This window comes from Leucoraja erinacea, chromosome 5 (genome assembly GCF_028641065.1).
Source record: "Leucoraja erinacea ecotype New England chromosome 5, Leri_hhj_1, whole genome shotgun sequence".
In the NCBI taxonomy this organism is placed as follows: Eukaryota; Metazoa; Chordata; class Chondrichthyes; order Rajiformes; family Rajidae; genus Leucoraja; species Leucoraja erinaceus.
The window spans coordinates 85,761,591-85,905,769 of NC_073381.1; the positions used below are offsets into that span (position 1 = coordinate 85,761,591).

Consider the following 144,179-nt stretch of genomic DNA (forward strand, 5'->3'; position numbering starts at 1 on the left):
TATGGTACTGATGCACTACAATGTCGAGAACTATATTCTGCACTCTGTATCTTCTCCTTTGCTATACTTGAGTTTAGCTTGATTGTATTAATGTACAGAATCTGATCTCATTGAACATGCAATACAACTAATTTCACTGTACCTCTCCACACGTGACAAAAATAAACCTATTCCCCTTGTGATTTTATTAACCTTTATACAGTCACCCATCCAACTCCACTACAGGGAAAACACCTCATTACTTATCAATCTCGTGCCCAGCCTCAACAAGATCGAGGAACAAGGTTGGTAGGGATCCATGACCATAGATGCCACCTTCTTGAGGCAGCTCCTTTAGTAGATGTAGAAGCAAAGAACTACATAAGCTGGTTAATACTCAAAAAGACACAAAGTACTTGAGTAACTCAGCAGGTCAGGTAATGTCTCTAGAGGACATGTTTCCAGTTGGGACCCTTCTTAGAAATATAGAAAATAGGTGCGGGAGTAGGCCATTCGGCCCTTCGAGCCTGCACCGCCATTCAATATGATCATGGCTGATCATCCAACTCAGTATCCTGTTCCTGCCTTCTCTCCATACCCCCTGATCCCTTTAGCCACAACGGCCACATCTAACTCCCTCTTAAATATACCCAATGAACTGGCCTCAACTACATTCTGTGGCAGAGAATTCCAGAGATTCACCACTCTCTGTGTAAAAAATGATTTTCTCATCTCGGTCCTAAAGGATTTCCCCTTTATCCTTAAAACTTATCGGGAACAATCTTCCTGCATCTAGCCTGTCCAACCCCTGAAGAATGTTGTAAGTTTCTATAAGATCCCCCCTCAATTTTCTAAATTCTAGCGAGTACAAGCCGAGTCTATCCAGTCTTTCTTCATATGAAAGTCCTGACATCCCAGGAATCAGTCTGGTGAACCTTCTCTGTACTCCCTCTATGGCAAGAATGTCCTCCCTCAGATTAAGAATGTCCTTCCTCAGGTTAGGGTGTAGATGTAGGCAGGTGTAGATGCTGTCGATGGTGGGGGGGACTATGCCGTGATGGACCGGGCTGTCCACCACTCTGCAGCCTCTTTTGTTCCTGTACATTGGAAGTGCCGTACCAGGCCGTGATGCAACATGTCAGGATACTTTCTACAGTGCTTCTAGTGCAGCACAGTGGCACAGCGGGTAGAGTTGCTGCCTCACAACGCCAGAGACCCGGGTTCGATCCTGACTATGGCTGCTGCCTATATGGAGTTTGTATGTTCACCCTGTAACCGCATGGGTTTTCCCCGGGTGCTCCGGTTTCCTCCCACACTCCAAAGACATGCAGTATTGTAGGTTAATTGGCTTCTGTAAAATTGTAAATTGTCCCTAGTGTGTAGGATAGTTCGATGCACGAGGTGACAAAAGATGGGGGTTGGAGTGGAAATATGTCCCAGAACCCCGCCCTAACCGAACAAATTTAGTGATGCAGGTCAAAGATGACTTTTTGATATTTATTCGTTACAAGAACATTTTGTACTTTTACTTTACAACGGATTGGGATACATTGAAACAAATCTCCCTGCTAAAAAACTCCAATAACAATCACCTCCGTGGAGTTAATATCCTTAACGCAGGTCGTGGTAAACTGGAGATTTCACATCGAAAGCACAAACACGGATTTCATAGAAAACATTTCACTAATCCAGAGGCAGTGAGAGACGGGAATGTTTAGCGAAGTCCTCAAATCCAGGGGGAGTAGATGGGAATGAGGGGAGAATTTAAAAGGATTAGGATGGTGATTAGGTTGGTCGGCCTGTTTTCCTGCTCTTATGATTCGCTGATTGACATGGGTAGGGTTGAATTTTATTTGGAGTATTGTGTGCAGTTCTATTCGCCTCATTACAGGAAGGATTTGGAGGTTTTGGAGAGGGTGCAGAGGAGGTTTACCAGAACGCTGCCTGGATTAGAGGAGAGAGAGGTTGGACGAACTTGGCATCATTCTTTGGGAGCGTACATTGAGGGCCGAAGGGCCTGTTCCTGTGCTGTACTGTTCTATGACTCGAGAGGGATGTAGCTGGGAGTACAGAACAAATTGAGGATGCGGTTTATCCTAACCCAACACAGGAGTTGTTCACGCCATTAATCGGACACTCCATTAATGCCAAAGCAGACCCTCTCTCACATGCTCATCAATTCTCCCATGCCAACACACTGCTCCCAGAGTTAATTTTCCTCACCCAAATAACCCATCTTTGGGATGTGGGAAGGATGTCGTTAAGCTGGAAAGGGTGCAGAGACGATTTACGAGGATGTTGCTGGGACTCGAGGGTCTGAGCTATTGGGAGAGTTTGGGCAGGCTGGGACTCTATTCCCTGGAGCGCAGGAGGATGCAGGGTGATCTTATAAAGGTGTATGAAATCATGAGGGGAATAGATCGGGTAATTTAGCCAGAGTGGAGGAATCAAGAACCAGAGGACGTAGTTTAAGGTGAAAGAGGACAGATTTAACATTGTCACTCAGAGCGTGGTGGGTTAATGGAACAAGCTGCCAGAGGAGGAAGTTGAAGCAGGTACTCCCTTGGTCTAGTAACATTCCAAAGTCACTTGAAAGGACACATAAAAGAACAGGTACACGGATAGGAAAGGTTTAGGGGGATATGGGCCAAATGTGGACAGGTGGGACTACCGTAGATGGGACAGGGAACAGAGGGAGGGGAATAAAGGAAATAAGAGACACGAGAGATGAGCATACAGAGGAGGCGGAAGGAGCAGGGTAATTGAGGTGGGGGAGTCGAGAAAAGGGGGAGGTGTGTATTACTTGAAATTGGAACATTTCAATTGGAGAGTGGGAGCTCTGCTCTCCCTGAGCAATCAAGGACATCCGGGCATAGTTCCACGTCACATCTTGTGTTGCCCTAACCACTCCTAGCTTCGGTCAGAGGCATACAGCAGGGAAACAGGACCTTCAGCCCATCACGTGCGTGCTGACCAAGATGCCCCATCTATACTAATCCCACCTGCCCGCGTTTGGCTCATATCCCTCTAAACCTTTCCTATTCATGCACCTGTCGAAATGTCATTTTAAATGTTGTTCTAAATGACTCACACAGTACAGAAACCAGTACGTCCATGCCTTTCATCCAAGCACACATTAAATGGAGACACAAGCAACTGTAGAGGCTGGTAACCTGAGCAAAACACAACGTGTTGGAGGAACTCAGCAGGTCAAGCAGCATCTGTGGAGGGAATGGACAGGCGACGTTTCAGGTCGGGACCTTTCTTCCACCTGTTCCCTCCGGAGATGCTGCCTGACCTGTAGCCTTCCTACATCGCTTTGTATTTACCCATTCAATTGACCTTTGTTGGGTTCATCTCTCCTTCCATCCGATAGGAACAATCGCTCTTTTGGGACAAGAAACCTCCACTTAAAATGTCCGTAGAGGCAGGTAGACAACATCACATCTTCCACTCCATCTGCACCAGGGACTCCATTAATTCTGAACCATTTTATTATTCTGGGAAGAAGGCGTACATCCCAATGGATTTTGTTGCTCCCACGTATGTCTTAGTTTGGAACCAGTAAAAGCAATTTGGGAATTACAGGCAATGGGCTTTGGAATCTTTTTTCTGCTTCACTTTAATTATTTATCCTGTTGCAAAAGTCTTGGGGTGGAGGAGAATCACAGATTCCGTGAAGACAGAATTGCTTCCGGTGCTGGAATTTTCCAGAGTGGTCTAGCTCACCTGTATCTAGGTTCCTGGGATCCGATCTTCTCGAGGGAATGGTGAGCAGTGTTAGCCGGGAGACCAAGAGAGATCAGCTTAGGCAATAGGGAGGCCATACAGCCTAGGCCCACCTTACTTGAAGCCTTGTCCAGGTTGGGGAGGAATATGGAACTTCGGGGTCTTCGCACAGTGAGGGGCAGCAGGGAAAGGCGGTGACGTAGTTGACCCTACAATGACTCCAGCATGGTTAGATGCTCTGAACGGTCCCTTCCTTCTTGCGTTCTGTAGGCTGTCAATGGAAAATGAGAGGGAGATTTCAAGAGGATGAACTTCCCGCCACTTCCCCCATCGCGGACTCCTGGCGCACGTGGCGAAACTGGGGCAGGAGCAGGACCTTCGGCTCCTCAATCCTGCCTCACTCAATACCACAAATGATCTATTCTTCCATCAACCTCCTCTGCCTTCCCCATCGCGCTCAACATCTTGGTAAAGTTGGGGGAAGGGAAAGGGGGGAGGGGGCGATAAGTGTGGGGAAATTACTTCAGATTATCACGTGGGAGTTGCAAAGAAAGCAAGGAACAAAGCGGCCATTTCAGATCAATGAAGGAAGACTAGGTAGGTCGGCCATTTTATAACATATAACAAAACAGTGTGGGGGGGGGGGGGGGGGGGGGGGGGGGGGGGGGGGGGGAGCATAGGTAAGGTGGCCATTTTAGATCAGGAGCCTGGAACTGGGCGATATATTTAAAAAAGAACTGCAGATGCTGGTTAAATCAAAGGTAGACACAAAATGCTAGAGCATCTCAGCTGGTGAGGCAGCATCTGTGGAGAGAAGGAATTGGCGATGTTTTAGACTGTCTGAAGAAGGGTCTCAACCCAAAACGTCGCCAATTCCTCTTCATAGATGCTGCCTCATCCGCTGAGTTTCTCCGCATTTTGTGTCTGCCTGGAACTGGATGGTCTTTTTAGAACATTGTAGGGGCCAGAGATGGGACAAGCATTTTAAAACAGAGGGGAGGTGGAGGAAGGAGCAGAGTGGCCATTTTGGAATGGAGGGGAGATGGGGGGAAGGTATCAGCATGGCCATTATGAACAAGGGGAGAGAGGGGAAGGAACAGGGTGGACATTTTCAACTGGGGTAAGGAACAGGATGGACACTTTAGAACATTAGAGGAGCCTGAGGTAGGACCGCCATTTTAAAACAAATGCAGGGTAAAACAGAGGTTTGTATCAGTTAGGGGAACCAGGAACAACGTATCATTTTAGAACAGTGGAGGAACCCAAGGTAGATTGGCCATTTTACATCAGTCAGGGTAGTTTGGGGAAGGACGGCCTTTTTAGAACAGGGGGAATAGAAGAGATTAGAGCCTGAGGTAGGACAGCTATTTTAAGACAAGAGAAGGATAAAGCAGAGATAGGGTGGATATTTTAGATCAGTCAGAGTAGCCAGCAGAAGGACGTCCATTATGACATGGTGGGAGAGGGTACAGGGTGGCCATTTTAGAACAGAGTGGCCATTTCAGAACAGGAGGGATGGAGGATGGGACCAGGTGGCCATTTTAGTTTAGTCAGAGGGGGCCAGGGAAACGGCGGCCATTACAGCACAGTGGGGAATGACGGAGAGCTAATTTTGGCTCCACTCACTGGCTAGGATGACCATGTCCATACCCCAGAAGATGCTCATGATCCAGCCAACTATCACCACCGCCGTGAGCAACTGAATGAGGGCGGCCGCCACATTGAGCAGGAAGACCACGCAGACGTGTTGGTGATGTTGATCCGTCATCGCGCCACACAGCACTGCGAAGGCCGACACGAAGGTCCCTGCGGCACAATGACACGGAGAGGTGAGGGCAACCAGCCGAACCCCCTCCCCTCCCCCGCCACCAGCACTGTTCAACGTACAGAAACAGGCCCAACCCATCCATGCTGACCAGGAGTCTGCCTCTGTAAATTGTCCCTAGTGTGTATAGGGTGATTTCACTAAAGGTCACTGGAGCGTAGATCCGCACCCACGTGACCAAAATTCTCAAGTGGAGGACACTCGAGGGTTCGGTACATGTTAGTGGATGGGAAAAAACGCATTTTCCCACCCGTTAAAAACATAGAAAACGGCGAGGTTGTGAGCTGCAATTTACTGTGCCAGTTGGGGTGACCGTGTGAACGGGTGATTGATGGTCGACTATCTTTCAATTAACCAAAATGCCCCATGTAAGGTAATCCCACCTGCCTGTATTAGGCCTTTATCCCTAGATCCTTTTTTATCCATGTTTCTGTCCAAGTGTCTTTTAAATGTTGTTATAATACGTGCCTCAACTTCCTCCTCCGGCAGCTCGTTCATGCACTGTCTATGTGGAAATGTTGGCCCTGCGGTTCCTATTAAACAGGTGAGCGAGTGAAGGGTTGATTCCCAACCTGGGGCCATGGCAAATTTCAGGGGGGCCACAGAAACATTTGGGGATTTAGGGGGCCACAGGTTCAATGAAGAGGGCCACTTTTTCTCCGCTAATAAAGTTAGGGGGGGGGCCACAGAAAAATTAAAGAGCCCAGGGGGGGCCATGAACTAAAAAAGGTTGGGGACCACTGGGTTAGAAGATGGGTGGAGTAAGTGACAAAGGCTGGAGGTGAAAAGGAGACATTCAGATATAGAGAGGGGTGAGATACAAGGAATTGTAGATACTGGTTTACCCAAAGTGCTGGAGTAACTCAGCGGCCGGGTCAGGCAGCGTCTCTAGAGTAGGTGGGTCGGTGACGTTTCGGGTCAGGACCCTTCTTCGGTCTGATGGAATGGGGGGGGGGAGGTTGAAGAGAGGTGGAGGTGGGGGATTACAGAGAGAGTTTGCATCTTGTTGCATCCTAGGTTTGTTGCAATTGTGAGAAGCCGCTGTACTTTGTTCTTTAAGCCACAATAAAGATTGCGAAGCTCACCACTAGTTTGTTTAATCACAGATTAAATCGGCAATGATGGGGTTTGTGGGGCTGGGGCAGTACTGGCTTGTGGTGGACATGTTTATGTGCTGAGATGAAGAGACGACTAGAGCCTTTGACATTGGCCGAGATTGCCTCTGACAGGGAGCTCTCTCCCCCTCCCTCTTGTGGGACATTCCCTCACATTCCTTGTCTCTCCAAGCGGCTGAGACTGACCATACTTGGGCAAAAGGCAAAAGGGGAGGAGAGAGAAAGAGAGAGAGTGGGAGAAGGAGGGAGATTGAGAGAGAGAGAGTGGGGGGGGGGGGGGGGAGATTAAGAGAGAGTGGGGGGGAGAGGTGGGGGGAGATTGAGAGGGATGGCGGAGAGTAAGAGGGGGGAAGAAAGAGAGGGGAGGGAGAGTAAAAAAGTGAGGAAAGAGGAGGGAGAGAGAGATGAGGGAAAGAGAGAGAGAGGAGGGGGAGTCAGAGAGAGGGGGCAAGAGCAGGGGGACAAGGGAGGTGGAGGGCGAGTAAGAGAGAGAAAGGAGAGAATGAGTGAAGGGGAGAGAAAGAAGGGTAGAGCAAGAGAGAGAGAGAGAGAGAGAGGCATAAGAGCGGGGGAGAGTGAGTGTGGGGGAGTGAAAACAGAAAGAGTTGGATGAGAGAAAATAAGAGATAGTGGGAGAGAGGAGTGAGGGGGGGGGGAGAGAGGAGGGAGAATAAGTGATAGGGAAAGAGAGAAGATAGGTATCAAGCCAACTTGGTCCCTTCACACCGCAGTCAGTGAACAAGAAGGTGTGTTTACTTTCTGGGGCGTCTGAGAATTAATTATTCAACTTGTCTACGAGCATTTTCTTGAACGTCTACAGATGTGCTTTAGAAAGTGTTCTGGCGGGATACATCTCAGCCTGATGTGGCAACTGCTCAGCTCTTGACCACCTGAACCCACAGAGCGGTGAATACAACCCAGTCTATCATGCCTGCCACTTCCTTCCATCCACTTCATCTTTGCAGTGTGTTGCATCAGGAAAGCTGGATGTATCGTCAAGGACACCTGCCGCCCACCTTGGCCATCTCTTGCACTATAATGGATGTTTCCTATAAATGTTTTGCACTCATGCCATGTCTTTTTATTTACAGTACAACTGATAATTGCTGTTTCAGTGTGTTATCAGAGTCTATGTGCTTGTGGTGGAGATGCAGGGAATGGAGGGATATGGATCATGTGTAGGCAGAAGAGATTAGTTTAACGGCATCATGTTGGGCATGGACATTGTGGGCCGAAGGGCCAGTTCTTGTGCTGGACTGTACTATGTGTGTTGTGTTGCTGCTAATGCAATGTGCACTAGAATTTTTGCTGGATGCCAACTCCTCAACCTCTGACCAACGTCCACCCAAAACTCAATACCCACCCAAGACCAAACGCTCAACACCCACCCAATACCAGACATCCACCCAACAGCCAATGCCACCTGTGCCCACCCCCACCCAATGTCCACCCGACATCAGTGGGTGCATTTAAAAGTGCTTACCCATTCCCGGCAGGAAGGTGTTTAAGACGAGGCAGAAGACGGCAAGAGGGAAGGGCATGGTGGGGATGGCGGATCGCAGCACGCCCCTCTTCTCCCGCACCTCCACTATCACCCCCTTGCTGCTGGTCCTGGCCGTCCACCTTGACTCTCCCCGGCAGCATCCCGCCTGCGCTCCGCCCGTGTGCTTCTCATGGACATGCCTTGGACCTTTCCGCACTGATACTGTACTGCCCGGCATCGCCACCATTGACCTCTGCATCGTCCCGGTCACATCCTGGTCTGTACCTGGATCTGTCACTTCTACCCTGATCCTGGACTCATCCTGGTCTGATCTGGGATCCTTTGCTGTGCTGATATCAGACTGATCCTGGTTTAACCCCGGACCTCTCACTTCTATCCCAATCTCAGAATGACCCTGGTCTAATCCCGGATTCATCGCCGTTGCCCCGATTCCGGACTGACCCTGACCCTGACCCTGACCCTGACCCTGACCCTGATCCTGGCCTGTTTCACCCGGATTCATTGCTCCTGTCTTGATTCCAGTTTAATCTCGGATTTGTTGCTCCTGTCCAGTTCCTGGATTGATTCCAAATAGATCCCAATTTAATCTCAGACCTGTCACTCCGGCCCTGATGCTCGTTTAAACCGGGTTTGTTCCCGGATCCCTTGCTCCTGACCCGACCCCAATCTGGTCTCAGATCCCTTATTCCTGACCCGATCCCGGCTTAATCCCGGATCTCTTACTCTGTCTCTTTGCTGGTGTGATCCCAACTTAATCCCGGTCCCGTCGCTCCCCTAACCTGCTCCCAGTCAGCACCCAGATTGATCCCGGACCCGGGAGTGCGGGGCTGCAGCGGGTCGGGTCCCGGAGCCACCTCTCCCGGTGCAGCTGCTCCCGAGCCTGGATCAACCCCGGAACTGGGGCTCAGTCCCGGCGCCGCTGCTCCCGCCCGGACGCGGTCCCAGCCAAAGATTATAGAGCAGATCTTTGGTCCCAGCCCCGGCTGCAAGGGCGGCGGCGCTGCCTTAAATGGGCAACGGCGTGCAAATCCCCACTCCCAGGCAGGGAGTGTGCAGATGCACCCATTGCAGCCCCAGCCAGACAGGGAGCAAACACACCTGGAGTGTGCAGGTGCAACTTCATACAGACAGGGGCTGCGTAAATACAGCCAATGCACCGTTATAAAAGTGGACAGCGCGCAGATTCACCTTCAAATAGGCGGCGAGCGTGTAAAAATGGAATGGAACAGGGAATGTGCAATTGGAAAACCAGACTCAGGGACTGCAAATATAACCTGAGACAGACATGGGTGTGCGTAAATACAGCCAACGTTATAGAGGTGGCAGCGTGCAAATACACCCCCAGACAAGCAGTGAGTGTGTAAATGTACAATTAAACACTGGGAATGGCAAGCATGCAAAGTGGCAAACATTCTGTAAATACACCGTTGAATAACCAGGGAGTTTGCAAACGCACTCCCAAAGCGACAGGCAGTGCGCAAACATGCACTTTAATAGTAAGATTAAACGAGAACTTACCAGTTTGAAGTTTGATCTTTATTTTATGAGGAGTTACGATGAGCGATTACGTGAAGAAGTCCGTCAGCCCGCATGCGCGTCAATCTTCAAAGCAACGGTGTGAAATCACAGATAACAGTTGTTGAACTGAACATAGTAAGATTAGAGAAGACTAGACCTACCAGATGATCTTTATAATATGAGGGTTGGGAGCGGAGGGCATGTAATCGCTCATCGTAACTCCTCATAAAATAAAGATCAAACCTCAAACTGGTAAGTTCTCGTTTAATCTTACTATTTTACTTCGGAGTCACGTGAGTGACTACGTGAAGATTTTAAAGCTCTGATTTCATGCCGTGGATATGAGTCCATGCGTCACACACTGCATCAGTTGACCAGGATGAATGAGCATAATTAATGCATTCAGACATGACTTGGATTTAAATATGCTGATTCTTTAATAATCAAAGAAAATAATAGTGACCCCTCTCATCCAGGGGGAAACTATAAAACAGAATCTAAAATGGAATTGGCAAAAGCCCCCAGTCTGGCAATAGGTTTATTATAAAACCTTTGGAACGTAAGTTCATTAGACCATCCTGCAGCCGCTAGGATGTGGTCGAGAGGGACGTCCATTTCCCTTGCTGCTTATGTAGATGCAGCCCTGGTGGAGTGAGATTTAAAAATGTCAGTATTAACACCTGCACATGCCAGAACCTGTTTTAACCATCTTGAAATGGTCTGCCCTGTAACCTTATTATGAGGTTTTGTATAGCTGATGAATACAGATAATTCGGAGCCTCTGAGGCTCTTGGTGACCGTGATGTATTGTAGTATGTGTGTAACTACACACAACTGAAGGTCCATGGGGTATGCCATAAAAACTAATTTGAGCCCCAACAACCCTGGTCTGCTCTGCTTAATTAAATCATAAACAAAAAAGGTTATATTAACAACAGATGAAAACATGCTGTCCAGTCGCAGTTTAGGTAACGTCTGGACCCGTTGCACTGAAACCAGCGCCATGAGCATGACCACCTTGAGAGTGAGTTTGGGCAAAGACAGAGATGAAGCTGGAGCCCACTGGCGAAGCAGCGTGAGCACCATGCTCACATCCCATATCTGTGAATACCGGGGCCTTGGGGGAGTAGAGTTGAAAATGCCCTTCATGAATCTAGTTATCAAGGGGTGAGACCCAACAGTGTGGTGTCCCGATCCCAGCAATAAGTGAGATGATAATGTGCTCCTGGCACTATTTATGGCACTATAACTCAGTTTCTGATCGAAAAATAGTGTTGAAAGGAATTCCAACACATCCGTAATGCGTGCCATGTCATATGATATGTTTGAGAGTGAGCAGTACAGCTCCCATTTCCTGATATGAGAGATGTACTGTTCCTGGGTACTCTCCCTCCATGCCACAGTGATGACATCCACCGTACAATCTGATAGTCTGAGCCCCAGGTACGATCTCCTCAGAATCTGCAAACCAATAAATTGATTTGGTTATGTAGTGGGTCACAGGGTGAACCAGCAGATTTCTGCTTTTGGGGACAGCCATAAAAGGCTGTGTTATCATTCCCAGGATGAGTGGGAACCAAGGCTATGTAGGCCAGTCTGGTACTACTAAAATGTCAGAGCCGAAGTCTTGCTTGATCTTGGCCAAGCACCAACTGATGAGGCAAAATGGTGGAAATGCATACAAAAACATTCCACCCCAGTGTAGCGAGAATGCATCTACCGCCACTGCCCCCGAGTCTGGTTCCCATGAAACGTATTTAGGTAACTGGTGATTTACTCTGGATGCAAACAAATCGATTTCCGGTACGCCATACCGGCGACTATGTCGTTAAACACTTCAAGATTCAACATCCATTCTGTGTTGTCATTGAATTTCTGTGACCTGGTGTCCACCACCATGTTGTACCTACCTGGTAAGTAGATAGCTGAAACCCAGATGTTTCTCGTAATACACCAGTGCCAAATAAGGTTAACCAATTTATCACAGGATACAGACTTGATTCCATCCATGTGATTAACGTATGCCACCGCTGTAGTGCTGTCAATCTGAAGTTGAACATGCACATGATGCATATTGCCACAATAAGCCTTCATCCCATACAGTGCTTCCAACAACTCTAAGTAGTTAATACCATGTGACTGAAGAATTAATGACTCCTGCATATTCCATCTGCCACCACAGCTAGAGATGGTATTAGTAGCTCCCCATCCTAGAGCACTAGCATCAGTTTGTAGAATAACTGATGATGTATTGACCAAAATTGCACTGGAGCAATGCCGAATATTCTTCACCCACCATTGTAACTCTGCAATGGCTTCAGCTGGCAACCGCATGGGTCTACCGGAGTGACCTGCATGGAATTTGAGTGCCTGCTCCTTTGCATGTTGTAAATTTTGATAGTGCAAAGGCCCGAACTGTGCAGCTGGAAAAGCAGCAACTAGTTTGCCAATTATACCAGCTACATGTCTAATAGAAGGTTGGTCCTTAACAATGAGATTGTTACAGGCTTCTATTTAGATTCTTAGACCACTGAGCTCTGTTTGGGAGTAAGGGGGAGCTGTACAAAAGGGACTGGGGGGGGGGGGGATCAGCATTCTGGCAGGCAGGTATGCCACAGCAACATGAGTGGTTTGAAACTAAATAAGGGTGAGGGGTGGATGTCAAATGGGATAGTCAAGGACGGAGTTAAAGGGAAAGAGGATAGTTAATGACCCCAGAATTAACGGATAAGAAAGGTCACAAAGGGATAGGAGCGCATGGCCAAGTGTAATAGAGATCGATGTGAAAGGTGAGATGCGTAAGGAATTGAAAGTATTGTGCATGAATGCGCAAAGTATAAGAAGTAAAGTAGATGAGCTAGAGGCTCAATTAGAGGTTGGTAAATATGACATTGTTGGGGATTACTGAGACGTGGCTGCAGGAGGATCGGGCCGGGGAACTTAATATTCAAGGTTATACATCCTATAGAAAGGACAGGTAAAGGAGGGGGGTAGCTCTGCTGGTGAGGGATGGAATTCAGTCCCTTGCGAAGGAAGACATAGGGACTGATGAGGTAGAGTCACTGTGAATTGAGTTGAGGAATTGTAAAGGCAAGAAGACATTAGTTGGTGTTATCTACAGACCCCCAAATAGCAGCCCGGATGTAGGGTGTAAGTTGCAGCAGGAGTTAAAACTGGCATGTAACAAAGGTAATGCCACTGTGGTGATCGGGGATTTCAATATGCAGGTAGATTGGGAAAATCAGGTTGGTTCAGGACCCCAAGAAAAAGAGTTTGTACATTGCCTCTGAGATGGATTCTTAGAGCAGCTTGTAATGGAGCCGACCAGAGAAAAGGCAATTCTGGATTTAGTGTTGTCCAATGAACCAGATTTGATAAGTGAACTCGAGGTAAACGAACCGCTTGGAGATAGTGATCATAATATGATTAGTTTTACTCTGCAATTTGAGAAGGTTAAATTGGAAGTGGCAGTGACGCAGTTGAACAAAGGGGACTACGAAGGCATGAGAGAAGAGCTGGCTAGAAAGGGGGAAGAAACTAGAAAGGGGGAAGCTTAGAACGAGCTATTTACACTTACATAATGCTAGGAGTAGTGGTAGAAAGAGATATATCGGTGTCATTTAAGAGGCTTTCAAATACTTACATGAAATAGTTACATTGTGGTGGACAATATTCAGCCTGGACGTCTGTCACCAGTGGAGTTCCGCATGGATATGTGCTGGAAGATCTGCTATTTGTGCTATATATAAATTACTTAGATGTAAATGTAGATGGGTTGGTTAGTAAGTTTGCAGAAAACAGCAAGATTATTGGGTCACAGTCTGTTAGGAAGGCATTCAAGGTATACAGCGGGACGTAGGTCAACTACAGACATGGGTGGAGAAATGGCAGATGGAGTTTAATTTGACGGAAAAATGGAAGATGTTGCACTTTAGGAGGCCAAATGGAAAGGGAAAATATACAACTAATGGCATGACCTTTCAGAGCATTGATATACTATATTGAGGGATCTTGTGGTCCAAGTCCATACCTCGCTGAAAGCAGCAATGCATGTACCTGTAGATACGGTGGTAAAGAAGGCATGTGGTTTTCTTGCCTTCAAAGGTCGGGGCACTGAATAAATGAGTCAAGATGTCATGAAAAGACACAGTGTTGGAGTAACTCATTAGGCAAGGCAGCTAGAAGCTGCCAGAGTGAGGTCCAGTGCAGATTGGAGGAACAGCACCTCATATTTCGCTTGGGCATCTTACAACCCAGCGGAATGAATATTGACTTCTCTAATTTCAACTAACCCTTGCATTCCCCCTCTCTCCACCCCTCCCCCATCCTAGTTCTCCGACTAGTCTGACTGTCTTCCTGATTACATTTTCTTTATCTGCTTCGTTGTCACCTTCCCCAATGATCCTGTATTTACTTTGAACTTCATCCCCATTGTTCTCTCATTTTTATATCTTACCTTTCTATATCTCTTTGTCTCCCTCTCCCCGATGCTCAGTCTGCAAAAGGGTCGCGACCCGAAATGTCACCCATTCCTTCCATCCAGAGATGCTACCTGTCCCGCCGAGTTACTCCAGCATTTTGTGTCTATCTTAGGAACTGACATGATGGGCTGAGTGGCTTATAGAAACGAAGCGGGTATAATACAATAATTTGTCATGATTTGTTGGGTGTATTTTGATGAGGTTTCCATCTGTTTATTTTGTAAGCGGTGTGCAGTCGTGGGGAACAGTGGAATGTGTAGCTCTCACTCCCTCTAGTGATGCAGCTGAGCATTGCTGTAGGAACTCAGCAGCTCAGGCAGCATCTGTGGAGACAGAGGAAGAGCTGCCTTAAGAGTGCAGCTAATATAATTGGAGACAATGGAGGAGGCCCAGGACAGAACGGTCAGTATGGGAAAAGGAGTTAAAATGTTTGGCAACCAGGAGATCCTGTGGGCTAAGGCGGAATGCGCATGTGTTCAGCGAAACGATCGCCCAGTCTACGCTTGGTTTTGTCGATATATAGGAGAGCAATAGATGAGGTTAGAGGAGGTGCAAGTGAACCTCTGTGTCAGCTGAAAGGATTTTGGGGGTCCTTGGATGTAGTTCATGGTGTTGGTTCCAGATCTAATACTCTCTCCCTCGTCTGGTTCAGTAAACCACTGAGTCGAACACTGAAGTCCAAACCTTTCTTTATTTGTATACAACACCACGGAACCACGGAGCCAGCCTCAGATCCATTTACTCCAGCCCTCAGCAGTCCCGCGTAAACGGAACAGAAGGAAAGACAACCGACCCGCCCCAACAAAACGATTGCCCTTGTATACCCCTATACAGTGGCGGGAAAAACCAACTGTGCTAAAGTACAGGGGAGGCAACCACACAAACAATTCACGGCACCTATGCAGTACACAGAAATGAAGTAAAACATATTCAGTGAGGTAACCCCTCCAGACCAATCACCAACACGGAACAAGCGTCAGCGTATTGAAACATAACAAAATCCTCTTTAGGAACCCAGACTTGGTGGCGACAGGTGGGTCACATGGGCAGAAGCTTCCTGGAGCTTCTTCAGAGGTCCAGACTTGGTGGCGACAGGTGGGTCACACGGATCTCCAGCACCTTGCAATGTATTGTCACTATCAGTGAAGCCCAGTCTTTCCCAGACACCTGCCATTTCCCAAAGTACCCAAATCCCTGCATGTCCACAATGGGTGAACTGGCGTTGCCTCTTCTGCGGTTGCAGAGGAAAGTACCTGGGGAGGGGATGGTTTGGGTGGGAAGGGAAGGGAGGAATGAACCAGGGAGTTGTGGAGGGAGCAGTCGCTATGGAAGCATAAAGGGGTGGAGTTGGGAAGATGTGACAAGTGGTGGGATCCCATTGAAAGTGGCGAAAATGTCAGAGAATGATGGGGTGAAAGGTGAGGACTGGGGGGGGTGGGGGAGGTGTCTATATCTGCATGTACCTTATGTCTACACCTTAAGGTGTGTGTGCTGCAACTATGGACTGTATGACTGCCCAGTCTTGGGGTCCCAGCTGTGCAAGTGTTCTCGGGGCTAGATGGAATGGGATTGAGTAGTTTGATGGGGACTGGGGTTTGAAGACCTGACCACAATTGGTGGTCTTTAAGATAGACACAAAATGTTGGAGTTACTCAGCTGGAGACTCTTCTTCAGATCCAAATCCTTTTCTCCAGAGATGCTGCCTGTCCCGCTGAGTTACTCCGGCTTTTTGTGTCTATCTTCGGTTTAAACCAATATCTGCATTTTCTTCTTACACACTTGGGGTCTATAGTTGTCACAAGGTACAGTAAAAAGCTTTTGGTTGCATGCTAATCAGGCAGCGGAAAGACAATACATGATTACAATCGAGTTGTTTACAATGTACAGATACATGATAAGGGAATAGAAACATAGACATAGAAACATAGAAATTAGGTGCAGGAGTAGGCCATTCGGCCCTTCGAGCCTGCACCGCCATTCAATATGATCATGGCTGATCATCCAACTCAGTATCCTGTACATGCCTTCTCTCCATACCCCCTGATCCCCTTAGCCACAAGGGCCACATGTAACTCCCTCTTAAATATAGCCAATGAACTGGCCTCAACTACCCTCTGTGGCAGAGAGTTCCAGAGATTCACCACTCTCTGCGTGAAAAAAAGTTCTTCTCATCTCGGTTTTAAAGGATTTCCCCCTTATCCTTAAGCTGTGACCCCTTGTCCTGGACTTCCCTAACATCGGGAACAATCTTCCTGCATCTAGCCTGTCCAACCCCTTAAGAATTTTGTAAGTTTCTATAAGATCCCCTCTCAATCTCCTAAATTCTAGAGAGTATAAACCAAGTCTATCCAGTCTTTCTTCATAAGACAGTCCTGACATCCCAGGAATCAGTCTGGTGAACCGTCTCTGCACTCCCTCTATGGCAATAATGTCCTTCCTCAGATTTGGAGACCCAAAACTGTACGCAATACTCCAGGTGTGGTCTCACCAAGACCCTGTACAACTGCAGTAGAACCTCCCTGCTCCTATACTCAAATCCTTTTGCAATGAAAGCTAACATACCATTCGCTTTCTTTACTGCCTGCTGCACCTGCATGCCTACCTTCAATGACTGGTGTACCATGACACCCAGGTCTCGCTGCATCTCCCCCTTTCCAATCGGCACCATTTAGATAATAGTCTGCTATAATAACCTTAAGTACAAGGTGGAGCCAGCAAAGTCCGATGAAGGATAGTGTGAGGGTTTCCAATGAGGTATATAGTAAAGATCCTATTGCAAGCATAGGATCTTTGGTATATAGGGAGGTTGCACGTAAGGTCACTGGGTCATAGGGCTTGACGCACGGAGCCGCTCAATCCATCTGGAGGACATCCGTAACTTCCGGTATATGTTATTAATGCAACACGTACTTTCCTACCTGTTAAAAACCGCCAAAATGTTGAATTTTTGCGCTGAAAAAAATTGTGGAAGTCGGGGTAAGTGTTAGAGACATGTACCCAACTTCAGAATTCCAAATGTGAAGCGAAATGAAGGTAAAGAGAACCGTGAGCTGAAGGGACAACAGCAGCTAAAGTGCTTGGTAAACATTGGCTGTGCAGATATCGGAATTGAAAATATTGGGAATTATCGCGTTTGCTCACTGCATTTCATCAACAGTAAGGCATTATTTGTGGTTTTTCTTGATTCCTTTGGTTTCTAAAAAGTCTCAGAAGTGATAAATCTGGCTGCAAATTTTTCTTCAGATGCGTTTTCATTTTGCATGTAAAAACCATGGGCGATTTAAAAAACTTTACAGCCAGATTTACCACTTCTGAAACTTTATAGATGCCAAAGGAATCAAGAAAAACACAAACAATGCCTTAGTTGATGAAATGCAGTGAGCAAACGGCCAATGTTCGCCAAGCACTCTGTCTGTTGTTGTCCCTTCAGCTCTCACTTCTATCTACCGTCATTTCTCCTCACTTTTGGAATTCTGAAGTAGGCTAAATGTCTCACACGCTTATCCCGATTTCCATAATTATTTACAGCGCAAACATTGACCATTTCGGCGGGGTTTTAACGGGCTCGCTACGCTGGAAACAATGGTCAGTGTCTACCTGCAGTTCATCGCGTGTACTCCAGTTGGCGTAGCGTAGCAACAGCACGGGTCATGGGTCATGGGTCGTGACCCGACTGCCGTGAAAGCTCCCTATAGTATTCAGGACCAAAGATCCTATAGCAGGATCATCCTCGGTTCTAGGATCTTTGTTCAGTACTGCTTTGTGCTCGGATGGTTCAGTTGCCTGATAACAGCTGGGCTACAATTGGCGGGGAGGATCAGAAAACCGGTTGCGATTGGTTATCGCCGCCTGGCAACAGACCTGTGATTGGCCGGCTGTGAGCAGGGTATCTAATTTGCGATTGGTTATCGCCGCCTGGCAACAGACCTGTGATTGGCCGGTTGTGAGCAGGGTCTCTATTTTGCGATTGGTTATCGCCGCCTGGCAACATGCCTGTGATTGGCCGGCTTTGCGCAGGGTCTCTGTTTGCGATTGGTTATCGCCGCCTGGCAACATGCCTGTGATTGGCCGGCTTTGCGCAGGGTCTCTGTTTGCGATTGGTTATCGCCGCCTGGCAACAGACCTGTGATTGGCCGGCTTTGCGCAGGGTCTCTATTTGCGATTGGTTACCGCCGCCTGGCAACAGGCCTGCGATTGGCGGCAGCGACGGGACGGCGGCGTGGTGGGCGGCTCCCGGCATGCCCCTCGTCCTTTGGCCGGGGTGGCGGCGGTGATGGCGGTGAGTGTAATGGCGGCGGCTCTGGACCCGCTCAATCCGGCGCCATCCGCCCACCCCGCTGTCCCGCGGCGCTCATGGCGGGGCCGGGGATGCGGGCGATGCGTGTGGATCGGGTGGGAGGGGGACCCGAGGCCCTGGAGCGGTGGGGCCGGGGATGCAGCCTCCATATAACTTACACCGAGGATGTACCGGCCTCCAGGCCCCTGGTCTGCGGGGTAACGCGGCTCCTCACCCTCCCTCCCTCCTCTCCCTCCCTCCCTCACTCCCTCACTGGAGCTGAGGCCGCAGCGCAGCACTGACCCAGCAGGACAGTGACAGTGACAGGACAGGGGCGCCTGAGTTGCTAGCAGAGGCTGGGCAGGGGTGGAGAAGCAGGAGGTTGCAGATGATCAAACACCTGGAGCAATGCAACATGAAAATGCTAAATATAAAAGATACAAGAGCAGTTAATTCATTAAATAATAGACCTGACATGTGTATAGTTGTGCACTGAAGATTGACACAAATAGCTGGAGTAACTGAGCAGGTCAGGCAGCATCTCTGGAGAAAGAAGACGGGTGACGTTTCAGGATGGAGACCTTTCTCCACCTCCAGTTTAAATTCCATTTGGAATATTTTGGAGGACCAGGAAACCAAGAAGAAGAAACATCACCTATTCCTTTTTCCATAGACGCTGCCTGACCCGCTGAGTTATGGAGTCAGAGTGGTACAATGTGGAAACAGGCCCTTCGGCCTAACTTGCCCACACTGGCCAACATGGCCCACCTGCCTGCTATATCCCTCCAAACCGGTCCTATCCATGTACCTGTCTAATTGTTTCTTAAACGTTGGCGTAGTCCCAGCCTCAACTACCTTCTTAAGCAGCTTGTTCCATACTCCCACCACCCTTTGTGTGAAAAGGTTACTCCTCAGATTCCTATTAAACCTTTTCCACTTCACCTTAAACCTATGTCCTCGAGTCCTTCATTCACCTACTCTGGGCAAGAGATTGTGTCTACCCGATCTATTCCTCTCATGATTTTATACAGCTCTATGAGATCACCCCTCATCCTCCTGCACCCCAAGGAATAGAGTCCCAGCCTACTCAACCTCTCCCTATAGCTCAGACCCTCTAGTCCTGGCAATAGCCTTGTAAATCTCTACCCTTCCCAGCTTGACAACATCTTTCCTATAGCATGGTGCCCAGAACTGAACACAATGCTCTAAATGCGGCCTCGCCAACGTCCTTTACAACTGCAACATGACATCCCAACTTCTATACTCCAACACTTTGTGCTTATCTTCCTTGTGAACCAGCATCTGCAGTTCCTTCCTGCACATATTTATAGTTGTGCAGAGTTCCTAGTCAGAGATCCTAAATCTTAACTTCAGTTTCTTTTTGTTAGCTGGTGGTTTTGGTTATTCGGAAAGAGAATTAAAATCGGGAAGAGAATCGAGAGAAACAAGTCAGGCAGCATATGTGGAGGGAAATAGACAGATTACCTTTTGCAGTTGGGATAAATCGGGCGGAAATGTTGCCTGTCCATGTTCTTCATCACTTTGTTTTTGACAGGTACATGCATAGTCAGGGTCTAGGATACTGGCCAAACTTGGGCAAATCAAATTAACTCAAATAGGCACTCTGGTAGGCATGAATGATTTGGGCCGAAATGTCTGCTTGCGTGTCGTAAAGCTGAATAATGTGACCAGAGGATTTAGTTCAATCCTTACATCTAGCTCATAATGGGGTGGATGTATCCATGGATTTGATCACTAGCCTTTGTTGTAAGCTAGAGGTGCATGCAGCTCAAAGACAAGGTAGTCACTTGTGACAAGGTAGCATGTGGTAGTTTGTTCTGTCAAATTTACTTGCCATTTGTCAATCTGAGCTGCAACACAGGGACAGGCTCTTCGTTCCAGAAGGTCCATGCTGAGCATGATGACTAGATAAACTAAAATCACCGACCTGCACAAGATCTAAAACCCTCCATTTCTTGCATATTCATGTGCCCATGTAAAAGCCTCTTAAATGCCACGATCTTCCTCCACCACCACATATCTTCCTCCACCACCACCACTCCTGGCCAATTCTGCAGATCGCAGACAAATAGTTTCAAGGAATGTAATATAGGTTAGGAAGTGAATATTCTGTTAATTGTATACTCCCTTATTACCCTTTGTACCCTCAGAAAAGGAAGTGAAATTTTCAGGTGTTTTTAAAAAAAAGATCACTATTATTTAATGTTGGGCTTTTTTTTTTTATGAAGTGACCATCTTGGGTATCTTTAAGGTTCCAGAGTGCAATGATTTTGGGCCCAGTTTTCAAGCACTAGATGGCAAGAAATGCTTAATTTTGTAATAATGTTATTGGCTAAATGCAGAGATTTTCTGCCACCTCAGGATTTGAGGTAATGCAGAGCAATCTGATGCTGTACTCAGGAAGTATTTTGTTTCCACGTGTGGACCTTGGTGATCCCACCACAATTTGAGCAAGGATGGTTCTGCCCGTTCAACACACATTAACATGTTGCTAATTTCATTTTTGTTGTTGCTGTCACTTTCAGATATATTTCTGAAACTATTTCTTTGTAATTGAATGTTTTTTACCTAGATCATTGATTTGTAAGTTTCTACGTGTCTTTTTTTACACGTGTCTTTTTTTACACATCTATATTATAAACCAGAATGTATCTCCAATCCTCTATTTCACTATATAGTTTTGTATACAACTGGTACTTTTGGAATGCCTGAAGTCTTGGCAAGAACGTTCTATTCAAGAGTTTCCATCTTTGTTGTAAGGAAGCATGGGTTTGTTGCATCTATTTGGGTAATATAGTTACAGGGTTTTTATTTTTATTAAGTAGTTGGTTTTATCCTGGATTAAAGGAACGATGCAATATACTAAAATCTTAAATGTGTGTTGTTTTAGGGCGAGAAGAAGGAAAACCCTATGCGTGAGCTCCGCATTAGGAAACTATGTCTGAACATCTGTGTAGGTGAAAGTGGTGACAGACTCACCAGAGCTGCTAAAGTGCTGGAGCAACTCACTGGCCAGACCCCAGTGTTTTCAAAAGGTTTGTATGCTTGGCTGATCGAGTTGTCCATCTGTATTAGGTGTGTTAAACGGGAGGTTGCAACACCCGCGTCTCTGCCCCTGAGTTCAGATTGAAGTTACACAATGGTAATACCCGGAGGTAGACACAAAATGCTGGAGTAACTCAGCGGGACAGGCAGCATCCCTGGAGAGAAGGAATGGGTGACGTTTTGGGTCGAGGCCCTTCTTCAGACTGATGTCGGGAGTGGGTTGTACAGAGATAAAATGTAGTCGGAGACAGTAAGACTGGGAAGGGGGAGGGGATGGAGAGAGAGGGAAAGCAAGGGCTACTTGAAGTTAGATAAGTCAATGTTCATACCGCTGGGGTGTAAGCTACCCAAGTGAAATATGAAGTGCTGTTCCTACAATTTGCGCGGGGCCTTACTCTGATAATGGAGAAGGCCCGGGAGACTCTTCAGATTCTGTTGGATGACCATTCAAAGAGAATGGTTGTACAGCAATGGCTAGAAAGCTGAGAAATTGGGTCAACATTTAACTTCATCTTTGGCCAATGAATAACTTTCAGACAATATAACTATTTGAATTTTGGAATTCCCTGTGTTAATAAATATATCAAGCTTAAAATGAAGCAATTCTCACCTGATATTCGGTTATAGATTTGTACGAGGGTGAGGTGGTATTTTGTTCATCTCATCGGGATTTCAGGTTATTTCAACCATTTCTTGTTTTACCCAAGTCTAGTGTTCTTTGATCATTGACATTGAATTCAGTAAGACATGTTTTGGACAGGGTAAACTCTGAGCACTTTGATAAGTAAACAGATAACCAACGTGCTTGTTTCTCCAACAGCTCGCTATACGGTGCGGTCCTTTGGCATTCGGAGAAATGAGAAGATTGCTGTTCATTGCACAATTCGAGGGGCCAAAGCTGAAGAAATCTTAGAGAAGGGTCTGAAGGTGAGCCATTTATGGTGATATATTTAAAAGCCAGTTTGACTTAAAAGTGACCGTATAGTACAATCGCTGGAAACGGTAAATCCTAAATTTAATAGGTTGTATTATTTTTAATGCAGTCTTCTTCTTGCATATATGGTGTGCACAGCCTAAAGTTGTAGATCAAGGGTAGACATCCAGGCCAGGACAGCATCTGTTACAGGGAAAAGTTACTGGGTGGATGGCTTTGATGCCCCCAGGGAAAAGCCTCAATGAGCAGTCATTCAGGATGTGTGGGATGGTCTGGTCTGGGTGTCTGCAGTCGCAAGCAGGGCTGTCTGTCATCCCCCACTTATGCAGGTGATGGGCTGTTCTTGCATGGAGGGTGTGGATTCTGTTCAGAGTTATCCATTGCTTGTGACGGAGGTCAAAACTCGGTGGTTTCACTGTGGGGTCTGTGATGACCTCTCTGTTGTTGGTGTTGGCATCTTTCCAGTCTCTGCGCCACTCAGTTGTGGAGTCAGTCTTCCAGGGATTTAACTGAAGACCAGAAGGGTTTGCGGGCATTCAGGCGCATCTTGGACAGATTGTTCAAGTCATGATGGAAGGGAAGGTCAGGGTTAGCCTCGATGGTGCACCAATCTTTCAACATCCTCTCCCTTTGTATGCTGGGAGGGGCGTTATGGGCGAGGACAGGGAGACACTGCAAAGGTGTTGATTTCAGCGTCCCTGTGATGACCCACATTGCAGAGTTAAAGACAGTGTCAACTCGCTTGGTGTGGCAGCTATTAGCCCAAGCTGTTGAGCAAAACAATCTTCTGATTTGCCAACATGCTGATGCTATGAGACTAGACATCAGATTTTGTTGGTCTGTTAACAAGCTGCAGGCGCGATTCCTCAGCAAACTGGAATGTACACGTTTTGTTTAATAACCTTTTTTTGTGAGAGCTTGATGAAGTGCTGAGGAAACAGATTAGTCATGATCTTGCTGATTGATAGTGAATGGGTGCAAAGGGCTAAATGGCAAGCACCTACTATTTGAATGTTGAAGTTGCATCCTGTGCTGGAGTAACTCAGTGGGTCAGGAAGCATCTCTGGAGAAAAGGGATTGGTGATGTTTCTAATGTCACTCATCCTTTTTCTCCAGAGATGCTGCCTGATCCGCAGTTACTCTGCAACTTTGTGCTTATCTTCAGCACCTGTAGTTCCTTCCTTCACATTCTGCCTGTTATTTATTTTGTTATGTTTTACCCCTGATATGTCTGCTGTTAGTCTGATATGAACTTCCCCAAAAAAAGGTCATATTGCTCATTCTTGTGTCTAAATGCTGATCTGAAGTTCCTAGAGCATTTATTTATCATTTGCACCTGAATGGGCCAACAATATGCAAAACAACAATAGAAATTTCCCGACCCAAAACATCACCCATCCTTGATCTTCAGAGAAGCTGAGTTGCTTCAGCATTTTGTGTCTGCCATCAATGCTCTGACCTTTTGGAATGTTACCATCAGGGAGATATTCTGGGCATGTTGTGATTTATTACCATATTCCTGTGTTTTTGTTTAGGTTCGGGAGTATGAATTGAGGAAGAGCAACTTCTGTAACACTGGGAACTTTGGCTTTGGAATCCAGGAGCACATCGATCTGGGCATTAAATATGATCCCAGCATTGGAATTTATGGTTTGGATTTCTACGTGGTAAGTGAATGTGATTTGTAATCTTTTTGCTGTCTCAGTACATGTGAGAATAATCAATCATTACCAATACCACCATTTTACTGTAAGATGACAAAGGGATTTGGACTTTGCAGAACGAGCCAGTGTTTAGTTGCCCTCGAGTAGAAGGTGGTGAGTTGCCTTTGTCAGCTGCCGCAGTTGAGGCATGGGTGCATCCACAATGCTGTTAAGGCCAGAATCTCAGGGTTTTAACGATGAAGGAAAGGCGATTAATTCCGGATTTGGGTGGTGTGTGGCTTGGAGGACACATTCCAAGTGGTCGTGTTCCCATACTTTTGCTGCCCATGTCCTTCTAGCTGATACAGGTCATGGATTTGCAAACTGCTGTCCAAGAAGTCTTGGTGAGCTGCTGCAGTGTGTCTTGCAGGTGGTACAAACTGCCGCTGCTTTGTGTCAGTGGTGGAGTGTGTGGTTGTGGATGGGGTGCCTGTTAAGCCGGTTTCTATGTATTGTGTTGGGCCGAGCTTCCCAAGTGTTGTTGAAGCTGCATTTATCCACGCTGTTAGAGATATGCCATCACACTCCTGACTTGAGCCTTGCAGAGGTGGACTAGATATGGGAAAGTTAAGATGTAAATTACTAGCTGCATTATTCCCAGCCTCTGACTTGCTCTCATAGTCATGTTACGTTTATGGCAACTCCAGCTTAGTTTCTGGTCAATGGTAACCCCCAGAAAATTGATAATAGAGGATCTAACCTTTATTGCCGTTCATTGTACTGGGTTACAGTTGTATTTCCTCTGGTTGTATTGTCTGGCACCTGATGTCAAAATTACTTGCCACTTATTAGCCCTTGCCCTGGGTATTGTCTGTGTCTTGCTGCATTTGGTGGTGGACAGGATCATTATCTGTGGAAAGGCAGATTGTGTTGAACAATGCGGACTCAACAGTGGATATTTCTGCTTCTGACTTAAGATTAAAGGAAGTAGCTGCGGATGGTTAGGTCCAGGGCACTACCCCGAGTAATATAGGGTGATAGAGTGATACAGCGTGGAAACGGGCCCTTTGGCTCAACTTGCCCACACCGGCCAACATGTCCCACCTATACTAGTCCCATCTCCCTGCGTTTGGCCCATATCCCTCTAAACCTGTCCTATCCTATGTCATGTACCTGTCTAAATGTTTCTAAAACATTGGGATAGTCCCTATCTCTACTACTCAACTACCTCCTCCGGCAGCTCGTTCCATACACCTATCATCCTTTGTGTGAAACAGTTGCCCCTCAGGTTTCTATTAAATCTTTCCTCCTCACCTTAAACCTATGTCCTCTGGTTCTCGATTTGCCTACTCTGGGCAAGAGGCTCTGTGCGTCTAACTGATCTATTCCTCTTGTGAGTGCACCTCTATAAGATTGCCCCTCATCCTTATGTGCTCCATGGAATAGAGTCCTAGCCTGCTTAACTTCTCCTTATAGCTCAGGACCTCAAGTACTGACAACATCTTTGTAAATCTTCTCTGCGCCATTTTCAGCTTGACATCTTTCCTATAACATGGTGCCCAGAACTGAGCACAATACTCAAAAATCTAACTTCTGGAGAGGTGCGTTGGCTGAGATGGTTGACCTTCAACCACCATAAACATATTCCTTTGTGCCAGGTTGAGTCTAACCAGCAGATGGTTTCTCACCAATTCCATTCCCTTAGGTACATCTCCTTGCTGCCGAACTTGATGTCAAGGGGAGTTACTCTCACTTCACTTGTGGAGTTCAGGCCAGGAGATGAGTGGATTGGATAGGACCTAACGTGAGCTCCAGTGAGCACTATTAATCTTCCCTTCTATCACTCCACAGTTGATGGAGATAGATTCATGGAGCAGTAATTGGCTGAGTTGGATCTATCCTGCTTGTGGACACAACCTACTTAGGCTAATTTTCACATTGATGGGTGGATTTACCATATGCATTTTGAGCTATCTATATATCTGATAGCATGTTTTCCCTTTCTGTCATATTTTTATAATTTAATTTAGAGATACTGTTTGGAGAAATTGTCTGCATACCATGGTTTGGACATTGGCTCCTGTCTTTCTCAAGTTAAAACAATTACAGCAGTGCAACAGTTTTATAGTATTGCCAATTGCATGTTACAGCAATTAACGAACAACTGTTGCACAGATGATTGCTTTCCTTAGGATCTGACTGCATTATAATAGTACCATAGTTCAACTGGCTACAATTGCCATGAAATAAAAGCCTGGGTTTGATTTAATACCCAGTGTTCATTCATCAAGTTATTTCTGAACAATTTTAAACACAGAAAATCAACATAACTACCTATTTCAGTACAAGGGAATATTTGTAATGAATGGTCTAGTGATGGAGGCCAGAATTGTTGCACAAATCCGTTAATAGTATTCATTTGCAGTTTTTTTTCTCCCAAAAATAAGAGTAAGAGACAAAAACTGTCCATATTATTCTTCCAGTATTATTCACATTCACGATGGGATTGTATGTTGTCCTTTTCCATGTGTGGTTGAACATGGAAGAAAAAATTGAGCCATAAAAGGACAAAGAAAATTAGGTGAAGACACAAGAGATTGCAAATGTTGGTGCCTGGAGTATCAAAACAAGGAACACCTCAGCGCAGGCAGCACCTGCAAGTGTAGGGAATGTCCACCCTTAAGCAGGACTCTGAAATGAGATGTTAGTGTAATCAAAGATGGGAGCAGGTTGAGTTGGCACGTGCATGTTCTCATAATACATGTAGGATAATCGATGAGATGTATCGATTGGCGAAGGGCATAATTACTGATGGGTTGCAAAGAGGAATGCAACTCGCCACGTACTGATGGATCTTGCCTGTGCTGTTTTTTCTCACTTGTAGGTCATGGGGCGACCTGGTTTCAGCATTTCTGATAAGAAGGTCAAAAGAGGACGCATTGGCTCAAAGCATAAAATTTCCAAGGAAGAATCGATGAGGTGGTTTCAACAGAAAGTAAGCAACACTGAATTGAATGTATCATTCCACGTTAGTTTTAAGTAAACACAATAATTCTTGAGGATATGATAAATTTGGAGCTCATCAAATATACATAAAGACTTATTACAAAAGTCAAGTCAAGTCAAGTTTATTTGTCACATACACATACGAAATGTGCAGTGAAATGAAAGTGGCAATGCTCGCGGACTTTTGTGCAAAAGACAAACAACATCAGTGTCAACATCTGTGATGGCATGGGACCCATGGTTGTTTCCAAAAAGACGTGTGGATTGGTAGTTGAATAGACCATTGTAAATTGTTCTTGCTGTATAGGCTCTCTTGGAATCTGAGCCATACAGCATGGAAACAGGCCCTTCTACCTAACGTCTGTGCCAACCAAGTTGTCATTTCTGGGCTAGTACCATTTGTCTGTGCTAGTCCCATATCCTTCTAAACCCTATAGGTGGGTAAGGAATAGGTGACGTTTCGGGTCGAGGCCCTTCTTCAGACTGATGTGGGGGGGGGAAGAAGAAAGGAAGAGGCGCTTGACCCACTCTCACTTCACTGATTGTGAGGGATTTGCCAGACTAGTCCCAATTTTCCTCTTTGCTTCAGAGGCTTGGGAGGAGAGTGGGTACAAACTGGCATTCACTATTTGATGATATTAGCTAAATGCAAGCTGTATTCCAGCGCTGTCTAAAAAATATTTGATGGTTATTACAATTAATTGATCTGGGGGGGGGGTGGTGACCAATTTCATCTGGAGCTTTCAAAATAGAGTCGGAAAACGTCTATCTTTGAAAATTCCATCTCTAAGTAATTAAACTTCTAAATTATGCATAGCCCCTTAGTCAAGTCAAGTCAAGTCACTTTTATTTCTATAGCACATTTAAAAAAACAACTCTCGTTGACCAAAGTGCTTTACATTGGTGGAGGTACTAACGTTATACAACATTGGTTCATAGATTAAGTACATACATAAATACATACATATAGCCCTCCCTCAGAGGACGTCAAGAAACTTAGAACTTAACTTTGGTATTTTGGAGGTTAGATGAGGGTCCATTTGTTGAGAATCAAAACATTAGCAGTCCGAAGGAAATATAAGTCCGCGGCAATGTTCAGACGGCATGTTTGGAAAGGAAAATGGTTAATGTCTCAGGTCTGGGTTCTGATCAAAGAACTCAATCCCAAAACCCATTCCACAGAAATGCTGCCGTGTATTCCAGCCAGTATTGAGGATGCATACAGATGCATGCCTGACTGCAAATTGGAGGAACAGCATCTCATATTTTGCTTACAGCCCAGTGATATGAATATTGATTTCTCTCACTTCAGGTACCCTGGCATTCCCTCTCTATCTATACCCCCCACCCCCACCCAAGTCGCACTAGCTTCTCATTTTCACCCTAGCAACAGCTAACAATGGCCTATTTCCTTTATCATTGTTACTTTTTTGCATATCTTTTATTCATTGTTCTTTATCTCTCCACATCACTGCCTATATCTCTCGTTTCCCTTATCCCTAACCAGTCTGAAGAAGGGTCTTGACCCGAAACGTCACCCATTTCTTCTTTCCAGAGATGCTGCCTGTCCCGCTGAGTTACTCCAGCTTATTGTGTCTTATCTTTGGTTTAAACCAGCATCTGCAGTTCCTTTTTACACATTATGTTTTACTAATACTTGTTTCTTTTGTCTTCCAGTATGACGGCATCCTTCTTCCTGGAAAGTAATTTGAAGACCATGTGATACATGCAATAAAGACAAACTAACCGTACTATTGATGTCTTTGCCTTTTTTAAGTTGATACATCACTGGTTAAAACTGCAACATGTTGGGTCAGGAAGCACAATCTTGAGTCAAGTCAAGTGAAGAGTTTATTGTTATGTGTCCCAGATAGGACAATGTTAACGAACGTTATGTTATGCTGGAGTTCTGGTTACTTTAATCGATGAAACAGCATGAAAACTGGCCCTTCGGCCCACCGAGTACGTGCTGACCATCACTCGCCCTACTTTTCACTACCTAAACACTATAGTCAATTAACAGAGAACAATTAGCCTACAAACCTGAACGTCTGGGATGTGGGAGTTCATAAGTGATAGGAGCAGTATTAGGCCATTCGGCCCATCAAATGCACCCTGCCATTTAATCATGGCTGATCTCTCCCTCCTAACCCCATTCTTCTGCCTTCTCCCCATAATCTCTGACATCCGTACTAATCAAGAATCTATCTATCTCTGCCTTCAAAATATCGATTGACGACCTCCACAGCCTTCTGTGGCAATGAATTCCACAGATTCACCACCCTCTGACTAAAGAAATTCCACCGCATCTTCCTAAAGGAACGTCCTTTAATTCTGAGGCTATGACCGCCAGTCCCAGACTCTCCCACTAGTGGAAACATCCTCTCCACATCCACTATATTCAGGCCTTTCACTATTCAGTAAGTTTCAATGGAGTCCCCCCCCCTGAGCACCAAGTGGTTGCAGGAAGAATGTGCAAACTCCACATAGACAGCACCCGAGGCCAAGATTGAATTTGGGTGTCTGGTGTTGTGAGGCAGCAGCTCTACCTGCTGTGCTGCCTTGCAGGGCCATGATGGCAGCCGGCATTAACCAGGAGGAACCCACTTCAATGTGATAATGGCCAGTGCAAATTGATCAAGTAACGACTAATGCACTGACATTGTTCTTGTGACACAGCAGCCAGGACTGCTTCCTCGCTGCTGCAGTGACCCGGGATCAATCCTGAACTCAGCTGCTGTCTATGTGGAGTTTGCACATTCTCCATGTGATCGCATGGGTGTCCCCAGGTGGTCCAGTTTCCTCCATAGCCTGGACATGCTGGGGGTTCATTAATTACTCTGTGCGGTTGGAGGCAGGGGAACTGCAGGGCAATGGTGAGCATGGGATGGAGGGGTTGCTCAGGCCTGCATAAACTATCAAAACACCAAGGCAAATTCTGACTAATGCTCAATGAAGAGCAGAGGCCAGAGATGAGCAGGTCATGCAATATCAAGTTTGAACTCTTATTCCACCACTGAGTCCAGCTGTGAAACACTGGGTGCTGAGCCTGAGCGACAGGATAAACTTTGCATCTGGCCCCTCAGGCTTAACCTTATCCATAGTCCTGATCTTGATTAGGTTTTAGTTTAGAGATACAGTTGGCCCACTGAATCCGTGCCGACCAGCACACTAGCACTGTCCTACACACTGGACAATTTACAGAAGCCAATTAACCTACAAACATGTACGTATTTGGAGTGGGAGGAAACCGGTGAAATCCCACCCGGTCACAGGGAGAACGTACAAACTCCATATAGACAGCACCTGTAGTCGAGATCAAACCCGGGTCTAATACTGAGGCAGCAACTACTGTGCCGCTGATTAAAAAGGTAAATGTAGGTAAAGTGATTTTTTTTAATGTTATATCTTGTCATCGTTAATTCCTAATTTAATATATTCTGAAATCTGTTTTAATGTAATTGCATTTTAACTTTAAAAAAAAGCCTGATTATCAGAGGTATTTAAACAGTTGAGATTATGAGATTACTTTAGATAACAGAGCTGTGAATGGTTGTCGGGGTGATCCCTGGTATATGCTGAGTGTGACTGGGTCCACCTCATGGCATTCAGGACTCGAGGTTGATCAATCCCACAGAGCTGCAAAATTCATGTGGAGTCAGATGTAAAATAACCTTAGAAAGCAATGATATGAACTTGGACCAGTGACACCAGGAAGGGGAAGAGGATAGGCAAGGAAGAGCAGAAGAAAAGGAGGAACTGGGAAAATTAACTCAATGACGATGGATTTTCCATGAATTGAAATGAGGTGGTACAGGATGTTTCAAAGAGAGGAATGCAAACTTCGCAGTCTGTTAAATGAAAGTAGGGGGAATAACATGAATAAAAAATAATTTGTATGCCCTTGCACTTCATAATCGACTAAAAAGCATTTGATATTTTGTAGGAAGACTCCAGGGAGATTGACTGGGATGAATGGAGGGACCAGGAAATGAGGAAATTACCCTCTGGTGAAGGATTATGATATATTTGCACGGCTAAAATGTTGTAATTCAGAGGGATGGACAAGCTTGAAAATGAGATTAGCTGAACCATAGGAAGCAGATTTGTTGGTGGCTGAGACATCAATTCAACAGGGACATGTGTAATGCTGGAGTAACTCAAATGCTGGAGTAACAGTGGCTCTGGAAAACAAGGATAGAGATGCAGTCTGTCCCACTGAGTTGCTCCAGCTTTTTGTGTCTCGTCCAATGACCACACCATGCTTTGCGAATATGTTAGAGATGCCTGCCATTGATAGCACGTTCTTACCTAGCACGAGTAGAAGTCAGGAGAAAGCAGTTTCTCCAGGATGCTGCACTAGCCATGGGTCTGGACTGTGGATGGATAGCACCAATGAAGGTGCCAACGGTGGAAGGTCAGGTGTCCTCTTCACGTGAGGTATCTACAAAAAGATTAATTTATTTACCTTCAGCACGCAATCAGACTTTGCCAAACTAATTACTGTAAAACTCAGAGAATATGGCATCCAACTGTTTAGAGATCCTGATGGTTCAACATCAAGCTCGCTCATTCGTTCAGTTTAGTTTAGAGATACAGCTTGGACACGCGCCCATTGGCCCACTGAGTCCACACCGACCAGCGATCACCCGTACACACCAGTTCTATGTTATCCCACTTTCCATGCACACTAGGGGCGATTTACAAAGGCCAAAGACACGCACATCTTTGGGATGTGGGAGGAAACCGGAGCACCCGGAGGAAACCCACACAGTCACATGGAGAACATGCAAACACCACACAGACAGCACCCATAGTCAGGATTGAACGCGAGTCTGGTCCTGTGAGGCAGCAACATTACTCAAAATGTGAGCTGAGAGTGATCATGATGTATGGCTGGGATCTGGAGTGCTTGTGGGTTTTAACCATATAACAATTACAGCACGGAAACAGGCCATCTCGACCCTTCTAGTCCGTGCCGAACACATAATCTCCCCTAGTCCCATATACCTGCGCCCAGACCATAACCCTCCATTCCCTTCCCATCCATATAACTATCCAATTTATTTTTAAATGATAAAAACGAACCTGCCTCCACCACCTTCACTGGAAGCTCATTCCACACCGCTACCACTCTCTGAGTAAAGAAGTTCCCCCTCATGTTACCCCTAAACTTCAGTCCCTTAATTCTCAAGTCATGTCCCCTTGTTTTCTGCTCCCTTAAATCTCAGCGAGTTCACTGGACAATTTATTACACCATAACGCAAAAAGAAATAAAACCTTTTACACGTTGGTGTAGATTTATAATGATATTAATACATCATACATCTAGCTGTATTCATGTATAATATATTATACCATTAAGACCATTGTTCCATTTCTGGACATGACAATAAGAAACTCTTGACCCTGACATGGTTTTAATGGGTATTACATCCAGTGGTTTGCAGAATCTACTTGTCTAGCATCCGGCACAGCGCCATGGTGCTGGATTATCAGAGTTTACTGTGTTTGAATTAACAGCATTGGGAGCACAGTATCTGCAAGAAAATACATTAGGTGTGAAGCCCGGGAGTTTGCAAACATTGTCAATGTGGAAAACATAATCCTAACGTGATTTCACCCCTCCCCACACTAGCTTCTGCTGTGCCTTGGAAACTGGGCAAGGTTCGCCCGCTATTACCATCCCAGGAATGCGTAGGTTAACCTATGATGAGCGTTTGTCGGCACTGGGCCTGTACTCGCTGGAGTTTAGAAGAATGAGGGCAGACCTCATTGAAACGTACAGAATAGTGAAAGGTTTGGATAGAGTGGATGTGGAGAGGATGTTTCCACTCGTGGGAGAGTCTAGGACTAGAGGTATTAAAGGACATTCTTTTAGGAAGGGGACAAGACATTTTCTTCGTCAGAGGGTGGTGAATCTGTGGAATTTGCCACAGAAGGCTATGCAGGCCAAGTCAGTGGACATTTTTAAGTCAGAGATAGATGCCTGATTAGTACAGGTGTCAGAGGTTACGGAGAGAAGGCAGGAGAATGGCGTTAGGAGGGAGAGATAGATCAGCCATGATTGAATGGTGACGTAGACTTGTTGGGCTGATGGCGGAATGCAGAACCAGGGGCCACAGTTTAAGAATAAGGAGTAAGCCATTTAGAACGGAGATGAGGAAACACTTTTTCACACAGAGAGTTGTGAGTCTGTGGAATTCTCTGCCTCAGAGGGCGGTGGAGGCAGGTTCTCTGGATCCTTTCATGAGAGAGCTAGATAGGGCTCTTGAAGATAGCAGAGTCAGGGGATATGGGGAGAAGGCAGGAACGGGGTACTGATTGTGGATGATCAGCCATGATCACATTGAATGGCGGTGCTGGCTTGAAGGGCCAAATGGCCTACTCCTGCACCTATTGTCCATTGAATGGCCTAATTCTACCCCTATCCCTTATAACCATCTCCACACATGTGGGAAGGCAGCTCTTACAACCCTGCATTTGATAATGGCGCCAAACTGCCGATGTTTGGACATAAAGGCTGGTAAGAAGAACCTGAGGTCTTGTTTGTGTAGGAAGGAACTGCAGATGCTGGTTTAAACCGAAGATAGACAAAATACTGGGGTAACTCAGCGGGTCAGTCAGCATCCCTGGAGAGAAGGAAGGTGACGTTTTGGGTCGGGTCTGAAGGGTCTCGACCTGAAACGTCACCCATTCCTTCTCTCCAGAGATGCTGTCTGACCCGCTGAGTTACTCCAGCTTTTTGTATCTGTCCTCTGTGTAAACCAGCATCTGCAGTTACTTCCAACACAATTCAGCATTGACGCCCAGTGACACACTGCAGCTTCTGAAGCACACTGGAGCTCATCCATCCCCAGAGCACAGACTTGCGGAAAATCATTCCTTTTGCATGGCAAATTACAGGGATACAGAGCTGCTTGCTGCAGTGTGGAGATGTTGGCCGCTGATTTGTATGCAGTTCCTGGAGTGTAACGGCAATCCTTGCGATGCTGCTCGAGGGGATGAGGTTTGGCCAAGGCACTTCGGTGAGCTGTCTTGCTCTATTATTTAAAATGTCTTTTTTGTACCCTTTTATAAATTTAAAATGTGGTGACACATGGTGCCGACTGACGGACAAGAGTGGACACGTGGAGTGAGGATGCCGCTGCAGAATTTCACTGTGACTTCTCACATGTGACAACAAGGTATGCATTCATTCATTCATTCATTTATTCATTCATTCAGGTGATCAGGATGGTGAAGAAGGCAGTTGGCACACTTGCCATCATCGGTCAAGGTAGGGATTGGGAGGTCATGTTACAGTAAGACCACATTTGAGTACTCTACAATTCTGGAAGGTAGACAAAAATGCTGGAGAAACTCAGCGGGTGAGGCAGCATCTATGGAGCAAAGGAATAGCTGATGTTTCAGGTTGAGACCCTTCTTCAGTCTGAAGCTTTTTTAAACACTTCTACAATTCTGGATGTCACTAACTGGAAAGGGTGGCACAAATATTTCTGATGATGTTACTTGTTTGCAAGGTTTGACCTAATAAGGACGGCGGGGGAGAGGCTGGATCTTTTTACTCTGGAGTATAGGAGGCTGAGGGTTTCTAAACCTTATAGAGGTTTATAAAATCATGAGGGGTATAAATGAGGTGAAGAGCCAGAGTCCTTTCATCAAGGTAGGAAAGTCTAAAACTAAAGGGTATAGGTTTAAGGTGAGACAGAAGCTGGTGCAGAGTGGTTTGTTTTCAGATTACATGGTTAAACAATTTAAAAGGGTCTTGAGGGGCAACATTTTCTCACAGGGTGGTGGATATGTGGAACGAGCTGCCAGAGGAGGCGATAGAGGCAGGTACAATTATGACTAAAAAATATTTGGGTAGCAAAGGGATGTAGGGATATGGGTCAGAGAAAGGCAAGTGGGACAAGCTCGATTGGACAACTCACGAAAACAGCAGAGAATCTGTTTTAATGGAAAATAATGAATAATTGCATTAAATTTAAATTACCTAATTAATTAAATACCATTATATTTAAGAGTCCAGTCCTGAATACTTCTTTAAACGTTTGGGTTTATTCTGACATTATGCCAAAATTGAAAGAAAGGATTATCAGAATTCCAATGGGAATTGTACACAAAAATGCCGGAGTAACTTGGCAGGTGGCAGGCCAGGCAGCTTCTGTGGAGGGAATGGACAGGCATTGTTTCAGGTCGGGGACCCTTCAGGCATTTTTGAAAATCTGTTTGCTATTTTCCAGCAGTTTGTACTGACAAAGAGAAAGCTAGAAGGATTCCTATTGGTGCCTGCTTGCCAAAGACAGAAGGGTCAGGACTAGAGGATGCAAACATCCCTGAACTCATTTCTAAATCTGTCTGCACTCTCAGAAACTACTGAATTTTGATTTAAATTGAATAAAAGACGATAGAACAAGAAGTAAGTTTGAACTAAGCCAAATAGATGAAACTCTAACCATTGATTTTAGCTGTCTGCAGCAATGGGAGCACAACATGTGATGGAAGGAGCTGCAGATACTGGTTTACACTGAACATCGACACAAAAATGCTGGAATAACTCAACAGGCCAGGGAGCATCTCTGGAGAAAAGGACCAGGTGACGTTTTGGATCGGAATAATCCTTGCAATATCAAGGACAGGTTGCAGTCTTACCACACTTGAGTATTTGCTTTTGTTCTTGGGATATAAACACAGAGCAGATATACCAGACTATTGCCTGGGATGCAGTGTTTCAGTTATGAGGAGAGACTGGGTCTCTTTTCTCTGGAGTGGATGAGATTAGGAGAGGGCATGATTGAGATATATAAAATTATGAGGGTTATAGATGAACTATCCACTGCAAAATCTCAAAGTACATTGGTTCTCCTCCTTACAAATGGAATTCTGTGGGACCCTCTTCCACTGCTCCACTTCTGTGAGTTCCACAACGTAACGAGTCCTGAGCCCATCAAGACGCCTCTGGGCCCTTTTGCCTGGCAAGGAATCCTCACTACCTATCACTTACCAGGCTTTGTCCCACCCCCACCTCTCTTCCAGCTTCCCCCCTGCTCCTCAGCTACAATCAGTCTGGAAAAGGGTCCCAATCTAAAATGTCACTTATTCATGTTCTCCAGAGATGCTGACTGACCAGCTGAGTTTGCCCGTCCTTTTTGGTCAACACTTTTCCAGTTGTATGAGGTTTGTATCAGCGCTTTTGTTGGCAGCTCTTGCCCACACATATAAGATCAATCCAGTCCAGGTAACATTTGGCAACATTTTCCTACATACAGGTGTACAATTGTACCACATCTGCCTTATCTCAGATTATCGCAGGCATACTCAGGAAAATCCAGGCCAGCAAGCAAGTCTGGGTGGTAAGGGTGGAATATCCTTCAATCTCCACAGATGCTGCCTGATCTGCTAAGTCCCGCCAGCAGTTTGCATTTTACTGCATCTCTTTTCCTGCAATGCTCGGCTGAGACACCAGAGGGAGTGAGAGCTGCACATTCCACTCTTCCCCACGACTGCACACCTTTTACCAGAAAATAAACAGATGGAAACCTTATGAAATGCGCCCAGTGAATCATGAGAAATGTTATACCAGGCTCATTTCTTCCAGCCGCTCAGCCCATCATGTCAGCTCCTAGCACAGTAATCCCACTCCCCTTTCTGCCGCAGACCTGCAACTTGTTCTCTCAAGTTAGTCATACAGCATGGAAACAGTCCCTTCGGCCCAACTTGCCCACACCAACCGACATTCCCCATCTCCATTAGACCCACCTGCCTGCATTTGGATCATGTCTCTCCAACCCAATCCAGTACATGTACTTGCCGAAATGTTTCTTAAACGTTGCGATAGTACCTGCATGTCTACAGTTCAGTTTAGTTTATTGTCACGTGTACTGAGGTACAGTCAAAAGCTTTTGTTGCGTGCTAACCAGACAGCGGAGAGACTGTACATGATTACAATCGAGCCATTTACAGTGATAGAGGAATAACGTTTAGTGTAAGGTAAAGCCGGTAGGAAAATGGTTCTGACCATCCACCCTATCTATGCCTATCATCATTTTATATGAAAGATTACTGATATCTATCTATCTATCTATTCTATTAATATATAAAACTCTCGTGCCATCCGACCGGCTGCCGTCCGGCTGCCTTTTGATTCGTTGACGGCTGCTCCTTCCTATCAGCTTCCAACACACTTCGAAACAAAGTTGCAAGACAGGAACACTCTGAACTTTTCACTGCTGCAGCAGGCAGGGGAGGTGCAATTGGATTTTTTTTAAATCCACTGCTGAGGGAGGCAGGGGAGTGCTGGAATCTTACATTTGGGAACGGCTTCAGTTCCGTTGGAGGAGACGGGTGCATGGTGGAATATTGGGTTGGGGGATCACACCAATGGGGGAGCAGACCCAACGGGTCAGCACTTGGTCTAGTATATATTAAGGTTAACATTCAGTACCAGAAAGGGAAAGCTAGAAGATGGAATGGGGATGGAAGGGGAGGGGAAGAGCAGAAATAGGTGCAATTCCAAGAGGGAATGAGGGGTGGGAGGGGTAGAAAGAGTGGTAGGGGAAGAAGGATGGAGGGGGTTACCTAAAACTGGAGAAATCAATGCTCACACCACTGGGTTGTCAGCTACCCAAGCGGAATATGTGGTGTTTGTCCAGTTTGCATGTGGGCTCACTCTGGCAATGGAGGAGGTCCAGGACAGAAAGCTCAGTTTGGGAATGGGAAGGGGAGTTAAAATGGTTGGCAACCGGGAGTCCCAATAACTTGGCAGACCAAGTACAAGTGTTCGGCGAAAAGGTCGGTCTCACTGATGTCAATTCGCTGAGCAATGATCTGGCGTCAGTGATACTAAAAATGCAGTGAATAATATGGGATAAATTAAGATGGAAAAGAAAGCCACATTATCTGAGAAATCAGAAGCGGAGATTTAAGTAAGGTCTGTGGGAGAAAGGGGAGTGGGGTTACTGTGCTAGGAGCTGGCATGATGGGCTGAGCGGCTGGGAGAAAAGAGCCGGGTATAACATTTAGGTAAGAAAATACAAAATTCTCAATTACAATTAAAAGACAAAGTACTCGTGCTATAACACCAGCATAAACAAGCGCTCAGCAAAGAAAACCAAGCCCAAAGCCAAAGTATTATCTAAAATGATTATACAAACTTATGCGAAGGACAATAACTAACCCATATGCAATAACCAGCTACCTGCATGTTAACAAGCACATTAAAAAAAACTGATTGTGTGGATGCAAGTACATCATTGATGTTATCAAGTGGGCACTCCCTTCACTGGTGTTTCATTGAGTTAGGCCCACGACACCTCGGGAAGGTCCAACAGTTGGTTCTGATGTCCCAGAACAACCTCCCTCAATACCTGCTCATATCCTAACCCATCATTAACCTCGCAGTGCCACAATTATCTACCTTGCATAAAACCGTGATACACTTACACAGAATACACTTACAAAGAAATACACACACTGCGTTATGCATTTCCTTTCTGCCCCCAACTGACATTATTTCTTCCCCACCAAATCCATCTACTGCCTTGCTCTCCGGCCTCTGATATCTGCTTTACGGCCTGAATAGAGCATCATATTGGGTCGCCACCACAAGAACAGACCTGGAGCTTCTTGCCCTCTGCAACTGAGCCCCTGTCCTTCATTGCCACGCTAATCCTACACATAATCTTTTCCATTCCGTGGTCTATAACCGGGTAATCCACCTATAGGTGGTGATAGTAGTTGGATCAAAAGAATAACATTTGAGAAACTTTTTAAAAGTTGAAGAAAATTGGAAAATGCTGTCAAAATGTAGAAACAAGGAATGGCAGACACTGGCTTGCGCAAAAGGACAAAAAGTGCTGGAGTAACTCAGCAGGTCAGGCAGCATCTGTGGAGAACAAGAACAGCACAGTAGTAGAGTTGCTGCCTCACGGCACCGGAGACTGGGGTTCAGCCCTGACTGCGGGTGTTGTCTGTGCGCCCGTGTGTTGTAGGGTAAGGAGTACTGAGGGCTCACAACTAGTAAACAGGGATGTGGATTGTGTTACTGTGTTGACAGGGAACCGCATCCAAACACATGAATGCTGCACTGACGACACTAAGTTTCAGGAACCTCATTAATGATGTAATAACAGAACTTATTATAACATCGTTGTAACAGAAAACTGGATCTACTGTCAACTAAGTTAGGCTTGTGGATAATCATTTTGTTCTGTAATCAAGACCTAGTATTTCGCCTAATTAAGTCTTTCTGTAGCCAGCATTCTGTAATCAAGACCTAGTTTTACTGTGAATCATGTTTCTGTGTAACCTTGTGTAGGAAGGAACTGCAGATGCTGGTTTACACCGAAGTCTGAAGAAGATTCTCGGCCCGAAATGTCACCTTTTCGTTTTCTCCAGAGATGCTGGCTGACCCGATGAGTTACTCCACCAATCTGTGTAATCATGTCAGCTGAGAATGTGAAAGCAGTATCAAAGTCGTGCTCAGGAGATCAGCTTTGACTGGTCTCCTGATGCGCACTAATTTGAATACATTGCCCGTTGCTTCGAACACCAACTCCGCGTGGCCTTTCCAGTTGCTCCTACAAGTGTTACACTTGTTCTTCCCAAGATACAGAACAGCCTCACTTCACTGTTATTCTTCAAAAACCTCAAGAAGTATTTTGCTTAATAAGTATCCAACTGCATGCACAACCTTAAATGAACTGTGAATGAGTTGGCCAAGTCACAAGTGGTGCAGAGTTGGAGATCATTTACCCGAGTGCTCGACAGCTCTCTAAACCATCTAATCACTCCCACTCTCTATCCCCATGTCTCCCCAATTGTTTTCCTTTCAAATAGCTATTAAATTCTCTCTGGAAAGTTATCACAGAATCTGCTTCCAAGCAGTGCATTCACAAAGACAATACCTTGCTGGTAAAGTAGTCCCAATGAACTAAAGTTCACCATACAACTTCACCATACATTGGTTAGAATGAGCCTGGGGTATTTATAAGCCAGGTGTAAGTATAAGCCATTGGATTTGAAATATCTTGTTTAGTTTAGTTTAGTTTAGTTTAAAGAAACAGCATGGAAACAGGCCCTTCGGCGGGAGGAAACTGGAGCACCGGGAGAAAACCCATGCCATCACAGGGAGAATGTACAAACTCCGTACAGACAGCACACGTAGTCAGGATCGAACCAGAGTCTCTGGCGGTGTGAGGCAGCAACTCTACCCTGTTGAGGCCAGTTCATTGGCTATATTTAAGAGGGAGTTAGATGTTGCCCTTATGGCTAAAAGGATCAGGGGGTATGGAGAGAAGGCACAGGATACTGAGTTGGATGATCAGCCATGATCATATTGAATGGCGGTGCAGGCTTGAAGGGCAGAATGGCCTCTACTCCTGCACCTATTTTCTATGTTTCTATGATCGACTCCAGCATCTTCCCCACCAGCAATGTCAGGCCAACTGGTCTATAATTCCCTGTTTTCTCTCTCCCGCCTTTCTTATAAAGTGGGATAACATTAGCTACCCTCCAATCCACAGGAACCGATCCTGAATCGATAGAACTTTAGAAAATGATCACCAATGCGTCCACAATTTCTAGAGCCACCTCCTTAAGCACCCTGGGATGCAAACCATCAGGCCCTGGGGATTTATCACCCTTCAGTCCCATCAGTCTACCCAACACCATTTCCTGCCTAATGTGGATTTCCTTCAGTTCCTCCGTCACCCCGGATCCTCTGGCCACTAGTAGATCAAGGAGATTGTTTGTGTCCTCCTTAGTGAAGACGGATCCAAAGTACCTGTTCAACATCTGTCATTTCCTTGTTCCCCATAATAAATTCACCCGTTTCAATCTTCAAGGGTCCAAATTTGGTCTTAACTAATAATTTTCCACTTCACATACCTAAAGAAGCTTTTACTATCCTCCTTTATATTCTTGGCTAACTTACCTTCGTACCTCATCTTTTCTCCCCGTATTGCCTTTTTAGTTATCTTCTGTTGCTCTTTAAACATTACCCAATCCTCTGGCTTCCCGCTCATCCTTGCTATGTTGTACTTCTCTTTTATTTTTATACTGTCCCTGATGTCCCTTGTCAGCCACGGTCGGCCCTTACTCCCCTTGGAATCTTTCATCCTCTTTGGAATGAACTGATCCTGCACCTTCTGTATTATTCCCAGAAATACTTGCCATTGTTGTTCCACTATCATCCCTGCTAGGGTATCTTTCCAGTCAACTTTGGCCAGCTCCTCCCTCATGGCTCCATAGTCCCCTTTGTCAAACTATAATACTGACACCTCCGATTTACCCTTCTCCCTCTCAAATTGTAGATTAAAATGTATCATATTCCCATTCACAGCCCACTCGGTGGGCTGAAGGGCCTATTTCCACGCTGTATCTCTGAAGTCTTTTACCTCGGTACATGTGACAATAAACTAAACTCAAGTCAACTCTTCTCCCCACCTCTATCGGACAGAAGAATTAGGAGCTTGGATGCATGCACCACCAGACTCAAGAACAGCTTCCTCCCCTCATCCTCTGTTATAAGGTTTCTGAACGGTCCTTCCATAAGCTAGGGTTCTGGCTGATTCACCTCAACCCCATGGTGGATATTGGATTTTGTCTCTGGAACTGATGTACAACAATTCTGAACTATATTCTGCACTGTATCTTCCTCTTTGCTCTACCTATTGTACTGAATTTGACTTGATCGTATTTATGCATAGCATACCTAATCAGTTTGGATAGCATGGAGAACCAAACTCTTCACTGTACCTCGGTACACGTGACAATAGTAAACCTACACTAAACGTAAAGTCTAAAAGAGTCCCCAGAGACATGTTAAACTTCCTTTTAGTCTGCTGAGGAAGAAGAGGAGTTGTGTGCTTTCTTGGCTAGACTCCCAATGTGGTTATCCAAGGTAAATTGTTGCTGGCATTGAGGCCAGGGAACTTGAACTTAATAGACAGCGCAGGGTGTAAAGGAAAAGATCTTTGACAATTAGAATATTGTGTTAGAGAAAAAAAAAACAGGCATATTTTACCCTGAAAGTTATGAAACTTAACTGGAAGTTATTTGCAATGTTGTCAGTTTGCATTTCTATGCAGATTAGATTCAAACTTATGCTCAGACAGGTAAGAATGAAGCCATTTGCAGAGAATTATGTTTACATAATCTGTTGTGCTTCTGCAAATAGGACGGGACCACGGTGAGTGCTGGAGGTCGAGGGGGTGGGGGGGGAACAGTGGTGGGCGGTGTCGGTTTGACGGGCTGGCGGAGGTCGTCGAGACTATACAAAGAGAGGGCCCAGCCTGGGGCTGGGGGTCACTGAGAACAAAGAGAGGGCCCAGCCTGGGGGCCACTGAGAACAAAGAGAGGACCCAGCCTGGGGGCCACTGAGAACAAAGAGAGGGCCCAGCCTGGGGCTGGGGGCCGCTGAGAACAAAGGGGCTATTGGGGACTATTTTGTAACTTTGTCGGAGCACTATCCGTGGTGACTCTTATCATACTTTGTGTACAGTACGCAACATAAAGAATTTCACTGACACATCACAGATGATAATGAAGCATCAATCAAGAATTGCATATATCTGGGACATATATAATAATAAAACTCTCTTGACTTGCAAATAAGAGTTTGCATGGGCTTAATAAATATCTGTGGGCACATCAATTAAAGAGCAAGTTAAACTAGTTTTGAGATCTGGTTTTGACTGCTGAGAATTTTGACTGCTGAGCATTGTTGATCACAGACATTTTTAGGGTTGCGGTTGGCTGACGATACAGATACTTTGCATCATGATTCATGTTTGGTGATTTATTTGCAAAGGTTCGTAGCTGAATGTTCAGTAACTTTGATCATCTATTAAGGAATAGAGTGCAATAGGTGAAGTAGAGGGAAGATTCTATGCCAGGCAGGCAATTACTTTTCATTTGGGAGTGGGCACTACTAAAATCTTACCGAAGTATATAAGATCATGAGCGGAATAGGCAGGGTGAATCAAGAACCAGATGACATGGGTTTAAGGGGGGGGGGGGGGGGGGGGGGGGGATGGGGAGATGATTTAATAAGAACCTGAGTGGCAACTTTATTCACAAAGAGGCTGGTGGGTGTATGGAACAAACTGCCGGAGGAGGTAGTTGAGGCAGGTACCATTGCAACGTTTAAAAAACATTTGGGTAGGTACATGGATAGGACAGGTTTAGACAATTCGGGCCAAAGGCAGGCCAAACTAGAGAGACTAATGTTGGTCGATGTGGGCAAGTTGGGGTGAATGACAGGAGCAGCTCCCAGAGGGCCGTGCTGGGCAGAGGTTCCAGAAGGGGCACGTTGCTGCCACAACCAGGCTCTCCCGCCGCACTACCGGGAACCCGCCAGGAGGGGGGGGCCGTGCCTGAGGCTTGTCCCCGAAAACTGGCCACTGGAGAGAAGGGTGGAGGGAGTTGGCAACGGTGGAAGATGCTGGACATAACAGGGCTGGTAAGAAGAACCTGTGGTCTTGTCTGTGTAGGAATGCTGGTTTAAACCAAAGATAGACACTAAACATGTCTGAAGAAGAGTCTCGACCCGAAACGGCATCCATTCCTTCTCTCCAGAGATGCTGCTTGTCCTGCTGAGTTACTCCAGCATTTTGAGTCTATTTGAAGGTTTCCAGGCAGGGAAACTGACAACGGATCACGGGATGGTCCGGATGGAGGCATCGGCTACAATGACCCTTTATGGCCAGTTGAAGATGGGACTTTGAAATAGAGCCAAAACCTGGTGACTTGCATATACAGTGCCCTCCATAATGTTTGGAAAAAGACCCTTCATTTATTTATTTGTCTCTGTACTCCACAAGTTGAGATTTGTAATAGAAAACAAACCACACGTGGTTAAAGTGCACGTTGTCAGATTTTATTAAAGGCATTTTTATACATTTTGGTTTTACCATGTAGAAATTACAGCTGTGCTTATACATAGCCCCCCACATTTCAAGGCACCATAATGTTTGGGACACGTGGCTTCACAGGTGTTTGTAATTGCTCAGGTGTGTTTAATTGCAGCCTTAATGCAGGTATATGAGAGCTCTCAGCACCTCGTCTTTCATCCAGTGTTTCCATCACCTTGGAAACTTTTATTGCTGTTTATCAACATGAGGACCAAAGTTGTGCCAATGAAAGTCAAAGAAGCCATTATGAGACTGAGAAACAAGAATAGAACTGTTAGAGACATCAGCCAAACCTAGAGCTTACTAAAATCAACTGTTTGGAACATCATTAAGATGAAAGAGAGCACTGGTGAGCTTACTAATCGCAAAGGGACTGACAGGCCAAGGAAAACCTCCACAGCTGATGACAGAAGAATTCTCCCTACATTAAAGAAAAAAACCCAAACACCTGTCCGACAGATCAGAAACACTCTTCAAGTCAGGTGTGGATTTATCAATGACCACTGTCTGCAGAAGACCATGAACAGAAATACAGAGGCTACACTGCAAGATGCAAACCACTGGTTAGCCACAATAATAGGATGGCCAGGTTACAGTTTGCCAAGAAGTACTTAAAAGAGCAACCACAGTTCTGGAAAAAGGTCTTGTGGACAGATGAGACGAAGATTAACTTATATCAGAGAGAGGGCAAGAGCAAAGTATGGAGGAGTGAAGGAACTGCCCACGATCCAAAGCATACCACCTCATCCGTGAAACACGGTGATGGGGGTGTTATGGCCTGGGCATGTATGGCTGCTGAAGGTACTGGCTCACTTATCTTCATTGATGATACAACTGCTGATGGCAGTAGCATAATGAATTCTGAAATGTATAGATACATCCTATCTGCTCAAGTTCAAACAAATGCCTCAAAACTCATTGGCCGGCAGTTCATTCTACAGCAAGACAATGATCCCAAACATTCTGCTAAAGCAACAAAGTAGTTTATCAAAGCTAAAAAATGGTCAATTCTTGAGTGGCCAAGTCAATCACCCAATCTGACCCCAATTGAGCATGCCTTTTATATGCTGAAGAGAAAACAGAAGGGGACTAGCCCCCAAAACAAGCATAAGCTAAAGATGGCTGCAATACAGGCCTGGCAGAGCATCACCAGAGAAGGCACCCAGCAACTGGTGATGTCCATGAATCGCAGACTTCAAGGATATGCAACAAAATATTAAGCATGACTACTTTCATTTACATGTCATTGCTGTGTCCCAACATTATGGTGCCCTGGAATGGAGGGGGGGGGGGGGGGGGGGGGGGGGACTATGTAATAAACACTGCTGTAATTTCTACATGGTGAAACCAAAATGTATAACAATGGCCTTTATTAAAGTCTGACAATGTGCACTTAACTTCATGTGATTTTTTTTCTATTACAAAATTTGAAATTGTGGAGCACAGAGGCAAATAAATAAATGATGGGTCTTTGTCCCAAACATTATGGAGGGCACTGTTGGCTCTGTGATTAACAGTTTTACTGATCTGTATGCGAACGTGTTTCTAGCTTCAGGTTCCTGAGAGTCAACATCTCCGATGACCTCTCTTGGACCCACAATACCTCTACTCTGATCAAGAAGGCTCATCAGCGTCTCTTCTTCCTGAGGAGACTGAAGAAGGTCCATCTGTCTCCTCAGATCCTGGTGAACTTCTACCGCTGCACCATCGAGAGCATCCTTACCAACTGCATCACAGTATGGTTATGGGAACTGCTCTGTCTCCGACCGGAAGGCATTGCACAGGGTGATGAAAATTGCCCAACGCATCACCGGTTCCACGCTGCCCTCCATTGAGTCTGTCCAAAGCAAGCGCTGTCTGCGGAGGACGCTCAGCATCGCCAAGGACTGCTCTCACCCCAACCATGGACTGTTTACCCTCCTACCATCCGGGAGGCGCTACAGGTCTCTCCGTTGCCGAACCAGCAGGTCGAGGAACAGCTTCTTTCCGGCGGCTGTCACTCTACTCAACAACGTACCTCGGTGACTGCCAATCACCACCCCCCCCCCCCCCCCCCCTTCCGGACACTTATTATTATTTTTTTAATTCAAATCGTTTCCTATGTCGCTCTTCAAGGGAGATGCTAAATGCATTTCGTTGTCTCTGTACAGTACACTGACAATGACAATTAAAATTGAATCTGAATCTGAATCTGAAATACAAATTTCACCGTACCTTGATGCAAGTGATTAAAAAAAAACCTCATAGAATCGTTGAACAATTTTTTCAAACAGACAGTGGTGGTTGTATGGAACGAGCTGCCAGAGGAGGAAGTCGAGGCAGGGACTACAACCACATTTAAAAGATATTTGGACAGGTAAGGAAATGAAGAGGAAAAGTTGTAGGATATGGGCCAAATGCAGTCAGGTGGAACTAGCGTAGATGGGACATCTGGACAAATGATACCACCATCATTTATTGCGACAAGTGATGGCTTCCACTCATTGTCGCCGGAACCTTGAGTCCTTTTCAGGATAGACGATGACAGCGAGGCCAACATTTGTAACAAGATGGGTACGAAAAGAAGAATGGACAAAGTAGGGCAAAGGGCCTGTTTCAGTGCAGCATGACTCTAACTGAAAACATGTACAGTGTGAATCCTGCACATGCGCAACATTGGAACAAATGGGAACTGGGATTTGTCAATAAGTAATACAAAAGCAAAAAATATATATTAGCGTCATTCATGAGACCATATTTGGTGTACAATCTTTGGTAAATTATAGAATGGGTGCTAAAACCAAGAGACCATGTGGTTTAGAATCATAGAAACCTACAGTAAAGATATAGCTCATATTGACCAAACATGACCATTCTACACTAACCCTATTTGCCTGCATTAGGCCCAAATCCCTCTACGTCTTTTATATCCAGATATCTGTCCAAATTTCTTTTAAATTTAGAGTATTGAGTATAGAAGTTAGCAGGTCATGTCGCAGTTGTATAAGATGTTGGGGAGGCCACATTTACAGTATTGTGTTCAGTTCTGGGCACCAAGATGGAAAGATGTTGTCAAGCTGGAAAAGGTCCAGAGAGAGGATGTTGCCACGACTCGAGGGTCTGAACTATAGGCAGAGATGGAGCAGGTGAGGACTCTATTCCTTGGAGTGCAGGAGGATGAGGTGTATATTATAGAAGGATCCGATACAGTGCATTCAGAAAGTATTCAGACCCCTTCACTTTTTCTACATTTTGTCACGTTACAGCCTTGTTCTAAAATGGATTAAATTTTTTTTTTTTTAATCATCAATCTGCACACAATACCCCATAATAAAAAAGTGAAAACGGGTGTTTAGAAATGTTTGCAAAGCAATTAAAAATAAATAATACTAATAAATAAAATATAGGTACCAATGACATAGGTAGAAAAAGAGAAGAGGTCCTGAAAGAAGAATTTAAAGAGTTAGGAGGAGAGTTAAAGAGAAGGACCGCAAAGGTAACAATCTCAGGATTACTGCCTGTGCCACGCGACAGTGAGAGTAGGAATGGAGCGAGGTGGAGGATAAATGCGTGGCTGAAGGACTGGTGCAGATGACAGGGATTCAAGTTTCTGGATCATTGGGACCTCTTTTGCGGAAGATGCGACCTGTACAAAAAGGATGGGTTGCACTTGGACCCGAAGGGGACCAATATCCTGGCGGGGAGATTTGCAAAGGCTACTGCGGAGACTTTAAACTAGAATGGTTGGGGCGCGAGGGACTCAAGTAGAGAAAGCTAGTGGACAGTGTGTGAGGCAAGAGCCAGAGAAGGGAAGCACTCAGACCAAACATGTAGGGGGGGGGGGGAAGAAGAAAACAATAATAAACGGAGAATAAGAGCTGGTGGGGTGCTTACATGTGTGAGCAGAGAGACAGAGGTGTGTAACTCTACCCTGTTGAGGCCAGTTCATTGGCTATATTTAAGAGGGAGTTAGATGTGGCCCTTGTGGCTAGAGGGATCAGGGGGTATGGAGAGAAGGCAGGTACAGGATACTGAGTTGGATGATCAGCCATGATCATATTGAATGGCGGTGCAGGCTCGAAGGGCCGAATAGCCTACTCCTGCACCTATTTTCTATGTTTCTACAAGTTGCCGCACGTGAGGCTGCTAAAGATTAGAGCCCACTGTATCAAAGAGCAAATACTAGCATGGATATCAGGTCGGCTCGATGGCAGAAGACAAAGTAGCAATAAAGGGGGCTTTTCTGGTTGGCTGCCAGTGAGTAGCGAAGTTCCGCAGGGCTCTGCTGGGTCCGCTACTCTTCACATTGTATATTAATGATTTAGACGAGGGGATTGAAAGCTTTGTGGCCAAGTTTGCAGATGATACAAAGATAGGTAGAGGGGTAGGTAGTGTAGAGAAAGCAGGGACTCTACAGAAGGACTTGGACAGGTTGGGTGGAATGGGCAGGAAAGAGGCAGATGAAATATAGGGTGGAGTCATGCAGTTTGGTAATAAGAATAAAGGTGTAGACACATTTGGTGCAAGATTCCCCAAATGATAATTTGCAAGTTCACTAGGTAGTAAGCAAGCCAAATGCAATGCTGGCATTTATTTCAAAGCACAGAATGCAAAAACAGGGATGTAATGCTGAAGCTCTATAAGGCGCTGGTCAGGCCGCATTTGGATTATTGTGAGCAATTTCAGGCCCCATATCCGAGGAAGGATGTGCTGATGCATGGCAGATGCAGTACAATGTGGATAAACATGAGGTTATCCACTTTGGTGGCAGGAACATGAAGGCAGATTATTATAATTGAATGGTGTCAGATTAGGAAAAGGGGAGGTGCAACTGGACCTTGGTGTGCTTGTACATCAGTCACTAAAAGTAAGCGTGCAGGTACAGCAGGCAATGAAGAAAACTTGCCTGCTGTACCTGTAGTAAAGTTGTCCTTTATTGTGAGAGGATTTGAGTTTAGGAGCAAGGAGGTCCTACTGCAGTTGTATAGGGCCCTGGAGTATTGTATGCAATTTGTCTCCTAATTTGAGGAAGGACATTACTGCTATTGAGGGAGTGCAGCGTAGGTTTACCAGGTTAATTCCCGGGATGGCGGGACTGACATATGATGAAAGAATGGGTCGACTGGGCTTGCATTCACTGGAATTTAGAAAGATGAGAGGGGATCTTATAGAAACATGTAAAATTCTTAAAGGATTGGACAGGCTAATTGCAGGAAAAATGTTCCCGATGTTGGTGGAGTCCAGAACCAGGCATAACAGTGTAACAATAAGGGATAGGCAATTTAGGACTGAAATTAGGAAAAACTTCTTCACCTAGAGAGTTGTGAATCTGTGGAATTCTCTGCTACAGGAGGCAGTGGAGGCCAATTTACTGGATGTTTTCCAGAGAGTAAGATTTAGCTCTTGGGGCTAAAGGAATTAAGGGATATGGGGGAGATAGCAGGAACGGGGTGGGGGGGACTTTAGATGATCAGCCATGATCATATTGAACGGCAGTGCTGGCTCGAAGGGCCAAATGGCTTACTCCTGCACCTATTTTTGTATGTTTCTATGACAAAGGAGAGGGTCCAGAAGAGGTTTATGAGAATGATCCCAGGAGTGATTGGATTAACATATGATGAGCGTTTGACGGCACTGGTCCTGTACTCGCTGGTGTTTGGAAGGATGAGGGGAGACATAAAGATCTAGAGATATAATAGACAATAGTTGCAGGAGTAGGCCATTCGGCCCTTTGAGCCAGCACCACCATTCACTGCCATCATGGCTGATCATCCACAATCAGTACTCCTTTCCTGTCTTCTCTCCATATCTCTTGACTCCGCTATCTTTAAGAGCTCTATCTAACTCTCTCTCGAAAGCATCCAGAGAATTGGCCTCCACTGCCTTCTGAGGCAAAGAATTCCACAGATTCACAACACTCCGGGTGAAAACGTTTTTCCTCATCTCTGTTCTAAATAGCCTACCCCTTATTCTTAAACTGTGGCCCCTGGTTCTGGACTCCCCCCAACATTGGGAACACTTTTCCTGCCTCTAGCATGTTCAATCCCTTAATAATCTTGTATATTTCAATAGAGGATAGTATTAGTGTGTGGGGATCACAGGTCAGTGTGGACTCGGTGGGATGTAGGGCCTGGATCTCTAAACTAAACCAAACAAGTACAACAGCAAGGAATGGAGAACTGGCCTGGTATTAAACACATGTTCAAGCCTGAATGTTGATCAGTGGGAATATGTCCAGTCTTAATATACTGTGAGCAGTTAACAGAACCTGCTCAGCAGCTGCAGTGAACTCAATGGCTGATACTTTTGGCTGTGAAACTACAGGTAATAGATCATTTCAGTCTGTTTCTTAGCATATTATTTGATAGATGCTTTGATATCTCTTGGTTTTTATAGTTTAGAGATACCACCATGGAAACAGGCCCTTCGACCCACTGAGTCCACGCTGACCATGGAACACCCATTCACACTAGTTCTATGTTATCCCACCCTCACATCCTATACACTAGGGACAATTTACAGAAGCCTACAACCCCGCATATCTTTGGGATGTGGGAGTAAACTGGAGCACCCGGAGAAAACCCACGTGGTCATAGAGAGAACGTACAAACTCCGCACAGACAGTAACTAGACAGGATTAAACCTGGGTCACTGGCAGCAGCTCTACCACTGTGCTCACTTGGAATATGTATCGAAAGGGAAGGAATAGAGAGCACTCCTGTTTCTTAGCATATTACACCTTATTTGATAGATGACTTTGATATCTCTATGGTGGAATTTTTTACACATTAGAGATACACCTAAAATGACACAAAAATGTGGAGTAACTCAGGCCCTTCGACCCACTGGAGACCCACGCTGACCAGGTCGAGACTCAAGTCTGAAGAAGGGTCTCGACCTGAAACATCACTCATTTTTTGTCTCTAGATATGCTGCCTGACCCGCTGAGTAACTCCAGCTTTTTGTGTCCATCATCGATTTAAACCAGCATCTGCAGTTACTTCCTACATATTTTCTTCCTGTTCCATGTCACAAATTTGGAGGTATTTGTTTACAGCGAGGATTACTGACAGTCCCCGCATATCTTTGGGATTTGCCGGGAGGAAACTGGATGCACCCTCAAGTAAACCCACGTGGTCACAGGGAGAAGGTACAAGACTTCCGCATCGGACAGTAACTGAGCACAGGGTTAATCATGGTTCTGGATGGCAGACAGCTCTACCACTGTGCTGCCTTGGCATGTAGGTATCTGAAGGGAAGGAATAGAGAGCACTCTAGAGAAGATCTAACAGATTATAGCATGTTAAAGATAGCACAAAGTGCTGGTGCTCCCCAAGATCAACAGCACCCATGTATGGGTGGAATAACTCATCAGGAAAGATTTGCACATTGTGAATGAAAAGTTGTGAAAATAGACATTAAAAATGATGGAGGGGGTAACTCAGGGGGGTCAGTGCAGCATATCTGGAGACAAGGATATGGGTCTGGTTTCATAGGTCAAGACGTTAATAAAGTCTGCATAGATAAGGGTCTCGACCTGAAACATCACTCATTTTTTGTCTCTAGATATGCTGCCTGACCCGCTGAGTAACTCCAGCTTTTTGTGTCCATCCTCGATTTAAACCAGCATCTGCAATTCCTGCCTACATATTTTCTTCCTGTTCCATGTCACAAATTTGGAGGTATTTGTTTACAGCGAGGATTACTGACAGTCTGCACGCCAGAGGGCTTGTTAAGTATTTGCCGTCTTTACAGATTAGCCAATGCCAGCTCAAGTAAACAAGGCGGTGAAGTGGATGAAGTGCAAGACTGTCTTTATCGGACGGGGCACTGAGCACGAGAGTTGGGACATCATGTTCTGGATGTATCAGACATTGGTGGGACTGCACCCGGAATATTGTACGCAGTTTGTAGGCACCCCCTGATAGGAAGGATGTGATTAAGCTAGAGAAGATTTAGAACAGATTTACAAGCATGTTAAAGATAGACACAAAGTGCTGGTGTAACTCAGCAGATCAGACAGCACCTCTGGAGACACAAAAAGCTGGAGTAACTCTGCAGGAAAGATTTGCGAATTGTGAATCTCTGAAAAGTTGTGAATGGTGTAGTCCCATCTTTAATAGACTCTAGCAGTTTGGACCGATGTTAGGGAACTGGTCTGGAAACTCAGTTCTCTTACTGGATTAAAGTGGGGGCCATGAGCTACCCTCCAAGTCAGGAACTACTCCAGAATCTAAAGGTTTTGAAAAATTTTCATAGCATCCACTATTACTGGAGTACTAATAAAATACTCTGGGGGCAGCATAGATAAGGTGGGTCGGTCTTTGGCCATTTTACCCAACACCACTTCCCCCTCTTTCACTCAGTTCCCCATCTCATTTGACCCCCGGTCCCCTGCTATTTCCGGCAGATTATTTATGTCTTCCTTAGTGAAGACGGAACCAAAGGAATTATTCAATTGGTCCCCCATATCCTTGTTCTCCATGATCAACTCACCTGTTTCTGACTGCAAGGGACCTACATTTGTTTTAACTAATCTCTTTCTCTTCACATATCACATGTCATATGCCTTCTCTTTTGCTTTCATGTTGTCCTTGACCTCCCTTGTCAGCCATGGTCGTCTTATTCTCCACCTGGAATCTTTCTTCCTCTCTGGAATGAAATTATCCTTCACCTTCCGAATTATCTGAAGAAATTCCTGCTCTACCGTCATTTCTACTAAAGCCCTTTTCCTGTCAATCTTTACCAGCTCTTTCCTCATGCCTCAGTAGTCCCCTTTGCTCAGCTGTAACACCGACACATCCAATTTCACCTTCTCCCTTTCAGACTGTAGGTTAAAGTGCAGGTTTGTTGGCTGTGGGATAGGTGTTATGAGTTATACAGACAGTGGATCTCAACAGGACGGCAGTGACACTAGTATCACGACTAGGGTGGGGGGGATGGACGGAGGGAGTGGGGACGCATGGATTACTTAGTTCGAAAAATCAAGTTTCATACCACTAGGTTGAAGGCTACCCAAGCGGAAGTACTGTTCCTCCAATTTACATTTGGCCTCAATCTGACAGTGGAGGAGGCCCAGGACAGAAAGGTCCGTGTGGGATTGGGAAGGGAAGTTAAAGTTTGGCAACCAAGAGGTTTGATGAATGTCTGAACCACCTACCATTAAAGCTGCATTTCTGTCAGGAGGAAAACCATCTTAATATCACTCCTATACCATGTCCACAGAAGCAAAGCTCATGCAAAATTAATTTGAATTTATAAACCATAAACTTCCTAAGATGAACAAAAATCTAGAGCCCAACTCATTTTTAGCTTTTATTCACCATGTAATGTTAATCAGATGTATATACATCAACTTGCAACAAGTTAAGAGAAATGCTAAACCATTTCAAATCTCCCATTTTGTTTTGTGTACCTTACTTAATCCATATCTTAACAAGTACATGTGGCCTCACTCTGTCCCAACCAAGTGTTATTCATTTCATCATAATGGTCTCATCATAAACAAAATTATATGCCTTATGCACATTTTGGTGCAAATGGAATAAACTGGAATAAACAACAGCAAATAAATGCTCCACCATCTAAGCAATACATTTAATGCCAACGTAAATAAGTCATGTAGCCATCATCAAGGATATTTAACGTGGACCAAGTCTGTTCTTAAAGGCCCTTAATGATTTTGCCATCATTGGTGCAACTTCTGGAATAAAAAGTAATTTTTTTTAAGACTTTGCTCAGAGAATGATTAACGCGACATAAAAGGCTAGTTGATTAGAAGCAACTTCTGATATTTATACTCCAAGAATAATGCACGATCCAACCAACTGTTGTAGGAAGGAACTGTAGATACTGGTTTATACCGAAGATAGATACAAAGTACTGGAGTAACCCAGCGGGTCAGACAGCATCTCTGGATAAAAGGAATAGGCGATGTGTTGGGTTGGAATTCTTCTTCATCCTGAAAGTAGGTGGGGGGGGGGGGGAATAAACTAGAGAGGAGAAAAGGCCAAAATGAATCCTCAGATGACTTAAGGGAGGGTGGAGTCCATAATGGCCCATTGATGGCTGGAGAAGGTGTGATAACAAGGGGGATATAAGGGTGTGACCAGTGGATGACTAGGATGGGGAAGGGGAGAGAGAGCTGGGTTGGGGGATGGAATGGAATGGAATGCAGGAGTTACTTGATATTAGATAAATCAATATTTATACAACGGAGTTGAAAGCTGCCCGTGAAATGTGAGGTGCTCTTCCTCCAATTTGCATGTGGCCTCACACTGACCCAACCAAGTGTCATTCAGTTCATCATAATGGTCCCAAAATTACTTTTGTGCTTTTCAAAAGTTTACTTACTTTTAACCTGTCTTTTTGCATCAGGGCCGGAGTGAGCACTTGGAGCAACACTGCCACCATCACATGAGCCACTTCCTCTGGTGGAACCAGCACAGTCTGTACTCTTCACAGACTTTACCCTGCAAGAGCAAACCATTCATTACAGACAACAAAATGGCTGAAAGTGTGCCATTCAATTGCTAAGATGCTTCCTTCTGTAAAGGTTTTTCTGATTTTAGTGCAGATTACAGATGAAAGCTGAAGGTTTGTTGTGGATCACATCCTCACACTCTGGCTATTTTCTCTTTTGCGCTGCCTCGTGTACTTATGCGAGGTTCGATTTGCCACAATAGTATATTGTGCTAAACAAAGTTTGTCGCTGTATCTCGGTACACGTGATAATAACAAATCAATACCAATCGCGTTGAAGATAAAAGGCTCTCAAACATCCCTCCAATCGGGTTGCAGCCACGGTTATGCCGGACAGCGGGCCTGGTTTGTTGCCATGGTACTGAGAACCCGCACAGAGAGGGAGGGTTGCCACTGAGCCCAGCCCCTGATCGCCCGTGGACTGGCGAAGAGGGAGTCGGACAGAGGGCCGGTACGCAGAGCAGCTGCATGAGGCAGTGCAGGGCCTCAATGGTGGAGAGGGCCACTGGAGGCCCTGCTGCAGCCTAAGGCTCGGCCCAGCGGCCCAGTGAGACACGGCTGTATCCCAACCGCCCTCTTCCCCCCCCCATCCCCTTGGGGAACAAGGGCTGAAGAGGGCCATGCAAGAAGGGACATCGGATTATGGTATGACTGGAATGGAGGCAACGGCTGTAACAGGCCTTTTGTGGCCAACTGCAGCTGGGACTGTAAAATGGCACCAAAATGGTGCTTCTTGCATATGGACAGTGGGCTGTTCTGCATCGACTGTGGTGATTGTGCTTATGTATGGGGATAGTTTTGCTGAGCTGCATACAAAGAAAAAAAAATGTATTTCACTGTCCCTTGCTACACGTGACAATAAAGAAACAATTGAAAAATTGAATCTGCTAATATTCTGCATTGTGAATTGCCTCTGGGGGATAAATTGAGAATGAGTTTAATAAAGCTTGTTCAAAACATAAACGGAAAGAAGTCTAGAAGGCTTGTGCAATCTGGACCAGCATAATGTATCATGAGAAAAAAATGTCTAAAATACAGTGCATTCCGGTTTTGTTCCTTTTTCCATAACTGTTTTTGAGGAACTTTGTTAGCAGGTCAACAGGTCCCAATGCTGGAACTGTTCCATGATTGTAAACTTCATCCTCCCCCTTCCAACCTCAATTCCTCTTTAAAAAGCAGGAAACATCCATGAACAGCATAATAAAGGGCGACTTTGGTATTGATGTATAAAATTATAAACGTTTTGTCATAATTAACAATATTCGTAAAAGCTAATAAAATGACAAGCTGGAAATGGGGCTAAGTCACCAGTTAATTGGGAACTGATCACACGTTTACTTCCTCTCACTAGAAGCAGGGTGACCTTTAGTTCATACATAACAAGACTTTTCCGCATTTCTTCTGTGTAATAAGCATTGAGATTTAACCACAGCAAGAAGCAGAGTTCATTATTCATTGCAACCATAAACCACAACTGTTCCAGTTCAGTCACCCCAAGGACATGACCCAACTGCACGGAATATATCCCAGGTGTACTGTGTCCATCATAGAGTGGGACAAATCCAATCTGACTAATTCCCACCAAGTCAACCTACAAGTGGAAGGTGCTGTCAAAATGTTACCATGTGGCACTTCATTACCACTGGCCACTTGAAATTTCAGCAGGATCACTTGTCTCCAGACTTTATATGGGTCAAAGAAGTACTTTCAGAAACCAAACAAGAGCAACCGGACTTTGGTACATCCTGAAAATTGGCATAAAAGAGACTTTCTTTCACTTTATCATTCATTCAGACATATCTGGTTATTCCCAGCCCCCTTCCTTTAGCACCCAGAGTCCGAAGAAATGTCTCAACGAGAAACGTCGCCCATTTCTTCTCTTCAGAGACGCTGCCTGACCCGCTTAGTTACTCCAGTGTTTTGTGTGTCTATCTACGGTATCCAACTCATCTCCCTTCCAAGTGTTTTACCATGCCCGTTAGAAAATTTGGCTTTGTGGCCACTCTTTCAGGCAGTACACTGCAGCTAAGTTTAAATGCAGGGCAGTATCTGTATTATCATTTCATCAACATAGCCCCAAAATGATTCTTCTGCCAATTATTCCAAAACCTGTTTTCTCTCCTTATTGATCCGGTCTTAAGAAATATTTTCATTAACCATGGATTTGAATGCCTTTATTCAGTTTCCTGCCTTATGGATGCCAATCCTAGAATAGCCCTTTCTGCATAACTCAATGCCTGTGCAGTGAATTGCATCCTTTCGAAAGCCTTGCAATCCTCAGTAAAGGGTTGTGTTCAAAATTGGCCTTAGAGTTCCAGCTAGAGTCAACCTTTGTCTTCTAAGCATTTAGCAGAACGTAGAATCCCAAGATTCTTGTGCAGGAAGGAACTGCAGATGTTGGTTTGCACTGAATTTAGACACAAAATGCTTAGCGGGTCAGGCAGCATCTCTGGAGAAAAGGAATATGCGGCCATTCTGTCCTGTGGCCTCCTCCACTCTCAGTGTGAGGCTAAATGCAAATTGGAGGAACAGCACATAATATTTTGCTTGGGCAGCTTACAACCCAATGGCATGAATATTGATTTCTCTAACTTTAAGTAACCCTTGCATTCCCTCTCTCTCCATCCCTCCCCACCCTAGTCTTCTTGCTAATTTCACCATTTGTATCCCTTCATTATCACCTCATCCCCAGTTAACAATGTACCATTGTGGGCTCTACGTTCCCGAGTCATCAATGTAGGCTTTGCTTCATTCTTAACCTTCTCATACCTTTAGCTTCCCTCACCCTCTCAGTCTGAAGAAGGGTCACGACCCAAAACGTCATCTATTCCTTTTCTCCAGAGATGCTGCCTGACCCGCTAAGTTACTATAGCATTTTGTGCCTGTCCAAGATTCTTGCATGTCTTCATAAATAGTCTCCTCAGTTTTCCTAATATCTTTAAAGAATGACGTGCCTACAGCCTTGTTCTCATCGTACTTGCGCCTCTGTAAAACTGCACCATTTTGTGCTTGGGGATTGCCTAATGACATGCCTAATCATTCACTTATTTGCTGGAGAAATACTTCATCTGCCTTCTCAATTGAGTTTCCCAGAGGAGTGACACAAAATGCTGGTGAAATTCAATGCTGGAGTAACAGGCAGCAACTCTGGAGAGAAAGTATGGATGAAGTTTCGGGTCAATGCCCTTCTTCGGATTGAGAGTAGGGGGAAAAGGGAAATGAGAGATATAGTCGGTGATGTAGAGAGATATAGAACAAGTGAATGAACGATATGCAAAAAAGTAATGATTATAAAGGAAAAAGGCCATTGTTCGCTGTGTGCTAGACTGGAACGAGAAGCTGGTGCAACTTGGGAGGGGGAGGGATGGAATGCAGGGGTTACTTGAAGTAAGAGAAATCAATATTCATACCGCTGGGTTGTAAGCTGCCCAAGCGAAATATGAGATGCTGTTCCTCCAATTTGCATTTATCCTCGCTCTGACAATGGAGGAGACCTGGTATAGAAAGGTCAGTGTGAGAATGGGAAGGGGAATTAAAGTGTTTGGCAACCGGGAGATCAGGTAGGTCCATGCGGACCGAGCGAAGGTGTTCAGCAAAACGACTGCCCAGTCTATGTTCGAGGTATACGAGTCCACATCTTGAACAATGGAAATAGTAGATGATGTTGGAGGAGGTGCAAGTGAATCTGATGCACCAGGAGTGGTCTGATGCAGATAGTGTTAAGTTGTACCATGTCCCTCCTAGATACCTGGCATCAGGGCAACATCATAAATAGGGTCAATCCCAGCAATTTGCATTTCATCTTTCTGTTATACATTGAGGAGGTAGAATTCTTACCTCTGCTTGGAAGAGCTTTGAAGTGCGGTCCACGCAGTCCCGTGCTTCCCTTGCTGTCGGAGAATATCTCGGGGAGGTTTTGCAGAAGTAGTTAGATAGGCCAGTTTCACTTGACGACCTAAAGACAGGATTATTAGCCAAATGTGCCGCATGATCTAAAGTCACAGTGGTTACATTATTTGCTCAGTTAATGGACATTCGGGAAAGTGGATTTTGGAATATTGGATATTATTAAGGCAGATTCTTGATTAGTACGGGTGTCAGAGATTATGGGGAGAAGGCAGGAGAATGGGCTTAGATCAGCCATGATGGAATGGCAGGGTAGACTTGATGGGCCGAATGGCCTAATTCTACTCCTAAAACTTATGACTTTTGATCTGTTCACGTTTCCAATGGAATGTTTTAATTCAGTACATTTATGAGATGTATCAATAATAATGGTTTTAAATAACCACAATACAATTCTCAAAATTCATTTTCAATCTTGTCTCATGAATGCTGTGCCAAGATATATTAAACTAAATATATCCAAATTAGATAAAGCCACAAGATTAAAAACAGGAGAAACCATAACAGGATAGCCACCTTTCATAAAAATAAACCTTATAAAATATAGAATGTTTCTCAAATAATGATCAGCATGGTAAAAGTGTAGTGGTTTTGAGTTGTAACTTATATGACTTGTATTCCCCTGGTTGCAGTAATGATTTTTAAAATACAATAAAAATGCTTTGAGAAATGCTTTAAGGTGAAACTGAAATTTGCTCTGTTTTATATAAAAAAACACAAATTTCCCATAGGGATGGAATTTATTTCATCAGCCCAAACAACCATATGCCGTAGTGGTAAGAGTGGCATTTTAAACGATGAATATAAAGGTTGATTGACTAACCGAGCGATACAGTGGCACAGCAGCTAGAGACCCGGGTTCGATCCTGACTGCGGTGGCTGTCTGCACGGAGTTTGCAAGTTCTTTCATATTTCACATACAAATCATTTATAATGAAATACACTTAACTGCAATTTACTTGCATTGAATTACTACATTGCGCAAAGAATGGAATTTTGTACAAACAACTTTCAAAATTCTAAACCTCAAGTTAGTGAAAGTTTAGTAAACAAACAAAAGCCTTAAATTGCAGAACAGGACCCTCTATCCATTTTTCAATTTAAGAGGGTCACAATTAGATTTTTGTTTTGAAGTATTGAGTATTACCATTAATCATGTATACAATATTTCAGATAAAATTCAAAGTTTATAAAATTATTTCCTGTTGAAGGGTAGTTTATGTAAATGAAATCCCATTGTGATGTCATGCGCTGCTAACTGCCAGTGGAACACTGGGAAGGGGCAGTTTATGTAAATGAGATCCCATTGTGATGTCATAGCTGCTAACTGCCAGTGCAGATGAAAGATTTTTTTCAAAGTGGGGTTTTGTAAAGTTAAAAATGTGAATAACTTGTAAAATATAAATATATCTGAACGAAACTTGACTCGCGACATCACAGGACAATGGCGAGTAAGGTGGTCCAAAAATTGCAGCCCCATCGGGTACCGTTTTGGCGTATTTCAGGTCATGAATCACAGACACACACGTACGCACACTCACAAACAAACAAGATGAGAGTTTTAGTAAATATAGATGCATCGTTGTCACCTGCCCGAGCTAACAATGATCAACTCTACATTTTCCTCGAGCTGCCTCGTTTTCACACCATACCCTGCCACACCTCTGCGTCTCCCTCTCCCCCGACTCAGTCTGAAGAAGGGTCTCGAAGAGACCCGAAACATCACTCATTCTTTCTCTCCAGAGATGCTGCCTGTCCCGCTGAGTTACTCCAGTATTTTGTGTCCATCTCCAGTGTAAACCATCATCTCATCTGCTTCCTACACATTCCTGTTCCTTCCTACACATTTCTTCTGCGGCCTTTTTCAACCACCCCAAATTATGCCTCAATATTTGTCTTGCATGTTCAATGAAATCTTTATCGTCTGCTATTCTTTAGTTTCAGCTAACAGGGAGACATGTTGTCACCACACTGCATTTAATTTAAATTCCTCTCAAAAGCACCTTAAGCTCGATGCAGATGAAACATCCAGTTATAATGTTCATCCAGTGGATCTGTAATTCCAGCTCCATATCCCATGCATCAATGCACTAATGATTCAAAATGAAAGCTCTAGAAAGAGATGATGGCCTGTCAGTAAAAACGTGTCAATATTATGCTCACAACTGACCTTTGGGTTTATTAGCATGTGCAGAGCTAATACTTTGAGTCAATATTTTCAGTTTCTGCTCTCGTTCGACATACAGCCTTAGATACAGCTCGCGCCATGATTCATACTCCTGGGGCTGCTCGCCTTTGAAGTCTTTTGTACAATGTTTCATCCAGAGGTGATCAGTCTGTTCAATGAAGCTCTATTTAAGATAAACATGAGAGAAATCACAAAAGATCTTATCAAAACTAAAAATGGACTTTAAGTCTTCAAGAATACACAGGTGTTACGCTATTGCCATTCATCCTATACAGATTACAGTACTGAATATAAAATATAGCACCTCTACAGCACAAGATATTCAAATGATGTGCAAATTGGCCATGAATTCTTCAGCTTCTCTCTACACAAAGATAAACTGAGCATTTATAGTGGAGATAATTCTTCCCTCTATTGTTCTGGGGAGTGGGAAAGGTTTCCTTTAGCAAAGGAAAAATTGTGTCCTGGATTTGTGTTTAAAGCAACAAGTAAAGTGGATGAGCTGAGGCTCATTTAGAGATTGGTAGATATGACATTGTAGGCATTACAGGGACATGGCTGCAGGAGGATCGGGACTGGTCGGGACTATTCAGTGTTATACGTCCTATAGAAGGGACAGGCAGGTGGGCAGAGGAGGTGGGGTAACTCTGTTGGTGAGCGATGAAATTCAGTCCCTTGCGAGGGGTGACATAGGGACTGACGATGTAGAGTCGCTGCGGATAGAATTGAGGAATTGTAAAGGTAAGAAGACACTAATGGGAGTTATCTACAGGCCCCCAAACAGTAGCCTGGATATAGGGTGCAAGTTGCAGCAGGAGTTAAAATTGGCATGTAACAAAGGTAATGCCACTGTGGTTATGGGAGATTTCAATATGCAGGAAGACTGGGAAAATCAGGTTTTCTGGACCCCAGAAAGGGAGTTTGTAGAATGCCTCCAAGATGGACTCTTAGAGTAGCTTGTACTGGAGCCCACCAGAGAGAAGGGATTAGTTTGAGGAAGGACATTCTTGCGGTTGAGGGAGTGCAGCATGTTTACAAGGTTAATTCCCGGGATAGCGGGACTGTCATATGCTGAAAGAGTGGAGTGACTGGGCTTTTACACTCTGGAATTTAGATGGATGAGACGGGATCTTATTGAAACATATAAGATTATTAGGGGTTTGGACACACTTGAGGAAGGAAACATGTTCCCGATGTTGGGGGAGTCCAGAACCAGGGCCCACAGTTTAAGAATAAAGGGGTAAGCCATTTAGAACAGAGCCGAGGAAAAACTTTTTCCACACAGAGAGCTGTAAGTCTGTGGAATTCTCTGCCTCAGAGGGCGGTGGAGGCCGGTTCTCTGGATACTTTCAAGAGAGCTAGATAGGGCTCTTAAAGATAGCAGAGTTAGGGGATATGGGGAGAAGGCAGGAACAGGGTACTGATTGGGGATAATCAGCCATGATCACATTGAATGGCGGTGCTGGCTCGAAGGGCCGAATGGCCTACTCCTGCACCTATTGTCCATAGTGTTGTCTAATGAAACAGATTTAATAAGGGAACTCAAGGTAAAGGAACCGCTAGGAGCTAGTGACAATAATATGATAACTTTCAATCTGCAATTTGAGAGGGAGAAGGTTAAATCAGAAGTGTCAGTGTTGCAGTTGAACAAAGGGGACTATGAAGGCATGAGAGAGGAGCTGGCCAAGGTCGAATGGAAAAGGATCCTAGCAGGAATGATGGTGGAACAGCAATGGCAGGAATTTCTGGGCATAATCCAGAAGATGCAGGATCATTTCATTCCAAAGAGGAAGAAATATTCTAAGGGGAGTAAAAGGCAACCGTGGCTGAAAAAGGAAGTTAGTGATGGAATAAAACTAAAAGAAAAGGTTTATAACACAGCAAAGAGTAGTGGGAAACCAGAGGATTGGGAAACTTTTAAAGGCCAACAGAAGGAAACAAAAAGGGCAATACGGGGTGAAAAGATGAAGTACGAGAGGAAGCTGGCCAGGAATATAAAGGACAGTAAAAGCTTCTTTAGATATGTTAAGAGAAAAAGATTAGTAAAGACAAATGTGGATCCCTTGAAGGCAGACACAGGTGAAATTATTATGGGGACCAAGGAAATGGCAGAAGAGTTAATAATAATAATAATGTTTATTTATATAGCACTTTTCAACAAAACCAATATTTGAACCAAAGTGCTTTACAGAGATTGATTAAATTAATTGAACAGATCAAATGTCAATAAATCCATACAAAACAAAAAAGAGAAAAAGAAAAAAAGACACAGAACAGTACACTATAGAAATCAACATGAAACGTCCCCCCACAGCAGAATTCACTGTGAGGGAAGGCACTAAAAATATCCAGTTCTCCCCCTCATAGTCCACCCGAGGTCGGGGTCTATATGTGGCCTCCTCAGCCAACCCGGTGTTTTCAGGCCCTCTTGCCGCGAAGCTGGGTCATCGGCGTCTGGTGAACATCCTTCAGCGGCTTGGACTGAAGCGGCCGCTTCCTCCCCGAAGACTGCAATGACCAAAGTTCACAGGCCGCGCCGGCCGGACCTCCGACTCTGGCGATCTCGGATCCCAGGCTCCGCGGTGCTGTAAATCCAGTGCCGCCCGCCCGCGGCTGGACGCTCTGTAGCCGCAGCTTAACGATGTCGCAGTCAGCGGTCACAGTGCCCCGGAGCTTACCGCAAGGTGACCCGGTAAGGCATCGCCCGCTCCGTGTTGGTGTCCCAGCATCTGCACCGCCGGCGAAGCTGTAGTCCCGGCAGGAAACGCCGCTCCAGCTCGATGGTAGGCCGCACAGAGAGGACGAAGATGCGGTTCGGAGAAAAACCGCATCTCCGACCAGGTAGGATTGGGGTTAAAATAGTTTCCCCCTTCCCCTCCCCCCACCCACCACATAAAAGAAGACCTCCAAGAAACTATTTGGAGGGACAGGACTAAAAATAAAAAATAAATAAAAGTTGAACAGGTACTTTGGTTCTGTCTTCACTAAGGAAGACACAATCTCCCAGATGTACTAGAGGACAGAGAATCTAGGGAGACAGAGGAACTGAAATAAATTTGCATTAGGCGAGAAATAGTATTGGCTAGACTGATGGGACTGAAGGCTGATAGATCCACAGGGCCTGATGGTCTGCATCCCAGGGTACTCAAGGAGGTGGCTCTAGAAATCGTGGATGCATTGGTGATAATTTTCCAATGTTCTATAGATTCAGGATCAATTCCTGTAGATTGGAGGGTAGCTAATGTTATTCCATTTTTCAAGAAAGGAGCGAGAGAGAGAGAGAGAACGGAGAATTATAGACCAGTTAGCCTGACATCGGTGGTGTGGAAGATGCTGGAGTCAATTATTAAAGAAGTAATAACAGCACATTTGGATAGCAGTATAAGGATTGGTCCAAGTGAGCATGGATTTATGACATTGAACTCCTGCTTGACTAATCTTCTGGAATTTTTTTGAGGATGTGACAAGTAAAATGGATGAAGGAGAGCCAGTGGAAGTAGTGTATCTGGACTTTCAGAAAGCCTTCAATAAGGTCCCACGCAGGAGGTTAGTGGGCAAAATTAGAGCACATGGTATTAGGGGTAGGGTATTGACATGGATAGAGAATTGGTTGGCAGACAGGAAACAAAGAGTAGGATTAAACAGGTCCCTGTCAGAATGGCAGGCAGTGGCCAGTGGAGTGCCGCAAGGCTCGGTACCGGGGCCTCAACTATTTACAATATATATTAATGATTTAGATGATGGGATTAAAAGTAACACTAGTAAATTTGCAGATGACACAAAGCTGGGTGGCAGTGTGAACGGCAAAGAGGATGCTGGGAGATTGCAGGGGGACTGCGACAGGTTGAGTGAGTGTGCCGATAAATGTGAGGTTATCCACTTTGGCAACAAGAACAAGGGGGCAGATTATTATCTCAATGGTGTCAGATTAGGAAAAAGGAAAGTGCCATGAGACCTTGATGTCCTTGTACACCAGTCACTGAAAGTAAACATGCAGGTACAGCAGACAATGAAGAAAGCTAATGGCATGTTGGCCTTCATAACGAGAGTATAGGAGTAACGAGGTCCTTCCGCAGTTGTACAGGGCCCTAGGTGAGACCACATCTGGAGTATTGTGTGTAGTTTTGGTCTCCTAATTTGAGGAAGGACATCCTTGCTATTGAAGCAGTGCAGCGTAGGTTCACGAGGTTAATCCCCAGGATGGCAGGACTGTCATACGAGGAAAGATTAGAGAATGGGCTTGTATTTACTGGAGTTTAGAAGGATGAGGGGATATCTTATAGAAACATATAAAATTATAAAAAGACAGGACAAGCTAGATGCAGGAAAAATGTTCCCAATGTTGGGGGGAGTCCAGAACCAGGGGCCACAGTCTAAGAATAAAGGGGGGCATTTAAAACCAAGATGAGAAAAAACTTTTTCACCCAGAGAGTTGTGAATTTGTGGAATTCCCTGCCACATAATGCAGTCGAGGCTAATTCACTGCATGAATTTAAAAGAACGTTAGATAGAGGTCGAGGGACTAGCGGAATCAAGGGATATGGGGAGAAGGCAGTCACGGGTTACTGATTGTGGATGATCAGCCATCATCACAATGAATGGCAGTGCAGGCTCGAAGCGCCAACTAGCATCCTCCTGCACCTATTTTCTATGTTTCTAAATGTAATGTAGACAGTTAATTCGTTATTGAATAGTGTAGCAGACTCAACAGGCCCAATGGCCTAATTCTACTCCTATGTATTATGGTGATAATTTCCATGTCTTGAGCTCTTGACTTGTGGGATTATGACCAGGTAGATGATAACTTGGAAGGGTAATGTCTGCTATTGTTTGTGTTCCTCTGTTCAAAAATCAAACCTTTTATTTTAAGTCAGAATTGTATTAATATTTTGGTTTGATCCTTGAAGATATTAGTCCACTAATCAGCAAGAAGAGCAATCGATGTTTAAATTTGTTTCAAACATGTTAAGAACCGGTTTCAGTGGATTATTTTTTAAAAAAAACAAATAAAAACGTAATTAACTTTGTATGATGGTTTTTAAACCAGCGGCATAATGAATGCCTCAAATTATGGTGCATAAGCATTTGAACAAAAATACATAAATATATTGAATTAAAATGTGCAGCTCTGTGTCAGCCTATTGCTATATGAGGAACCAAAGGCAATGACCCTACAAACCCACACATCTTTTGGATGAGAGAGGAAACCGGAGCCCCCGGATGAAAGCGATGAACTCACTGATAGAGGAAGTACAGATGGGCGAGGTTTCCTTCAGTAGAGGGAAATTTGCATCTTGGTCTGAGAGGGTGGGGAGAGAAGGAAGGCTGCACTATAACCTTCAAAGGAAACCACAGTGAATGGTGTTAGATTGTGAAGGTCTCCTCACTGATTGCAGAAAGTGGGGAACACCATCATCACAAATTTGGCATCAGCTTAAAATCCATGACTCAAATTAGAGTCAGTCAGTAAAAGAGGGCTCTGCTCTCTTATACAACTCCTTCCAAAAACCAGAGCAAAAAGCAGATTTAATCAGTTGAAGAAAAAGTCTAATGTACAACAAGTGGTGCATCCAAATGCATGATTTAGTGGGAAACCCATTTAGTGCCTCACTTGTCATCCAACTTGCCAAGACAAACCATTTTACAGATGTGCACTGTTGAGCAACAACACCTGTGTGCTGTTGCATGGGTTCCACTTCTGAGTAACAAGAATGAAAACAAGAAGTTCATGACTCAAGCTGTTCAGTGATTAACATTTCACCAAATTCTAATAGTGGTGACACACTAAAACAGTGAGCACAAAACTAACATTTGGATGCACCAATGAAGACCCTTGGACTATCTTTAATCGGACTTCACTTTGCACTAAACATTATTCCCTTTATCCTGTATCTGTACACTGTGAATGGCTTGATTGTAATCATGTATAGTCTTTCCGCTGACTGGACAGGACGCAACAAAACATTATTTGCTGTCCCTCGGTACACGTGACAATAAACTAAACTAAAACAATGGGCAAGGAATAGATAGACAACAGTAGATGCACTGGTACATAGAATCACAGAGTCATAGAGTGATACAGCACGGAAACAGGCCCTTCAGCCCAGCTTCAGACCAAGTTACTTATCTGAGCTTGTTCCATTGCACTTGGCATAAATCCTAATCCTTTTTTATCCACATACCTGCCCAAAGGTCTTTCTAACAATGTACTCATACCTGCCACAACCACTTCTTTGGCAGCTCATTCCTTATCTTGGAATAAAAAACCTGCGCCCAAGGTCCCTTTTAAATCTTTCCCCTCTCACTGTAAATCAATGTCCTAAATACCTGCAGAATGCTGACGATCGTACGTGCTTGGTCAATATATTCTTCAATCATAATTAAAGCAATGGGGCTACAGTAAAAAGACTATTGATTGTTTTTGCTATACAGACAATAAATTAACAAATATCTAATGTTACAATTTTATATCAGCTTTTATCCAATGGTAAGTTTAGTTTAGAGATGCAGCATGGAAATAGGCCCTACAATCCACGCAGACCATCGACCATCCGTTCACACTAGTTCTATGTTATCCCAATTTATCATTCATCCTTATACATTCCAGCCAATTAATTTTATTAAATAGGGCTAATTAAACTACAACCTGCATGTTTGATTGGAGTGTGGGAGGAAACTGGAGCATCTAGAAGCCCACGAGGTCACAGGGAGAACGTACAAACTCCACACAGACAGCACGTGAGGTCACGATTGAACCCGGGTCTCTGGCACCGTGTGGCAGCAACTCTATCAACTCTATAAGGTTCATTCCAAAAGCTTGCGAGAAGCGTGGAAGAAATCTAACAGAAACCTATGGAGTTAGCTCACGGGCAATTATACTTAATTATGAGTTGCTACCGCTGAGAACCTGTGGTTCCCAAGGGTGCTCAATGGCAGCTTCACCAACAACACTTAGAACAGGGGTGGCACAGTGGTAGAGTTGCTGCCTCACAGCACCAGAGACCCCGGTTCAATCCTGACTACGGGTGCTGTCTGTGCAGAGTTTGTACGTTCACCCCATGGCCTTTCCAGCCCCTTGCATACACATCTAGGGAATAGCCATACACTACTTTCACAGGTACTAAAATTTAGCAGGCTTTTAGGGACTAGTGATAAATAGCAAAAACATTTCCTCTAGCGTGAGAGAAGTAAAAAAACTTGGAATTAAAATGACAAAGGGGCAGGAAATCCACATTCTGGGAGCTATAAACTGATTTGCAAATATTTCCACTATAAAATAGTACATTTATCTAAAAGCATACACCGAGATAGTTTAAATGTTTTTCAACAAAGACTTGGGTCTCATAAGTTCATAAATCATAGGAGCAGAATTAGGCCATTCGGCCCATCAAGTCTACTCTGCCATTCAATCATGGCTGATCTATCTTTCCCTCTCAACCCCATTTCCTGCTTTTTCCCCATAACCCCGGACATCCGCACTAATCAAGAATCTGTCAAAATACCCATTCTTGGCCTGATCAACCCCGGCTGGGTCTCCTGGGCGAGGGTGTCTGATGTTGTGAGACCCGAAACACGCGATGACTCCAGGTCACATCACTGAGGATGGGTCCCAGCGCATCTAGAAGATGTATCTTTCATACTCATGTTATTCTGAGTCTATGCCCTCTGGTCCTAGACTCTCCCACAAGTGGAAACATCCTCTCCACATCCACTCTACCCAGGCCTTTCACTATCTGGTGAGTTTCAATGCGGTCCCCCCTCATCCTTCACTGCTCCAGCATGTGTGAAAAAACATTTCTCACCGGGTTGTGCTCCTCAATTCGCCACAGCTGCTCTGATGTACATTGATCAAACACGGGCTCAATGATCTCAAAAGGCACACCGCCAACTTCATGAATGGCTGGGCAAGAGAAAGAACAGAAAGTTAGGGCTTCAGTATTTTGTTCATGCTAACACACCACACAAATGAAAAATCCTCTCCCAACTATTATAAAAATAACATTGGGGGCAACCCGACAACAGTAATATAGTAGACGCAAAAAAAACAGGAATAATTCAGCGGGACTTGCAGCATTTCTGGAGAGAAGGAATGGGTGACATTTCAGGTCGAGACCCTTCTTCAGACTGGCTGAGCAGTAAAATGGGTCCTTGAAGATGATCCAGTGGGTAGAGCAGCTATCTCCAAAACGACAAAGATAATCAGCCGTTTCCATTCACATTCCATGCATGGTGGTGCAGCTGGTAGAGCACCTGCCTCACAGCGCCAGATTCGACCCTGACCTCGGGTGCTGTCTGTGTGGAGCTTGCACGCTATCCCTGTGACCGTCTGGGTTTTCTCCGGGACTTCTCCCACATCCCAAATTGAAGGTTAATTGGCCTCTGTAAATTGTTCCTCGTGTCTAGGGAGTGGATGAGACAGTGGGATAACATAGAACTAGTGTGAACAGGTTGGAATGGACTCTGACAGCCAAAGGACTCATTTCCATGCTGTATCTCTAAACTAGACAAAAAAAATTGATACATGTTGGCAAAAAAAGGGTTTAAAATGTTTAAGAAAAATTACATATAAAATCCTATTCTTGGTATGTTCCCATTTTCATTTCTCACACCCCATCCCTCCAAGTGTACAACTGTATCTTTCCAGTTACTTACAGTCAATGTTGTTCTGAAGGACTCGTAGGCACTGTTCATACAGAGACCTCATCTTCAACATGTTTGTTGTTTTACACCCCGAATATACTTGCATCTTACAGTTTAATCTCTGACCAGTAAATTCCACAGTCTTGTCAGAAACATCGGCTATTGCTGCTGATAAAAAAAAGAAAATCATTTTCAAGAAGAAAACTACCCGCTGTGAAAAAAACACTGGGAATTGTAAACTGTAGCAGCAGGAGTGAAACATTTACAAGGATGTTGCCAGGACTAGAGGGTCTGAGCTATGGGTAGAGGTTGAGCATGTTGCGGCTCTATTCCTTGGAGTGCAGGAGAATGAGGGGTGATCTTACAGTGGTGTATAAAATCATGAGAAGAATAGATCATGTAGATGCACAGAGTCCCTTGCCCAGATTGGGGGCATTGAGGACTTGGGTTTAAGGTGAAGGGGAAAAGATTTAATAGGAATCTGAGGGGTAACTTTTTCACACAAAGGGTGGTGGGTGTATGGAATGAGCTGCCAGAGGAGGTAATCGAGGCTGGGACTATCCCAACCTTTAAGAAACAGTTAGACAGGTACATGGATACGACAGGTTTGGAGGGATATGGACCATAATATCGAGGTAGATAGGGCTATTAAAGATAGTGGAATCAGGGGATATGGGGAGAAGGCAGGAACGGGGTACTGATTAGGGATGTTCAGCCATGATCACATTCAATGGTGGTGCTGGCACGAAGGGCCGAATGGCCTACTCCTGCACCTATTGTCTATTGTCAAACACAGGCTGGTGGTACTAGTTTAGCTGGGACATATTGGCAAGTTGAGCTGAAGGGCCTGTTTCCACGCTGTGTGGCTATCTCAATATTCTTTAAATTCTGACTTCTAACCAGAATTCTGCCTATATTAAGGGGTATTAGCAACAGGGAGAGGATAGACAGACTGGGATTGTTTTCTCTGGAACTCCAGAAGTTACAGGGACATTTGATGAAGTATGAGACGCATAGATTTGGTCAGAATCTTTATCCTAGGATTGAAAAATCAAATATGAGAGGACATAGCTTTAAGGCGGGTGGGGGAAACTTTATAGGAGATGACAGAGGGTGGTGAGTGGAACGTGCTGCCAGGGGTGGTGGTTGAGGCATAAGATAGTGGCTATTTTTTGGTGTTCCTTTAGGGCGACATGGTGGCACAACGGTAGAGTTGCTGCCTTACAGCGTCAGACACCCGGGTTCGATCTGGACTACGGGTGCCGTCTGTGTGTACTTTGTACCTTCTCCCTGTGACTGCGTGGGTTTCCTCCCACACATCAAAGATGTACAGATTTGTAGGTTAATTGGCTTTGGTAACATTGTAAACTGTCCCTAGTGTGTGTAGGATAGTGCTAGTGTCTTCACAAATGTTGCCTGACCCGCTGAGTTTCTCCAGCACTTTGTGTTTTTTGCTCAAGAATCCAACATTATGGCTATTATATCTCATTGAAGTGGTGCATTCATTCATTTATTCCATTTCCTTTGCATTTTTTTTTAAGTGCACACCTGATTAGTGTTATTGACTTAATTTTATCGAGTGCAGAAGGCCAAATGTCCAGATTTTTAACCATGCAAGGCAGTTGTGGATGTAGCCCAGGCTATGACACAAACCAACCTCCCTTCCATTAACTCCATCTACGCCTCACACTGCCTTGGCAAGGCCAGCAGAATAATCGAGGATCAGTCTCACTCCCTCTTCTCCCCTCTCCCCTCTCCCATCCAGCGAGAACGATGAAAATGCACACTTCCAGATTCAGGGACAGTTTCTTCCCAGCTGTTATCAGGCAATTGAACAGTCTTCTCACCAGCTGGAGCAGTCCTGAGCTACTATCTACCCCATTGAACATATAACTATCTTTAATCTGACTAACTCGCACTAAATGATGTACCCGTTATCCTGTATCTGTACACTGTAGCAGCTTGATTGTAATCAGGTATTGTCTTTTCATTGACTGGATAGCACAGGACAAAAGTATTTTCAGTGTACCTTGGTACATGTGACACTAATAAACTAAACTAAATGCTTTTCTTAATTACAATGAAATCAGTTTCCACCATACTGGATACTTATCTTCATGAGCCAAGACATAGAATATACAAGCAGAGGGGTAAAGGTACATCTTTTAGAACATTGCTTATGCCAGAGGCGGGATACAGTGTACAGTTCCAGTCACCATGTTGTAGGGAGGATGTGCATACAGATGGAGGGTGGAGAGAAACCCCACCAGGTTGTGCTGGTGATGAAGCATTTCAGCAAAGCTGAGAGCCTGGACAGGCTGGGTTTGTTTGCCCTGGAGCAGAGAAGGTTGGGGTGGGGGTGGTGTTGGTGGGGCGGCTGATTGAGGTATACAAAACTACGAGGACCTTATCGTAGGAAACATCGTACGAAACGTATCCTCTTAGCAGCGGTGGTTAAAAGTAGAGGGCCACGATTCAGGGGAAGGGGTAAGAGGTTCAAAAGATTATGTCCTTTTGCACAAAGGAAAGACTTTTGCACCCAGAGGCCACTTGGACTGTGGAAAGCACTGCTGGAGTGTGTGATGGAGGTAGTACTCTCAAACTATGTCAGTATCAAGATGATCATTTGAACTACCATGGAGGGCAGCACGGTGGCGCAGGGGTAGAGTCGCTGCCTCACAACGCTAGAGACCAGGGTTCGATCCTGACTACAGGTGCGATCTGTACAGAGTTTGTATGTTCTCCCTGTGACCACGTGGGTTTTCTCCGGGTGCTCCGGTTTCCACCCACAATCCAAAGATGTAAAGGTTTGTAGGCTAATTGGCTTGGTATAAATGCAAATGGTCCTTAGCGTGTGTAGGATAGTGTCAGCGTGTGGGGATCGCTAGTCGGTGCGGCCTCGGTGGGCACGGATTCCGTGCTGGTCAATAGAATTAGTATGGATGGGTACTTGATGGCCGGTATGGATGTAAAGGGCTGAATGGCATGTTTCTGTGATGTGTGATTCTATGACTATGACCAATGTCTGGTATCCACAGTGCAGGGAAGTGAAGTCTAGTGGCACCGAGTTGCTCTGGCACATTGATGAATACTAAGCTTTGGATAGGTGTCAAAGACATTTTCCGTCATTGTTTAAATGCTGAAGACGTTTAATTTGAGGGGAAAAGGCTAAAGAGAAGAAGAAATTGATCTACTTAAATGTGTGTGATTCACTTACATTTCTTGACTGGAGATGTAGATGGAAAATCAAAAGGCATTTCTGTAATATCTGGTAAAAACTTAGGCAAAGGGATATCCAGCAAAGCACTGATATCAACTTTTATCTGCAAAAATGAATAGAAACAATAACATTAACTATCCCTATCAAAATAAGTTATTCAAATAGAAAAGTGTGCAGATGGCCCATCTGAATGCAGAAACAAAAAACTGCAGGTGCTGGTTTATACCAAAGATAGACAAACACAAAGCACTGAAGTAACTCAGCGGGTCAGGCAGCATCACCAGAGAAAAAGGATAGAAACATAGAAAATAGGTGCAGGAGTAGGCCATTCGGCCCTTTGAGCCTGCACCGCCATTCAATATGATCATGGCTGATCATCCAACTCAGTATCCTGTACCTGCCTTCTCTCTATACCCCCTGATCCCTTTAGCCACAAGGGCCACATTTAACTCCCTCTTAAATATAGCCAATGAACTGGCCTCAACTACCTTCTGTGGCAGAGAGTTCCAGAGATTCACCATTCTCTGTGTGAAAAATGTTTTTCTCATCTCGGCTCTAAAGGATTTCCCCTCTATCCTTAAGCTGTGACCCCTTGTCCTGGACTTCCCCAACATCGAGAACAATCTTCCTGCATCTAGCCTGTCCAACCCCTTAAGAATTTTGTAAGTTTCTATAAGATCCCCCCCTCAATCTCCTAAATTCTAGCGAGTACAAGCCAAGTATATCTAGTCTATCAGTCTTTCTTCACATGAAAGTCCTGACATCCCAGGAATCAGTCTGGTGAACCTTCTCTGCACTCCCTCTATGGCAAGAATGTCCTTCCTCAGATTTGGAGACCAAAACTGTACGCAATACTCCAGGTGTGGTCTCACCAAGACCCTGTACAACTGCAGTAGAACCTCCCTGCTCCTATACTCGAATCCTTTTGCTATGAATGCTAACATACCATTCGCTTTCTTCACTGCCTGCTGCACCTGCATGCCTACTTTCAATGACTGGTGTACCATGACACCCAGGTCTCGTTGCATCTCCCCTTTTCCTAATCGGACACCATTTAGATAATAGTCTGCTTTCATGTTTTTGTTGAGATCCTTTTACAGCCTGAAGAAGGGTCCCGACCCGAAACATCGCCAATCCTTTTACTCCAGAAATTCCGCATGACCCACTTTGTGTCTATCATCGTCCATCAGACCCGACCTGAATTGTAGATTCTGGAGTATTAGGTACCTACCGCTATTTGTTGGCCAAGGCTGCCAATGCCAAAAGCATTTTTTGCTTTTTTAAAGATGTAATTGAACACTTAACTCAGTCGTACAACTACAGTTAGACTGAATTGCATACAGAAAGCAATACAAGAAATTCATGTTTATAAATTCTAGGAGCTGAATTAGGCCATTCAGCCCATCAAGTCAATTTAGCCATTCAATCATGGTTTATCCATCTTTCCCTCTCAATCCCATTCTCCTGCCTTCTCCCGATAATCCCCAACACACTTCCTAATCAAGAATCTATCAATCTCCGCCTAAAAAATATCCATTGACTTGGCCTCTACATCCATCTTTGGCAATGAATTCCACAGATTCACCACCCTCTGAATAATGACATTCCTCCTCATCTCCTTTCAAAAGGTAGTCCTTTTATTCTAAGGCTATGGCTTCTGGTCCTAGACTCTCCCACTAATGGAAACATCCTCTCCACTTCCACTCTATCCAGGCCTTTCACTATTCGGTAAGTTTCAATGAGGTCCCCATCCTTCTAGACTCCAGCCCAGTTTACTGGCCCAGTGCCGTCAAACGTTCATCATAATGTTAACCCAATCGCTCCTGGAATCATTCTTGTAAACCTCTGGACCAGCACACCTTCAATGCCAGCACAACCTTCCTCAGATATGGGGCCCAAGAAGCTATCGAGCAAAGCACAAGCAACAGAGCAGAAAGCAAGTGTGCACTTTGCAATCCAGAATCCAATTTACACAATGTTGCAGTGCATTAATAACCAATTAATCATTGTTCTGTACACCTATTTATTCCACTACTCCACTAGCTGTTTTACTGCATACATTTTTCTGCACAGCACCGACTTTCCTCTATAGTGCAGTATTCTTAAGTTCTAGTGTCAATCTCGCTTTTTCTGTACCCAGTTCTTTACTCTTTCAGTGATTTATATAAAATCTTAGCATAGATTCCCAAGCCACCATTGCACAATATCAGTGATCTTAAATATCTGTCCCTCCATCATCTTACTCTTTGCCTCAAAAACATTTTTGTAATTCTCCTCGCGGAATTCCCTTCCTAGCCGGGTTATGAATGACAATATACTGCCTTAGCAAATGGCTTCTGGGTTTTTTCAAGTATGCAACATAAGGATCTCGACCCGAAACATCATCTATTCCTTTTCTCTAGAGATGCTGCCTCGCCCGCTGAGTTATTCCAGCATTTCATGTCTAATTTTGGTTTAAACCAGCATCCGTCCTAAACATCTGTTGCATCTTGCCTTATCAAATGGCTTCTGTGTATTCAAACACACAGCATCTATTGCAGTCTCTTTAACCGTACTTTGATTACTTAAAAGTTCCAGTAGCAGTCAAACCCTCTGCAAATCTATGCTGCCTGTCTATTATAGCAAATATCATTAGGTGTTGAGAGATTTCCAGTAAAGATAGCCAGCTTGCTTGTATTTTAAAGATTACTGTCTAACTACAATGGTATCTGCCACTTCTACTTTTGGCAAATGTTATATAGGATTACTATTCATCCAACCTGAAACAAAAGGCCTTGGTTTCGTTTAGTTCAGAGATACAGCATGGAAACAGGGAGAGAGATGGACCGAGAGAGAGAGCTAGGACATGAAAGGGTTAGAGTTAGAGCATACTTGAAGTTAGAGAATACCGCTGGGCTGTAAGCTGCCAGAGTGAAACATGAGATGCTGTTCCTCCAATTTGCACTTGGCCTCACACTGACAATGGAGGCCCAGGTCAGAAAGGGCTTTTTGTGTCTATCCCTGGTGTAAACCAGCAGAGGTAGAGCTGCTGCCTCACAGGAACCGAGACCTAGTTTGATCCTGACCTCGGGTGCTGTCTATGTGGAGTTTGCTAGTTCTTCCCGGAACCACATTGGTTTCCTCCAGGTGCTCTGGCTTCCAACCCACATCCCAAAGACATGCGGGTTTGTAGGTTAATCGACCTCTTTAAAAAAAAAATAAAAAAATCCCTTGAGTATGTGGTTTGTGGATATGAAAGTGGGATAACATAGAACGAGTGTGAATGGGTGATTGATGGGCAGCGTGGGCTCAGTGGGCCGAAGGGCCTGTTTCCATACAGTATCTCTGACCTAAACAGTGAAGGTTGAAGGCATGCATTACATCACTGGAATGCCCATATTTTCAAAGAATTCCCAGTTGAAATTCCCAATTTCACTCAATAGATTGTAACCAGGTCACAATGTGTCCCCATCTTCCTAACTTTCAAAGTGTCACACGGCTGATTCTTGTCATCAACCACTACCTCCCAACACTTATCCATCATGACCTGTTAAAAGTATTCTTGTTATCAATAGTTTCCAAGCTCACCACTCCAATCAAGTCACCTTGACAACCCCACATACAACTGTGAAGTTCAAAATTCAGAGGCGACATATGCAAGATTGTAGAAACAAAGAACTGCACAATCCGATTAATACACAAAATGACACAAAGTGCTGGAGTAACTCAGCGGGTCAGGCAACATCTCTGGAGAACATGGAGAGGTGACCTTTCGGGTCAGGACCCTTCTTCAGAAGCTCAGGATCTGCATAAGGGACCCGACCCGAAACATTGCCTATCCACGTTCTCCAGAGATGCTGCCTGTCCTGCTGAGTTACTCCAGCACTTTGCGCCATTTTATATGCAAGATTGTTAAATTAACTTAAAAATTAAGATGTTTAGCATTCCAAATATGAAAAGTTGACAAGTGCGTTTATTCTTTCATCTCCTATGGCCTTGTCCTTGTTAATGTCATCTTTAAGTTCTACTGTTATGTTCACTATTACAGTCACCAACCTTGAGGTTGCTTCCTGTAGTATCAAAATGGAGAGGCCAAGCGCCGTGTGTGTTTGAAGTAACAGGCCTTTAAACACCAACTCCGTATGGCCTTTCCATTTTTTTTCTAAACTTCCTTAATGCTGAAAGTTCTTACAATTACTGTTTCCTTTCAATTGATATACCTTTTTATTTGCTTGTTCAGTCCAAATGTCGTCTTCACATTGATGTCTTTTAGTTGCATTTCCCTTGCTTTTGCGTTCCTTCCTATGAGGTGATGGACATACATTAATCTCCTTCAAAGTAGGAGAGATCCATTTGTCCTTTTCCAAAATGGACATTTTTTTCTTCTGGTGGGGTCTGCGTGCTTTCCTATTTGGTTCCTCATAGTTCATATATGAATCAAATGACATTACCGGTTTTTCAAACTCATCATTTCCATTGTCTGATAATTCTTCCATTTTACTCCCTTTAATACTCTCTTTCGGTTCACGTGAGATGGCCTGTGGTTTGTTTGATCCGAGACTTCCTTCCTCCTTTTCAGAACATTTCTCTTGCTTGCTAGCCAAATTGCCACGTTTCGTTGTATCCGTAGATTTGTTTTTCTTCTTTTCACCATTCTTACGAGTACTCTTTCCTGAGTTAGATCCTCCCTTGGAGTCATTGTGGGACGTTGGAGAGATTCCCAGCGAAGATCCCCTCTTATCCTGGTCTTTCATGATTCCATCATTACCAACTGTTTTTTTATCTTTTGTTCGGGAGGTACTTTTGTCCTTGTGGGATTTTGCACATTTAACAAATCGCTGCTCTGGCGAAGAATTGCGTTTTGCACAATGACTACATTCTTTCTTTTCTTGTCGTGATGATTTGGACTCGTTGGTCTTTAACTGAACTGGATTGTCAACGGAAGGTTGCTGATCAGTCGTAACCCCATCGTGTTTTTCTGGGCTTTCTTCCTCATTTAAAAGCCTCGCACATTTATTCCCTGGCGGGACCTCTGCACGACTGGACAGCCTTGTTGACTTACTTGCCTTTTCCCTTCCAGCTGCCTTCTCATTGTGCTCACAATGTTTTTCTCCTTTCTTTTTACTCTGTTCCCCGCTGTTCCACAAATTTTGGTTTTCACCATTCCAATGAAAGGCGCAATTGAAAAGAGAAAATATATTTTTTTTTTAATTGAAAAAGAAAAGCTCAATAAATAATTGATGACTATGCAAAATATTTTGAACATATACACATTTAAAGACAATTTTGAAATTGAAAAGTCTTGAGGTGTATCGCTCATCACATTATTTAAATCAATGGTTACTCCTCATGTCGAGAGTTATTTCACTAACAGTTTGGTCACAGTGCACTTATGCCACTTCTGGCGTTTCCTTCGTCACACAGCCTCGGCAAGGCCACGAGCATAATCAAGGACCAGTCTCCCTCTGGTCACTACATCTTCTCCCCTCTCCCACAAGACAGAAGTTTGAAAATGCACACCTCTAGTTTAAGGGAGTTTCTTCCCAGTTGTTATCAGGTAACTGAACCGTCCTCTCATCAGCTAGAGTACAATCCTGACCTCCCATCTACCTCACTGGAGAACCTTTCAACTATTTTCAATCGGACTTTATTCAGTATTATATCTTGCACTGGGTGTTGTGCCTTTATCTGTGCACCATAGACAGCTTGATTGTATTCATATATATTTTGTTTCTTTCACTGGATAGCATGCAAGCAAAAGCTTTTTCCTGTACCTCAGTACATGTGATAATGATAAACTAAACTTGTGCCTTATGTCAGACTAAGGCAACAACTCTCCAGTTAAGTTAATCAATCAATCAATCAAATTTATTCATCACATCCATAATAAAGTGCAGTGAAATGAATTTGCCAGCAGCGGTACAATCAAAAAGAACACACAATACACAATAACATTTAACACAAACATCCACCACAGCATTGTTTAAGAGGGAACTGCAGATGCTGGAGAATCGAAGGTTACACAAAAAAGCTGGAGAAACTCAGCGGGTGCAGCAGCATCTATGGAGCGAAGAAGGGTTTCGGCCCGAAACGTTGCCTATCTCCTTCGCTCCATAGATGCTGCTGCACCCGCTGAGTTTCTCCAGCTTTTTTGTGTAACCTCCACCACAGCATTCTTCATTGTGGTGGAAGGCACAAACTACAGTCAGTCCTCCTCCATTGTTCCCTGTGGTCGGGGCCCATGAACCTCCGCAGTCGCCGCTGCAGGCGGCCAGATGTACAGGCCCTCTCTTCTGGAAGGTAAGTCCCGAATCGGTGCTTCCCTACCGGAGACTGCGGCTTCAAGATGATGTAGGCCGCAGGCCGGTGGTCGGAGCTCTTCTCCCATGATCCCCGGCGAGGGGTCCCACTCCAGATGGCAAGTCCACTCCGCGCCCGCAGCTTCAAGATGTTGAAGGCCGCAGGCCGGCGGGCCGGAGCTCTTCTCCTCCGGGGATCTCCAACGAGGGATCCCAGGATCCGGACGCCGCACCCGCGGCTAGAAGCTCCGCAGACCACGGCTTCAGGCTGAACAGTCCGCAGGCCGGCGATCTGAAAAAGTCCAGGCTGCACCCACTGCTGAAGTAGAAATAACGAACACGCTGCTGGCAGGGCAGCCGTCTCATAGCGCCCCCGCCCGGTAGGGTAATGAGATAACTCAAAATGATTTAACCTCTAAATTTAAATCTCATCTCCTTTCTAACAGTAGTTCTAATACCTAATTATTTTTTTTATGGATTCAAACCAATTTTTGATTAAATTAAATGTAATATAAAATGACAAAAATTTATGTCTTTTTGATGTATTTAGGAAAAAAAAAAATCCCCAACCTGTCACTTAGTTTAGCTTAGAGATACAGCACAGAAACAGGCCCTTCGTCCCACCGAGGCCACGCTGACCAGCGATCATTCCATACACTAGCACTATCCTACACACTTTACAAGTTTTATCAAACCTATTAATCTACAAGAATGCACATCTTTGGATTGTGGGAGGAAACCGGAGCAGCCGGAGAAAATGCACGCAGGTCATGTGGAGTACGTACAAACAGACAACACCCGTAGTCAGGATTGAACCTGGGTCTCGGAAGCCGCGCCACCGTACCGCCCCAGAATGGCACGGAGCTAATTTGTGCTGAAATCAACACGTGATCGCAGCCAAGCGGAGATTCATTTTGATGAGAGAGCACACTGAAAATGAGACACCACTAGATTACACTCAACACAGCCCTGATTCATCCTCAGGCATGGGGACAACAGATTTCTTCCAAATTTCTTTCGGTATTTTTTAACCTATAAATAATGTTCATTAGACACAAGTGTAGAATTAGGCCACTCAGCCAATTGAGTCTATGCCGCTATTCAATTACAGCCAATCTATCTTTCCCCCTCAACCCCATTCTCCTGCCTTCTCCCCATAACCACTGACACCTGAACTAATCAAGAATGTGTCAATCTCTGCTTTTAAAATATCCATTAACGTCCTCCACAGCCACCTGTGGCAATGAATTCCTCAGATTCACCACCTTCTGACTAAAGACAAATTGTACACTTAGATCTCTTTGGGCGGAAGAATTGAATGCCAGAAAATCAACTTGCTCCAGAGCCAAATAAAATCCATTCATGATAACTGTAAAGGCAAGGACCTGCAGATGCTGGAATCGAGCAAAACACAAAATGCCAGAGAGATCAGACAGCATGCTTGGTGGGAATGGGTCGCCAATGCTTCGGGTGGGGAGTCTGAAAAAGTATCCCGACACAAAATGTTGTCCGTCCGTTACTGCCACGAATGCAGTCTGACTTGCTGAGTTCCTCCAGCACTTTGTGTATTGATTTCTGAATCCTCGTCAAGGTTCAAGGCTTTTGTAAATGTCTTAGGAAGAACATGCTGTTCTCCAGGTGACATCCGTTCCACTGGTGTCCATTTGAGGGTGTAGTGGGCAGAAGGATGGTGAACCCTAATACAACTTGAAACAGTCAGGCATAGTTTCATTTTGCCCAGTAATTCAGCCCTGATCATCAGCCATGGCATTCAGACTGGAGTCGTTTCGCTGACATCCACTCATCCGCCTAAACCTACATGATTTCCTGGTTGCTAAACACTAACTCCCCCTCCCATTCCCACACTGATCTTTCTGCCCTGGGCCTCCTCCACTGTCAGAGTGAGACCCAACGCAAACCGGAGGAACAGCACCTCATATTTTGTTGGGCAACTTACAACCCAATGGTATGAATATTGATTTGTCCATGTAATCCTTGCTTTCCCTCTCTCCCCATCCTTAAACTATCCTAGTTTTTTGAACAGTCTGACTGTCCTGATTAAATTTGATCTTTGTATGCTTCGTTGTCAACTTCCCCTTGCTAACAATGATCTATTTTCCCTGTCCCCTTTGAAGTCTGGTTTTCATACCTTACCCTTCCATATCACTCGAGTCTCCCTCTCTCCTGACTCTCAGTCTGAATAAGAGTCTCGACCCAAAACATCATGCCACCCATTCCTTCTCTCCAGAGATGCTGCCTGTCCCGCAGAGTTACTCCAGCATTGTGCGTCTATCTATGGCATTCAGACTCGCAATCTCACCTAACACAGGAATTTCAGGCCCAACATTTTGGAAAAAAGATCAATTACTTTTCATAATAAATAACTTGAACTTCATTGGGCGATTCTGTCACAAGCTGATCACGTGGAGCATCAAGAAACGATAATTTGTGCTTAATAGCAAAGTTTGCAGCCCCATCTGGAAGTTATCTACCTGGAAGATTGCTGAGGAATAAGTTTTTTCCACTGGTACACCAACTCTTTGGCTATGTCACCAACATCTTGATTTTTCCTGAATCCATTTACTGTTTTTCCTATTCCGGTTTCCTAAAAAAAAGTAAAAATTCAAACATTTTTTAACTACTTCAATGAGCCAAAAAGTACCGAGTAACTCAGCAGATCAGGCAGCCTCTCTGGAGAACATGGATAGACAACATTTCGGATCAGGACCCTTCGTCAGTTTAAAGAAAGGACCCGACCTGAAACGTTACCTGTGCATGTTCTCCAGAGATGCTGCCTGACCTGCTGAGTTACTCCAGCACTTAGTGTCTTTTGTTTTTGTAAACCAGCACCTGCTATTCCTCGTGTCTACATTTATAAAGAAAAATATCATTTCAAGAATTTAACTTCTCGTTGACATCTAGGCAAAATAGTAAATCTCTCTCAATCAGAACCATAAAATGAATTAGCAATTAAAACAATCCAATCTGCGTTCAACTGACAAGGTTTTTCTTTAAGAAGGTGCTGGTTTACAAAAACAAAAGACACAAGTGCTGGAGTAACTCAGCAGGTCAGCCAACATTTTTGGAGAACATGATAGGCGATGTTTTGGATCGGGATCCTTCATCAGGCCAAGAAAAGATACAAAGTGCTGGAGTAACTCAGCGAGTCAGGCAGCCTAAACCTACCTGATCTCCTGGTTGCTAAACACTTAAACTCCCCTTCCCATTCCTACATTGACCTTTCTGTCCTGGGCCTCCTCTACTGTCAGAGTGAGGCCCAACACAAACTGGAGGAACAGCAACTCGTATTTCGCTTGGGTAGCTGACAACCCAGCGGTATTAATATTGGCTTCTCTAACCTAGTAACGCCTGCTTTCCTTCTCTCTCCATCCATCCCCCATCCTAGTTCCCTGGCCAGTCTGACTCCTGATTACATTTTATGTTTGTATGCTTTGTTGTCAATTCCCCACAACTATCAATGATCTATTCTACATTCTCCTTGTGCTCTGTCCCTTTTGATGTCTCGTTTTCACACCTTACCCTTGCATATCTCTGTTTCTCCCCCTCCATCTGAAGGAGGGTCTGGACCCGAAACGTCACCCATTCCTTGTATCCAGAGATGCTGCCCATCCCGGTGAGTTACTCCAGCATCTTGTGTTCCATCTTCAGTGTAAACCAACATCTGCAGTTCCTTCCAACACATCTCTGGAGAACATGAATAGAAGACGTTTCGGGCAGGACCCTTCTTCAGTCCGAAGGAGGCTCCTGGCCCATAAACGTCACCTATACAAGGTTTTTCTTTAATACAGATATTGTGTCTTACCACCAGGACATCAACGGTGATATTTAAATCCTGCAAACGTTTCAACAACTTCAGAATCTGAAATAAATCCACAAATACATCAGTGTGTTAGTAGAGTGCAATTACAGATTTAAATGCATGTCGTACACCAAACATTGAGAGGTTAATTTGCTGCCAATTTATTGTTAAAATACTTACAAGCTTCTCACCCCAAGCTCAACATAGAAGCATGAACTTCACTATATTTGACATGTGGCATCTAAACATTCCTAACCTGAACACAAACGGTTGTCAAAATTTAACTTTCAAAATGTTTTGACAATGTAAGTGGCCACCTACCACATACAAGGCAAATGATTCCATGTTCTCTTTGGGCCGTGGAATGGCTGAGTCAGCAGTGAGCTCAGTGTCTATCTATGGGAGTGTTGGATTTGACCTACTACATTTACCATGTACTATAAACGAGCAACTTAAAATCGACTGCAACCACACGGGCAGCAGAAAAGAGTTGGCCTCGCTGGCGATGCCCTCAAACCCCCCCCAGGAAAAAGTAGGCACTCGTAATGTTCACCACCTGCTTAAGCAAGGAAACCATGACAACGCATCATTTACAGCTCAGCTGAGTGATGCACGGTGTTATAATGCAGCACAGAATGGCAGCAAACTGGTTTGTACATTCCATCCTCAGTCAGTTTATTCCCTCGAATAGGTATTCCCTCGTTGCTCTGGGCGGGGTGGCGAGACGAAATGTAGCACTGAAAATATTCAGTTTTCACACATTGAGGCCAGTGACACAAACTACTGCAGGATCAATCAAGAACTTGCAAACAAAGTGAGAAAGCTTGGAAAGAATGTATTAATTCCTTACAACCCAGCAGTATGAATAGCGATTTCTCCAACCCCTCTCTCCCTCCCCCACCCTAGTCATCATACTAGTTTCACTGTTGTCCTTTTGAGTTTCACTGTCTATATAACTTGTTTTCACCATACCCACAGCCAACAATGGACCATTGTGGGCTCCACCTTTCCTTGATCATTGTTGCCTTTTGCATATCTTTCATTCATTTGTTCGACAGTATATCTCTCTATTTCACCATCGATATCTCTCATTTCCCTTTCCCCTGACACTCAGCCTCAGGAAGGGTCTCAACCCAAAATGTCAACTGTTCCTTTTCTCCAGAGACGGTGCCCGACCCACTGAGTTACTCCAGCTTTTTGTGTCCATCTTCAGTTTAAAAACAGCATCTACAGTTCCTTCCTACACACTTCTTATTAAAAAGCATTAATGTGCGGAATTCTTTACTATGGACAGTAACTAAAGCACAGACTACAAATACAGAGCAAAGCTATGGCAAAACAGACAGTTACATAGGAGCCAGTGTCCACTGTGGTGTTGGTCATGCAAATAATGAAAATGCTGGCACACACACCACGGTGACCTCACCCAATTGGCTTTATTTTAAAGACAAACAAGAGGGTCCAGAATCATCCCCACAGCTTCCTCTCTCCCTCGCCCCCTTGCCTCCAAGGATAAGGTCAGTAGGATTGTGTTAATTAATCAAACACCCTTAATTGGACATGGCTGTGGGTCATTTTCCTGTGGCCATGAGAGGAATGGACATTAAAGGGCACGGTGGCGCAGCGGTAGAGTTGCTGGCTCCCAGCGCCAGAGACCCAGGTTCGATCCTGACTACAGGTGCTGCCTGTACAGAGTTTGTACGTTCTTCGTGTGACGTCGTGGGTTTTCCGGGTGCTCCCGTTTCCTCCCACATCCCAAAGGCGTGCAGGTTTGTAAATTAATTGGCTTTGGTAAAATTGTAAATTGTCCCTAGTGTGTGTGTGTAGGATAGTGTTAGTGTACGGGGTGAATACGGTAGGCACAGACTCGGTGGATTGAAGCGCCCGTTTCCACACTGTACCTCAAAACTACACTAATGGGGACGTGTTGTCACACTACCCAAAACAAAGGAATAAATAGCCTCTTCTGTAGCGGTTACCTTTCACATGCAAAAAGGCTCAAGAAGATAGAATCAGGATTAGTTCATTCAGTTTAACCCACAAGCTTGTTCTGTCGTTCAGTTAATTTAAATGCATTTAGAATCTGAAAAATGATCTCAAACCATTATCTCTCCATTATCCCTTCTACAGATACTGCCTGGCCTAACGAGTCCCTCCAGCACTTTCTTTTTTGCTGTGGATTTGCATTGCAGTTCAGCAGAAATACAGGCTCTCTGGCCCATCCTGACCACCAACCGCCCATTGCATCCAATCTACATCATCCCATTTTTATTCTCCCCACATTCCCCATCAGACCCCCTCCCCACCCAGGTTCTACCACTCATCTACACACTTGGGGCATTTACAATGACCTAGCTTGATTCTCTAGCTCTTAAAACCCATGCTGACAAAACTCTAAACCTCAAGGATGGGCACAAAGTGCTGGAGTAACTCACCGGGTCCGGTAATATCCCTGGAGAAAATAGATAGGAGATGTTTTGGGTCCGGACTCTTCCTCAGACTCTAAACCTCACCATTTTAAAAGCCCAATTGATTCTCAACTTCACCACTTTCACCAGATTTGGAGGGGCGTCACTTCATATTTCCCCCTATTCTTTGTGCAAAGGCATGATATCTGACACGAGCCTTGTTTTATGGTCATGGCCCCTAGAACAAGGTTTGTTGTATTTTAGAAATAGTTCCTCCCTATAAACTCAATTGAATTATTTAACCAACTTAAGCACACCAACAACCAAGGGGATGAGTCTAAACCAACACTTTATCCAATTTAAACCTTTTTACCCCATTTTCTTTCTGGTGAATCTAGGTTGGTAACTTTGTAACACTATTCACCACCCTCTGACTAAAGACATTTCTTCTCATCCCCTTTCTAAAGGTACGCTCTTTTATTCTGTGGCTATGCCTAGACTCTCCCACTAGTGGAAACATCCTCTCCACACACTCTATCCAGGCCTTTCACTATTCGGTAAGTTTCAATGAGGTGCCCCCTCATTCTTCTAAACTCCAGCGAGTGCCGTATGCTCATCATCTGTTAACCCAACCATTCCTGGGATTATTCACGTAAACCTCCTGGACCCTCTCCAACACAAGCACATCCTTCCTCAGATATGGGGCCCAAAACTGCTCACAATAGTCCAAACATATTGATAAGAAAGGCACCTACATCGGACTCCTATTCATAGAATACTTGAAGAAGGGTTTTGACCCGAAATGTCACCCATTCCTTTTCACCAGAGATGCTGCCTGTCCTGCTGAGTTACTCCAGCATTTTGTGTCCATCGTATTCTAGACTCAGCTCTGCTTTCAATACCATTATCCCATACAGGTTCATCTCCAAACTCGGGGATCTAGGAGTCAGCACTCCAAGTTGCAACTGGACAATCAGTGAGAGGATAGGTGACAAATCATCCTCCACGATAATCCTCAATAATGGTGCCCTACAAGGATGCGATCTTAGCCCCCTTCTGTACTCCTTCTACACCCATGACCATGCAACCAAATACCAATCCAACACAATTAAAAAAATTCACACACGACACCACCAGAGTGGGCCCGAGATCAAATAATGATGAGACTTGGTACAGGAAGGAGATTGAGAACCTCGTAAACTGGTGCCAAGCCAACAATGTCTCCCTCAATGTCAGCAAGACCCAAGGTGATTGTGATCAACTTCAGGAAGTGCAGCAGTGCAGATACCCCGGTATACAATGATGGTGCTAAAGTAGAGATGATTGAAAGCTTCAAGTTCGATGGAATAAATATCATTGGTATTGTGTCCTGGACCAGCCACATCAAAGTAATGGCCAAGAAAGTACACCAATGCCTCTGCTTCCTTTGAAGGCTTAGGAAGTTTGGCATGTCCCCAACATCCCAAACCAACTTCTACAGATTGCCATAGAAAACATTTAATCGGGATGCATCACAGCATGGTTTGGGAACAGCTCCATCCAAGACCGCAAGAAATTGCATAGTTGTGGACGTAGCCCAGACCATCATGTAAATCAACCAAATCCTTCCATTATCTAGGCTTAACATTGCCCCGGTAAGCTCACAAGCATAAATCAAGGACCAGTCTCCCCCTTCTCCCCTCTCCCATCAGGCAAGAAGTGCAGAAGTGTAAAAACACACACCTTCGGATTCAGGGACAGGTTCTTCCCAACTGTTATCAGGCAAATGAACCATCCTCTCACCAACTAGAGAGCGGTCCTGACCTCCCATCTACCTTATTGGAGACCTTCAAATAATCTTTAATCGGAGTTCCCTCGTAGTTCCCTCTTAAAAAATCTTTAATCGGACTTTACCTTGCACTAAACATTCTAACCTTTATCCTGTATCTGTACACTGTGGAATTCTTGATTGTAATCATGTATAGTTTTAGTTTTTTAGTTATAGCGATGCAGTGGCCCACCAAGTCCGCGCTGACCAGTGATCTCCCCGTACACTAGCACTATCCTACACACTAGGGACCATTTACAATTTTACCAAAGCCAATTAACCTACAAATCTGTACATCTTTGGAGTATGGGAGGAAACCAGAGCTCCTGGAGAAAACCCACGCAGGTCACGTGGAGAGCGTACAAACCCTATACAGACAGCATGCTTGGTCAGGATCAACCCTGGGTCTCTGGCGCTGTAAGGCAGCAACTCTAATTCTTTTTTTTTCCACCTTTTAAAATCTTAATTGAACAGGGAGTGTGACAGATAGACATAAAATGCTGGAGTAACTCAGTAGGACAGGCAGCATCTCTGGAGAGAAGGAATGGGTGACGTTCCGGGTCGAGACCCTTCTTCAGTTTGAAGAAGGGTCTCGACCCGAAACGTCACCCATTCCTTCTCTCCAGAGATGCTGCCTATCCCGCTGACATAGTCCAGCATTTTGTGTTTACCTTCGATGTTGTTCTCTGCTGTTCTTTCCCACACAGGGCGTGGTGACACGATGCTTTCACTGGATTGGGTTGTGAAAAAATGCAAAGTCACTCACTTAAATGCTGCAGGCTAGATGCAGGTTATATAATGCACGATGAATGACATGTATGTTGTCTGTAAGGAAACAGAGCATTTATGGTCAATTTAATGTGGATGACTCAACAAGAGAGCTAAAGGTCCTGGCCAACCCATCTACCTCATTGGAGACCGAATCTTTGATCAGGCTTTACTTTGCACTAAACATTATACCCTTTAACCTGCATCTGTACACTGTGGGAGTCTTGACTGTAATCGTGTAGTTATATACATGGAGTAATAATGGAAATTGGGCAACAGATACAAATGCCTTCAACAGGTGAGAAGTGAGATTTGGTTAAGTGACGAACGCCATATAACAATGTGGCACGTGAACCAGGCTAACTAACCACAGCATTTGCATTGTCAATTATCAAAATTATGTGTCTTTGGGTGGAGGGAAGTCATGGACTTATGCAGTGGGACCCTGGATTTGTGTTGGAGCAGGTAGTTAAATTCCCATTAAATGAACAGAAACATACAAGGACACATTGAACAAGGCATGAATTATGAAGTGAGAGTTAATGATTGAAGGACTGTGATTTAAAAAAAAAATTTTTTTTTTTAAAAAGAGCTGCACACATTCGCTGGGCAGCTTGGTGGTGCAGCAGCAGAGTAGTTGCCTCACTGTGCCAGAGACCCGGTTCTGATCCGGACTACGGGTGCTGTCCGTAGGGAGTTTGTACGTTCTCCCCATGGCCTGCGTGGGTTTTCTCCAGGTGCTCCAGTTTCCTCCCACACTCCAAAGACATACAGGTGCGTAGTTTAATTGGCTTCAGTGAAATTGGAAATTGCTCCTCGTGTGTATGACAGTGTTCGTGTGTGGGGATCACAGGTCTGTGCAGACTCGTTGAACCAAAGGGCCTGTTTCCGCGCTGTAACTCTACACTAAACATTAATTTCCCATGCTTTTACCCATGTTATTGTTAACCATACATCCATGCAAGGGAGGGGGAAAATGTGAAATTACTGGTTCAACTAGTTAATGATTAGGCAGGCTACATTAGACAATAGGTGCAGGGATAGGCCATTCGGCCCTTCGAGCCAATACCGCCATTCAATGTGATCATGGCTGATCATCCCCAATCAGTACCCCGTTCCTGCCTTCTCCCCATATCCCCCGACTCCGCTATTTTTAAGAGCCCTATCTAGCTCTCTCTTGAAAGTATCCAGAGAACCGACCTCCATCGCCCTCTGAGGCAGAGAATTCCACAGACTCGCAACTCTCTCTGTGAAAAAGTGTTTACTCATCTCACTTCTAAATAGCTTACCCCTTATTCTTAAACTGTGGCCCCTGGTTCTGGACTTCACCAACATCGGGAACACGTTTCCTGCCTCTAGCGTGTCCAAACCCTCAATTCATACTATTACTAAAAATCTCGTCTTGACCACTTCTGGTCTGCGTTGTAAATAAATTTGTGCATCATGTACTTAAGCAAAATCTTAGATTACGGACAAAGTGCAAAGAAATAGCCAGCTGAGACTATATACAAGAGTCGCCATGTTTTGGCACCATTTTCAAAGTCCAAGTTGCTTTAAGTGCAATTGGCCATAAAGGCCCATTGGCCAGGCGACATTTCAGGGTGGGCCTGGCCAAGCAAAGCTGTAGGCATCTTCATGCCTGATCAAATACTTAAATTTGAATAAACTACACCTAATCCATGTTGTTCAACACACAAATCAAACCATATTTTTACAGACCCATTTGGCTACCATTCGGGTTCTGGCACCATTTGGCTTTGACAAGAGTTGACATTTGTTCTCTGGCGTGGAAAAAAACCCGATTTAATCTATTAAATGCAAGGTATTTTCTACCAGCATCTACAACATGTAATTATCTGTGAACCTGATAAACATCTCACATCTATTCTTTACAGAACCTCCATGATGTTTTTTTTTTAATAGAATATGCACAGAAATGGAGATATTGCAAGGGTTTAAAGTGAGTTGTAAAGGCAGGCAACGCAACATTGGTAGATAGGGTGACAACGTAAGCATATGGCATACTCACATTCACTGTTCAGGGCTTAATGAATAAAAGTCTGATTACAGCTGCATGCAACCTTGGTTAGGCCACATTTGGAGTACTTATGCTTCTCTCATCACCAGGAAAGATGTGGAGGATTTGCACAGGGATGTTGCCTGGATTAGAGAGCATGAGCTCCAAGGACAGATCCAACGACAAACTTGGATTGTTTTATCCAGAGTGTCGGAGGCTGAGGGGTGACATGAGAGAAGTGTGTAAAATTATGAAAGGCAGCAATAGGGCAGTTGTCAGTGGAAATGTCAATTCAAGGTGGCATTATTTTAAGGTGAAAGGGGGAATGTTTAAAAGGGCATTTATAAGCAAATTTTGTTTTTAAACAGAGAACATGAGTTTGTTGAGCTGTTTAGTTTATTGTCACGTGTACAAAGGTACAGTGAATAGCTTTTGTTGCGTGCTAACCAGTCAATTGAAAGACAATACATGATTACAATTGAACCATCTACAGAGTACAGATACATAATAAAGGGAATAACTTGAATAACATTTAGTGCAACATAAAGTCCAATAAGTCTGATCAAAGATAGTCCGAGGGTCTCTAAGGATGTAGATAGTAGTTCAGGACTGCTCTCCAATTGTGGTAGGATGGTTCATGCCTGATAACAGCTGGGAAGAATCTGTCCTTGAATTCACAGGTGTGCATTTTCACCCTTCTGTACCTCTTGCCCATTGGGAGAGGGGAGAAGAGGGAGAGAGGTTGGTCCTTGATTATGCTGCTGGCCTTGCCGAGACAGCACGAGGTGTAAATGGAGTCAATGGAAGGGACTCCAACGGATTGTGCAATGAACATACTGCCAGATATTATGTTGGCAGATATTAAAGTCATGCTTTTGCGACAATTAGGCAGCCACATGAACAGGAAGGGAATGGAGTGATATAAATCATGTGCAGATGGATTAGGATTAGTTTAAATTGGCATCATGGTGGGCTGAACGCCCACCATGAATGTTACCAAGGTGTGGAGGTAAATAATACCATCGGATGGATGGACACTGTGGTTATGTCAAGATCATTGATTTGCTATATCACAAACCTATTTTACATCATTGCACAAGGATTGTTCATGGAGTGAATAGAGAGCCATTTTGAACTGGGTGCTTTATGTAAAAAATACAGTAGTTGAATGATACATGCAGAGCAATGTCTCAATATTCAGCTCAATAATTGATTCAACTTTAGACAATAAGAAAGAGGATAAGCAAGACTTAAAATCCAGTTTATGTCGCAAAGGTCAGAAAGACCTTCAAGCCTACTCGCCCATCTAGTTACACCATACTTAATAAGTACCTTTGCTCAGTTACACGACTTGTTTCAGCAAGATTCACTGTTTACTCTTTACAAAGCCAATAAAATAGGCTAATCACGCCACACCCTTTCAGTGCAGTAATTACCCGAGCAAACCTACTCCGCACTCGCTTCAGGCAGATTATTTTTTAATTCATAGGTTATAAGAGCAGAATTACGTCATTCAGCTCATCAAGTTTACTCCGCCATTCAATCCTGGCTGATCTATCTTTCCCTCTCAACCCCATTCTCCTGCCCTCTTCCCATAACCTCTGACACTCTTCCTGATCAATTAAAGTGCATCAAGTGCTCCAACTGCACTCTCACCAACAGGCTTGCATTATGGCAATTGGCTTTCTAACCTTGTCATGGAGTCATCGAATCAAAGAGCACAGAAACATGCCCCTCGGCCCAACTCAACCATACCCACCACGATTCTTATTTAAGTTGGACCTTTGTGTCCTTGTTTGATCCATATCTCACTGAACCTTTCTTGTTCATGCATTTTGTCCAAATGTTGTCTTCTAAATGTTGTTATTGTAGTTGCTCACTTCCTCTGGTTGCTCATTCCACACACGTACCATCCCATTCCTCCAGTTCCCGATTCCCGACCCTGTGGAAAACTGTGACCAAAACTGAACACAATGCTCCAAATGTGGTCTTGTACAACTGTAACACAACATCCCAAATTCGATATTCAATACCCTGACTGATGAAAGCCAATGTACCGAAAGCTCTCTTGATTACGTTTATCTACTTGTGATGCCACTTTCAAGGAATCATGTACCTGCAGTCATAACATAAGACCATAACACATTGGATTAGGTCATTCAGCCCATTAAGTCTACGGTTATTCAATCATAGCTGATCTATCTCTCTCCCCTCCCCCCCCATTCTCCTGCCTTCTCCCTGTAACCTTTGACACCCTTCATAATCAATCTAACATCTCAACTTCTATACTCAATACCCTGAATGATGTAAGCTTTCTTGAGTACCCTATTTAACCATGATGCACTTACAGGGAGCAATGTACCTGTACATCTAAACAACCACCACCCGTAATCCCTCTGCTCTACAACACTATTCAGGGCTCTATGGAGATCCTGCCCAGGATCTCCCATACTGTGGAGATCCTGCCCTGGTTTGACTTCCCAAAATCTAACACCTCACACATTTGCATTAAACTCCATTGACCATTGCTCAGACCACTTGCACAACTAACCAAGATCCTGCTGAATACCATATTCACTATCAATGATATCACCCACTTTAGTGTCATCTGCAAACGTATTCATCATGCCTTCTACATTCTACTCCATATCGTTGATAAAAACCCATAAACAGCAATGGGCATAGATCCCTGATGCACTCCACTAGTCACAGGCCTCCAGTCTGAAAAACAACCTTCCACCATCATCCTCTGCTTCCTTCCATGAAGCCAATTCGCTATCCAGTTCTCCCTGGATCCCATGCGATCTAACCTTCCAGAGCAGCCTACCATGCGGAACCTTATCAAATGCTTTGCTGGTCCCTATTGACAATGTCAGTGGCTTTGTCCTTATCAATCTTCTTGGTTACTTTTTCAAAAAGCTCAATCAGATTCACGAGACACTGTCTCTCATGTACAAAACCAGGCTAACTACCCCTAATCAGCCCGTCTATCCAAACACACGTGTATAAATATATATTCATCTTATCCCTCAGAATTCTCTCCAGTAACATACCTGCCACATAGTAGGGAAGATTCAAACAAGAGGACATGATTTGAGAATTAAGGGACAGAAGTTTAGGGGTAACACGAGGGGGGACTTCTTTACTCAGGGAGTGGTAGCGGTGTGGAATGAGCTTCCAGTGGAAGTGGTGGAGGCCGGTTCGATTTGATCATTTAAAAATAAATTGGATAGGTATATGGACGGGAAAGGAATGGAGGGTTATGTTCTGAGTTCAGGTAGATGGGACTAGGTGAGAGTACGTGTTCAGCACGGACTAGAAGGGCCGAGATGGCCTGTTTCCATGCTGTAATTGTTATACGGTTATATGTTAGGCTCACTGGTCTATAGTTCCAAGGCTTTTCCTTATAACCTTTCTTCAGACTGAAAGAATGCGGGGGGGGGGGGGGGGGGGGGGGGGGGGGGGGGGGGTGAGAGGGTGGGAGAGAGAGGTCGTAAAAGACCAGAACCAATAAGGGACAGCCAGCAACAGATGACCAAGAAAGGGTGGCGGGTGGAGAATCTAAAAGCTTCTCATTGCAAAAGAACACACCATGTTTTCTATTCCTCTCCAACCAGAATAACCAATCTACATGCCTTTGTGGGCACCATGTCATGCCCAACTCCTAGCTTCAATGGCTGTTCATCACTAGTAAACTTAAAGTACAAACTGGTCATTAAAAAAATAAAAACAAATTGTGGGTAATATCTTAAATTACAGTATCAAACAAGTGCATCCAGACTAATGGCAGGAAACAGTAAATCTTTACACCCAAATGTTTCCGAGAATTACCTAACCAGAGGGTGTGGGGTAAATGGAATGAGCTGCCAGAGGAAACAATTAAGGCAAGTATAATAACAACATTTAAAATACATTTAATGGACAGGAAAGGTTTAGAGGGATATGGCCAAATGCAGGTAAAAGAGAGCTGCGAAGAATGGCATCTTGGTCAGCATGGACAAGTTGGGCCGAAGGGTCTGTTTCCACACTGTTTGACTCCATGGCTAGCTGAAAGCTCACCTCCAGAACAAACTTGTGAAATGTCAGGTACACCTGCAACTTAAAATTATCTCCACACCACATATTCAGCACAATTATGGAAGCTTAAGTTGCAAACGTTTTGGGGAAATCAGTATATTTTAAGGCAGCTACTGGATCATTTTTAGGTTGACATGTCCATGTCCCAAAGTAATTTTAAGATAGAAACTGAAAAGATGACCCTGCTTCCATTTATGTTAAGTCCAGAAATACCAGCTTTTAGATGCTGTGCACAATAAAAGACGTTGGTGAGGCCACATTTAGAGTATTGTGTTCAGTTCTGGGCACCATGTTATAGGAAAGATGTTGTCAAGCAGGAAAGGGTACAGGGAAGATTTACAAGAATGTTGCCAGGACTCGAGGGTCTGAGCTATAGGGAGAGGCTAGGACCTCTGTTCCCTGGAACACAGGAGGATGAGGGGGTATACACCTTATAGAGGTGTATAAAATCATGAGGGGAATAAATCAGGTCAATGCAAAGAGTCTCTTGCCCAGAGTAGGTGAATTGAGGACATAGGTTTAAGGTGAAGGGGAAAAGATTCAATAGGAATCTGAGGGGTAACTTTTTCCACACAGAGTGTGGTGGGTGTATGGATAAAGCTGCCAGAGGAGGTAGTTGAGGCTGGGACTATCCCAACATTGAAGAAACAGTTGGGCAGGTACATGGCTAGGACAAGTTTGGAGAGATATGGACCAAATGCAGGCAGGTGGGACTGGTGTAGCTGGGACATGTTGGACAGTGTGGGCAAGTTGGGCCCGTTTCCACACTATATTTATTCTATGACTATTTTATCACACCTAATTTTTAGATGTTTCCAATTTCCTTTGTATGCAAAGAATATTCATGTCCTAACATATAAAACACTGGTAGAAACGAATAACTGCAGATACTGGTAGAAGTATCTGTGAGGAGAAAATTCGGGTGAAGGTTGGAAGTCGATGATGTTTCAGCTGTACCAACTTGTACAGGTAACAATATTGCTCGGATTTGCAATGAAGAAATGCAACTTTGGAACCGCTATCCAACAGCCCGCACAAACACACACACACACCTTCGTTGGGTCGCTGACCTTCAGGAGACGTTCTTTCAAATGGAGCACATCTTGCATGACTTCTTCTGCCATTCCTCCCGTGCATGCAGTGCACGCAAACTCAATTCAAGTTACCGCTGCTCTAACGAGTGTGCGTGTGTGTCAATGACTACACCGCCGGAAACGTGACCGGCCCAGCCACTTGCTTTAGGAGGGATAACGCGCAGAATCACATTCATTCGCAGACCCTCAGCCGGCTTGGCTTCCCTCAGTCGCTCGCTCCTCAGCTACAGAGGGCACTTAGCACGCTGGCAACTTCTCTCGTAATCTTGGGAAGAGCTCATCACACGGGTAGGCTTGCAAACATTTATGACATTGGCAGCCTGTTATAAATGCAACTATCCAAGTCAGAAGATGTTGATGAATATGTTTATATCAGTAGATTAATATTACTTTAACATTTCAAGGTTAAACGGTTCAGCGTCGACTTATTTGGCATTAATTGTATGACTTCCACTTGTAGATTGTTGAATTGTCAATATTGGAAATAGCTGTGCACATGTTATGTTAGGCTACAACTATCAGTTTTACTCAAGTTTTGTGTGTTTTCTGGTTGCCTTTCTATAACAATGTTTTAAATTAAGATCAGTGTGTTAATTAAAAGCTTAACTTAATGTCTGTGTATTCTATCCTGTTATTTAAGTAGGTATTGATTTTGGGGTTTAAAATAGCTATTTTATACATATAAACGAATGAGCATGAATGAAATGTGGAACTTTACCCCCCCGCCCTCCAATAGGTTTTTGCCAGGGCTGCAGTATCTTTATTTGAACCAATCTTAATATGGAAAATCCTGGGAGAGCTGCTGGTGTTTGAGCTGTACGGATGCTATTCCTGGAGCTGATTGATGTACATCAGCAGATGCAAAGAGGGAAGGAATGTGAGGCTTGAACTTTCAGCTCACTGCGGCCTTATTCCTTTACCAGCCAGCCATGTGTTAAGTGTACTGTTAATCAGAGCCACTTTTTTGTTGAAAAGATATCCTAAAAAGTTTTTTAAATGGTTAAAAATTGTTGAATGCAATGATTTTCATGATTAGATTAAGTTGGTTTGGTAGCTTTTAAGTTGAGTTTATTGTCATATGCACAAGTATGGTGAGGTGGAGGTTTAATTAAAATCTTGCTTGCAGCAGCATCACAGGTACAGGGATACAGACAAACACATAAATGACACCAAAACATTTCATAAAAGAGTGAATTTAAAAAAAAAAGACTGCAAATGCCTTTTCTGGAACCATGTAGGGTCCGAGTTTGAAATCCAGCCTTCTGAATGTGATCCGTGATCACATCTTGCCCAAGTCATTGGGTTTCAAATTATGTCCTGCTCCACAGACGTCAATACAAGAATCTATGATGAAGTTCCAATGACGTTCGAAGCTGCTGCCACCATGCTTCAGCTGTTGTCTTCCAGAAGAGAGCGACATTAGTCTTCCAGAAGAGAGCGGTCACGGTGGCACAGCGGTAGAGTTGCTGCCTTACAGCAAAATGTAGCGCCAGAGTCTCGGGTTCGACCCCGACTACGGGTGCTGTCTGTATGGAGTTTGTACGTTCTCCCCTTGATCTGCGTGGGTTTTCTCCAAGATCTTCAGTTTCCTCCCACATTCCAAAGACGTACAGGTTTGTAAGTTAATTGGCTTGGTTAATTGGCTTGATAAAAAAAATGTAAAATTGTCCAAATTGACAATATGCAGAGCACTGCCCTGCCGACTACAAAATTCAGAAGGTTCAGAAGGTACACCAAGGCCCATCTGTTCTTTCCAGGTGGAGGGAAAGGATGCAATGAAACTATTTCAAAAATCACTAGGAGAGTCATCTCCTGGTGTATTGGCAAGTATTATTTCTCAATCATCACAAAGGTTCATGTTCAAAAGTCATAGGAGCAGAAGTAGGCCATTTGGTCCATCGCATCTACTCTGCCATTCAATCATGGTTCAGCTATCTTTCCCTCTCGACCCCATTCTCCTGCCTTCTCCCCATAACCCTCGACTCCACAACTAATCAAAGATCTCTGTGGATTGTTAACATATGATGAGCGTTTGACGGCACTGGGCCTGTACTCGCTGGAGTTTAGAAGGATGAGGGGGACCTCAATGAAAGTTACCAAATAGTGAAAGGCCTGGATAGAGTGGATGGGCTGAATGGCTTCAATCAATCAATCATCCTTTATTGTCATCTTGCAAAGCAACAGTTGTACAGTGCAAAATGAGAAGATGTTTCCCAGGGAATACCGGAGCATCGCACATGAAACTTAAAACATTTCACACATAATAACAGTAAAAACAATCCATCCCTGATGAAACAGTATAAATAGTTAAAAACGGGTAAAACAACAATGTTAAAATACAGTAAAAACAATCATTAAAATGTCCAGGGCAGCTGATCTGAGTGGCCAGTGCCAGAGTTATTAAAATGTTAGTGCAAAGTCGCAGAATCAGGTGACTGAGTACAGAGTGACTGTTTAGCAGCCTCACAGCCTGTGGCAGGAAGCTGTTTAGCAGTCTGGTAGTCTGGGCTTTGATGCTACGGTATCTCTTGCCTGATGGCAGGAGATCCAGGTGTGTGTGGAGGGGGTGCAGTTTGTCCTTAGCTATGCTCAGAGCTTTTGCTGCTATGATTTATGAACTTATGGATGTAGTATGCAAATTGGCTCCAGCATTCCTTACATAATCAAGTGACCATGTCTCAAAGGAAAGCATTTGGAAATTGTTAAAGTTATTAACCCTAATTTCAAAAGTTTTCTTAAGTTAACAATATTAGTTCTCATCATTTCAAACTGCACATAACCTTTAGGTATGAAAGTGAGTTCATAATTATAGTCAGAACAAAATATTCAAGGACAATTTCTAAATGTTTGAAAATGCACATAACCTTTAGGTATGAAAGTGAGTTAATAATTATATTCAGAACAAAATATTCAAGGACAATTTCTAAGTTTGAAAATGCATAACTCTAGATTGAGGGGCGATTTCTTCCCAGCTGTTATCAGGCAACTGAACCGTCCTCTCACCAACTAGAGAGCGGTCCTGACCTCCCATCTACCTCATTGGAGACCTTCCAACTATCTTAAATCTAACTTTACTGGACTTTATATTGCATCAAAAAGCTTTTCACTGTACCTCAGTATACATAATAATAAACTAAACTAAACTATTGTCCTGACAAAAAAGTTGTGTACTAAACTCTTATTTCTCAGAGCTATTCTTAGCTCATAGTTATGTTACAGTGATTTGATGAAGAGTTAGTCATGGAGACATGCAGCATGAAAACAAGCCCAACTTGCCCACACCTACAAAATGTACCATCGACACTGATCCCCACCTGCCTGTGTTTGGCCCATTTTTCATAAAACCTGTCCTATCCATGTATCTGTCTAAATGTTTCTTAAATGTTGCAATAGTACCTGTCTCAACTACCTCATCTGGCAGCTCGTTCCATATACCTACCACCTTTTGTGTAAAAAATGTTACACCTCGGGTTCCACTTAAATCTTTCCGCCCTCAACTTAAACCGACGTACTCTGGTTTGCGATTCCCCTACTCTGGGCAAGAGAGTGCATTTACTCAATCTACTCATTGCATGATTTTTATGCACCTCTATAAACATAGTATATAATGGTAGAAGAAATAAAAGTTCAGTGTGTGTATACATATGCACACATGCTCAATAAATAACAAATATAGTGCAATAATAATAATAGTCTGTTGCAGTTCAGAGTTTTTTTTAAAAATATTTAATATAATCTTTAAACATCTGCCTAAGAATACTACCTATTCATCCTTCACCATTTTGCCTTTATAGATATGTATATAGCGCCGCAGAATTGTGCACCTATCCCCCCCCCCCTCCCCCCTTGTGTCTTGTTTTCTGTTTCTTGTTTTTTGTACTAAATTATATGTATGCACTGAGTCCGAGCTGCTTTTAATTTCATTGTACATGTATAGTGACAATAAATGGCATATCATATCATATCATTTGTTGTCGTGTTTAATAGCCTGATGGCTGTAAGTAAGAAGCTGTTCCTGAACCTGGACGTTACAGTTTTGAGGCTCCTGTACCTTCTTTCCGATGGCAATGGTGAGATGAGTGTGTGGCCAAGATGATGTGGGTCTTTGATGATGTTTGGCTGCCTTTTTGAGGCAGTGACTACGATAGATCCCTTCAATGGTGGGGAGGTCAAAGCCAGTGATGGACTGGGCAGTGTTCACAACTTTTTGTAGTCTTTTCCGCTCTTGGACGTTCAAGTTGCCGAACCAGGCCACGATGCAACCAGTCAGAATGCTCTCTACCGTGCACCTGTAGAAGTTCAGGAAAATCCTCTTTGACATACCGACACTCCGTAATCTTCTCAGGAAGTAGAGTCACTGATGTGCTTTCTTTATAATTGTATTAGTGTGCCGGATCCAGGAAAGATCTTCGGAAATGTGCACGCCCAGGAATTTTAAGTTTTTGACCCTCTCCACCATTGATGTAAACATGAACTCTCTGCATCCTTTCCAGCTTGACAATATCTTTCCTATAACATGGTGCCAAAACTGGACACAATATTTTAAATGCGGCCTCACCAACATGTTGTACAACTGTAACATGACCTCCCATTGTCTAGATTCACTGTGTGTAGGAAGGAACTGCAGGTGCTGGTTTTAACCAAAGATAGACACAAAAAGCTGGAGGAACTCAGCGGGTCAGACAGTATCTCTGGGTAAAAGGCATAGATGTGGTTTCGGGTCAAGACCTTATGATCCTGCTTGTGTCCGATAATCTCCAGATAAACTTATGAATTACTGAACAAGCTTGTTTCATTCTTACCAACATATGTTCTGGAAATTTTCCTCGATAAACATTGTGCAACGCCATGTTTTTGGTGTGAAGTGGGAAGGTCACTGGTTCGACATCAGCCAGAAATAATCAAATACCAGCTGACATGCGGAAGACCAGCGAGTGGGTGAGCACTATTGAAAATGCCACGTGTCACCGTTTGGATGAGATGTGTTATTGATTCTGCCTCTTCCAGATGGACGCAAGCATTTCATACACCAAAGGACACCAGAAGTGTTCTTCCCGGTGACCCATCCAGTGTTTTTCTCTCAATTAAACTCATTAAAGTTGATTATGTGGGAAGGAACTGCAGATGCTGGTTTAAACGGAAGATAGTCAATGCCTACTATGTTCTGTTGTGCTGAAGCAAAGCAAGAATTTCATTGTCCTATCAGGGACACATGACAATAAACTCTCTTGAATCCTGAAAAGCTGGAGTAACTCAGCGGGACAGGCAACATCTCTGACGAAGGGTCTCGACCTGAAACGCCACCCATTCCTTTTCTCCAGAGATGCTATGCTGCCTGTGTTACTCCAGCTTTTTGTGTCAATGTTCATTAAAAGTTGATTGACTGGACATTATCTCATGATGTTGGAGCGTGGATCACATATTGTCCATGTGGCCTCGGCACCTACGCTCTAAAAGTTCTTCATTTGTTGTGTAACCTTTGGGGTAGACTTGAAGTGGCGATAGTTGCTGTGTACGTTTTAGAACAAAGAACAATATTTTATTTTATTATTGTCGAGTGTACCGAGGTACAGTGAAAAGCTGCTTTTGTTTCCGTGATATCCAGTCAAAGAGAGGACTCTGCATGAATACAATCACGCTGCCCACAGTGCGCAGGTAACGGTTACAACAACATTTCAATACATGCCATGTGTACCGTCTTAAGAGTTTTAAATATGTATGCTTCTACATAGTGGATTATAGACTGACTTACTAAGTTTATTACTAAATATGTGTTACAGATTGTGACTGTGACAGAGCCTTACAGTCATGGCACCAAAGAAGAAAAATATTAAAAAGAATAAAGCAGAAACTAAGGACACGACTGTCATTGTGGAAGAAAGTACGATCATCCATTTAAATGGCGTGAATGGCCTTGTAGACGGAGGCAATGGTTTTAGTTGTATTTCAACTGAGATTTCCAACTCATTCCACAGTTCCAACCTCTTGGAAGCCATCAACAGAATGAGGCAAGAAAATTTTCTGTGTGATCTAACCATTTCCACAAAAACCAAGTCATTTGAGGTTCACAAAGTAGTGGTGGCTTCTTGCAGCGAGTACTTCAGGAATATCCTGAAGAAAGACCCATCCACACAAAGAATAGACCTGAATGAAATCTCTCCAGTCGGTCTTGTCACGGTCATCACTTACGCGTACAGTGGAAAGATCACGTTGTCATTGTATACCATTGCCAGCACAATAGCAACAGCCAACCTGCTCCAGATCCATTCTCTCCTGAAGATGTGCTGTGACTTTTTAATGCAGGAAATCAACGTTGAGAATTGCATGTATATCGCTAATATTGCAGAAACATACGGACTTAAAGGCACCAAGGAAGCGGCACGTAAATTCATAACTGAACATTTCCCGGAGTTTTCAGAAAGGGACCAGTTCTTGAAGCTAACGTTTGAACAAATAATGGAGTTCATGCTGGATGATGCCCTGCAGTTACCTTCAGAACTTGCAGCATTCCAGATCGTAATGAAATGGCTGGACTTTGATAATAAAAGGGTGAAATATGCGGCAGATTTACTGAACAGCATTCGGTTCGGTACCATTTCAGCGCAGGATCTGGTGAATCACGTTCAAACTGTGCCGAGAATGATGCAAGATTTAGAATGTCACAAGTTTCTTGTCGAAGCCATGAACTATCATCTCCTCCCCTATCAACAAAACACCTTGCAGTCAAGAAGGACAAAAGTTCGGAGTGGCCTTAAAGTTCTAGTCATAGTGGGCGGCCGTCAAGAGCTAACGGAAAAGGCACTCAGCAGGGATGTTATCTATAGGGATCCGGATCGGATTTGGAACAAACTGTCTGAAATGCCTTACAAGAGCTTCAATCAGTGTGTGTCTGTGATGGATGGGTTTCTCTATGTAGCCGGAGGAGAAGATCAAAATGATGCCAGGAATCAGGCCAAACATGCCGTGGGCAACTTCTGCAGGTAATTAATAATAGTCACTCGAAAGTAACTGTATGTATTTTAAATTTCGTAAAAATGTGTCCACGTTTCAACACGCACGGGGAAGTTAAAAATGAATTGAAAGTTTCTACCAAGCAATTTGGAATTGCATTTTATTTTAAAATATAATACTGGCATTTTGGATCATGGAAATTTGCCCTTATGGGATTCACAAATCACTAGCTGGAAGTTTGAACATACTGAATAAAAAATTGTCCTTGAGGAATTTACGTGAGGGAAACAAAAACTAAATGAACACAAAACCCACAAGAAACAATAAATTCAGTCAATTTCTGTCAGGAGTTACGGAAAATTGCGAAGGATATGTTTTAGGAACACCGCTTATTCAGCATTGCGGATCAAGGTTGTATTTCAGAATCGATTTTCAGCAACTCTCAATATTGTTCAATAAGATTCCATATTTAACTCATCTGCAAAATGATTCAACGTGGCCTGCCTCAGAGAGTGACTTCTTGTCCATGTCTATTGCTGTTTAGTTTAGAGATACAGTGCAGAAACAGGCCTTCGGCCCACCGAGTCCACGCCGACTAGCGATCCCCGCACACTAACACTATCCTACACACACTAGGGACAATTTACAGATGTCAATTAGTCTGCAAACCTGTACATCTTTGGAGTGTGGGAGGAAACTGGAGCACCCAGGGAAAACCCACGCGGTCACAGGGAGAGCGCACAAACTCCATATAGACAGCACCAGTAGTCAGGATCGAACCTGGGTTTCCGACATTGTAAGACAGGAACTCTACCGATGTGTCACCATGCCGTGCGCAACCGCTGCACCACCGTCATGAAACTGGCCCATGATCAGTGAGGCCCAGTGGTAGAGTTGCTGTCTTACATAAGATACTTTCCGCTCCCTAAAGTGTGATACAGTGGCACAACGGTAGAGTTGCTGCCTCACGGCGCCAGAGATCTGGGTTCGATCCTGATTGCGGGTGCTGTCTGGATGGAGTTTCTTCCCAGAGGCCATTCGGACTGTAAACGCCTATCTCACCAGGGACTAACTCTACTGAACGTTTTTCCTTCCATTATTTATTATGTAAAAGAATATGTGTGTTATGATTGTGTTTATAGGTTGTTTGTCTTTTTGCACAAAAGTCCGCGAGCATTGCCACTTTCATTTCACTGCACATCTCGTATGTGTATGTGACAAATAAACTTGACTTGACTTGACTTGATGGAGTTTGTACGTTCTCCCCATGACCACGTGGCTTTTCTCTGGGTGCTCCGGTTTCCCCCCACACTCCAAAGGCAGCGGGTTGCAGGTTAATTGGCCTCTGTAAATGAAATTGCCTTGAATGCGTCAGAAGTAGATGAGAAATTTGGGATAACATAACACATTGGATAGCGTTAGTTCACGGGGTGACCGCTGGTTAGTGATGATTCGGTGGGCAAAAGGGCTTGTTTCTTCACTGGAGATCTAAAGTAAAGTACAGACTAATGTAACTAGTGTCAGTGGGTGATCGATGGTCAGCGTGGATTCAGTGGGCCAAAGGGGCTGTTTCTGCACTGTATCTCTAAACTAAACAAAGTGATTTGACATCACTAAGTCATGCTGCCAGAAAGACCAACTATCCAAATAATGACAGAACTGGAATGTTAGTGAATATCTCCAACATTATCCAGCACTGAAAGAAATTATTCAAATTAATTACTTTTTTATTAACATACTAATAAAACATACTATCATGTTTTTTTTTACTATACTAAATATAGTAATTTAACCTACTAGACAAATTAGAAAATGTTACATTTTTCTAGATAAAACACATATTATTTTATCTAAGGTACACAAAAATGCTGGAGAAACTCAGCGAGTGCAGCAGCATCTATGGAGCGAAGGAAATAAGCAACGTTTCGGGCCGAAACCCTTCTTCAGATTTTATCTAAATGCATTAAAAACAATGCCCTATAGGCAGTTTCTCTCTGCTGAAATGCCTAGTCTATGCCAAGTTCAGATTCATCAAATCGCACCAGCTTCTCGTTTACACCCAACAAACGGCTAACAATGGCCTGTTTCCTTTATCATCGTTACTTTTTTGCATATCTCTCATTCATTGTTCTTTATCTCTCCACATCATCGTCTATATCTCTCATTTCCCTTATCCCTAACCAGTCTGAAGAAGGCTCTCGACCTGAAACGTCACCCATTCCTTTGCTTAAGAGATGCTACCCGTCCCGCTGAGTTACTCCAGCTTTTTGTGTCTTAACTTCAGATTCATCGTCTGACTTTCCAGCCAGACGGAAGGGTGTTGTGGCTCCACTGCCGGACTCCACAAGGAGTCAGAGTGCAACGGTGTTAACAGTGATGCATGGATTGTCAGGAGGTTCAGTACTTCCACAATCATTTGAACGGCCCCCAAAATGGATCTGGATTCTCCATCTGCACATCTCTGCTAAAATAAGTAGTGCACTGCTTTACTCTGGAAACCTTCAGAGAGATATTTTCATTAAATAGTTATGCTTTTTACAAATTTAACATTTGTACCATTAACATGGAACATTGAGACAATATAAGGTATCCACTGTTTAATCATCTAAATTGTTTTCATTTATTGCATTTGACCATTGAACATATCTATGTGAATATTGGCTTTGGACTATCAATTAGTCTCTCATTGAGAGGTGGTGTTCTCTAACTAATGCATTTAAAAATGTAAATCCCATTTAATGAATCAATAAATGCTACGTTAAAGTTGAGTAAAATGCAAAACTGAACTATAAATGGACCATAATTTGCTGTCAAAGGAGAGGAACGGCTGCAAAGAACAGTTTAAAAACCCATGTACAATAATGTTATATTCACCTCACCTACCGCATTGGTGTTCCTGATGTGGCCTCCTGTACATTGGTGAGACCAAGCGTGGACTCGGCAATCGTTTTGCTGAACGCTCGGTCCAACAAGTCCTGCTGGGTCTCCTGGTTGCTAACCATTATAACTCCCCTTCCCATTCCCACACTGACCTTTCTGTCCTGGGCCTCCTCCATTGTTAGAGTTAGGCCACATGCAAACTGGAGGAACAGCACCTTGTATTCCACTTGAGTAGCTTACAACCCAATGTTGTATGAACATTGAATTATTCAATTTTAGGTAACCTTTCACCAAACCCCTCCACTTTTTCCCCCACAAAGCTTCACAATCTGCAAATCTTGAAATCTGGCTCACACCTTCTTTTCTTACCTTGTTCCAACCATTTGCCTATCAAACCCCCCACCCCCACACCTTCCCTCACCCGTTTCGACATTATCGTTTGGAGCTGCCTCTCCCCTTTTCCAGCTTTCTCCCCCCCCCCCTCCCCACCACTACAATTAGTCAGAAGAAGGGTCTCGACCTGAAACATCACCTTTCCCTGCTCTCCAGAGATGCTGCCTGACCTGCTGAGTTACTCTAGTACTTTGTGTCCTTTTGTATATTAACCAGCACCCACAGTTATTTGTCATATATAGTTAAATGTTTTAAATAATTTTAGTTACTGGAATTTCAGTTGCATTGTGTTCTTTTTTTAATTGACTCATTGTTTGGGACATTTCTGAATTAGTGGGACATTTGTGGTGTTGCACGGTGGCGCAGTGGTAGAGTTGCAGCCTTACAACGCCAGAGACCAGGGTTCAATCCTGACTACGGGGGCTGTCTGTATGAAGTTTGGAGGTTCTCCCCAGTTTTCTCTGGTCCCTCCCGTACCTCAAATATGTACTGGTTTGTAAGTGAATTAGCTTTGTTTAAATTGTCCCTAGTGAGTAGGTGTTAGTGAATGGTGTAATCGCTGGTCAGCACTGACTCAGTGGGCCAAAGGGCCTGTTTCCACGCTGTATCTTTAAAGTCTAAAGCTGAGTCCTAAACCCTTTAAGGCTTGGTAGATAAATATATAATGCACTGTGATGTTGAAACACACAATATTAGACAAAGGTTTGTGAATCACTGAAACACTGCCACATTAAACAAAATTCAAGTGTACTTAGGAAAAATAAGAAATCCTGATACCTGACCCATACAAATCAAGAATCTGTCCATTTCCGCCTTAAAAATATCCATTGACGTGGCCTCCACACCGCCTGTGGCAATGAATTCCACAGATTCACCACCCTCTGACGAAATACATTTCTCCTCATCTCCTTTCAAAAGGTACGTCCTTTTATTCGGAAGTTATGCCCCCTGGTCCTCAACTCTCCCACAAGTGGAAACATCGTCTCCACATTCACGTAGCTGATTTACATCTCTAAACTAAACTAACCTAAAAAGATGCAAAATGCTGGAGTATCATGGCGGGTCAGGTAGTATCTGTGGAGAGCATGACCAGATAACATTTTGGGTTGGGGCCCTTCAGTCTGATTGTGGTGAGGGGAGGTGGGGACAAGATGCATCTTGGCAAGTGATAGGTGGATACAAGCGAGGGTGGGGGTTGATTGGCAGATGGTTGGACAAAGACCAGGGATGAAAAGACAAAAAAGTGTAAGATAAGGATAGGAGAGGAACACATTTTGAAGCCAGAGGAATGAGTATTGGTGGAGGAGAACAGGGGGATGGAGGAGGCAAAAAATGGGTGTGAAATCAAGTGGGACACAGGGTGAGAAAGGGAGGAAGAGGTGGAGAAGGGAGGGGAGTTGTTTGTAGGTGAGCTACTTAAAATTGGAGAATTCAATGATCATACCATGGAATCGCAAGGGTTCCAAGGAGATAGCTGAATGGATAGCAAATTGGCTTCATGGAAGGAAGCAGATGGTGATGGTGGAAGGTTGTTTCTTGGACAGAAAAACCTTTGACTAGTGGTCTGCCTCATGTTTCGGTCCTGGGCCCATTACTTTGTCATCTACATCAATTATTTGGATGAGAACATACAGGGCAAGATTAGCAAGTTTGCTGATGGTACAAAAGTTGGTGGTTTTGCAGATAGCGAAGATGATTGTGAAGGATTGCAACAGGATCTGGATCGATTGGCCAGGTGGGCTGAGGAATGGTTGATGAGGGCAGGACCTACACAGTAAATGGTAGGCCTCTTGGTGGTGTTGTAGAGCAGATGGATCTAGGAGTACAGGTGCATGGTTCCTTGAAGGTCGAGTCGCAGGTAGATAAGGTGGTCAAAAAGGCTTTTGGCAATTTGGCCTTCATCAGTCAGAGTATTGAGTATAGAAGTTGGGAGGTCATGTTGCAGTTGTATAAGACATTGCTGAGATTACATTTAGAGTATTGTCTTCAGTTCTGTTCACTGTGTTATAGGAAAGATATTGTCATGCTTGTCGTAGGTTGTCGCCAGGAATACGCAGGTTGTCGCCAGGTGACGTTGGTTGTTGCCGGGTGCTGACTTCGGTGAATTCCATTGGCGACTACCAACGTCAACCGGCGACAGGTACCGGCGGCTGAATTGTCTTCAGTTGTCGCCGACAGGATCGTAGCTTGGCGCAGGTGGACGTAGGTTGACTTTGGTTGGCGTAGGTTGTCGCCTCTGTGGTTGTAGGTTGTCGTAGGTGTGGTCATAGGTGGACGTCCTAATGGGGTCGCTGGTTGTCGGTAGCTTGCCGTAGCTTGACATCGACTAAGTGGTAGGTTGTCATAGCTTGTCGAAGACATTGTCGTGGGGGGGGGTCCAGTTGCCGCCTTTTCAACGACCTGCTAGGACTGTGACAGTCGCCGGAAGCCGCCAAAAAAATCTTTAGCCTCCAATGTCCTCTGTGGTAGAAAATTGCACAGGCTCACACCAATCTCTGAATGAAGAAATCCCTCCTGATTTTGGTTCCAATTGATTAACTTTATAACTCTTCAGGAAATAATTAAGGTATGTTCGTTGCCCGTTTAAATTTCATATCAAGAGTCAATTCATCTCTTCAAATGTGGAAAGCAAGTATTTAAGGCAGATCAAAATCAATTCATGCAGTTGATAGCTTTCATTTAAGGAGTGTAGGAAGGAAAGCAGATACTGGTTGACACCAAAGATAGACACAAAGCACTGGAATAATTCAGCAGACCGGGCAGAGTCTCTAGAGAAAAGGAATAGGTGACGTTTCTTCTTCGTAATCCGAGGAGGTTAATTTGAAAATTAGCTCGGCTATTAACTAATCTTCTGACCTTAAATGAATTTTATTCAATGTTTCTTCACTATTTTCTATCAATGTTATTAAAAACGTTTACAGGCCCTTTGGCCCACCGTGTCCGTGCCAACCAGTGATGACCTTATACACTAGCACTATCGTACACCCTATAGACAATTTACAATTTTTACCGAAGCCAAATTAACCTACAAACCTGTACGTCTTTGGGGTATGGGAAGAAACTAGAACACCCAGGGAAAACGCACGCGGTCACAGTGAGAACGTCCAAACTCCGTACAGACAGCACCTATAGTCAGGATTGAACCCAGCAGCAACTCTAAGGCAGCAACTCTACCGCTGCTCCACCATGCCACAGTGGTTTGAGAACACTTGAGAAAATATCATGAAGTTTGGTTATGTGTATTTACATTTGCTTTTATTTTTTCCAGATACGACCCTCGATTCAATACTTGGATTCATCTGGCAAACATGATCCATAGACGTACCCACTTCAGCCTAAATGGTTTCAATGGTTTAATCTTTGCAGTTGGGGGGAGGAATCCAGATGGTCTCCTTGCTTCTGTTGAATGCTATGTGCCAGCAACCAACAAATGGCATCTTAAAGAGCCTTTGGAGGTGTCCAGGTGCTGCCATGCCTCTGCTGTGATAGATGGGAAAATCCTGGTGACTGGGGGCTACATCAATAACTCCTACTCCCGCATGGTCTCGGCCTACGATCCCTCGGCAGACAGTTGGCAAGATGCGGCCAACCTGAGCACACCCAGAGGATGGCACTGCGCCATCTCCCTCTTAGACCGCGTGTACGTGTTGGGTGGGAGTCAGCTAGGGGGTCGCGGTGAGAGGATTGACGTGCTTCCGATTGAATGTTACAGCCCTCGCACCGGGCAGTGGTGCCACTCTGCCCCTCTCCCTCTGGGCGTCAGCACTGCCGGTGTTACGAATCTTGACAATAAGATCTATTTAGTGGGCGGGTGGAATGAGGTGGCGAAGAAATATAAGAAATGTATCCAGTGTTTCAACCCAGATCTCAATGAGTGGGCTGAGGAAGGAGACCTCCCGGAGGGGGTAGTTGGCTTATCCTGCTGTGTTTTTACCATGCCTAAACAAAGGTCACAAGAATCCAGGACTAGTTCCGTTTCATCAGTTCCAGTCAGTATCTGATTTGGAGGAAAACGTTTTGCATCAGTGCCAAAATTGCACAGAAATGCTTGGCCATAAATTAACAATGAAATCAGTGTTCATTGTTGGATGCAAAAGATTTTCTGAATTGGATTAATAAGGAACCATTGAGAGGCAGATCATTGCTTTTGAAAGGTGTACATATCGTAATGCTGTGTTCGAAGTAGTTGTTTGAAGGGGGGGGGGGGGGGGGGCGAGTCTCAGTGGTGTGACGCAGCATGGCATGTAGCGATAGGTACTAGTAGTCAGAAGGTCATTCAACTCTAGCCAAGGATACAACATTCATTTAACAGCCCAACCATTTATGTTTGTTGATGAGGCAATTAAAACTTGGTGATTTTTATTACAGATTGAAACTAAAATATTTGGTTTAGTCGAGTCATACCATACAATTGTAGTTTTATAAAATTTCCTTGGAAAATATTAAGTTTACTAGACTAAGTGGGACCCGTTGGGTCCCAGCATCACACAGGAGGGCTGGTCACCAAAGCAATATTCCACCTCTCCACCAATTCCAATATTGCTCGCCAGTGTGGTGGTGGGGGGGGGGGGGGGGGGGCTTTCTGTTGTGCTAGTATGGGTGTTGCGGGCTGAAGGTACTGGTTTCCATAGTTCTAGTATAGACATTGTGGGCCGAATGGATTCTTTGACTGGCAGTCAAATTTTGAAACGATTTTAAAAGCCAAGCCAAGGCAAACAATTGGGCAGTAGCCACCTGACAACCAAAATTCATTTTGTGAACACAAACTTTTTAAAAAGGCGAGGCAAACAATTGGGCAGTAGCCACTTTGCAGCCGCATCAAGTGGAGTAGACGTGCGTTCAGTGATATTCGCAGCTCAGAGAGCCGTGACCCTCTCGTTTCCTGGGTCTGGCAGAAACTGAGTGAGGGACTTCCGGGTTTTATGGTCCCTTCCCCCTGTCGCCAGTGGGGGCAGCAGGGCGAATATTTTAAAAAGATTAATTTCTCTCTGGTTTTTTTATCAATGGGAAAAATCCTCCGGTCCCGGAAGGCGGAGGGGGGCTCTGAGTGAGGTAGCCAAAAATGACGGCAGTAGGTGGCAGCGTTCTCTCGGAAATCGCAACATAGTGGGCCAAAAGCGGTCAAGATCAGACTTTTAGTAATATAGATTTTCAGTACCTACTGAAACGAGCTGATGTGTAACTTTGCAGAACAATTCAAATTACTGAGAGATTCTTGGCGGAAAACCTTGAGGAAGTCACTTAATCTTTAATATTGGTCCGAGTTCTTATCAAACATTTTTTTTTGCATTATCCATTTATTTGCCAGAGACAAACTGGTCTTTGTTTCTTGGGTGTGGGGCATGTCAGCTGCCTTTTGTTGCCACGGTATGGAATGAGTTGGTCAGGAACAAATAATAGAACCCCATAGAGAATTTAGTGAAGTTACTGAGAGATTCTTGGTGGAAGACATTTAGGAAATGCGGCAGCCAAATTTGACAATTCTGCCTGTTTTTATTACAAATTATAGAGTTTTAAAAATGGATTTTGTTATTTTTCCTAAGTACACTTGAATTTTGTTTAATGTGGCAGTGTTTCAGTGATTCACAAGCTTTTGTCTAATATTGTGTGTTTCAACATCACGGTGCATTATATATTTATCAACCAAGCCTTCAAGGGTTTATGACTCCACTTTAGACTTTAGAGATACAGCGTGGAAACAGGCCCTTTGGCCCACCGAGTCTGGGCTGACCAGCGATCCCTGTGCACTAGCACTATCCTACACGCTAGGGACAACTTACAACGTGCAGAAGCCAATTAACCTGCAAACCTGCATGTCTTTCGAATGGCGGAGGAAACCGGAGCACCCGGAGAAAACCCATACAGACACAGGGAGAAAGTGTACAGACAGGACCTGTAGTCAGGATCGAACCCAGATCTCTGGTGCTGTATGGCAGCAACTCTACCATTGCGCCACCTTCCCGCCCTTCAAAAAATGCTGTTTTAAATTTTCCAAGATAATATGAGGAACTGAAAATTATATTGTCGAACATTATATGACTCACAATGAGTCCAATTTTGTTGATTTGGTAGATAAAGGTTTTCAATGTATCTCGGTATACGTGACAATAAACTAAACTAAAAGTTACCCAAACCCCTGCCCTATAACTTGCCAACATCTTCTGTTCCATCTCACTTTCCCCTGAATTATCCCAGCCAGAGACCCGGGTTCGATCCTGACTACGGGTACTGCCTCCATCAATACCATCAATAGTGTCACCTCCCTCAAACAGGTGACCATATACCCGAATCAGAAGCCATGGATGAACAGCGAGGTCAGGCTACTGCTGAAAGCACGGGACACCGCTTTCAGGTCAGGCGATGCTCGAGCCTACAGTTCATCCAGGGCTAACCTGAAGAGGGGCATCAGGAAGGCCAAGCACTGCCATAAGCTCAGGATTGAGGAGCACTTCAACAACAACTCCGACCCCCGACGCATGTGGCAAGGCATCCAGGCCATCACGGACTACAGACCCTCCAACACCACCCCCACATCCAGCGACGCCTCCTTCCTTGAGGAGCTTAATCACTTCTATGGCCGCTTCGACAGGGACAATCTAGAGACAGCCATCAAGGCTGTGCTACCTGCCGATCACCAACCCCTCACACTACGTGGCACCAACCCCTACAACGTGTACGTGGCACTGAGTAGGACTAATGCACGTAAGGCTGCTGGCCCTGACGGCATCCCCGGGCGCGTGCTCAGTGCCTGTGCTGCGCAGCTGACAGACGTCTGGACTGACATCTTCAACCTGTCACTTGCCCAAGCAGTTGTCCCCACTTGCCTTAAAGCCACCTCCATCGTGCCAGTGCCAAAACACTCCACTGCGGCAAGCCTCAACGACTTCCGCCCAGTTGCACTTACCCCCATCATCACCAAGTGCTTCGAGAGGCTGGTCCTGGCACACCTCAAAAGCTGCCTACCCCCCACACTGGATCCCTATCAGTTTGCCTACCGCAAGAACAGGAGTACGGAGGATGCCATCTCAACGGCACTTCACTCCGCCCTCTCCCACCTTGACAACAGAGACACTTATGTAAGAATGCTGTTCATCGATTACAGCTCAGCATTCAACACCACCATTATTCCATCAAAACTGATCACCAAACTCGGTAACCTGGGCATCGACCCCTCCCTCTGCAACTGGATACTGGACTTTCTAACCAACAGACCCCAGTCTGTGAGGTTAGACAAGCACACCTCTTCAACCCTCACCCTGAACACCGGCGTTCCTCAGGGCTGTGTGCTGAGCCCCCTCCTCTACTCCCTCTTCACCTATGACTGCACACCTGTACATGGTACTAACACCATCATCAAGTATGCAGATGATACAACGGTGATTGGCCTCATCAGCAACAACGATGAGCTGGCCTACAGGGAGGAGGTCCAGCACTTAGCAGCATGGTGCGCTGACAACAACCTGGCCCTTAACTCCAAGAAGACCAAGGAGCTCATTGTAGACTTCAGGAAGTCCAGAGGCGGCACGCACACCCCCATCCACATTAACGGGACGGAGGTGGAACGTGTTTCTAGCTTCAGGTTCCTGGGAGTCAACATCTCCGATGACCTCTCTTGGACCCACAATACCTCTACTCTGATCAAGAAGGCTCATCAGCGTCTCTTCTTCCTGAGGAGACTGAAGAAGGTCCATCTGCCTCCTCAGATCCTGGTGAACTTCTACCGCTGCACCATCGAGAGCATCCTTACCAACTGCATCACAGTATGGTATGGCAACTGCTCTGTCTCCGACCGGAAGGCATTGCAGAGGGTGGTGAAAATTGCCCAACGCATCACCGGTTCCACGCTCCCCTCCATTGAGTCTGTCCAAAGCAAGCGCTGTCTGCGGAGGGCGCTCAGCATCGCCAAGGACTGCTCTCACCCCAACCATGGACTGTTTACCCTCCTACCATCCGGGAGGCGCTACAGGTCTCTCCGTTGCCGAACCAGCAGGTCGAGGAACAACTTCTTTCCGGCGGCTGTCACTCTACTAAACAACGTACCTCGGTGACTGCCAATCATCCCCCCCCCCCGGACACTTATTATTTTTTTTTATTCAAATCGTTCGCTATATCGCTCTTCAAGGGAGATGCTAAATGCATTTCGTTGTCTCTGTACTGTACACTGACAATGACAATTAAAATTGAATCTGAATCTGAATCTGAATCTCTACGGAGTTTGTACATTCTCCCTGTGACCCGCAGGGGTTTTCTACGGGTGCTCCAGTTTTCTCCCACATCCCAAAGGTTTCTAGGTTACTTGGCTCTGGTGTGTAGGATAGAACAAGTGTATGGGTGATCGCTGGTCATGTGGACTCGGTGGACCGAAGGGCTCGTTTCCACGCTGTATCTCTAAACTAAATATTGGCCATATTCTTTACAAACTCTTCCAAATCTACTATGATGCTGTGGAACACAAGGGCCTCCCATCATTCACTGTCCACTCTGATTTCTACTCAGTAAAAAGCATCCACACAAGCCCTCTCTTTACAATTGCAGTTTGTTGTCACCTCTCATTTTCCTTCCGCCTTGAACATCTTAAACAAATAATTTCTCTCCATTACTATCTTTTATGGTCCTTCCTCATGGCACTCTCTCACAAGGCTCCACTGGTAAATAGTTCTATATTTGTACAGGCCTGTGGTTGCCTTCTAGACCTTGTGTATGGCACCATTGTGCCACATTGCCGCCCTAGACTAGAATAAAATATTGTTTTACATTTTCCAGGATAATATGAAGAACTGAAAATTATATAGTCGAACATTCATGCAGAATAATTTGACAAAATTATAAACTATAAAAGCTTTAAAACCGATGATCTGTGAGGCGCCAAACATGTAGATATGAACATCACACTGGATCAGAATCATCAAGTTATTTTGTCGAGTTGGAACACACGTTGCAGTACCTCAACAGGTCAGGCAGCATCTCTGGAGGACATGGACAGGAGCATTTTGGTTCCGGACACGTCTTCACACTAACAGTATATTAGGCCATTGTTCTTTAAGAATAGCAATTGTGAATTTGATTTTTAATTTATATTAGGTTAGAGATACATTTTGGAGGCTCTTCGGCCCTTCGAGTCAGTGCCAACCAGCGATCCCCATACACCAGCTCAATCCTGCACCCACTAGGAACAATTTGCAATTTTACCAAGCTGATTAACCTACAAACCTGCGCAACTTTGGAGTGTGGGAGGAAACCCATGCAGGTCACGGTGAGGACGTACAAACTCCTTAAACACAGCACCCATAGTCAGGATTGAACCCAGGTCTCTGGCGCTGTAAGGCAGCAACTCTATCACAGTGTCACCGTGCTAACTGTAAGATGATGGAACATAATTTGAACATTATTGCATGATATTTCAATAGCGTATGTGATCCATGCAGCTGTTCTAGTTGTCTAGACTGACTAGCCCCACCCCCCCTCACTCCAGGTCCATGCTTTGGTTTTGGAGGGAGTGAACGCTGTAGGTGTGTGTGTAGGGTGGCTTTGTCCTGGATGCTGCTGAGTTTCTGAAGTGAAGTTAGAGCTACACAAGTGCAGCATCACAGTGCTCTTCCTTATTTCTGTTTTGGAGATGGTGGTAATGGTTTTGAGATTCAGGAGATGTGTCACTTAATACAGATTACCAAACCTCTGAGCTGTTGTTGTAGTTACAGTGTGTGCTCCAGTTAGGTTTCTGGTCAATGTTGACTTTCAGAATGTTGATGAAAGGGGACTCTGGCACGAGAATAAACTGAGTCACAATTTCCCGTTTATACATTGCTTTTGTATCTAGATCCACCACCATCTCGGGCAATCCCTTCTAAATCCCTACCAAATGTTTCATAAATAGTTTTCTTTCATGATACCTCTTTATACGCTCTCCTTAAATCTGTTGTTATTTGCCTTTCAGAAATTGATGACCTTTCCTGTTATCGTGTAAAAACCTTCATGATTTGTAGCATATCTCTCAGATCTTCCTGTAGACTTCTCTGCTCTAAAGAAAACATCTCGGCTTCTGAAATCAGTTTGTAACATATTCCCTGAACCTTGGAACCATTTTGGAGAAACTCCTAAGTTCTAAGAGCAGAATTTGGCCATTTGGCCCATCAAGTCTACCCTGCCATTTAATCATAGACCATAGGCGCAGGAGTAGGCCAATCGGCCCTTCGAGCCAGAACCGCCATTCACTATGATCATGGCTGATCATCCACAATCAGTACCCTGCTCCTGCCTTCTCCACATATCCCTTGACTCCACTATCTTTAAGAGCTCTATCTAACTCTCTCTTGAAAGCATCCGGAGAGTCGGCCTCCACTGCCTTCTGAGGCAGAAAATTCCATAGATTCACAACTCTCTGGGTGAAAACGTTTTTCCTCATCTCCGTTCTAAATGGCTTGCCCCTTATTCTTAAACTGTGGCCCCTGGTTCTGGATTCCCCCAACATTGGAAACACGTTTCCTGCCTCTAGTGTGTCCAAACACTTAACAATCCTATATGGCTGATCTATCTTTCCCTCTCAACCCCATTCTTCTGCCTTCTCCCCATAACCCCTGGCACCCTTACAAATCAAGAATCTGCCAATCGCTGCCTTAAAAATATCCATTGTTTTGGCCTCCACAGCCATCTGTGGCAATGAATTCCACAGATTCACCGCCCGCTGGCTGAAGAAATTGCCTCATCTTCTTAAAGGTCCGACCTTTTATTCTGAGGCTATGGTTTCTGGTCCTAGACTCTCCCACTAGTGGAAACATCCTCCCTGCATCCACTCTATCCAGGCCTTTCGCTATTCTGCATGGTCCAAAACCTTCACATCCTTTCTAGATTAAAAGTCCCAGTACTGGCTACGATATTCCAGGTAGGTGGCCAGGTGATCGTAGTATGTTTATTAAGTTATACATCCTGCAATTTCTTATGTTTATTAACTTAAAAGCTCATGTGCTTTGTTCATGGTTTGTTAACCTATCGTGCCACTATTTAAATTCTGTCCTCAAACTCCAGACCCCTTTTTCATTCAACCCCTTTATTGTACCAGGTACCAGCACTAAACAACATTAAACAAGACTAACCTATTTATGTCTTGCTGAGGAACATTAGATTTACATTTATGCAATTCTGTTCAACATTTTTATCTCTCTTTATGAATTGGGGCACGAAAGGCTGGTGCATTGTTGTAACATTGCATTTTATCCCATTCAATCAAACAAGTTATTTGAATATTGAAGCAAAGAACTTCAGGTGCTGATTAATACACAAAAGGACACACAGTCGTGAAGCAGTTGACAAAATGTGTAGGAAGGAACTGCAGATGCTGGTTTAAACTGAAGATAGACACACAATGGTGGAGGAACTCAATGTCACAGGCAGCATCTTTGGGGAACGGGTGACGTTTTAGTCTCGACCCAGAGATGCTGCCTGTCCCGCTGAGATCTTCCAGCATTTTGTGACTGCCTAAAGTAGCTCAGCAGGTCAGGCAGCATCTCCAGAGAACATGGATAGTTGACGTTTTGAGGGAGGTTTAAATATTTAGAATTTGAACCCCAATGAACCCACCACTAGATTTAACGATATTACAGTTATGGATTGACAACCTGTCAACAGAAAATGTAGAGCATTGTAAAAAGTATTACATGACTCGGAACCTCACTGTAACCTGTAAACTCTGTACAGCTTGTTTTTTTAAACCTTAGGGAAACTGCAGGTCGGGTGGCAAAGCAAAGTTTACGTTACAGCATATTCCAGGAGCAGGGATTAATCCCGGACATTAACCACCTTTGTTTGAACACGCATTAAGATAAATAAATCACACCTACCAGGATAAATAAAAGCAACTTGCAATACAGGCACAATGAGGTTCCCACTTTTAAATCGTTTTTTTAATGCTTTCCACTTTCTGTCGACAAGTTGTCGATTCATCGATAATTGCAACATCATTAAATCCAGGGCTCATTGTGGTCAAAATTCTAAATATTTAAACCTCCCTGTGTCTGAATCCCCTCGGGTCCAGACAGCCACATTCTGCTTTTTTTTTTAAATCTTCTGTGACTTCAAACATCTCCTCGATTAACATGTTTGGGACACCTAATGTACAGCCAAACATATCAATGATAACAAAGTTCAGCTCGGGAACAAGAGCGAGATAAAAGGTGAACAATGTTGAGTTTGAATTTCACAGCATCTGACAGTGCTCCCATGCCCCAATCTGTCCCTATCTTCAAAAGTAATCGCAGATTTCAAACCAGTAAGTATGAACTAAATTTAAACTGCACGCAGAAAGTGAAAATTAAAGTGTGAGAAGGAACTGCAGATGCTGGTTTACACTGAAGATAGACACAAAATACTGGAGTTATTCAGCGGGTCAGGCAGCATCTCTGGAGAGAAGAAATAGGTGACGTTTTGGGTCTGAAGAAGAGAATCGACCCAAAATGTCACCTGTTCCTTTTCGTCACAGATGCCGCCTGACCTGCTGAGTTACTCCAGCATTTTGTGTCTATCTTAAGTGAAATTTAAAGTCGGAAATGAACCACGGAGTTTTTAAAAAAAGAGGGAGAATAAATAAGCTTTAAATTGTCAGCATGAATTACATTTTGGAAAAATGATGCTCCTCATGGCCTCTGTTCTCTCATGGGGGATACGGATCTCATGCAACAGAGGAGATTAATTTAACATGGAATCATGTTCAGCACCTGTTGTGGCCCATACTGTTCTATGTTCCACGTCCATAAAATTAAACTTTTAGGACCAGAATTTGGTGTAGTATAGTGATTTATGATAGCTATAAGCATTAAAGACATGATGTTTCTTCTGAATGTGCCAGCTCTATGTTTTAGTGGTCAGTTCATAAATAAGTGAGGTTGGGATTATATATTTCTAGGGTCTGACGATCCATTGACTCCAGTCTTTCTATTTCAGTGATCTGATCTTAGCGTCAGTTCTGCTATCCTGTCTTTGTTTCTCTTTATTGCTAGTTTAGTTTAGAGATGTAGCATGGAAACAGACCCTTCGGCCTACCGAGTATGTGCCGACCAGATCCCCGCACACTAACACTATCCAAAATTGGCATGGCACCACCAGACTCGTGGCTGCTAGCTTACGGGTTAGTATCACCCAGGATTGTTGGTCCCATGTATGTCTCGGTGGGCCCTTGCATGTCTCCGTAGGATCACCTAGACTGTATTTCATTCTTTGCCTCCAATGGATGTAAGTTTATGTTTCAGCCCTGGTGTCAGCTGCTGCTACTGAGAAACGTATAACGGTGGAGTAGCGGTAGAGTTGCTGCCTTACAGCGCCAGAGACCTGGGTCCAATCCTGACTACGGGCGCTGTCTGTACGGAGTTTGTATGTTCTCCCTGTGATCTGCTTAGGTTTTCTCTGTGATCTCTGGTTTCCACCAACACTCCAAAGACGTGCAGGTTTTTAGCTTGGAAACATTGTAAATTGTCCCTAGTGTGTGTAGGATAGTGTTAGTGTGCGGGGATCACTGGTCAGCACGAACTCACTGGGCTGAAGGGCCTGCTTCCGCCCCGTATCTCTAAACTAAATTAGCAATAAAGAGAAACAAGGTCAGGAGATCAGAACTAAAGCTAAGATCAGATCAGCCAGATGTTAATAAATAGTGGAGCGGGCCCTTGGGTCCGTATGACATCATTGTTGCTCCTCTGGAGAAAAAGTTCAGAGATTTCCTTGAACGTTGCCAAAGATAAAGGAATTGGGTTTTTTTTTTAAATAAACGTATAGGGATCCTGTGCATTTATTTATAAATAGAATCATAGAGTACAAGAGCAAGGTGGCTATGATGAATCTTTATAAAAGATTGGTTCAACCACGACTGGACTATTATGCACAGTTCAGGAAGTCATATTTCAGAAGAAGCAAATACCTAGGAAAGTGCGCAGAAGAAATTTATCATTTTGATTCTGGAAGGGAAGGACTGTTTCAATTGATCGAAGAGTTAAGAACTCGGGACAGGAATAAAGGTGATTGGCAAAAGAACTTAAAGTGATACAAGGAAAAAAATCTTTATCATTGTTATCCAATTGTTCTCACTCCTATTTATTACTATATCATAGTTTCTGATTATCTGTTTGCAAAACTCTTCTTTCCTTTTAGGTCAATTCTCAGGATTGATTACATTTTTGAGGAGTGGAGCATATAGTGCCAGGGACTTTAGTTGGATTCAGATTTAACTATTGAGGACGGGGAAATGAGACTAACTGGACCCTTGTTGCATAGTGCTGTTTAAACTTTAGAGATGCAGCGTGGAAACGGGCCCATCGGCCCACCCTGTCCGTGCCGACCAGCGACCACCCTGTACACTACGCTCTAGGGACAATTTACAACTTTACCAAGCCAATCAACCTACAAACCTGTATGTCTTTGCGGTGTGGGAGAAAACCGGAGCACCCAGATAAAACCCACGCGGTCACAGGGAGAACATCCAAATTCCGTTCAGACTGCACCCGTAGTTAGGATTGAACGCGGGTCTGTGGTGCTGAGAGGCAGCAACTCTTGTAGACTGTTATATCTAGCTGTTGTAGATTTCACAACCCAACAGCCTCTCTCCACTGTAATCATTTTGAGATTGTGTCATAATATGCTCAATGAGCAGGAGTGTCAGTGAGCCAGGGACAGAGTTACAATTGTGCAGGAAGGAACTGCAGACACTGGTTTACACCGATGATCAACCCAATATGCTGGGATAACTCAACAGGACAGGCGGCACCTCTGGATAGATTCATTCTATCCAGCGATGTTGCCCGTCCCGCTGTGTTACTCCAGTATTTTGTGACTATCAACAGAGTTAAAATTATCTGTCAACTGCCGTGGGGAGGTATTTGTTCATTTTACAGTAAAGCTATTGCCTGGAATGCACATTCACCCACAGGCATTTTCCATTCCTCTGAAATGGGCAAGACATTCTTGTACACAAGGACTATCCAACAAGGGAGAGTGAAAATAAGATAACACTACATTCTTCATCTAATTCTACTATTCTAAAACAAAATTGTTCTCATGACCCCACAGGCCTTTAGTAACTGTATTTGGACAACTAGACCGACTGAAAACCTTCTGACCTCAACACTTTTATTTGATGTTGCTGCTTGATTGGCTCGTGTTAAATTAGGAAATAAATAAATTATTAATTCATCACTACTCATGGGTCCTTGGCATTTGTGCGACGACTTATATTTTAACTTGTCTACGATTGTCTAACAATGCTCTTGTTCCATCCCTAAAAACAGAGAGGATTTCACTCTTTGTCAGGAATGTACTGAGTCAGGAATGTAATGCTGAGGCTCTATAAGGCGCTCAGTCAGGCTGCATTCAGAGTATAATTGGCCCCATTTCTGAGGATGTGCTGGCACTGGCGGGCGTCCAGATGAGGTTTACGAGAATGATCCCAGGAATGAGTAGGATAACACAGCAGACTAATTTCCCTCCTGGGTAAATAAAGTTCTATTGCAGATGATGAGTGTTTGTCGGCACTGGGCCTGTACTCACTGGAGTTTAGAAGGACGAGGCAGAACCGCTGTAAAATGTACAGAGTAGTGAAAGGCTTGCATAGAGTGGATGTGGAGAGGATGTTTCCACTAGTGGGGAAAGTCTAGGACCAGAGGCCACAGCTTCAGAATTAAAGGACGTTTCTTTAGGAAGGGGATGAGGAGGAATTTCTTTAGACAGAGGGTGGTGAATCTGTTAAGTTCGTTGCCACAGAAAACTGTGGAGGCCGAGTCAATTTTTAAGGCAGAGATAGAAAGATTCATGATTAGTGAGGGTGTCAGGGGTTATGGGGAGAAGGCAGGAGAATGGGGTTACAAGGAAAATGGTTATGAGTTAGATCAGTGGTTCCCAACCTTTTTTTGGCCATGCCCCACCTAATCACCTCTAAAGTCCTGATGCCCCCCCCCTATGTGGTGATATATAATTCTTATCATTTAAAAAGTGAACTCCGTTTCAGCTGAAGAAGCTTAAAACGCCAATACCTTGGTTTAAACGCTTCAAAAGAACATGGCATCCATGAAAAAGAAAAATGAAATAAACGGTGATTATGTAATAACTACACAATAAAGACCTTTTTTTTTACCCCCAAAAAATTATTTACTCAAAATAACATCTGAAACATAAACTACATATGTTTACCTGATGGAAAATACAAAAAAATAAAAATCGAAAATTTGGACCCAGACCTCTTCAGTCGCGCTCAATTGCCCCCCTTAAAAATCAAATTGCCCCACGTTGGGAACCACTGAGTTAGATAGAGCTCTAGGGGCTAGTGGAATCAAGGGATGTGGGGAGAAGGCAGGTACGGGTTATTGATAGGGGACGATCAGCCATGATCGCAATGAATGGCGGTGTTGGCTCGATGGGCCGAATGGCCTCCTTCTGCACCTATTTTCTATGTTTCTATGAAAAGATAGATCAGCCATGATTGAACGGTGGAGTAGACTTGATGGGTCGAATGGCCTAATTCTGCTCCTATCAAATGAACTTATGAACTGTTCCAGCCACTTAACTCTAAATTTGCACTGAGATGATTCTCACTGTCAGGGATGTTATTGTCCAGATGTGTTGTTAAATTGAAGCCTGATTTGCTCACTTAGTGCGATGTTAAATATCTAAAGAGATATTTTGAAGAGTAGCAGTCAAGCCAGCTCCCGCTTACTATTTATTCCTCAATTGGCATTCTTGAAACAGATTACTTAACTAGCATTATACTGCAGACAGACACAAAAAACTGGAGTAACTCAGCAGGTCAGGCAGCATCTCTGGAGAAAAGGAATAGGTGGCATTTTGGGTCGAGACCCTTCTTCAGACTGAAAGTCAGGGGGAAGTGGAACGAGGGATATAGAGAGTACACGATAACGAGTTATACAGGCAGTGAAACTAGTACGACAACTAGGGAGGGGGAGTGATGGAGCGAGTGAGGATGTAAGGGTTTGTTTGCCACACTTTATGCCCAAATAAGCTTTAATAGCTTCTATATTATAACTGTAACCACACATCAGCTGTGCCTTAGCGGCAGTGTGGCATCTTGATTGTTACTCAAATTGTTTTCTGCTTCAATGGTTATTGTCACGTATGCACTGCGCAGTGAAATTCTTGCACCCGTCGCCATATTTTGGCACCAATTTTCTCTCCTGCATCCAGCTTGAATTGTCATTCAACAAGAGGCGAGGACTGCAGCTTTTTCTGTCTGGAAAGTTGTTTACAACACCCCGATGTCCAAGACGTTCCTTGGATTGCACGCTGCGAGAAGTGGCATGGAAACACATGGTTCAACACATCAACTGAGGTCTCGCCATACATTGACACAATAACAGCAGTAAAAAGGAGCAACTGTATATAGTTGGACTCTGCATTCAAATCAAACAATTTACAGAAGCAGAATTATATCAATTAAAATGGTTACACTGCTCAATTGTGTTCAAACATACTGGTTATAACTATGCAAAAATACTCTTAACTGAGACAGAAGTCAGCATAACCAGCTGGGATGCCTTAAAGTGAGGCTCGAGGATCTGCTGTCAATCTTCACAGTTGCAACCACTTTCCGTTGTCCGAGTTTGCTGACTTTACATTATTTGCCAGTAATGTTGCAAAAACATAGCGAACCTACACATCAACCCCATTCTTGTATTGTCAATGCTAAGGGACTGCACAGTTGCACAGTGGTAGAGTTGCTGCCTTACAGCACCAGAGACCGGGGTTTGATCCTGATTACAGGTGCTGTCCGTGTGGAGTTTGCACGTTCACCCTGTGACTACTTGAGTTTTCTCCGGGTGCTCTGGTTTCATAGAAACATAGAAATTAGGTGCAGGAGTAGGCCATTCGGCCCTTCGAGCCTGCACCGCCATTCAATATGATCATGGCTGATCATCCAACTCAGCATCCTGTACTTGCCTTCTCTCCATACCCCCTGATCCCTTTAGCTACAAGGGCCACATCTAACTCCCTCTTAAATATAGCCAATGAACTGGCCTCAACTACCTTCTGTGGCAGAGAATTCCAGAGATTCACCACTCTCTGTGTGAAAAATGTTCGAACCCCGGTCTCTGGCGCTGTAAAGCAACTCTACCATTTTGCAACTGTGCAGTCCCTTAGCATTGAATATACAAGAATCTCACCTGCCTTTACATGATCCATATCCCTTTATACCTTGCACTTCCATGTGCCCATCTTAAACGCCAATATCATATTTGTCTCCACCACCACCACCCCTGGCAAAGTGTTCCAAGCCTCCACTGCTCTCTGTGTTAAATAAACTTGCCCTGCACATCTCCATTAAACCTTTTAGCCTCTTGCCTTATAGCTATATCCTCTAATGTTGGACATTTTCACCCAGGGAAAAAGGTTCTGTCTATCCATTAGAGATACAGCATGGAAACATGCCCTTCAGCCCACTGAGTCCAGGACGATCTTTGATCACCCCTTCACATTAATTCTATGTTTACCCACTTGTACATCCACTCCCAATACACTAAAGCCAATTTACACAGGCCAATTAACCTACAAACCCGAAGATAGACACAAGATGCTGGAGTAACTCAACGGGACAAGCAGCTTCTCTGGAGAGATGGAATGGGTGATGTTTGAGGTTGAGATCCTTCTTCAGTATTTTGTGTCTATCTTCAGTGTAAACCAGCACCTGCAGTTCATTCGTACACGCAACCTACAAACCTACATGTTTTGGGGAAATGGGAGGAAACCGGAGGACCCGGAGACAACCGACGAGATCACAGGGAAGACGTGCAAACTCCGCACAGACAGCACCCAAGTCAAGATCGAACCGGGGTGTCTGGCACTGTGAGGCAGCAGCTCTATCAGCTGTGCCACTGCGCCACTCAAATCTGCCAGTGCTGACAGCCCCCAACCCCTCCCCCAAAGGCATAACACTGGTCATACACTTCCAATCAAAAAAATATCCTTCCATTCTTACTCTCTGCCTCCTACCTCCAAGCCAATTTTCGATCCAATTAGTCAGCTCACGTTAGACACTTTGTGCCATGACCCTCTGGACCAGCCTACCATGTGAGACCTTGTCTTAATACCATATAAGCCAGTAATAATTCATGCCAATTCTTAAAATTCCTCAGCATAATGCCTGCAGGTTTTCTTTTTGTTGTTGCTTTCATTCTTTCATTGAAGACTACAAATCTCATCTAAACGACAGTGGCTGGAGCATGTATCAAGAATCATATCATACGATTACAAAATTGTTTTCAAGGGGACCCTGCATTTACTCTACATTGCTACCAATTAAAAAAATGTTTACATAAACTCGTTCAATCAATTAAACTATTTGAATATATGCATTTCTGCAGTTGATTAATTATTTACATTAAAATATTATTTTATAATCACCTGGTGGCTTGTGATCTGTGTTGCTGCAAAGCTGTCCATGACACCTCCAACATGCATCACCTACTTGTCGACCCTCAGCAAGCCATACACATGGCCATCCACTCTGGCGCATACACAGTTAATGTTATGACTCCATGACTAACAAAAATGACTTTGGTAGCCAAACTAATGGCAAGTATGCATTTAATTGTACCAATACTAAAGTGATCCAGCTGCCACAGGTCTTAGATTAGATTTGTTTATTGTCATATACAGCAGGGTGCAACAAAATTATATATACATGTGCGTGTGTGCGTGTGCGTGTATGTATGTGTATAATGATAAATAGAATAAGTACAAAAACAAGGGCACAACAGCAGAAAAATGCAATATTGCAATGAAATCAGAATATATACAGTATATGTGTATGTATGTGTGTGTGTAGTATATGTGCATATATATAAATATATATATCTATATATATATGTGTGTGTGTGTATATATATATCAATATTACAAATCAACGGGTCAGGCAGCAAGCCAGGTCAGGAGCAACGGATCTAAAGAAGGGTCTTTACCCTAAATATCACCTATTCCTTTTCTCAAGAGTCAGGTGTTTTATTGTCGTATGTCCCAGATAGAACAGTGAAATTCATACGTGCAGCAGCACAACAGAATATGTAAACATGGTACATTGTAAATAATATAATAAATGAGAAAAAAAAGTGCAGTGTATGTATACACAACGCAAGGTTCTCGACCCAAAACGTCACCCATTCCTTCTCTCCAGTGAAGCTGCCTGGCCGGCTGAATTACTCCAGCTTTTTGTGTCTACACACACATGCACACACACACACATATATAAGAAAATATCTTGTCCGGAAACATCACAATCTGGTTTGGGAACTGCTCTGCCCAGGACAAGAAGGCTCTGCAGATAGCAGTGCATTCGGCCGAACTCACTATGGGTATTACACTTGCCCCCCTGCAGGAACTATACATCAGAAGGTGCAGATCCAGAGCCAACAAGATCATGGGAGATTACACAAAAAAGCTGGAGAAACTCAGCGGGTGCAGCAGCATCTATGGAGCGAAGGAAATAGGCAACGTTTCGGGCCGAAACCCTTCTTCAGACTGATCGGGGGCGGGGGTGGGTGGGGACAAGAAAGGGAAAAGGAGGAGGAGCCCGAAGGCTGGGGGATGGGAGGAGACAGCAGGGGGGCTGAGGAAGGGGAGGAGACAGCAAGGACTAACAAAATTGGGAGAATTCGATGTTCATGCCCCTGGGATGCAGACTCCCCAAACGGAATATGAGGTGCTGTTCCTCCAATTTCCGGTGCTGCTCGCTGTGGCCATGGAGGAGACCCAGGACAGAGAGGTCGGAGACGGAGTGGGAGGGGGAGTTGAAGTGCTGAGCCACCGGGAGGTCAGCTTGGTTATTGCGGACCGAGCGGAGGTGTTCGGCGAAACGATCGCCCAACCTCCGCTTGGTCTCACCGATATAGATCTGCTGACATCTAGAGCAGCGGACGCAATAGATGAGGTTGGAAGAGATGCAGGTAAACCTCTGTCGCACCTGGAACGATTGCTTGGGTCCTTGAACGGAGTCGAGGGGGGAGGTAAAGGGACAAGTGTTGCATCTCTTGCGGTTGCAAGGGAAAGTGCCCGGGGAGGGGGTGGACCGAGAGGGAAGGGAAGAATTGACAAGGGAGTTATGGAGGGAGCGGTCTTTGCGGAAGGCAGATATGGGGGGAGATGGGAAGATGTGGCGAGTGGTGGGGTCACGTTGGAGGTGGCGAAATTGACGGAGGATTACTTTTTGTATGTGACGGCTGGTGGGGTGAAAGGTGAGGACTAGGGGGACTCTAGTCATGGGTGTCTAGTCATGTCTAGTCAAGATCATGGGAGACCCCTTCCACCCCAGCAACACACTGTTCCAGCTGCTACGGTCAGGCAAACACCTCCGTTGCCATGCTGTGAAAACGGAGAGGATGAGAAGGAGTTTCTTCCCAAAGGCCATTAGGACTGTAAACTCCAATCTCACCAGGGACTAACTTTACTGTACCAAATTACTGTTGTGTGTGTCTTTTTAAAATTGCTGTTGTTTCTTTTTTTCCCTCCCACAAATATGTAATATGTGAATATGTGATTCTGTTCCATTCTGTTTTGTAGTTTTTTTGCACAATACGCAAGCATTGCCACTTTTCCTTTCACTGCACATCTCATGTGTGTATGTGACGAATAAACTTGACTTGACTTGACATGACCTGACTTAACCGCATTCTCCTGCCTTCTCCCACAACCCCTGACACCCGCACTAATCAAGAATCTATCTATATCTGCCTTAAAAATATCCATTGACAGCCTCTGTGGCAAAGATTTCCACAGGTTCCCTGCCCTCTGACCAAATAAATTCTTCCTCATCTCCTTCTTAAAGGAACGTCTAATTCTGAGGCAATAATCTCTAGTCCTAGACTCCCCCACTAGTGGAAACATCCTCTCCACATCCACTCTATCCAAGCCTTTCACAATTCTATACGTTTCAATGAGGTCCCCCTTAATAACAAATACAATGGGGAAAGAATGACCTGGTCAGTCAGCAGAAGTTGTACATCACTGATCGTCAGGGGACTGACCACAGAGGCAGCCAGGAGTACAGAATATTAAGCGGAACAGAGAAACAGGAAGATAATATTGGAATGTAGGCTATTATGTTGAGATTTTGTGATTTCTCACAGAATGATAAATTCTGGTTTGTCATCATTTGTCAAGAATGTTTATTTGTCATAAGGTCATAAGTGGTAGGAGCTGAATTAGGCCATTCGACCCATCAAGTCTACTCTGCCACTCAATCATGGCTGATCTATCTCTCCCTCCTAACCCCATTCTCCTGCCTTCTCCCCATAACCTCTGATACCCGTACTATGTCATATGTACAATATGAATCAGAACTACGAAATTCCTACCTGTTGCAATTTTATTGGCACATTTGATCCCAAAAAAAATCATATATATATACGATAAATTGTCAGGTATTCTAAGTAAACAAGACTATCATGGAGCAAAAACCGAAGTATGTCGAACAAATATATTCCTGCAAAGTCCGTAGTAATTTGTTGCAGAGGTAGGACTGTAGTTAAGGTTGTGTAAAACAATTTAAGGACCGATGGTTGCTAAAAAGGAGCTCTTCTTGAACCTGGAGCTAATGGTTCTCAGGATCCATTGACCCAATGGTGGCAGCGAGAACAGTGGGCCAATGCGTGGGTCTTTGATGATATTAGCTGCCTTCTTGAGGCAGGGCTTCCTATACAGATCCTTGATGGTGGGGAAAGGTATTAAATCCATGACCAGGACAAATGTACAACTGCATTGGATCAATCCCTACCCACTGTAACTGTCTGAAGAAGGGTCTCAACCCAAAATATCTCCTATTCCTTTTCTCCAAAGATGCTGCCAGTCCCGCTGAGTTACCCCAGGTTTTTGTGTCCATCTCAGTGTAAACCAGCATCTGCTGTTCCTTCCCACAGTGTAACCATTGTTAGGGTTAACAGAGATATTTTTCCTCCATCCGTATGGTCTTGGTTGCTCACCCTCAATCTGAAACCACAATCTGGTGATCTCACATTCCACCCCACACCTAAATTGTACTGTTGCAGATAATACTGAGCCCACAATGCCAGGTCTCTACTGTAACAGGGCAGATCACTTGAACCATTCCTGCTTCCTTCAGCCTCCCCCCTGGCCACTCCAGATACTAGCCCCAATCCTGACTGATCACAATACCGCTGACCTGCTTCGTCCGTCCGTGCCGTCTGCCCATTCAATCCCTCTATCACGTGTTTCGGCTACTCATCACATGAACCAAACTGATGACCTTCATGTACGGAAGCATTAAACTGCATTGCGCTAAGGGTGGCACGGTGGTGCAGCAGTAGAGTTGCTGCCTTATAATGCCATAGCCCCGTGTTTGATCCTGACTAGGGGTGCTGTCTGTTCAGAGTTTGTACATTCTCCCCATGACCGAGTGGGTTTTCACCGGGTTTTCACTGGGTTTCCACCGGCTCCCGTTTCCGCCCACATTCCAAAGATGTCATTTCTTTTGGTAAAAAAAAGTTGTAAATTGTTCCTAGGATGGTGTTAGTGTATGGGGATCACTGATCACTGATGGTGTATGGGATCACTGATCGGCGTGTATTCGGTAGGTCTAAGGGCCTGTTACCGCACTGTATCTCTAAACTAAACAAAAGGAAACTTCACACTTATCTGGTAGACTACATTAGCCTTATCTCGGCCCACTTATGCAGCTGATCAAGATCTCACTGTGTTTCTCAATGACGATCCTCACTAACTCATTACCACCCATTTTTGTAGATGCAGCTTTATGAAGAAAGATATAAAGTGCTGGAGTAACTCAGCGGGTCAGCCAGCATCTCTGGAGAGCATGGATATATAATGTTTCTGCTCTTGAGACTAATTGTTGGGAGGGGGGAGCTTGAAGAGAGGTGCAGATGCCCATGATGCCAAAGTCTGGCAAATGATAGGTGGATGCAGGTGAGGGGCTTTGGATTGGGTAATTGGTGGATAAAGGTCGGAGATTGGGAAGAAGACAAAAGGCTGTGAGATAAGGAGAAAAGAGGCATGAAATACGGTCAGAGGAAGGGATACAGGTGTAAGGTTTGGTAAATGTAAAATGTATCCTTAGTGTGTGCAGGATAGCATTAACGTGCGGGGATCGCTGGCTGGCACGGACAATAATCAACAATAATGCAAAAACTACCTGCTAATTAAATCCTAATTAATTAATGGATTTCTGTACCTTTGATCCCACAATCAGAGAGAGATAATTAAAACCAACAGCTACGTAATTTTATATGGTAGAAGGCATAATTGTGGAAGAAGGACAATATTCAGGCTGACGGTCTGTGACCAGTGGAGCTCCGCAAGGATCTGTGGTCCTCTGCTGTTTATGATATATATAAATGGCTTGGATGTACATGTAGATGGGTAGGTTAGTAATTTGCAGCTGAAACCAAGATATGGACCAGCCACAGAAATGGGCAGAAAAATGGCAGATGGAGTTTAATCTGTGCAAGTATGAGGTGTTGAACCTTGAGAGGTTGAATGTAAGGGGAAAATATATAAGTAATGGCAATATTCTTAACAGCATTTGATGTGCAGAGAGATCTGGGAATCCTAGTCCATATCTCCCGGAAGGTGCAACACAAGTAGATAGAGTGGTGAAGTAGGCAGATGATATGCTTGCCTCTATTGGTCGGGGAATGTCAGAGTCAGTAAGTCACAATTCAACTTTATAGTTCTTTGGTTAGGTTGCATTTGCAGTATTGCATGCAGACTGGTCGCCTCAATACAAGAAGGATGTGGACGTTTTGTAGAGGGTTTTCATTAGAGGTTTACCAGAATAATGCTTGGGTTAGGGAGAGATTGGGAAGACTTGGATTGTTTTCTCTGGACTGCAGAGGTTGAGAGGAGACCTATCAGGTATATAGATTATGAGAGCCATGGATAGGGTAGACAGTCAGAATCTTTCTCCCAGGATGGAAATCTCAAATCACAGAGGGCATAGGTTTCAGGTTACAGGGGCAAAGTTTAAAGGAGATGGGCGGGACAAGTTTTTTTATAGACAGGTATATGAGTGTCAGGAATGTGCTGGCGGGGGTGATCATAAGGTCAGTTTCATGTTGGTTAGTTACATAAAATTGGATAATTCAGTGTTACCCGTGGAATATGAGGTGCTGTTCCTCCAGTTTGCCTGTGAACTCACTCTGGACGAGGAGGAAGCCCAGGGCAGAACGGTTGCTATTGGAAAGAAAGTTAAAAGGGCTAGCAACTGGGAGATCCAGCAGGCCTTAACAGATCGAGCACAAATGTTCGGTGAAATGACGGCCTAGTCTACACTTGGTCTTGCCGATGGAAAGAAGGCTAACCTCGGAAGCACTGAATGCAGTAATGAGATTAGAGGAGAAGCTCTGTCTCTGCTGGAAGGGCCGCTGGGTCTCTGGATGGGTGTGAGGGAGGTGGTACAGGGACAAGTGGCGCATTTCCCACGGATGCAGGGAAAATACCCGGGGAGGGTGTGGTTTGGGTGGGAAGGGATGAGTGAATCAAGGCATTGTAGAAGGAGCAGACTCTGTGGAAAGTGGAAAGAGATGGGCATGGGAAGATGTGACTGGTGGTGGGATCACATTGACATTGTCAGAATTGTTGGAGGATGATGTGTTGGATGCAGAGGCTGGTGAGACCTGGGGAACTCCATCCATGTTCCATTGGGAGGAGGAGGGGGAGAAAGAGCAGAACTACAGGACTCAGAGAAGACATGAGTGAGGGATTCAACTATATCTTCTGAATCTTCTGAATTTGTAGTTGGCAGGGCAGTACTCTGCATATCGCCAACTTGGATCTGTTGTAACGTGCTGTTAGTGCCCCCTTAAAACTGTCTATTGAAGGGCTGAAGGTCTGAAGAAGGGTTTCGGCCCGAAACGTCACCTATTTCCTTCGCTCCATAGATGCTGCTGAACCCGCTGAGTTTCTCCAGCATTTTTGTGCACCTTCTGACTATATTGTTGTCTAGTTTATTCCATTCCCTTAAGGTTCTTACAAAGAAGGTTCTTATCTGTCCTGGCGAATGGGATTTCTATTTGCATATCATTTCTCTTTCTTGTTCTCCTTTCTGTTGAGTATGTTATGTATCTATCTGCAGTTATGCCCACAATCCCCTTTTGAATCTTGTACAACATGGCAAGTCTGTTCCTTGCCCTTCTTGTTTCCAGCGTTTCCCACTCCAGGTCGGACAGCATCTGGGGGACACTGCTACCTCTATTGTAGTTCCCAATGCAAAGGTGTGCTGCTTTCCACTGTACCCTTTCTAGTTTGTTAATATGACCAGTTTTGTACGGGTCCCAGACGCATGAAACGTATTCCAGTAAGGGTCTAACCAATGTTGTATATGCTGTGGTTTTCACTTCCATTGGGCAGAACCAGAGGTTTCGTCTAAGGAATCCAAGTGTCTGGTTGGCTTTAGTGACTGTGTTGTCCACGTGTTTCCTCCACAAAAGCTTGTTATCAAGATGGACTCCAAAGTATGGTTGTGAACTTGTATGATGATGTATTTGGCCACAGAAGACGTAGTCTCGAGTAGGTGGTTTCATCCTGTTTGAAATTACCATAATTGAGCATTTGGTTGGGTTGAAGCTCATCTTCCATGTGTTTTGCCATAATTCCAAGGACTTAAGGTCTTCTTGTAAGGAGTTCATATCCTCTACATCAGTGACAGGTGTATATACAAGACAATCATCAGCGAAGAGTCTTGTTTTACAATTTATGTGTTCAGGTAGATCATTATTGTACGTCAGGAACAACAGTGGTCCGAGGACCGTGCCTTGCGGTATAACATAACAGCAGAAGGGAACCCACATTTATAAAAAGGACATCTCAGATGTCCTATAATGGGAAGCTCTTTCTAGACAGAGATGGAGAAATTGAGAGGAGGGGATTGCGTCTTTGTCACCACCTATTTTGGTGTCAGGTGCAAACTTGCTCACCATGCCTTGTACATTCTCATCTAAATTGTTGACATAGATCAGCACATACAGTATAACAGCAATGGGTCCAGCACCAATCCCTGAGGTACACCACTAATCACAGGCCTTCAGTCTGAAAAACAACCTTGTTCTATCACCCTCTGCTTCCCACCATGAAGCAAATTCTGTATCCAGCTAGCCAGCTCTCCCACGATCTCCCACCCACTAAATCATGCTGATTATTCCTAATCAACCTCTTTTCTTTCAAATGCATGTATATCTTATTCCTCAAGACCCTTTCAAGTAAGTTTTCTACCACAGATGTTAGGCTTACTGGTCGATAGTTCCCAGGCTTTGCTTTGCAGCCCTTAAATAGAGGCACAACATTTGCCACCCTGTCTTCCGGCACCAAGTAGTATCTAATGATGATTCCTATATCTCAGCCGGGACTCTTGCAATTTTTTCTCTAGTTTCCCAGTGCCTTTGGATAAATCTGGTCAGGCGCAGGAGATTTATCTACCTTCATATGTTTTAGGATCTGTGTTCAAAATGAAGAAAAGCAAAGAACACTGATGTGGTATCGAGCCAAGGAATGCGGTGAAGCAACGTGGTATCTGAAAACATGACCAAAGCCCTATTTGCAGAACAAGATTTCAATGTTCAATGTTGTAGGCAATTTACCAAGCCAATTTGCCTACAAACCTGTACGTCTTTAGAGTGTAGGAGGAAAACGGATCTGCCAGAGAAAACCCATGCGGTCACAGGGAGGAACTCCATACTGACAGCACCTGTAGTCAGGATCGAACCCGGGTCTCTGGCGCTGTAATGCAGCAACTCTACTGCTGCGCCACTGTGCCCTGTTTGCCTATACACATATGGGAGTATGATACTTCACATTTTACAAAATTAAAACTCATGTAAACACCTCATGATATAACATGTCCACAGCCTTCTATTCTGCACGTATCTTACATTGAATTATCAATAAGACAAACACCTTAATAGGAAATTGTCGTTTGTGACCTCCACATAGTGGGCCTTGTGTGATTTTCTCCAGTTTTACCAGAACCTGGTCCGTGGGTATTCCCTTGCTTGAGAAGGGAATTGAAACTAATAAGCAGGTTAATGCCTTTATCCTCATCACACCAGCATTATTTTCAAATACAAATCAAACAAGTTATACTTATTTGAAGTAAAGATAAACAACAAATTATTGTGGTCACCAAATTATACCGACAATCCTATTTTAACTATACTGAGTCATGCTGACGTTCATGAAATGGGAAATAGTTCATGCATGTGACTTTACATAAATTCTCACCACATATTTATGCCTACGTATGTGGAACCAAAAATGAATCAGCAATTACCATTTCATGGATTAATTATTACTACATGTTAGTGTCTTTAAGTACAAAGGTAGTTTCAGGACCAGCCCATATTAAGAACTCAGGTTTGGAGTTGTTATTTAAACCTTCAGTAAAGTTTGTACTGCAGGCACAAAATGTAATGATACTAAAAGATGCAAACCACAAAACATGTTTTTGCAATGAAGTCACTTTTTTGAGTTGTCATGGATTCTGACTCCTTATAGAATGCACTGAGGTCATGGCTTGTCTGAAGTGGTGCCCTATTAGGCTTCTTATACACATTAAAAAAAAAACTCTGTTTGCGTTGGTGCTCCACCCACAAGTAACAACATGACATACAGTGACTGTTACGAATGACTCAGCAAACAATAAACATTAATAATAATAAGGCATTAATGATAAAACACCATTGATCAAGCCTGTGAACCAACAAAATACCAGATCAAAGGGAGGCTACAGATTTTTGGGTGTTGAGTAGAGCAACTACTCGTGGATAAAAACTGTTTTTATGTCTGACTGTGGCAGCTTTGACAATCTGGAGTCGCCTTCCAGAGGGAAGTGATTCAAAGAGTTTGTGGCCAGGGTGAGAGTGGTCAGAGATGATCTTGCCCGCTCGCTTCCTGGCCCTTGTAGTGTACAGTTCATCAATGGAGGGAAGGTTGCAGCCAATAATCTTCTCTGTTGATCGGACGATTCGCTGCAGCCTCCGAGTGTCGTGCTTGGTCGCTGAGCCAAACCAGACCATGATGGAGAAGGTGACAACAGATTCAGCGATGGCCGTGTAGAATTGGGCCATCATTGCCTGTGGCAGATTGTGCTTCCGCAGCTGCCGCAGGAAGTACATCCTCTGTTGTGCCTTTTTGACTGTGGAGTCGATGGTAGCCCCCCACTTAATGTCCCCACTTAATGGGCCGATTGACCTAATTCTATAAACTCATGAAGGTAGATGAAGTAGAGTTGCTGAGCCTGGTGTCAAATAAAGAACAAAAAGACATATCCAAAGGAAAAGGAAGGTTGGATTAAGGGAGAGAATGAAGTACAGATCACACAAATGGGAATAACATTTTGTGAGATTTTTCTTTTTTTTTTAATCTTGTAAAACTTTTCTCAATCCAAAGGAATTAGACACTGCACTTTGAGATAATTCACTTGTTAAATGAGGGGGTTAATTGGATTGTGGAAGAGTGCATGCTAGATATATCTCTGTGTTGAGGATTATGCATTAATGTGCTATGCAGCAACTTCATAAAAATCAAAGACAGGCTATGCACATTTGTTTAGTTGTAAATCAACAGCAGAACAGCACAAACAGACTAATAACTTGTGCTGGGTCTCAATTCACCCAAACTCTTTTTTCCAGTTTATTATTAGTTATTGTACCTGCCTCGCCCACTGTCTATGGTAGTTCGTTCCACCACCCTCTGTGTGAAAAAAAAGTTGCCCTTCAGGTTCCAATTAAATCTTTCACCTTAAACCAATGCTCTCTAGTTCTTGATTTCCCCACCCTGGGGAAAAAGACTCTGCATTCACCCTCATGATTTTATGCACCTCTATAAGATCACTCCTTAGCCTCCTGCGCTCCAAGATATACATTCCCAGCCTTGCCAACCTCTCCCTATAATTGATGCCCGCAGGTCCTGATAACATCCTCGTAAATCTTCTCTGCACTCTTTCCAGTTTAATGACAATTTTCCTCTGGTGTGGCCTCCAAAACTGAACACAATACTTCAAATGCAGCTTCAACAACTTCTTGTCCAACCCTAACATAACGTCCCAACTTCTACACTCAGTTCCCTGACTTATGAAGGCCAAAAGCCTTCTTCACTATTTCATCTACTTTCATGTCCCTAGATCCTTATGGCTCTATCACAATCTCCAGGGGCCCACTGTTCACTGACAAGGGTCTGTCCTGGTTTAAATTCCCAAAATACAGCACTGTAGGATTGGCACAGTGATGCAGCAGTAGAGTTGCTGCCTTACAGCAAGGGCCGGTTTCTCTAAACTAAACTAAAAAGGTGTGTATTAAAAATGTGTAAACAAGCTTTCTGTGTGTAGGATAGTGTTAGCGTACGGGGATCGCTGGTCAACTCGGAACTGGTGGGCCGTCGGGCCTGTTTCCGTGCTGTATCTCGGAAATAAATTCAAAAACCTGCATTTGGCAATGCGAAAACAAAGGAATAGGAAAAGTATGTTAAATAGTGGCTAATCTTTATATGTGGCTAATCTACGTAAATGCTTAAAGTATTTTTCTGACAAGAAAATCAGACTTTTGACATTTTCAATGGATCTAGCCTCAGCACCTTTTTGTAGCTAGTGTTCCAAATTTCCTTTTTGTGTGAAATAATGCCCGATGACTTTACCTTTGCAAATGATTCGCTCATGGTTCTGAATCCTCCCCCTTCTGAAACTCACCTAATTCTCTTTCTATCCTAATAAATCTTTAAATGGAATTAAACACCTCAATTACTTCACCCCTTATCGTCAGAATTGTACACTCAAGACTTTGCAATCTGTCGCAATTATTTATGCCTTTTAGTCCCAGTTTCACTCTAATATATCCATTCTTCACCATCTATATTTTCCCTCGGGTGCAGTCTTCAGGAATAAAGGCAGCAGCATGGAAACCAAACCAGAACTTTTTATGATACCACAGAACATACACATTCTTGTATTCTTTGTGTTTGTAATGTATGGCTGCAGAAACGGCATTTCGTTTGGACCTCAAGGGGTCCAAATGACAATTAAATGTATCTTGTATCTTGTATCTTGTATTCAAATCTTATTGAGATAGGACAATAATATAACATTGTCTCTTTTAATCTGTTGAATTCCCACCTACTAGTAAATTACTTTACATAAATTGGTAAATTGTGAGTGGGCATATTGGTGACGAATAAAAAATATGCGATTAACATTCTTCTCATGATTGTAATCGCCTTTCCACAAGTACCTGAATGAATTGAACAAAGTAGTTTCTGTACCACCAGAAAATCTCTTCTCTCATCTACATTTAAAATATTTCATAATATTTATTTTTTTAATTGCTTATTTTAATTTCAATATATTTTTTAAATATGCCCTTTTTAAAGGCATATTTGTTTAAATAGCTGAATGTCAGGCATTCAGAAGCTTTGATAACGTTGGTGCCTTCCATTGAAAGTATATTGACAGTAATGCTGGGACCTCATGACATTTGAGGAAACAAGGAACTGCAGGTGCTGGTTTACCAAGAAAAGACACAAACTGCTGGAGTAACTCAGCGGGTCGGGCAGCATCCCTGGAGAACATGGATAGGTGACGTTTCGGGCCAAGACCGTTCTTCAGAACCTGCCGAGTTATTCTGTAACTTTGTGTCTTTCCTTGACATTTATTTGCGGTCCTGTAATTATTTCAGGACACTCACTGTTTAAGGACTCACTGTTCAGTTCCAGTTTTACCTTAAATGGCGGGACGGGGGTTCCAGTATCCTGAAAAAGGCAATTCCTGGAGAATGAAGAATGGTAATAGCTGATTACCTTCAGAAAAATCCAGACCATTGCTGTGCCAACTAACCAGAGTCAGCAGCTGATTTTATATAGCTCTTCATTCCTTCTTCTATGTAAAACAGAGAAGTTCCCAGGGACACACAACTAACATCCTGCCCATTATTGCATTGCCTCCAAACTTTCAGCCTCCTGTTTCGGAAACAATTTACTGCCCCAATCCAGTACATTATCTCCTACTTATGTTCTTACAGGATTTTACAGGAAACTTTCTTTTGAAGTCTATATGTGTAACATCGTTGCCAAGTTTTGTTGTTTCTTTAATAATTTGAACTAAGTTCATTGTACATGGAGTGCCTTCACGTATGCATGCGGGCTCGCTTTATTCTGCTCACACAGGTCTTTGTTGAAAGGCAATTATAACCATGCCATGAATGTTTATCGCTTATTTTTATTCATCATTAATACGTCCACTAACAATTTACCAAGCAGTTACAATCACAGAAACTCACATTAAAAGCAGCGGTACTGGGCCCACCCACTACTCGTTATTTGCCATTTAAACCTGTTCATTTCCCTTTTTAAAACTTGGGACATATTTGGCTTACATTATTAATTGGTATTGGTAGTTTATTCATGTCTTAAGAACTTCCTGCGTTCCTTTAATCACTGCCTTTGGTCTTAATTTTCATGAAGACCAGCTGGAAATTCATCGCTTAATTGAAATTATTCTCACACATTTACCATAACAAACTACTTTAACCGTCCAAATGCCTGCAGCATCTGTACCATGGAACATTGAGTAGCCCGTTCTGCCTCTCTCCCAGCCATATTTCCATTGAAAGACATTTAGACAGGTACATGGACAGGAAAGGTTTAGAGGGATCAGGCAGGTGGGACTAGTGTGGTGGGGCGTGTTAGTTGGCATGGACAAGTTGGGTCGAAGAGCCTGTTTCCATGCTGCATGACTCAATGACTCCAATAACATTTGCATTTCATCTTTCCAGCATTTCAGTCTTTTTCCTGGTAACTTCAGATAATTAAACACGATGCTGATGGAACTAAGCATATCAAGCAGCATGTGGCGTCACTCTGTAAAGGTCCCGCCTTCTCTGGAAGAGGGCACGTCTTCCAAATCCTTGAAGTTCCTGCATGGCTGAGGAGCTGGTGCAGTGGAGAGAGTTTCAGGTGCTTGTATGGGGCTTTTTTCCAGAGAGGGCGGAACCTGTACAAGAGGGGCAGGTTGAATCTGAACTGGGGCTGCACCAATATAGTGGCAGGCAGTGACGGAAATCGCTATCAAAATATGGAGGGGACCGGGGGACAGGGGGGACACAATTTCTTGGCGGCCGCGCACGCATGCACTCACACTCACGCACGCACACGCGAGGCTTCGAAGGCTTCTGCCGTAGGCCCTGTGAACGGTAATTACAGCTCAATCCAGCGCTAAATGCAGCTCAACTCTGTCTGTCTCGCCAGGTTAACCTACAGTCCTGCCTGGACTGATGGAATACCAGTCCGGAGCCGTGGAGCTAGCGCTGCTTCTCCACACTGGCTGTAAGCCTGGGCCATATTTTCCTTAATTCCAGGCAGGGCTGTAGGTTAACCCAGCGGGAGAGGCAGAGTTGAGCTGGGTTTAGCGCTGCTTCTCTGCGCTGGCTGTGGACCTGGGGGCACCGCGCCTGTTTGACTCCCAACGTCTCTGGCCATCCCCGGTCATGAGGGTGGGGGGCACTCGGGTGGGGACGGGGATGGTCCAGTGGTGGTTGGGCAGCGATTGCAATGCCGGAGAGCCGCCTGGGATCGAACCTGGCTGCGGATGAGGCACAGGACTGTGTCCAGGGCTGCCGTTGTGACCCTATGACCAGGGCACGTCTCACCCGCTGAGTTACTCCAGTATTTTATGTCTACCTTCGATTTAAACCAGCATCTGCAGTTCTTTCTTACACACTTGATGTAGATATTAATGTGAGCACATTCAGTGGAGTGGAATGGCAGGGTGCAAGTCAGGGTGCAGGGAAGGTCTAATAGACTAAATTACATTTATGCAATGCAAGATGCCTTACCAGTATGGTAGATGAAGTCAATGCGCAGACTGGCACATGGGATTGGCATATAGTTTAGTGTAGTTTAGAGAAACAGTGCGGTAACAGGCCCTTCAGCCCACCCAGTCCGCGCCGACCCACGCGCCAGCGATCACCCTGGACACTAACGCTATCCTACACACTAGGGACAATTTACAATTAAACCAAGCCAATTAACCTGCAAACCTGCATGTCTTTGGAAACAGGAGCACCTGGATAAAAACCCATACTGTCACTGGGAGAACGTACAAACTACGTACAGACAGCACCTGTAGTCAGGATTGAACACGAGTCTCTAACGCTGTAAGGCAGCAACGCTCCCGCTGCATCACCATGCTGCCCGATATAGCCATAATAGAAATATGGCCTGAAGAGTGTAGAATGGGCAACTCAATGTTCCATGGTCCAGATGCTACAGGCATCTCAAGCCCTCTAATCCAAGCAAGATCCTTCTAGGATGAATCTTCCCTGCTCTATCAAAGTCGCTGCCTCAAAAAAGCAGCCAACATCATCCTGGCTGCACACTTATTTCACCATTGCCATTGGGAAGAAGGCACAGGAGCCTGAAAACTGTAACGTACAGGTTCAGGAACAGCTTTTATCCCTACAACCCTACAACCATCAGGCTATTAAACACGACAACAAATAAGCTCTGAACTGCAACAGACTATTATTATTATTGCACTATATTTGTTATTTATTGAGTATGTGTGCATGTGTATATACTATGTTTACATATTCTGTTGTGCTGCAGCAAGTAAGGATTTCATTGTCCTATCTTGGTTATATTTTGTTGGTATCATTTAAAAATAAATTGGATAGGCATATGGATGAGAAGGGAATGGAGGGTTATGGTATGAGTGCAGGCAGGTGCGACTAAGGGGAAAAAGTTGTTCGGCACGGACTTGTAGGGCCGAGATGGCCTGTTTCCGTGCTGTAATTGTTATTTGGTTATATGGTTATCTGGGACATGTGACAATAAAACACTCTTCACTCTAGCTTAATCACATCTTTCCTGTAATGTTGGGATCAGAACGACACACAATATTCCGTGTAGCCTGACCGACATTTTGTCCAACTGGTTCAGATGTTACACCCAAGAAGATTAGCTGCACTAACTAATCAGAACAGGTTGGGGCAACAATTGCCCTCAGTTCCTGTGAAGGAGAAAAAGGTTCAGACGGATTTTCTGTTCACTGCTCGTTAGTGCCCCACTGAAAAGCATTAATATTCATTGAGTAGGGAGAATATCAAGTTTAGTTTTGATTAACAAATAGGTCAATTGATACTCACACATGAATTGGGAGGATACCTGAAGGCGTCTGGTTGCCATGGGCCTACATCCCAGCGGGAATCAAATATTTCATCAGGGGAGAGACAAAAGGGAAAACAGTTAAAGGAAAAAAACCTTAAACAGAATTATTGAAATTTATACTAAATGCATTGTTTCAGTGTGTGCTTTATTTTTATTTCTAATAATTCTTGTGACACAGCAATCATGCAACCTATTCTGCCAAGTTTGAATTTCTTGGTGTTTTTATTTACAAATCTTAACCCTTCTTTCCTTCCTCGATAGATTTGAACTTTCCCTTTATTTATTGATCCTAATTGGACAAATCTTTCAGGCAACATGTTGATATCTAAAACCTAAAATCTAAAGATCTCTCCTGGACCCAGAACACTGATGCAATCATAAAGAAAGCACATCAGCACCTCTACTTCCTGAGAAGATTATGGAGAGTCAGTATGTCAAGGAGGACTCTCTCGAACTTCTACATGTACACAGTAGAGAGCATGCTGACCGGTTGCATCGTGGCTTGGTTCGGCAACCTGAGCGTCCAGGAGTGGAAAAGGCTGCAAAAAGTAGTAAACACTGCCCAGTCCATCATCGGCTCTGACCTCCCGACCATCGAGGGGACCTTTCGCAGTCGCTGCCTCAAAAAGGCTGGCAGCATCATCAAGGACCCACACCATCCTGCCACACACTCATCTCTCCGCTGCCATCAGGTAGAAGGTACATGAGCCTGAAATCTGCACCAACCAGGTTCAGGAACAGCTTCTTCCCCACAGCCATCAGACTATTAAACGCAACTTCAAATAAACACTGAACTATAACAGCCTATTGCACTTTATTGCATGCGGTCCGTATGTCTTTTCTTATTTTGTTTTCTTTTGTCCCATTGTTACAGTTTATTTTCGGTTTATTTAGTTGTGTATGTGTGGGGGGGTGGGTGAAACATGTTTTTTGACTCTTCCTTCAGGAGGGATGCGACCTTTCTTGCCGTATCCCCGGTTTCCGTCTGCGCTGAGGCCTATCGCGGAGCTGGTGGCCTCCAACTGGGACCGACCTCGAGACTCCGGAGGCAGAGCCAGCCAGAACTTACCAACACGAGGCTGGCCGTCTTCGGGGCTGTGGTGGCGTTGCGACCCAACTTCCGACCCGACTTTGGAGCCTCGGAGGCTCGGCCGCGGGCCAGTAGACGACATCGTCGGGAGCTCGCAGGCCACATGTTGGTGACCTGTTTTTCCGGAGCTCCCACAACAACAGCTTCGTCCGCTGGACTGGAGGGCGGCAGCTTCGGCAGCTTCGACCGCCCCGGGCCGCGGAGTTTGAACCGGCCCGTTTGCGGAGCTCGGATTCAGCCGCGGGATTTGCTTACCATCACCCCGCGGGGTCACAACATTGGAGGCCTGGATCGCCTCAGCACAGAGGGAGAGCAAGGAGGGAAGAGACAAGGACTTTGGGACTTTTTGCCTTCCATCACAGTGAGGAGGTGCCTGGTGGACTCACTGTGGTGGATGTTAAACTGTGTTGAGCGTGTGTTTTGGTATTTATTCTATGTTATGACTGCAGGCTAAACCATTTTGTTGCACTGAAAAGTGCAATGACAATAAAATTGAATCTAATCTATCTAATTTAATCTAATCTGTTTTTTTATGTGTGTATATATAAATTCTATGATATATGGACACACTGATCTGATCTGTATTTATGCCTACAATATTCTGTTGTGCTGCAGCAAGCAAGAATTTCATTGTCCTATCTGAGACACATGACAATAAACTCTCTTGACTTGACGAGCTGTTCCTTCATTGAAATACTTCGATTCTAGCTGCTTAATGAAGCAGCTACACTTGTTTAAATTCTAGGGAGACATATTTCCATGGTATGGAAAATTTAGGACAACAATATGTGCTAAAATTAGAGGTGACATTTTTAGAAGAGAGGGGACACATTATTCAGAAATGGTGGTGTAAGTTTTGCAGTCTGTTCTGCAAATAGTATTTGATTCTGGATCCATTGTTAACATGGGGTGAAAGACTGGTGGTTTTCTATTATTCAAAGGCACTATATGATATGGGGTGGACATACAAGTGTGTGGAGTCAGGTAACAGATCAGCTCAGATTAACTCATTCAATACCACGTCAGGATCTAGGGCCTCCCTCTACTCCAATTCCAATTTCCCTTGCATGACATTTACAATTCAAACCAATTTAAATACTTGCGGAAAGCAACGATGGCGATCGTACATGATTTATAGTCCATTTAAGTGGTCTTTGCAAACTACAATAAGCAGACACCATAACAAAAGTCTTCTGATAAAAGCAGGTTTTTTATTTCTCACAAAATATAAAGGGTGTTTTGGTTTTAGCTTTTTAGTTTAGAATACAGCAAGGAAACAGGACCTTCGGCCCACCGAATCCACGCCGACCATCGATCACCCGTCCGCACAAGTTCTATGATTTTGCACTTTCTCATCCACTCCCACATACTAGGGGCAATTTACAGAGGCCAATTAACCAACAAACCTGCACGTCTGTGAGATGCGGGAGGAAACTGGAGCACCCGCCCGAAACCCACGCGATCACTGCGAGAACACGCAAACCCCGCACAGACAGCATCTGGGGTCAGAATCGAACCGTGGTCTGGTGCTGTGAGGCAGGTGCCCTACCCGCTGCTCCACTGTGCCACCCTCTGTTGGATATAGTTACATGAATTATGCAAATAAAATCAATCAAATTACTTATGATGGTGTCATCTCTAAACATGATTGATGAGAGGAACTATTCAAATCGTCCTGCTTCTTGTTGAACACATATCCATTTGTAAGTTGTGTAGGAAAGAACTGCAGATGGTGGTTTAAACCAAAGACACAAAAACCTGGAGTAACTCAGCGGGACAGGCAGCATCACTGGAGAGAAGGAATGGGTGATGTTTTGGTTCAAGACCCTTCTTCAGGGGTCCATTTGTAAGTTAATTAGACAGACCAGCATGGGTAATGGGTAATTAAACCATTTCATTTTTGATCAGCATGTTTCAGATCTTTGTTTAAAGCACAGAGTGTTTCTAAACAACCCAAGTAGTTAGTTAGTTTTGTTTATTGTCACATGTACTGAGGTACAGTGAAAAGCTTTTATTGTATGCTATCCAGTCAGCAGAAAGACAATACATGATTACAATCGAGCCAGTGTATGAATACACTATAAGGGAATAACATTTAGTGCAAGGTAAAGCCAGCAAAATCCGATCAAGGATAGTCCGAGGGTCACCAAAGAGGCAGATAGTAGTTGTGCCTGGTTGTGGTAAGATGATTAAGTTGCTGATAACAGCTGGGAAGAAACTGCCCCTAGATCTGGAGGTGTGTGTTTTCACACTTCTATACTTTTTGCCTAATGCAAGAAGGGGTAAGAGGGAGTGGCCAAGGTGCAACCCATCCTTGATCATGTTGCTGGCCTTGCCAGGGTAGAGTGAGGTATAAATGGAGTCAATAGAATGGAGGTTGGTTTGTGTGATGGTCTGGGCTGCTTCCACAATTTGCTGCAATTTCTTGCAGTCTTGGATGTAATAACCTCAAATTTGTTACGACAGCAATTTTTCCAACCATTTTAACTTCACTTCCCATTTCCACACTGACCTTTCTTTCCTGGGTCTCCTCCACTGCCAGAGTGAGGCCATTTGCAAATTGGAGGAACAGTACTTCATATTTCGCTTGTAGACAAAAATGCTGGAGAAACTCAGCGGGTGAGGCAGCTTCTATGGAACGAAGGGTTAGGTGACATTTGGGGTCGAGACCTTTCTTCATATTTTGCTTGGGAAATTTACAATCTAGCGGTATGAACATTGATTTCTCTAATTTTAAATAACCCCTGCATTCTTGCTCTCCCTCCCCTCCCCCACCCAGTTATCCTACTAGTTGCACTGTTCGCACCTTTGCATCCCTTCATTATTGCCTCTTCTCCAGCCAACAATGGGCCATTGTGGGCTCTACCCTTCCTTGGTCATTTGTTGCCGGCTCTGATTTGTTCTGGCCTTTTCCTACCTCCAGTTCCCTCCCCTCTACTTTCAGTCTGAAGAAGGGTTCCGACCTGAAACGCCACCCGTCCTTTTTTTTGCAGAGATGCTGCGTAACCTACTGAGTTTGTGTCTATCTTCAATGAAAA

The 144,179-nt window shown here is 44.2% G+C and overlaps 5 protein-coding genes across 9 annotated transcripts in view; 3 read left to right on the forward strand and 2 right to left on the reverse strand.

Annotated features, from left to right (window-relative positions):
* The window catches only part of LOC129697517 (inositol-trisphosphate 3-kinase B-like), a 30,057-nt gene extending 29,880 nt beyond the window's left edge, over window positions 1–177 (forward strand). The window contains 1 exon segment of the mRNA XM_055636155.1: window positions 1–177. This exon segment is cut by the window's left edge and continues 1,680 nt beyond it. The gene's annotated coding sequence lies outside the window, so the exon portion shown is untranslated.
* Window positions 178–1,461: 1,284 nt separating this feature from the next.
* Window positions 1,462–9,168, reverse strand: LOC129697518 (protein stum-like). 2 transcript variants are annotated; one of them, XM_055636158.1, is made up of 3 exons: window positions 8,132–9,168; window positions 5,359–5,514; window positions 1,462–3,979 (listed from the first exon to the last, which is right to left on the reverse strand). In XM_055636158.1, exons 1-3 carry the CDS (start codon window positions 8,652–8,654, stop codon window positions 3,918–3,920), a joined length of 741 nt encoding a protein of 246 aa, XP_055492133.1. In that variant the 5' UTR covers window positions 8,655–9,168; the 3' UTR covers window positions 1,462–3,917. The 2 variants fall into 2 exon arrangements, with proteins under 2 accessions (XP_055492133.1, XP_055492132.1); XM_055636157.1 differs by having other exon boundaries at window positions 5,335–5,514.
* A 9,123-nt stretch (window positions 9,169–18,291) lies between these two features.
* On the forward strand, window positions 18,292–28,827 carry LOC129697519 (60S ribosomal protein L11-like). The gene is made up of 6 exons (XM_055636159.1): window positions 18,292–18,430; window positions 21,339–21,483; window positions 22,314–22,420; window positions 23,963–24,094; window positions 26,955–27,065; window positions 28,754–28,827. The coding sequence occupies exons 1-6, from the start codon at window positions 18,425–18,427 to the stop codon at window positions 28,781–28,783; spliced, it is 531 nt and encodes a 176-aa protein (XP_055492134.1). The 5' UTR covers window positions 18,292–18,424; the 3' UTR covers window positions 28,784–28,827.
* A 157-nt stretch (window positions 28,828–28,984) lies between these two features.
* eloal (elongin A, like) lies at window positions 28,985–94,761 on the reverse strand. 4 transcript variants are annotated; one of them, XM_055636152.1, is made up of 11 exons: window positions 94,635–94,761; window positions 82,509–82,565; window positions 81,178–81,290; window positions 76,607–77,522; window positions 72,405–72,510; window positions 69,200–69,355; window positions 68,350–68,447; window positions 60,530–60,710; window positions 58,291–58,408; window positions 54,325–54,443; window positions 28,985–31,520 (listed from the first exon to the last, which is right to left on the reverse strand). In XM_055636152.1, the coding sequence occupies exons 1-11, from the start codon at window positions 94,704–94,706 to the stop codon at window positions 31,495–31,497; spliced, it is 1,962 nt and encodes a 653-aa protein (XP_055492127.1). In that variant the 5' UTR covers window positions 94,707–94,761; the 3' UTR covers window positions 28,985–31,494. The 4 variants fall into 4 exon arrangements, with proteins under 4 accessions (XP_055492127.1, XP_055492126.1, XP_055492125.1 ...); XM_055636151.1 differs by lacking the exon at window positions 28,985–31,520 and adding an exon at window positions 53,272–53,674 and having other exon boundaries at window positions 69,200–69,352; XM_055636150.1 differs by lacking the exon at window positions 28,985–31,520 and adding an exon at window positions 53,272–53,674.
* Window positions 94,762–94,828: 67 nt separating this feature from the next.
* klhl31 (kelch-like family member 31) lies at window positions 94,829–109,466 on the forward strand. The gene is made up of 3 exons (XM_055636154.1): window positions 94,829–94,964; window positions 100,457–101,656; window positions 108,169–109,466. The coding sequence occupies exons 2-3, from the start codon at window positions 100,485–100,487 to the stop codon at window positions 108,899–108,901; spliced, it is 1,905 nt and encodes a 634-aa protein (XP_055492129.1). The 5' UTR covers window positions 94,829–94,964; window positions 100,457–100,484; the 3' UTR covers window positions 108,902–109,466.
* The last annotated feature ends 34,713 nt before the right edge of the window (window positions 109,467–144,179 follow it).

Coding starts and splice junctions, on each gene's coding strand:
- LOC129697518 (XM_055636157.1), bottom strand. CDS start 8,654: ATGAATCCGGGTGAAACAGGCCAGGATCAGGGTCAGGGTCAGGGTCAG. Junction 5,515..8,131: donor CACCTTCCTGCCGGGAATGG/GTAAGCACTTTT, acceptor ATTGTGCCGCAG/GGACCTTCGTGTCGGCCTTC. Junction 3,980..5,334: donor GGACATGGTCATCCTAGCCA/GTGAGTGGAGCC, acceptor TTCCATTGACAG/CCTACAGAACGCAAGAAGGA.
- LOC129697519 (XM_055636159.1), top strand. Junction 21,484..22,313: donor GACCCCAGTGTTTTCAAAAG/GTTTGTATGCTT, acceptor TTTCTCCAACAG/CTCGCTATACGGTGCGGTCC. Junction 22,421..23,962: donor TCTTAGAGAAGGGTCTGAAG/GTGAGCCATTTA, acceptor GTTTTTGTTTAG/GTTCGGGAGTATGAATTGAG.
- eloal (XM_055636150.1), bottom strand. CDS start 94,706: ATGGCAGAAGAAGTCATGCAAGATGTGCTCCATTTGAAAGAACGTCTC. Junction 77,523..81,177: donor ATTCCTCAGCAATCTTCCAG/GTAGATAACTTC, acceptor TTTGTGGAACAG/CGGGGAACAGAGTAAAAAGA. Junction 69,356..72,404: donor TACATCTCCAGTCAAGAAAT/GTAAGTGAATCA, acceptor TTTTTTTATCAG/CAGCAATAGCCGATGTTTCT.
- klhl31 (XM_055636154.1), top strand. CDS start 100,485: ATGGCACCAAAGAAGAAAAATATTAAAAAGAATAAAGCAGAAACTAAG. Junction 101,657..108,168: donor GCCGTGGGCAACTTCTGCAG/GTAATTAATAAT, acceptor TATTTTTTCCAG/ATACGACCCTCGATTCAATA.